This window comes from Bufo bufo, chromosome 6 (assembly GCF_905171765.1).
Source record: "Bufo bufo chromosome 6, aBufBuf1.1, whole genome shotgun sequence".
In the NCBI taxonomy this organism is placed as follows: Eukaryota; Metazoa; Chordata; class Amphibia; order Anura; family Bufonidae; genus Bufo; species Bufo bufo.
This window is the reverse complement of record NC_053394.1, coordinates 51167379-51289274: the sequence shown is the minus strand read 5'-3', so window position 1 is coordinate 51289274 and position 121896 is coordinate 51167379. Positions and strand designations below refer to the sequence as shown.

The 121896-nt window shown below is 45.2% G+C and overlaps 1 protein-coding gene and 1 long non-coding RNA gene across 5 annotated transcripts; both read right to left on the bottom strand.

Annotated features, from left to right (window-relative positions):
- Positions 1-19781: 19781 nt before the first annotated feature.
- CHST15 (carbohydrate sulfotransferase 15) lies at positions 19782-117097 on the bottom strand. 4 transcript variants are annotated; one of them, XM_040436128.1, is made up of 8 exons: positions 116955-117097; positions 49485-50008; positions 47477-47816; positions 32937-33083; positions 32708-32864; positions 29582-29738; positions 23457-23604; positions 19782-20401 (listed from the first exon to the last, which is right to left on the bottom strand). In XM_040436128.1, exons 2-8 carry the CDS (start codon positions 49842-49844, stop codon positions 20214-20216), a joined length of 1497 nt encoding a protein of 498 aa, XP_040292062.1. In that variant the 5' UTR covers positions 49845-50008; positions 116955-117097; the 3' UTR covers positions 19782-20213. The 4 variants fall into 4 exon arrangements, with proteins under 4 accessions (XP_040292062.1, XP_040292065.1, XP_040292066.1 ...); XM_040436131.1 differs by lacking the exon at positions 116955-117097 and adding an exon at positions 78704-78755; XM_040436132.1 differs by lacking the exon at positions 116955-117097 and adding an exon at positions 69037-69057.
- Positions 38182-46260, bottom strand: LOC121004061. Its single transcript, XR_005779652.1, has 3 exons — positions 45740-46260; positions 41078-41079; positions 38182-38280 (listed from the first exon to the last, which is right to left on the bottom strand). It is a non-coding gene; the product is annotated as an uncharacterized LOC121004061 (long non-coding RNA).
- Positions 117098-121896: the final 4799 nt, after the last annotated feature.

Genomic DNA, 121896 nt, shown 5'->3' with positions numbered 1-121896 from the left:
GTACCTGTAGTGAGTGCATTTCTAGAAAGAATCAACCTATAGGGTTGGCCTATAGGGGTCGCTCTGTCCTTAGTAGACTGGTATTACATAGAAGTTATGGCTATAGCTGTAACCCCATCCTGGAAATATAGGTGTTTTAGGCTGTTTTCGACAGTCAGTGTTTGGTCAGTGTTTGATCAGTGATTTCTATCAGTGATTGTGAGCCAAAACTAGGAATGGATCCTCCACAGAGATAAGGTATAATGGCAGTATTTGCACCTGTTGAGTGTTTTTGACCCACATCTGGTTTTGGCTCACAATCACTGATGGAAATCACTGATGAAACACTGACGTGTGAAAGTGGCTTTATGTCCTCTGAATCTCATGCTAAATACTTTACCCAAGTGAACTCCACAGTAAACACATACCCTGTATATCACATGAGGTATTCCTTCACATAAGGGTACTCTCACACTTGCGTTGTTGGATTCTGAGTTTCGTCACCGGAACTGCCTGCCCGGTCTGGCAATCCGGATCCATCTCGCAAATGCATTGCAATACCGGATCCGTCTCTCTGGTTGTCATCCGGAAAAACGGATCCGGTATTTATCTTTTTCACATTTTTAACCACCTCAAATCCGCCCATTAAATATAAATGTCCGGGAAGTGGTTCTCTGTCTCTGAATGGACGTTTTAAAACGTCCATTCAGAGATCGCAGCTGCACGCTGATCATGCAGCTGCTGATCGGGTTGCCCGCTGTCAGTGAGGCAGGGCAACCCTTAGAGAAGGCAGGGACAGTGCCCAGGTGTCCCTGCCTTCTAGATCGCTGTATACACAGCATTTACCGAGCGCTGTGTATACTGTGCAGAAAGCTATGCGCTGTATTGCGCTGTACAGCGTCTCTGGGGGCTGCATTTCTCCTGTAACTAGGGCTACTATGTCAGCCCCAGTTACAGGAGAAATCAACTGTGGGGAAAAAAAAAAAAAAAAGTGAAGTAAATTCCCTCAGAGGTCTTGTATGACCTTATGGGGGACGCAAAGTGTAAAATAAAAAAATAAAAAATAAAGTGTTTAAAAAATATATAAAAAAAGGGTTTCACTTGTAAAAAAAAAAATTCCCCATGTAAGGAATATTTTTTTTTTTTTAAAATAGAAAAAATTTAATAAAATAGACATATTTGGTATTGCCGCATCCGTGACGGTCGGCTCTATAAATATATCACATGATCGACCCAGTCCGATAAACACCATAATTTTTTTTTTTTAAAACTGTGTCAAAAAAAAGCAATTTTTGTCACCTTACATCACAAAAAGTGCAACACCAAGTGATCAAAAAGGCGTATGTCCCACAAAATGGTACCAATAAAACCGTCACCTCATCCCGCAAAAAATCAGCCCCTACATAAGAAAATCTCTCAAAAAAAAATTATATATAGCTCTTAGAACATAGAGACACTAAAAGATCTTTTTTTTTGGTTTCAAAAATGCTATTATTGTGTTAAAGTGAAATAAATCAATAAAAGTATATGTATTAGGTATCGCCGCGTCTGTAACAACCAGCTCTATAAAAATATGACATGGGATGAACACCGTAAAAAAAAAAACTGTGTAAAAAAAAAAGCCATTTTTGTCACCTTACATCACAAAAAGTGCAACACCAAGTGATTAAAAAGGCGTATGTCCCACAAAATATCACCAATAAAACAGTCACCTCATACCGGAAAAAATTAGCCCCTACATAAGAAAATCGCTAAAAAACTAAAAAAAACTATAGCTCTCAGAACATGGACACATTAAAACAAATTCTTTTTGTTTAAAAAATGCTATTATTGTGTAAAACTTAAATAAATAAGAAAAAGTATACATATTAGGTATCGCCACATCCGGAACAATCTGCTCTATAAAAAAAAGTCACTTGACTGAACCCCTCAGGTGAACGCTGTAAAAATAAATAAATAAAAACTGTGCTAAAACAACCAATTTTTTGGTCACCTTGGCCCATAAAGTGTTATAATGAATGATCAAAAAATCATATGTACCCAAAAATAGTACCAATAAAACTGGCACCTTATCCCCTAGTTTCCAAAATGGGGTCACTTCTTGGGAGTTTCTACTGTAAGGGTGCATTAGGGGGGCTTCAAATGGGACATGGCATCTAAAAACTATGTGGCGCTCCTTTTCTTCTGCGCCCTGCCGTGTGCCCATACAGCAGTTTATGACCACATGTGGGGTGTTTCTGTAAACCGCAGAATCTGGGTAATAAATATTGAGTTTTGTTTGGCTGTTAATCATCGATGTGTTAAATAAAAAATTGGATTAAAATGGAAAATCTGCCCAAAAAGTGAAATTTTTAAATTTGCTCTCCATTTTCCTTTAATTCTTGTGGAACACCTAAAGGGTTAACAAAGTTAGTAAAATCTGTTTTAAGTAACTTAAGGGGTGTAGTTTCTACAATGGGGTCATTTATGGGGGTATCCACTATGTAGGCCCCACAAAGTGACTTTGGACCTGAACTGGTCCTTAAAAAGTGGGTTTTGGAAATTTTCTTAAAAATTTTAAGAATTGCTTCTAAACTTCTAAGCCTTCTAACGTCCTAAAAAAATAAAATTACATTTCTAAAATGATGCCAACATAAAGTAGACATATGGGGAATGTTAAGTAATAAATATTTTATGAGGTATCACTTTCTGTTTTAAAAGCAGAGAAATTGAAATTTAGAAAATTGTGAATTTATCAAAATTTTGGGTAAATTTGGGATTTTTTCATAAATAAAGGTGAAATATATTGACTCAAATGTATGACTATCATGAAGTACAATGTGTTACGAGAAGACAATCTCTGAATGACTTGGATAAGTAAAAGCGTTCCAAAGTTATTACCATATAAAGTGAGATATGTCAGATTTGCTAAATTAGTCCTGGTCAGGAAGGGGGCAAATGGCCCAGATGTGAAGTGGTTAAAGGTCTGCGCATGCACAGACTGAAAAACCAGATCCGTTTTTCCGGAACCCTTGGGCCGGATCCGGCATTAATGTATTTCAATGGCAAGTGTTCCGGAATTTTGGACGGAGAAAATACCGCAGCATGCTGCGGCATTTTCTCTGTCCAAAACCGTACAGTGACTGAACTGAAAACATCCTGATGCATACTGAACGGATTTCTCTCCATTCAGAATGCATTAGGATAAAACTGATCAGTATTTTTCTGGTATTGAGCCCCTAGGACGGAACTCTATGCCGGAAAAGAAAAACGCTAGTGTGAAAGTAGCCTAAGCCCCCTGCAGAGGTTCACTTACAGTTAAACTAAGGAATAGCCTACACAAAAGTTATATATAACCTTAAAGAGGTCTGGATAGGTCATAAGTATCTGATCGCTCGAGGTCCAACACCCAGAAACCCCCCCAACCAGTTGTTTGAGAAGGCACTTCTCCCTGCATACCAAGCACAGAGCCATCCATTGTATAGTGGCTGTGATTGGTATTGCAGCTCAGTCCATTTCACTTCAAAGGGGCTGAGCTGCACCTAGGCCATTTGACCAATGAACGTGACGTTACGTGGCCTAGGCAAAGCTGTGAGCACCGCTGCCTTCTCAAACAGCTGATCGGTGAGGGTCCCGGGTGAGTTAAGGAATATTCTATTATTTCAAGCTCAATGGCTTGTCTGTATGGACGGATTTGCTTGGTACTGCATAGTCTCTATGGTCCTAATTAGGGATTAGCAAGTCGACTTTGGATGAAACATCTGAAGTCGATTTGCATAAAACTTGGTTAGAATACTGTACGGAGCGAGCGCTCTGTACAGTATTAGAATGTATTGGCTCCGAAGAGCCAAAGTTATTACTTTGCGAAGTCTCGCAAGACTTGGGGTAATAACTTCATAAGTTGATTTCTACTGTTAAAAACCTTTTAGATCCCTTTCAGACAAGAGAGTTCCACGCATCGGACTCGCAGAGTGAATATGCGGCAGCTCCCGTCCTGACCTCTCGGCACTGACGGGGTCACATAGCATTATATTGATTTATTATGCTATGTAAGCCTTAGAGGTGAGGAATGTATTGGATAATACTGACATAATGCTGCCAGTGCGACCCGGTCAGTGCTGAGAGGTCAGGACGGGAGCTGCAACATATTTATGCTGCGAGTCTGATGGTGGAACTCGTTCGTCTGAAAGGGGCCTTAAAGGGGTTTTCGGGGTATTTAATATTGATGAACTAGCATCAGGGTAGGTCATCAATACCTGATTGGCACACAGCATCCCTGCCCGGAACTCCTATAGAGATTTCTGGAACTCCCATAGAGATGAATGTAGAGGCAGTTTGCATGCCGAACCGCTCAATTCATTTCGGGGCTCCGAGAGGTACGGTGTCCCAGTTCTTGTAATTGGTGGGGGTCCCAGGGGTAGGTCCCTACTAATCTAATAGTTATCCCATATCCTGTAGATATGGGATAGGTTCTAAAAACCGAAATGCCCCTTTAGGGCTCATGTACATGAATGTATATTCCGTTCAGGTTTTTTTTTCGGACCGTATACGGAACCATTGATTTCAATGCGCCCACAAAAAAAAAGGAAGTTACTCCGTGTGCATTCCGTTTCCGTACTTCAGTTCCGCAAAAAAATAGAACATGTCCTATTATTGTCCGCATTACGGACAAGCATAGTACTGTTCTATCAGGGGCCAGCTGTTCCATTCCACAAAATACAGAATGCACATGGACGTCATCCGTATTTTTTGAGGATCCGTTTTTTGCGGACCGCAAAATACATATGTTTGTATGCATAAGGCCTAGTGATTTTTTTATTGACCCACGGTCATTAAAAAAATACTGAAATGTGAACAGACACATTTAAATTAATGGGTACGTGTGCGTGGAAAATGCGGACAGCACACCTCAGTGAAAAACGGAAATGTGGACGAGGCCTAATACAGTGCCAGCAAAGTGGATGATACAAATCCCACTTTGCTTTTTTATTTTGTGTGCAGAAATTGACCTGCTGTGTGGATTTTAAAATCTGCAGCATGCCAATTGTGCTTTTTTTTGCGCGGATTTCACCCTTTTCAATGCAAGAGTGAGATATGCTTCAAAACCACAAAAAAAACAAAAAAAAACTGCAAGTAACATAAGCATTTTTTGATGCAGAAAAGCACAGAAATCCACACGGAAATCTGTGCCGATTTTCTGTTTTTAGCTGTGACACAGTGAGAGGTTTGGTCTGGGAAAACAGGTATTTTCCTCCCAGCATGTGCTGCTGGGCTGATTTACAGCCAGGTGAGGTCAAATACCGGACCGGATTTTAAATGCCGGTCCGGGTTTTGGCAGCACCTGGCTGTCTTTAAATAGGCAGCTGGGCTCAGAAGCGAGGTCTCTGTGTTGGGATCTGGGAGCCTTGTGTCTGGATGAAGGCTTGCTACCTGTTTGGCGTGAAAACAGGTTGATGCTGCTATCAGCAATGACTCTTTGAGGCAGAATTACCGCATGGTGTAAATTACCACCAACACCACAAGGTGACTTTTTGTTTGAATATGACTGCTTGTTTTGTCACTTGCCTAAAGTGTGAATAAAACACTAAACTGTTTGATCCAAAGAACTTGTTGTTGCCTCTATACTGCGTCCGCTAATCCTGTCTACCAGAGCGAGTCCCCACAACTGGTGGAGGATGCGGGCAAAAGCAGTGAGGCTGGCATGAACGCCAATATTTTTGGTTTCTTAATTTTTCAGGCACGGTTGTATGTTGTACATTAGACCAGCTGTATTACAACCAGTTTCCCACGACAAAATAAAGGCTGTTGTGAAGGCCCTCATGGAGGCTAATTTGCAGCAGCGAGAGACAAACCTGCAGAAACGCGAGGCTAATAAGCAGCAGCAGGAGACTAACCAGTTGCTGCTACAACACGTGATGGCTTTGCAGACAGCAGGAGCAACCCCGAGCGTCCACGATGCCTGGAAAGCAGTCCGTGCCGCGATTCCTAAGATGACCTCCGCAGATGACATCGAAACCTACCTGGCAATGTACGAGAAAGTGGCCATCAGGGAAAAGCTACCTCGTGACCAGTGGGCTGAGGTTGTCGCTCCATTCCTGGCATCCGATTCCCAGAGGGTGTATTTCAACTTGCCGGACAATCAAGCGGCTGACTACTAAAAAGTATAGGTTGATATTTTGGCAAGACTGAGGGTGAATGTGTTGGTCCAGGCCCAGCGGGTGCATCAGTAGGGGTTTAAGCTGGCTGAGACTGCGAGGACCCAGTATTATGACTTACTCCAGCTCTTGCAAAAGTGGCTACAGCCTGATATGCTGAGTTCCCCGACTATGCTGGATAGAATATTAGCCGATATGTTCCGGAGGGCTTTGCCATACCCTCTCCAGAACTGGATCGGTCAGGTGTCTCCTGGCAATGCCCTTGAGATGGTGGACCTGGTGGAATGCTATGAAGCTACCAGGAATCTAAAGGAGGGTTCTGTCGGGAGGGGAGTCGGCAAATCCCGGAAATCTCCACCTCAGGCCCGGAGATGTACCCACGGCGGACCTGGCACCGATAGTCTGCTGGTGGTGTCAGGAGCCTTGCCATGTTAGGGCTGACTGTCCCCATCGGGTTGAGCCCATGGACACTAACTATGGCTACCGTCAGTTGCTATATGCCAGGAGGCTGTGTGCAACAGGTACCCCAGATTCTCTAGATCACTTGTGCCAGATGGAAGTGGGAGACACTCCAGCGGAGGCTCTGCTGGACTCAGGGAGTCTGGTGACCCTAGTAAGAGCTACCCTGGTGCGGTCCACTGAGTATACTGGCCGGAAAGTCGGGGTGATGTGCATCCACGGAGACTTAAAAGACTACCCCACCGCGCTGGTGTCTCTAACCACGGTGGCAAGTAGATGGACCCACTGTCGCCACAAATCTATATTATGAACTCATAATAGGGAGAGACTTCATGGGCTTCCCGGCACTGTGACCTGCTATGAGAGTGACTAATACCCATGAGACAGTGGTAACCCTAGCAGAGTGGCCCAGCTCAGGGGGGAGACCAGAACCCTGGGAACCTGAGACCGAAGGGCCAGCGGTAGGGGTGACCGCCACTTCAGTGGAATAGGGGGAGACAACCCCGCTAAGTGTGATGGTGGGAGACGTGGAGGACTTGCCGCCGGGTCCTGAATTGGCAGACCTCAATGTCTCCGGGGATAATTTTGGTACCGCCCAATGTCGGGACCCAACCCTATCCCGCGCCTGGGAAAATGTGTTAATAGTAGATGGTGAACCACAACCTGGGGCAGAGTCAGTGTTTCCCAGTTTTGAGGTTCATCAAGATATGTTGTATCGGGTAAACCAACTACGGGGTGAGCCTATTGGACAGTTGGTGGCCCCCAAGGCTTATCACAAGCTTGTGTTAGATCTAACCTACAAACAAGTTCTCGGGGGTCAGCTGGGGCTGCAGAAAACATAGGATCGTATTCTACAGAATTTTTACTGGCCCAGCATATTCAAAGAAGTGGAAGAGTTTTGTAAGTCTTGCCCGACCTGCCAGATAACTAGCCCCCAGCCACAGTTATCTACCCTACAAGGTACTCGAGAAAATTGGAGATGTAAACCACAAGGTACACCAGCCAGGGCGGCGAAAGCCGGAGCAGGTGTACCATGTGAATTTACTCAAACCGTGGAAAGATAGGAAAACCTGTACAGAAGACAGCCCGCAGCCGGCTTTTTTAGTAGAAGAGGTACCGGCCCCTCTGTCTGATGCAAGAGAGGCGGCTGCCACAGTACAAATTGCTGACAGCCTCTCCTCTTAAAGGGTTTCTATCACTTCGTATGCCATAATTAGCTCTCAGACACTAGCGATCCGCTAGTGTCTGCTCTGGCCAACCATCCTAATATAAGAGCTTTTTGGGCAGCCGTTTTGCTAAAAAAACAACTTTTATAAATATGCTAATGAGCCTCTAGGTGCTATGTGGGCGTCATTAGCACCTAGAGGCTCCGTCTACCTTCATACACAGCCACCGCCCAGCGCATCCCTCCAGCCCGCCCATCTCCTGATGAATGCGATCCTCCGTGTGATGCAACGGACGAATTCTCGCGCATGCGCCGTGCGCGGCTGTATTCGGCGCATGCGCAGAGAATGTCTGACCCTTCCCTGCTCAGACATCTCCACTGCGCCTGCGCCGATGATGTCATAGTGCTCCAAGGAACAGGCGCAGTGGAGATGTCTGAGCAGGGAAGCGGTCAGACATTCTCTGCGCATGCGCCGAATACAGCCGCGCACGGCGCATGCGCGAGAATTCGTCCGTTGCATCACACGGAGGATCGCATTCATCAGGAGATGGGCGGGCTGGAGGGATGCGCTGGGCGGTGGCTGTGTATGAAGGTAGACGGAGCCTCTAGGTGCTAATGACGCCCACATAGCACCTAGAGGCTCATTAGCATATTTATAAAAGTTATTTTTTTAGCAAAACGGCTGCCCAAAAAGCTCTTATATTAGGATGGTTGGCCAGAGCAGACACTAGCGGATCGCTAGTGTCTGAGAGCTAATTATGGCATACGAAGTGATAGAAACCCTTTAACAGACTCAGGAGGCCAGGGAGTTCGTTAGTTGGAACACGGATGTGTTCTCGGACCTCCCTGGATGCACTTCCATAATCCAGCATGACACTGTCACTGAGCCTCAGGCAAAAGTCTGATTAAAACCATACTGGGTACCCAAGGCTTGGCGACAAGCCATATCGGAAGAGGTGCAGCTAATGTTGCAGCTAGACATAAATGAGGAGTCAAAAAGTGAGTGGGCCAGTCCTATAGTATTGATACCCAAGCCGGACGGGAAGTAGCGGTTTTGTAACGACTTTCGAAAACTTAACGAGGTTTCCTAATTCGATGCGAATCCCATGCCCCGGTGGATGAGCTCATCGAGAGGTTAGGACAAGCCCGGTATTTTTCTGTTTTGGATCTCACGAAAGGGTACTGGCAGGTGCCCTTAACGGAGGCTGCCAAAGAGAAAACTGCCTTCATCATGCCTGAGGGGCTGTATCAATATGAGGTCTTACCCTTTGGTCTGCATGGTGCCCCCGCCACTTTTCAGCGACTAATGGACATTGTGCTTCATCCACATCATCGGTACGCTTCGGCTTGGATGATATGGTCATCCACAGTACCAACTGGGAAAGTCACCTACCCAAAGTGCAGTCTGTAGTGGACTCCTTTCGGAAAGTTGGCCTAACTGCTAACCCCAAAAAATGTGCGATAGGGTTAGAAGAGACTAAGTACCTGGGGTATGTCATTGGACGCTGAGTCATCAAACCCCAAGTGAACAAAATAGAGGTGATACTGAATTGGCCCCGACCTGTCACCACTAGGCAAATAAAGTAATTTCTGGGAATGGTGGGCTATTACATGAGGTTTGTCCCCCACTTTGCTACTCTAGCTGTGCCCTTGACAAAACTCTTAAAGGGACACAAGTCAATGATGATTCGCTGGGATGATCGGGTGGAAGAGGCTTTCTCCGCTTTGAAGTTGGCCCTGTGCGGGTCCCCGGTTTTGGTGACGCCCGACTTCAAAAGGGAGTTTATAGTACATACCGATGCCTCCGAAGTAGGCCTTGGTACTGTACTGTCTCAGGAAGTCAACAGGGAGGAGCATCCAGTTGTTTTCCTCAGCCATAAGCTCACTCGAGCCGAGACCCGGTATAGTATAGTGGAGAGAGAGTGCCTGGCTATCAAGTGGGCGCTAGAATCTCTCCGCCATTATTTATTGGGGAGAAAATTCTGCCTGGTGACTGACCACTCCCCTCTCAAGTGGATGAGCCAGGCCAAGGACAGAGATGCACGGTTTCTCTCCCTACAAAACCTTACGTTTTTGGTGGAACACAGGGCAGGCCGGTTACATGGAAACGCGGATGCCCTGTCCCTGGTACACTGTCTGGCGTGTGTTCACCTCCTCAGGGTTGAACAAAGGGGGAGGATGTGACACAGTGAGAGGTTTGTGCTGCTGGGCTGATTTACAGCCAGGTGAGGTCAAATACCGGACCAGATTTTAAATACCAGTCTGGGTTTTGGCAGCACCTGGATGTCCTTAAATAGGCAGCTGGGCTCAGAAGCAAGGTCTCTGTATGGGGATCTGGGAGCCTTGTGTCTGGATGAAGGCTTGCTACCTGTTTGACATGAAAACAGGTTGGTGCTGCTATCAGCAAGGACTCTGAGGCAGAATTGCCGCATGGTGTGAATTACCACCAACACCACAAGGTGACTTTTTGTTTGAATATGACCGCTTGTTTTGTCACTTGCCTAAAGTGTGAATAAAACACTGAACTGTTTGATCCAAAGAACTTGTTGTTGTTCTATACTGCGTCCGTTAATCCTATCTACCAGAGCGAGTCCCCACAGTAGCCTAAAGATTGGTTGAAGTGATGTTATTTAACCATAATTTCTGCATTTGAGACACTTCCCAAAACACAACTTAAATCCCTCATCTAAGACATATTGGATGCATAAACCTGAAACACTTTCAAAACACAAGGATCCTTGACCCCCCCCCCCCCCCTTCTTATTGACAAGCTTCCAGAAGACTTGGATGACTCTCTCGCACATTCTTAAAAGGAAGATGAAAGCACAGTTGAGAGCCAGGGGGGACATCCTTCTATGAGACACAGATTGGAGTTCGAAAAATCCCTTTAAACAGCTGCCAGATTATGATAATGAACAAACAGAGTGTGTATGAGCGGAGGGCGAAGAGTCGTGGCCTTGAACTGCTGATCTGCAGACAGTGACATAAGAGAAGCACATTCATGGGGAGAGAGATTCTTATCCTCCCGTGGCAGTCAGGTGTTTCACAGTGAGAAGAACAAGAGGACAACTGGTTTCTCATCCATCTTATAATAGAGATCGACATCATCATCCAATTTATCCTGAGGCTCTATATATTGCCTGATCTCACGTCACTCAAGCAATATATAGAGGATACAGTATGTCTCATTGTATTTAGTCAATCCGTTGCAATTCAACTGTTTCTGATATACAGGGGTTAAAAATCAGTCATATTTGCAAGCTCTTTGTTTTTCTTTGAATCCCATTATCTAACGGCTCATGTGTAGCTCTATTCTATGATCTGCTGACCTCATAAACACTTACTATAGCTCCATTCTTATTAAACAGATAAGAATAAAGCTTAAAGGCTATGTACACTTTTGGGGGCAATTTTTTATTATGGTCTTTATAAAAAAAATATGGAATCCTTTTGATCTGTACAGAGCTGACATGCTGTAGTAGCAGCTTGTGGATTTTCTGTCTTTTCCATCAGACCAGGAGCTGACAGACTCCTTATCTCTGACCTTATAAACACTCATTTTTGGCTAAAAATCATTTTTTCAATTGTCCTTTATTAAAAATATTGAGCTGTTGTCACAAAGGGTTAACAGTTTTTTTTTAGCTGCGAGACTGGTACTTTCACGTTGTGTCGGTCATCTAATAACCCTTATCTCTAAACTGAGAAACACTTATTTAAAGGGGTTGTCTCATCATGGACAATGGGGGCATATTGCCAGGATATGCCCCCATTGTCTTATAGGTGCGGGTCCCACCGCTGAGGCCCGCATCTATATCGAGAATAGAGCCCTGCAAGTGAAGGAGGGCAGCCGCCCTCCATTCATTTTCTATAGGGCCAGCGAAAATATATTTCCGTCGGCCCCATAGAAATTAATGGGTGCAGGGGCCCCGCATGCGCGGTACGCTCACATTAACTTCTATGGGGAGCCGGCTTGGTGGTGGCCGGACTGGAGTCCTTCAGCCACCACCTTACGGGGCCCCCGTTCTTGATATAGGTGCGGGGACCTGCACCTATAAGACAATGGGGGCATATCCTAGCGATATGCCCCCATTGTCCACAATTCATGATTAAATAAGTGTTTATGACCACTCAGTAGTTTAGAGATAAGGGTTATTAGATGACCGGCACAAAGTGAAAGTATCAGTCACGCAGCTAGAAAAACAGTTAAACCTTTGTGACAGAACAGCTCAATATTTTTAATAAAGACCAATTGAAAAAATGATTTTAGCCAAAACATTACTCCCTTTAATGCTATTTTAAAACAAAAATCAATACTGTGATGAAAAAAAAATACAGCAGCTTTTATATTTAGCCATGTAGGCTCGAACTAAACTAGGACATAAGAAGTACAGTCGTGGCCAAAAGTTTTGAGAATTACATAAATATTGGAAATTAGAAAAGTTGCTGCTTAAGTTTTTATAATAGCAATTTGCATATACTCCAGAATGTTATGAAGAGTGATCAGATGAATTGCATAGTCCTTCTTTGCCATGAAAATTAACTTAATCCCAAAAAAAACTTTCCACTGCATTTCATTGCTGTCATTAAAGGACCTGCTGAGATCATTTCAGTAATCGTCTTGTTAACTCAGGTGAGAATGTTGACGAGCACAAGGCTGGAGATCATTATGTCAGGCTGATTGGGTTAAAATGGCAGACTTGACATGTTAAAAGGAGGGCAAGTCTTGAAATCATTGTTCTTCCATTGTTAACCATAGTGACCTGCAAAGAAACGCGTGCAGCCATCATTGCGTTGCATAAAAATGGCTTCACAGGCAAGGATATTGTGGCTACTAAGATTGCACCTCAATCAACAATTTATAGGATCATCAAGAACTTCAAGGAAAGAGGTTCTTGTTAAGAAGGCTTCAGGGCGTCCAAGAAAGTCCAGCAAGCGCCAGGATCGTCTCCTAGAGAGGATTCTGCTGCGGGGTCGGAGTGCCACCAGTGCAGAGCTTGCTCAGGAATGGCAGCAGGCAGGTGTGAGCGCATCTGCACGCACAGTGAGGCGAAGACTTTTGGAAGATGGCCTGGTGTCAAGAAGGGCAGCAAAGAAGCCGCTTCTCTCCAAACAAAACATCAGGGACAGATTGATCTTCTGCAGAAAGTATGGTGAATGGACTGCTGAGGACTGGGGCAAAGTCATATTCTCCGATGAAGCCTCTTTCCGATTGTTTGGGGCATCTGGAAAAAGGCTTGTCCGGAGAAGAAAAGGTGAGTGCTACCATCAGTCCTGTGTCATGCCAACAGTAAAGCATCCTGAGACCATTCGTGTGTGGGGTTGCTTCTCATCCAAGGGAGTGGGCTCACTCACAATTTTGCCCCAAAACACAGCCATGAATAAAGAATGGTACCAAAACACCCTCCAACAGCAACTTCTTCCAACAATCCAACAACAGTTTGGTGAAGAACAATGCATTTTCCAGCACGATGGAGCACCGTGCCATAAGGCAAAAGTGATAACTAAGTGGCTCGGGGACCAAAACGTTGACATTTTGGGTCCATGGCCTGGAAACTCCCCAGATCTTAATCCCATTGAGAACTTGTGGTCAATCCTCAAGAGGCGGGTGGACAAACAAAAACCCACTAATTCTGACAAACTCCAAGAAGTGATTATGAAAGAATGGGTTGCTATCAGTCAGGAATTGGCCCAGAAGTTGATTGAGAGCATGCCCAGTCGAATTGCAAAGGTCCTGAAAAAGAAGGGCCAACACTGCAAATACTGACTCTTTGCATAAATGTCATGTAATTGTCGATAAAAGCCTTTGAAACGTATGAAGTGCGTGTAATTATATCTTACTACATCACAGAAACAACTGAAACAAAAGATCTAAAAGCAGTTTAGCAGCAAACTTTGTGAAAACTAATATTTGTGTCATTCTCAAAACTTTTGGCCACGACTGTAAGCCACAGTTGCAACACAACTCAAAAATTATTCAGTTGCAAAAATGCATGTTTTTCCATTGTAAATCTCAACAGCCATAGAAGAGAATGAGAAACAACTTTTTTGATTCCAAGGCTATTCAAGTATCCACCAAGGAGAGGGAAAAAAAACATGCGATTATTGTCTAGCCCAAGCAAAATAATGGGCATTTAATTATTTCCCATCATTGTTTATGATGTACCTATTACATTGTACAATAGAGGTTTCAGTGTCTGTGCAGCACCTAGTGGCCACTGGGGGTACTGCACATTTTTGTATGCAAAATTTATTTGCCACTGTTGGGTCTCACAGAATATTATTCTCCTATTTAAAAAATAAATAAATGAGCATAAATAATATAAAAAAAATGACTTGTTTTTATACATGGGTCCCATAGTATCATTGTGGCCCCAGCATCGAGTTACCGTTTATCTTTAATGGCTCAGAAATGAATCTTTGCATTCTGATATTTCTGCCCTGTCTTCTAGAGAATACACATTTCCAAACCTTTAAAATATTATAAATACTGTGTATCATGTAGTTCCCCTTCACTTGCTTCATTTTATACAGTTTTTACTATTTTTTTTTTTTTACTTTTATACATAACTGACGGAGTTTTAGATGGAAAACAAAAAATATGATTTAAGGTCCCTTCACACACATTTTGGAGAGTGGCCATGATTTATTTTATTTTTTTACACAGGCATTTTTGTCAGGTATGTCCCTTAATAAATGGAGTGCATCTTGGACAGTTCATGCACCAAAAAAAAGGAAAGAAATCTAAGCCTGCAATGTGCACTGATGTTTTTTTTTTTTGCAAAACGTAATAAATCCATTGGTCTGATGGTGGTTCTGCATCCAGGCGTTTAACCCAGCCAACATTTTAAATAAAAAAAAAGGCAATAGCACCATAAAATAAAAAAATATAAAAAATGCTGCGCAGTTGACACAGCTTAGAGGGTTCGCTTCCATAAATCCAGCATAACATTGGCCAAGGCCATCTTAGAATACTAAGGGCTCATGCAAACAAATGTATTTTTTTCCTTACAGTTTTTTTTGTGTCCTGTATGCAGATCCATTCACTTCAATGGGTTTGCATAAAAAAACCTGAATTTACTCCGTGTGCATTCCGTTTCCGCATTTCCTCATGGCCATGCCGCAAAAAAATAGAACATGTCCTATTATTTTCCGTATTACGGACAAGGATAGGATGGTCTATTGGGGATTGGACATTCTGTTCCACAAAATGCAGAATGCACACGGCCATTATCCGTGCTTTGCGGATCTGCAATTTGCAGACTACAAAACAGGCTACAGTTGTGTGCATGAGCCCTAAAGCAGACTTCAGAAAACGGTCATAAGCTGTGGCCACATGGCAATATTGGCAGAGAGCAACCAAGGGTCTCTGTGTAGCACTGCAGCCATCGAGCAGAATAGGGTCACAGCGAGTTGCAACAAATGTGAAATCTAAAAAAAACAAGAACAAAAACAAAACCCTGCTGGATTTTTGCAATTCTGCGGTCATGGTAACCTGTCATCCCATTAAGTTCAATAGCTGCAGTTCTACACAGCGACGCTTGGTTGCGTGCCTTGTGTCGCAGTCAAAATCTCCATATAGCCTAAAACAGTGATGGCGAACCTATAGCACGGGTGCCAGAGGCGGCACTCAGAGCCCTCTCTGTGGGCACCCACGCCCTGGAAAAAGTCTTTGGTGTACCGATACGCCTTAGACTTTTCCTGCCATTCACCAGAACAGGGCGCACAATAAACGGCACAGGCAGCGCACTGAATGTAGGCCGGCTATTATAGTTAAATGATAAAGTACATGGAGGATATACTATATTCGTATTCAGGTTAAATTGCCGTGTTGGCACTTTGCGATAACTAAGTGGGTTTTGGGTTGCAGTTTGGGCACTCGGTCTGTAAAAGGTTCGCCATCACTGTCCTAAAAGAAAAAAAACTGCCACTCATAGAAACCAATCACAGAGCGGCTTTCCTTTTTCAAGTGCGCTATGAGAAATGAAAAGTTTGCTATGATTGATTAGACAATTCATGATTCAAGTGAGAATTTTTGTGTTTTAGGCCTCTTGCACACGACCGTATGTCCTCCTAGATATACAGTCCGTGAGCGGGCCATATGTACCGGAGAGGCATTGATAACTCATAAGATCATATGAGTGCAGGACAATAGTCCCGCGGGCGGCCCAACGTCCACAGCATCATTGTAATCTGAGGGCATACGGTCGTGTGCAAGAGGGCTTACATGGAGAGGGAACACCTGGGCATGTGCCTTTGGTGCCAACAAGCCACTCTACAATGACCAAGATCTATAGCTACAGGACTATTGAAATAGCCAAAAAAAATAAAACGCATGGATCGCACATCCACATTCTTAGCACAATAAACAGCCCCCTGATATACATACTGCACACGAGGCACTGGTATACGTAGGCCCACTCACCACGCCAAGGTTGCCTCCTTGAGTGGATTTGGCGCTGCACTACGTACAGACTGCCAACGCTGTAGCACTGCACCAGTAGGCAGCGGGACCCAGCGGTTAAACAGCACCCCTGCTGCTAGACAAAGCCACCCTGGCACTGGGTCCCGCCAGCACAGCACCACCGCAACAATGGCACCATGTGAACAGATGTCAAAAGCTCACTTTTCTATGTGCTCTCAAGAACTCCAACAGAGAACTAGTAGGAATTCTTTAACCCTTATGCAGTCTCCTTCTAATGAAAACCACCTGGCCCGAATGGGAGGAGCACTGATACCAGCTACAGGACTATGACAGAAAACAGCATATTTCTGCTCAGTAAAGACTTTACTATTCCTAATACTTTGACAGTATAAATGTCCCAGATTTATCACAGTGGTTGATCCTGGATGATACATTTTGTGCACCTTCAGGCTGTCCAATACATACAGCCTATTATTTGACTTGCTGACCAGCTCGTCTGCCCCATAGGCTGATTTTAATTAGTGTGAGTATATAGCTTGGCCTGCTCCCCCTCACTCACTGGAAGCCATTTGGCGACAGGTATAGTGTGGACTCTTATTGCAGCCTTTGGTGGCCATTTGGCACCAAGAGAGGTGTGGAGTGGGCTCAGCATGCATGTTGGTACCTGCAATCCTTGGATATAATGGAGGCCATTTTGGCACCAAAAATGACAGAAATTAAAGCAGGCCCAGCATGCATGTGGGACCTACACTCCCTGAATTGTATGGTAGCCGTCATGGTACATAACGGGTAGAATTTAGTGTTAGGAACCCGTCTTACAGAGATCGCCTTGACATGTGGCAGACGGGCTCAAATAATTTTGTACAAAATGTATTTGCCAAGAATCTCTAATTTACAAGTATAGCACTAGCAACTATTAGGCATTTTTGTACTTTATTTGGTTTGCAGAGAGCTGTTGCATTGCAGGTTTTGTTTTACAGTGTTGTTTTCAGCCATAGCAACGTGCCCCTGCGCATTGGGATGTGCTGACTGACCCCCTTTTTCTTTGCAGTATTATTTGAGTTCCTTTGCACCAGATATTTGCACAAAAATCTGGGTGTAAGTTGTTGAATCTCACACCATATCCAATTTCCCATTAGGCAAAACCCCCCTTGGTGGAAACAAAAAATAAAAAATAAAATATATATTGTAAAAAAAGGCTCCAGATGGCATGTGTGCCAGAACTCTGGCAGATATTGATTAGCACATCTGCCTGTCACAAAGCTGCTGTTGATAGATCCGATATTGGTTCCACGGGGGAGAGTTATCAAAACTGGTGTAAAAGAAAACTGGCTTAATTGTCACTCCATAGCAACCAATCAGATGCCACTTTTCATTTTTCAGAGCTCCTTTGGAAAATGAAAGGTGGAATCTGATTGGATGGTATAGACAACTAAGCCAGTTTTTCTTGCCACCAGTTTTGATAAATATCCCATATAGGTCTATATTACTTTCATGGTCTGTTAAGGGGATAAAGAGAGATCAGTTGTCTAAAAGGGAAACAAGATGTCAGGAAGACGACAGCCAGACTGGTCCGGCATGATGGAGGCAAACAGCCCGAACTCCTGACTGAGCTGGAGGAGCACGTACATGAGCTCTATGAAAAACTGTAATACTATAGTATAGTACCCATTGTGAAAGACTCAAATGCACCTGAGCCACAATGAGAAAGTTTTTTTATAATTTTGTGATATTCCAGGGACTGGACTTTAATGAAATGAACCTCTCTGTGCCTTGTTGCAATGTGTATATAATGGACTTTAACGTAATTAAACCCCAGGATAGCCAGCGAGTTCACTTATGGACTGTTTAAGCAAAACTATCTTTGCTCACTTTCACCCGTTGTGTAGATGCATCTGATAATTTCATTGACAGCTTTCTGATGCTTAAATGGTCATTAACCTGTCAACTAACTGTGCATGAATGAACATTACAGGTGAACATGAGAAACTTTGTAATATAGCTTTTCAGAGAAAATGCCTCTTTCTACCTCTAGTAGCTCATTCCTCTTTCCCCAAGACATGTAATTTGATCCTTCAGTGAGCGGAAACCATTTGTCCTCAGTTAAATTGTTTACAAAGGGCAGTATACTGCCGACAAAGAAGCATTTGCTCATTTGTCAGGGGATCAGCAGCACATTTATAAGCGCCAATTACTGTGAATGAGACTTTGGTCAAACAAGTAATCCCCAGTAATGATGCTGATCCTTGACCCATGTAAAAGGGCCTTTAGCAGAGAATGTTAGTTTAGGATAGAGGAGAAAAAGGCATTTTCTCTGATATTATATATTTAAAAGTTTCTTATAATCACCTGTAGTATTGATTTAAGCAAAGTCTGCTGAAAGGTTAGTGGTCATTTTAACCCCTCCCAACATCCGCCATACATGTACAGAGGATGTCGGATCTCTAAAGATGGAGTCCACTCAAGAGCTCAGTGGGATCCATAGCAGCCATATGCCTGCTGTTTTACACAGCAGACACTCAGTGGCAGAGTCCGTGACCGGCAATGACTCTGATCACAGACTTTTGACCAATTGTGGCCACAGCATCTGAGTGATCATTTATGGGGAGCACTGAGTTCCCAGTGTCTGAACGGCTCTCCTGCGACAAGATCTTGGGAGATGGAATAGAAAGTGATCAAACACACCCTCATACAGCCATTTTGGAGGAGTGTGTGTGACTTTTTAATCACATTTTATTACCCTACTTTTTTGGGGTAAGAGAAGAGATGAAAAAAATGGCAAATTGGCCATTTTGACCTTTTTTCCATTACGCCATTAGCCGTACTGGAAAAATATTTTTATATTTTAATAGTACAGGCATTTTCGCACGTGGTGATGGCCATAATGTTTATATTTTTTTATTCTACGGAAAGGGGGGTGATTTAAACTTTAATATATATCAAAAAAAAAAAAAAAAAAAAAGTTTTATTTTTTTTAAACTTTTTTTTAAATGATTTTTAAGCTCGCATTTGAGCCTACAAAATATATTTTTTTAAAACTCTGAACAATCATGGGTCTTTTAGACCAATGATTTGTACAGAATTGCTCATTTCCTGCTGGCCAAAATAAGAATTGCAGCCTCAATTCCCCGGGTCTCTTCAGAGAGACCCAGCATATTGAATTCAATTACCGGCATCCTCATTGGCCACAGAGGATGCTGGTAAGAAGCCTGGAAACGCAAGCTTCTGGGTTTTTCACCCTTTAGATGCTGTGATCTCACAGGTTTTTCACCCTTTTAGATGATCATGGCATCTAAAAGGCTTTAATGACCGCGATCGACATTATTGCCAGTCGCAGTCATTAGCCGCGGGTCTCTGCTGTTTGAAACAGTGGAGACCCGCCGGCCATGCAGCCCGCTGCACGCGTGAGCGCCATGTTTGCCCATCGCTCTAGCAGTAGCGAACGGGTTAAGACTACATCAAATGCAGTTTTAAATGGTGCCATTAGAAAGTATATCTTGTCCCGCTAAATGTACCATATAAAAGATAGGCTCTCACAGATGCTGCCGGTCAGTACAGGAAATGCAGTATACACAATCCAGAGCTCGAAACAACCTGCAAACCGAAAACATCCACGACACTTGAATTAAATATTAATTTATTTGCATGTGAAGCATACCAAAAAATAGGTTTCTGTGCGTTAAGAACAGCTTTATCCGGTCATAAGACGAGCCCTTTCTGACATGTGCAGCTTTATTAGGTCCTTGTTGCATTCAGTGCACTTTATTTCATGGAAAACAGTCCATTTATGCTTAACATGAGTTCATAAAATACGTGGACTGATGCAGCACACGAGCCGTTACATCAGTGTTCGTCCGTATTGGCAATTTTTGGCACATTCCTTTGACTGCAATTCCAGCATGTTAACACTAGAGGGCCCTTGACCCTGGCTAATGTCTGATGCATGCAATGTCCACATCAGGCCACTAGATGTCAGAGCTTCCCTATACGTGCAGCCGGTCATGCAGCATAGAAAACAAAATTCAAGAGCGCAGTTTTTTACTCGATTTTCTTGCTACGTCTCCCACAAAAAAGCTCTGTCTGCAAGCATTTGCGCCAACTTCTGGTTGTAGGGCTGATAGAAATCAATCAGAATCTGTCTGGTGTGAGGAAGCATAGGACCCAGGCTGCAGTCTTCAGGGCGACGGCTGTTTGAGGCTTGCTTCTGGGTTACAGAGGCTTCCTGTTTTACACTCAAGGGCCCTGCAAGTATTAAAATATGATTTAATGCGATTCACAGATCTCCAGTTCCTGTCTCCAAGCAATCTCCTTCCTCTCGTTTTTTGGCGAGCAAATTACAGGCAGACTGAAATATAATTTTCCACATTGTTCTCTATGCCTGTGCCAGCCATAGGTGACTATAACGGGAATCAATGGCAACTGTACAAAAATGTCAGCTCTGCTCAAACACTTAGTTCATGCGTGGAGTAAAGGCGGCAGATTTTGAATGCACCAATTCTGTAAATTGACCTGCAGTGCAGATTCCAAAATCCACCATGGATGTCACTTTCATGCTTGAGCGAAAGTCACAGCAAAATCTGCAGCAGAAATTCCTTCCTGTGTGGCCGTATCCTTAGGGTACATGCACACGTTCAGGATTTATCTGCAGAAAATCTGCACTGAAATCCGCAGGTGTTCGCAGGGAAACCCATGCGGACAATCCGCATCAAGTGGTGAGGATTTGCCTGCAGATTTTACTGGATGTAAGTGGATGGAGAAAATCCGGTCAGGAACAATAAAATCAATTGACATGCTGCAGATTTTAAAATCTGCACCGTAGGTCAAAATCTGCACAAATAAATAATATCAGAATCATATACATGAGAAATTCTAATTCTCATATAATACAATGTGCATGACCTACAGTGTGCAAATCCACATGCAATCCTGATCGTGTGCATTTAGCCTTAGGGTGCATCTACATGTTCCGGAATTGCTGCACAAAATATCCGCAGCAATTCTGGAAGAATTCAGAGGCAAGTTTGTATCGGCAAATTCACAGCAAATTATGCAGATTTGTTTCTGGATTTCTGCTTCTGAAAGTCGTGGAAAAAAATAAAAATAAAAAGTTACTTGCCTTCCCTGGCTCCCCTGCCTGCTCTGATGCGGATCTTTATCAGTACATAAAGTCCTGTAATAACGGACTTCGCCATAAATATTCATCATCTCCAACCCAATATAAACAAAGAGCAACTGAGCCCAAACCATTATACCATAAAATTAATCTTTATTACGTCTGTAGAACTAAAACATATTAAAAAAAAGTGACCCCCAATTTATGTGGAGATAGGATACAAACATAGGGGATGGACCAGTAACGCCATACACTGAATGCAATTCTCTAGAATACTCGTAAGGGCTCATTCAGACGGCCGTATGCTATCCGCAAAAATGCGGATCCGTTTTTTTGCGGATTAGATACTGACCCATTCACTTCTATGGGGCCCTTTTCTATTCCACGGTTCCGCAAAACAAATGAAACATGTCCTATACTTGTCCGTAAAAATCAGGAGATGGCCCCATTGAAGTCTATGGGTCCGCAAAAATACTGAATGCTATCCGTTTTTTTGCGGATCCGCAAAAAACCGGATAGCATTCAGTATATTTGCGGACAGCATACGGCCGTCTGAATGAGCCCTTATACTAATGGCACTGTGATATGTAAACGTTATTCATTACACTAGCCCTGGCTCTAGCCTAAGTGACCATAGTTGGAGTAACTATCTATATATTACCGCAAGATCCCAAAGGTAAACAATGTAAATTAATGGCAGTAAGGTGAAAAAATGCCATACCCAGCTTACCCGGCATATAAGGTCCAGCCCCTCTGCCTCAACGCGCATTTTGCGTATTACCGCTTCGTCAGTAGGTAATACGCGGAGAGGTCCTGACGAAGCGGTAATATGCAAAACGTGCGTCGAGGTGAAAAGCAGTGGTGGCCGTGCTGAGGTAAGTAGGTAAGCACATTGTGTGTGAGGGGCCCGGGCATATGGGGGAGCATTGCAGGGGTTGGATAATCCCCTTAAAGGGGTTGTCAAGCCAGTAACAATTATTGTAAAAATTGTCAGAATGGCGCAATAAAAAAAAAAAAAAGAAACGATGATCACATCAGCGATCCCATTCCGACGATTCCTGGTCATCTGAAAGTCTCTAATTCCTTGTCCCTGTGAACACAAGAATAGTGGCCCCTCAAGCAATCAGTGGCCGCTGTGGATCGGTTAGCAGAGCATGACTTTTTTTTTTAAGCCATTATGACCCTCTAAAAAATAAATAAAATACCAGCCAGACACCTTTAATGGAGTTGTGTAACGTTAAGAAAAATAGGTCTGTTTCCCATAAACAGCGCCACCTGTGGCCACAGTTGCATTAGATCCAGGGAATGGAGCTGAACTGCAATACCACACAAAGCCCATGGACACAGGTGGCGCTGTTTCTGGAAGAATGTAGACAAGTTTTTCTACTGTCACACAACGCATTTAAGAAAACCTGATGCCATTCCATAGTATAAGGCTACTTTCACACTTGTGGCAGAGTGATCCGGCAAAATGTATGCCAACTGATGGCATTAGTAAGACTGATCAGGATCCTGATCAGTCAAAAAAAATGCATTGAAATGCCAGATCCGTCTTTCCGGTGTCATCCGGCAAAACGGATCCGGCATTTATTTTTTTCACCTTTTTTTCGGTCTGCGCAAGGACAGATCTGGCACTAATTCATTCCTATGGAAAAAAAATGCAGATCCGGCATTCAGGCAAGTCTTCAGTTTTTTTTTGCCGGAGATAAAACCGTAGCATGCTGCGGTTTTATCTTTTGCCTGATCAGTCAAAAAGACTGAACTGAAGACATCCTGAACGGATTACTCTCCATTCAGAATGCATGGGGAGATGCCTGATCAGTTATTTTCCGGCATTGAGCCCTTTTGACGGAACTCAGTGCCGGAAAAGTAAAACCCTAGTGTGAAAGTAGCCTTACAAGAATAGAGATAATTTTAAGCTAGGGTGGACACACACAGCAGAGGGCCCTGTGAAAGACGAGTACAAGGGCCCTATACCCTCTATATGGCTTTCTCAACTCACCAGTTAGATGCTATGAAATTCATTAGCTTAGTCTCTTACATGCAGTCTCATAGACAGCAGGAAACCCCTCTCTAGAATGGCACTGCCACCTTTTCCTATTACCCCTGTACAGCTGCGTGGGTAGCACATGGTATACCCGCCCTGACTGTGGCTACCACCCCTAGAGCAAACACGGACCTTACCTAGATTCAGGAATCCGTACACCAGCCTCATGCTCTGGGTGATATTCGCTGCGTGATCTTCCAGGCGGAGTATGAGAAACTGATCCAGATCAAACACAGACAACCAGTCCCATAAATATACCACATAGAGTCCGACCTGAAGACGAACCTGGGAAAACAAGACAATTTAATTAATCTCATTGGCGCCAAAGCTGAATCTCCACCTGTATATTACAGCACTGCTAAAACTTGTCTATTAGTGGGAAATGATTACTTTATGAGCAGAAGCAATGCAATGCTAGTATGCCGGCATATTATAGAATTCTGTATGCAAGTAGCTACCACTAAGGGGTATATTAAGCATATTACTTAATAATACTAGTGGAGAATTCTATAGAAGCGGTATTAATATGTATGCAGTGAGCTCCCCCTAGTGGCGCCTGCTGTACTCACTACGACCCTGCCATGGTAAGCAGTTTAGTGCCAGGTCTCCCCATTATGTGCCATGGATCTATGAATAAGGCGCCTCTCTGATAAGTATATTCCTGTCTATACAAGCGAACACATGCATGTTTTACATTTCTGAAAATGTCTTTTGTATAGGGGAAAGAGGGGTAATAGAAAATGCAGGACGGGATACAGGGAGATTCCTATAGAATGCATACAAAAGTGTAGATCCAAATACTGTACAATTATCTATAATAATAAAATCCCTGTGTGAGTGCACTGTGTCCGTGTGTGTGTGCCACCAGTTTTTCACTGGGCTTGCACGGTGTCCAATCAGGGCACAGCGCTCCACACGCGGCCGCACTGCCCACAGCATTGCGCCAACCAATCAGGTCACGGCGCTGACACTGCTTCAAATAACTGTTTAACCCCATCCATGCCGCGGTCCTTAGGGACCGCTGTCTGGAAGGGGCTAACCATTGGGCCGCTGCTCTGCCCTGGCAGCGGCCCGATGCTTTTAAGGGTTAATGCCCCGCCTTTCAAGATGCAGAGCGTGCAGAACCCCCCCACCTTTCAGGATGTACAGCTAACACTCTGCTTGAATCGTCCGACATCGGTGCTGGTGCCGTTTAACCCCTTCCATGCCGTGGTCCTTAGGGACCGCTGTATGAAGGGGCTAACCATCAGGCCAGTGCTCTGCTGTGGCAGCGGCCGATGCTTGAAGGGTAAACTCTGAGGGAGGGAGCTTCCTCCCCCATCGGGCCGCTGCGCTGTGGCAGCGTCCCGATGGTTACCATGGCAACCGGACGCCTTCACAGGCATCCGGCTTGTCGTGGTATATCTAAACCTGATCAGGCTCCTGCTAAAGGTAGGAGTCTGATCAGGCTTAGTGTGAGTTCAATACACTGTTATACACTATATAGTGTACTGCAGTGTATTGAAAGCCATCAGATCCACTGGATCTTCAAGAACCAAGTGGGTCTGGGTCCAAAAAAAGTAAAAAAAAAAAAGTGAAAAAGTTAAAAAAATAATAAAAAACAAAACAACTTCCTATACCCACACAATTGGTTAAAAAAATAAAAACACACTAAACATATTTGGTATCACCGCGTCTGTAAGGAACGGATATATAAAAGGATCATGTTACTTTTACCACATGGTGAACAAAAATAAAAAAAGCACGATAGGTATCGTCATGTCCGTAACGACCTGCTCTATAAAAATAGCATGTGATCCAATCCATCTGGTGAACACCATAAAGAAAACGTGGTACCAATCTAACCATCTCTTCCAGCAAAAAAATTAGACCCTACCTAAGACAATCGCCCAAAAAATAAAAAAAATCTGGCTTTTAGAAAATGGAAACACAAAAACATGATTATTTTTTTTTTAAAATGTTTATTGTGTAAATCCCAAATAAAATGTAAAAAAATAGACTTATTAGGCATCGCCGCGTCGTTACGACCTGCTCTATAAAAATATCACATTATCTATTCTGTCAGGTGAACATTGTAAAAAAACTAATAAAAACTGCCAGAACAGCCATTTTTTGTTACCTTGCCTTATTAAAAAAAGAGTAAATATACAGTACAGACCAAAAGTTTGGACACACCTTCTCATTCAAAGAGTTTTCTTTATTTTCATGACTATGAAAATTGTAGATTCACACTGAAGGCATCAAAACTATGAATTAACACATGTGGAATTCTATACATAACAAACAAGTGTGAAACAACTGAAAATATGTCATATTCTAGGTTCTTCAAAGTAGCCACCTTTTGCTTTGACTACTGCTTTGTACACTCTTGGCATTCTCTTGATGAGCTTCAAGAGGTAGTCCCCTGAAATGGTTTTCACTTCACAGGTGTGCCCTGTCAGGTTTAATAAGTGGGATTTCTTGCCTTATAAATGGGGTTGGGACCATCAGTGGCGTTGAGGAGAAGTCAGGTGGATACACAGCTGATAGTCCTACTGAATAGACTGTTAGAATTTGTATTATGGCAAGAAAAAAGCAGCTAAGTAAAGAAAAACGAGTGGCCATCATTACTTTAAGAAATGAAGGTCAGTCAGTCAGCCGAAAAATTGGGAAAACTTTGAAAGTAAGGGCTATTTGACCATGAAGGAGAGTGATGGGGTGCTGCGCCAGATGACCTGGCCTCCACAGTCACCGGACCTGAACCCAATCGAGATGGTTTGGGGTGAGCTGGACCGCAGAGTGAAGGCAAAAGGGCCAACAAGTGCTAAGCATCTCTGGGAACTCCTTCAAGACTGTTGGAAGACCATTTCAGGGGACTACCTCTTGAAGCTCATCAAGAGAATGCCAAGAGAGTGCAAAGCAGTAATCAAAGCAAAAGGTGGCTACTTTAAATAACCTAGAATATGACATATTTTCAGTTGTTTCACACTTGTTTGTTATGTATATAATTCCACATGTGTTAATTCATAGTTTTGATGCCTTAATAGTCATGAAAATAAAGAAAACTCTTTGAATGAGAAGGTGTGTCCAAACTTTTGGTCTGTACTGTGTATATATATATATATTTATATTTATATTACACACGCACAATGCACAACTACCTCTAGCAAAAGATTTCTATACTGCAGGAATAACCCTAATAATAACACACCCCCCGCACCGCTCACACCAGCGCGCCGACCAATCAGGACACGGCGCTCCACATACCGCCTGCACCGTCCACACCTGTGAGCCGGCAAGCAGATCGGAGCGCCACCATTTCTGTTGGTCAGTCACAGCACTATCAGGCATATAGAGAGGAGCCCCTGTCAGCAGTCTGACCTACCAGTCGCTACCAGCAGTCTGTGCCAGTTGTACAGCCACCAGTCACAGTGCCAGCCGCAGTCAGCAGTCTCAGCCACAGCCACCAAGCAGTGCCAGCAGTCTCCTTCACAAGCCACAGCCACCAGTCTCAGCCACAGCCGCCAGTCTCGACCACCAGTCAGTGTGGTCAAGTTCCCTTGTCATTTAATATAGTCTGTTCCTAGTAATGTTTATGCACTACTGTACTAGCGCCAGTTATTGTAACGGGCTTAATGTCTAGTACAATATAAAGGATCAATGATGAAGTGTCTGCTGGAGAGAACAGACGAGTCCATTGTCAGCGCTGCCTGTGCCCCCGAAGCTGGAATCCTTCACCAGCTTATCTGTATCTCTGGCCATGGGTTTTGTAGAGGAAGGGATTTACCAGGATCTCGACAAATTCCCTTCAGAGGAGAACTGAGAATTGCAAACACTGAGAGTGCTGGAGCACGGACATAGCCCCTCATATAACCCCTGGGGGAAAAAACCTCCATTTACACGTTCTACAGACCATAACTACAACCTATGGATATAGAACATACAGACGACGCTGGACAGGTTTCATTATTAGTATTTCCCCATAACGTCACAATTCTGCAGCAGCTTTTCTTAATAGTCTGCATTGTGCTGTTCCTCTGTCATTCTTCCTAGAAATGTATGAGTAAGGGCTCATGCACACGACCGTATGAATTTTGCAGAACTGAACATCTGGCCCCTAATAGAACAGTCCTATCCTTGTCCGTAAAGCAGACAATAATAGGACATATTTTATTTATTTGCGGAACGGACATACGGAAATGTTTTTGTTTTTTTTGCAGACGTCGAATCCGTCCTGTCTCTCCTTTATGATCCACTCCTCATTTTGGCTTCCAAAACTAAACCTGGAAACCTGACCGTGTGGTTGTACCCTAAGACTCTAATGGTGACACCCAATTGTCAATTTATTCATACATATCCAGGAGGAATAACAGAGGAATGGCACAACACACAGTTCTAAGAGAAGACGCTCCAGCACTCATCATGGGGAATGCAGGAAAGCCGACAGCTGTATCCAGGTTCAATCTTTCCAGTCCCAGGTGGCCGGTGGTGTACACAAGTCCTAAAGTGCATGCATAATACCCTCATCTCTACCCTTTAAGTACTTAAAGGGTTTGTGCAAACCTCCCTCCCCCTCCTAGGAAGACCTGTGTAGGGAAGCATCCTTAACTGCTTCCCGACGCTGGCTCTAGGCTCCTGCACTCTGCTGCTTCGCTAGGGTTCCTGGATGTAAACTTCCGGCTTGACACAGCTGCAGCCAATCGCAGGGGGACCTGCTCCCCTCATGTGACCAATTGTCAAGACGCAATGGTCACAGTCACAGCCAGCGATTGGCTGCAGCAGTGTCAAACTGGATGCGTACAGCGAGAGAATGCAGCGGAGCAGCCCAGGCCTGGAAGACCAGGAACGGAGAGCCAGCACTGGCAAGGAGGTACGTAAGCTTCCCTTCAAGGTCTGGCCAAGAGGGGGAGTTTACCAAAACCCCCCTTAAACTTGCATAACTCCTTTAAATGGACATTAGATAAACGTCAGCTGGACCCGCTGATTTCGGTAGGACTGGCCAACCATCTAACGTATATGGGGGTCTCCCAACTCTCCCCCCAGCGGCAGAGGAGGAGATAAGGATCAAGTGCAATATGCCCGATCCTTTTGTCCTCGGGGAGATAAGCTGCTGCTTGAGGTATCTGGCATTGGCTTTCTGGCCAAGCTGAGCATGCGTGTGTACGAAGGAACCGAGAGAGAATGCCTGTTTGGCCAATAGATATCTTGTGTACGTCCGACCCCACAGACCTCCACGATTGTGAAGCTCTGTAGACAGAACAGCAGCCGTCAAGGTAATGAGAATCGGCACCGTCAGTTCTGTATGGTACATATGCATTCTAGAGAGGGTGTCGCCCCCTATAGATTTAGATTTGCAGATTTTAGTCCATACTGCAAAAAACATTATTAGGAAATTGCATTATCAGCAATTTCTCAATAGGACAATGTAAGAAATCATGATTGTGCAGGGCGTACGGAGGTTCAGCTTCTTGCCACAACCATGCAAGTTCTGTGCTGGCGTTGTTAAAGATCACGAACAGCCTGCATCACGACTCCTGGGACCCCCACTCATCACTGGGATGAAGGTCCCAAAGCCAGAAACTCGATGGGTCCGTGTCCCTTTGTCCGTACTGCAAATTATAGAACATGTCCTATTCTGGTCCGTATTGCAGACAAAAATGGCCATTTCTAGTGATGGGAGTGAGAAATTGCGGATTGCACACGGACGTTATCCGTATTTTGCAGATTGCTCTTTTGTGGACCACAATACGGACATGAAGCCTTATGTAGTGAGATGGAGCAGCGGTCAAGCCCACCCTGCTGATTGCCTCTGCCCCATAGACAGTCGGGGGAGCAGAGTGCATGCCCATCCGCCACTCTATTAAAACTTCTTCTCACAGGGGGCTGGGACCCTTGTTCTAGCGATCAGTGGGGATCTGAGCACTGGGGCCCCCGGTGGACAGGGGAGGAAGTGCTTGGCTTTCACTTCTGAAACTAGCATTAATGGAGTCCATCTGGCTCTCCCCTGCAGCGGTATTACAGATGATGTCACGGATCTCCATTAAAGCCAGTGGAGTCGGGGTCACGAGGATGCCAGTGTGAACAGAGCTTAGACTTGTGCTCCATGCTCATTCTAATAGAATATTCTAATTAATCGTTCTCTGCACAATCGAGGGAATAGAACCGCTCTGCTGCCGGGCTGGAAGCAGTAGCAGATGCGCCGTATTCCCCGGGCACCGATTAGAACAGATGTCGGTGGCCTTGGATGTGTACACACAGAGGGTCCCCGGGGGGCGTCACATACCGGCAGCGTGTTGCTGAAGGTGGTATTGTAAGCGCAGGAGCGCAGGGAGGAAGCTTGAAGGCAGCTCTCAAACATCTGCAGAGACTCGTTCACTTTGTCGTTAAAATCCTCCGCTGACTTGTTCGAAATAGCAAAGTACAAATAATCAGAGTAGAGCCTGCGAAGAGAGAGAAGAGCGTCATCAGGATCAGCGGCGACCAGAATAGAAGGAAGCTTTACAGCTCGGCAGAAATAGATCCTCTCCCAGGTTCAGGTTCACAGTCATATGTCCTATGGGCAGATGTAGCAGAGCTGAAGGTGTCAACCAGAATTCTCACTTTACGTTGAAGGCGACAACAAAGTGCAAAAATGCATTAAAGGGATTCTGTCACCAGATTTAACCCTATTAAGCTAGCTGACATTAGCGATGTGCTTATGTCAGCTAAACCTAACTAGCCTATTCCTACTTTTATCTATGCCCCCGTTACGCCAGAAATCTAACTTTTATAATATGCTAATTAGCCTCTAGGAGGGGGGGGGGCGTTGTTCCTGCTCCTGGAGGCTCCGTTCTCCCAAATTTGTCACCTCCCTCCAAGTCCTGATTGACAGGGCCAGGCAGCGCTCGCCTCAGTCTGCCAGCCCTGTGCTCTGGTGAAATCTCGCGCCGTTCAGAATTCGGCGCAGGCACGGTGAGGAAGCTGTCTTTTTCTCACGGCGCCTGCGCGAATGTTAAACGGCACGAGATTTCACCAGAGCACAGGGCTGGCAGACGGAGGCGAGCGCTGCCTGGCCCTGTCAATCAGGACTTGGAGGGAGGCGACAAAGGTGGGAGAACGGAGCCTCTAGGAGCAGGAACAACGCCCCCCCCCCCCCCCCCCCCCCGCTCCTAGAGGCTAATTAGCATATTATAAAAGTTCGATTTCTGGCGTAACGGGGGCATAGATAAAAGTAGGAATAGGCTAGTTAGGTTTAGCTGACATAAGCACATGGCTAATGTCAGCTAGCTTAATAGGGTTAAATCTGGTGACAGAAACCCTTTAATGCTTTACTGCTGATTTAGGCGTCCTTTACATACAATTTATCTGTGTTTTTACTGGGGGGTTTTATTGCATTTTGCGACACTTTCAAGATTTACTGAGCTTTCACAAAACTTTTGATATGTCATAGGGACATATCGGTAAATGTCTACGTGCTGAGACCCCCAATGACCTCTAGAACGAGGAGAGAGAAGCGCTCACACATCGCGCTCTCTCTTATCGCTGCAGAAAGTCTATTGGCCCATCTCAATTCCGTCGCGATATGCAAGCGCTTCTCTCTCCTCGTTGTAGCGATTGGTGGAGGTCTCAGCACTCAGACTCCTGCAGATCAAAACCTTTTATATGTCGCTATGACATATAAAAAGTTTTGCGAAAGCCCAGTGACCCTTTAAGGGTAAGTGCACACAGCAGTGTAGTGTATGCGTATTTTCCGCGTGGATTTTTGTGCTGCGTTTCTGCACCAAATTCTGTATGTGTTACTTGTGGATCTTGCCACAGATTTACCGCAGATCTCACCTCCTGCATTACAATAGGTGAAATCTGCACATAAACAACTGACATGCTGTGGATTTCCAAATCTGCACAGCAGGTCAATTTCCACACCATGTACACAAGATTTATCATGTAGAGGGAATTAATACAAGGCACTTACTAATGTATTGTGATTGTACATTTTGCCGCCTTTGCTGGCTGGATTCATTTTTTCCATCACATTATACACAGCTCGTTTCCATGGTTACAGACCACCCTGTAATCCATCAGTGGTGGCCGTACTTGCAGACTATGAGTGGGACTGAGCTGCGCTTAGGCAACGTGACCGATATACGGTGACATTCCTGGCCTAGGAAGAGGTCTAAGCACTCATGGAACTCTGCGGCCTCTTCGTGTTGGTCCAGGGAGTCGGACCCCCACCGATCTGATATTGATGACCTATCCTTAGCAGTGTTTCTACCACCAAAAACAATTATCCCACCCAAGGGCTGGAATTAGAAAAACAGTGGCAAAAATGCTTCTAAAACCTGTTCCAAAATCCTCAACCAAAACGCTTGTAAAAACTCATCCAAAAACCGCCAAATTAGAAAATCGGAAACCCATTTTATGCTACTATAGCTGCTACAGATTTTTCCGCCGCGGATTTTGAACCTAGCCTTAAAAGGGTTTTCCAAGATTTTTTTTTACTGATGATCTATCTTTTGGATAGGTCATTAGTATCTGATCGGTGGGGGTCCAACACCCGGGACCCCCGCTGATCAGCTGTTTAGAGAAGGCTGTGTGTGCGGGCTTCTCTCAGCTCACCAAACACAGCGCCGCACACTGTATAGTGACTGCGCTTGGTATTGCAGCCCCATTCACTTCTATGGGACTGAGCTGGGCCTAGGCCATGTGATTGATGAACGTGCAGTCACTGGCCTAGGGAAAGCAGAGAGAAGGCCGCGGCGCTCCTTCTCAAAGAGCTGATCTGGGGGATAGGTCATGAGTAAGAAAGTCTTGGAAAACACCTTTAAAGGGGTTGTCTCATCTCAGACAATGGGGGCATATAGCTAGGATATTCCCCCATTGTCTGATAGGTGTGGGTCCCAGTGGACCTATCAGAGCCCCGCCAAGTGGTGGCTGGAGGACTCCGGTCCGGCCACCACCAAGCGCTCTCCCCATAGAAGTAAATGGGAGCGCACCGCGCATGCCCAGCCACTGCTCCACTTCACTTCTATGGGCACGACGGAAATAGCAAAGCCAGCGCTCGGCTATTGGCTACTTTTGGCAGCCCGATAGAAACGAATGGAGGGTGGTTGTGCCCTCCACCACTTTCGGGGATCCGTTCTGAGTGTAGCGTGTGCAGCCGCCCCTCCATTCAGTCTATGGGACAGCCGAAAATAGCACAGCGCTGGTTTGACTATTTCCGTCGGCTCATTGATTTCTGCAAGCCCCATTCAGGTGAATGCGAGTCATTTTCAGTTCTGCAACAAAACCTGCCCCATGTGAAGGCATCCTAGCGGTTCCTACACATTGAGCGGTTGGTACCGTGTGGTTGAAAGCCCCACAGTAAATATAACCCCTGTGAGTTACCACAAGTTGATGTAGTTCAGATGCATAATAAACATTTTTTTTTAACCTTTCCACAGGGTTCCGCAGCATGACAATGAACTTGGCCCTTGGCTGGAAAGCATGGATGAAGTCCTGGATCAGCACTGGGGGCTCCGTGTTGGTGACGTTGTCATAGAAGTAAGACCAAGGACTGTTGTCCCACATGGTAGACGCACTGGCTTCTCCTGCATGAAAAAAAAAAATGATATGTAAATACATGCGTTTATAATTGTGCCGCCTCCTCCATTGCCTCCTACCTGTGAGGATCTGATTCATCCGCCCAGAATCTAAAAGGGCGTCTTCATGGTGAAAATCTTGGATTTTTTGGCCTGCCACATCAAAAAGGTCCAGATAATCTTCCAATGGGAATGGCTTAAGGAAAGGTTCCTTTAATCTCACAATCCCTAAAATAGAAGATATAAAAGGGTCGTTTACATCGGGTGTGATCGGCTGAACAATCGTACAAACGTTTCCAATCAGTGGAGCAGGCACACCCAACCTTTTCTTCTCTGGAGTGCCCACCATGGGGTCAGGAAATCTCATTCTTCAAATATATAAGGATCTCAGATGTGTAACCACCAGGAATCAGTCATTTATGGCTATTACTGTAGATAGGACATACAGTATTGTGCAAGTTTTAGGCAGGTGTGGAAAAAAGTGTTGTAGGTAATGTACTGCATCTTCTGAAAGAGACCGGCCCTGTAAGGGGATCTACTGGAAGTACTCCATGGTATGGAGACTTCTTGGCAATGCTCCATGGGATAATAATAGGCAATGTGGTATCTCCTATTTAAAAGAGAACTAACTCAATAGCGCCACCGTGTGGAAGTAACTCTGGGACATGGCAAGAGAGAATAGCCAAGCCAGATATCCATCTGCAGACAGCGGTTTCGGGGTGCTCGCCCCTCATCAGTACGGATTAGGATTATGGCGGTCTGAGTACGATGCTTTGGATACAGCTTAGGCAGGGTGCTGGCTCTCCTTAAAGAAACCAGAAGTGTTAATATTCACATTTAAACGTAAACGTATTATGCAGCAGGACAAAGACCCCAAACCTATAGCCACTATCATTAAGAACTTCAGAGTAAAGAAGAACAAGGAGTCCTGGAAGTGATGATAGGGTCCTGATCTCATCCACATCCAGTCTGTCTGGGATTACATGAAGAGACAGAAGGATTTGAGCAAGCCTACATCAACAGAAGGTCTGCGGTTAGTTCTCCAAGATGTCTGGAACAACCTCCTTGCTGAGATCTCTCAAAAACTGTGTGCAAGTGTAGCGGTCACACCTAATATGTATGGGATTTGGTTTTCTCTTTTGTTCATTCACTTTACATTTTAATAATTGATAAAAAAAATTAACTATTTGAGAGCATACTTACTGCGCAGCATTTTCTCACACCTGCCTCAAACTTTTGCACAGTACTGTGCAGGTTTAAGATGAGAATGCTCCATGGAGCTCAGTGTTATGACTAGTGCAGGGCAAAGGGGGTGGAGCACGAAGCCAGCCACACAATGCCCACCACAACAGTGCCAACCACATAATGGTCACAACAGTGCCAGCCACATAATGCCCACCAAGACAGTGCAAGCCACAAACTGTCCCCCCACACAGTACCGCCCCATTACAGTGCCAGCTGCAAAGTACAGACTCCTAACAGTACCAGCCACAAAGCTCACCATCCCAGTAGCAGCAACACATGTTGCCTTGCAGCCCCGGGGTCCTAGGTTCAAATCCAGCCAAGGACAACATCTACATGGAGTCTGTATGTCCTTCCGTGTTTGCCTGGGTTTCCTCTGGGTTCTCCGGTTTTCTCCCACACTCCAAAGACATACTGATAGGGAACTTGTGAGGATTGTGAGCCCCATCGGGGACTGCTTGATGCTAATGTTTGGAATATGTCAGCGCTATAGAAGTGCATAAAAAACAATACCAGTGCCAGCCACATTGTACAACCCTATAACAGTACAAGAAAAGTGTGAAGAAGAAGTCGTTTCTGATCATTTGAATTTCCTTTTGTATCTGTTCATTTCAATTTGATTTTATGACCCGTGAATGCAGGGATAAGGGTGCAAGGCTTTGTCTACATATTTTCTCAAGGTTGTTTTGGGATTCTGACTCGCTGCGGACCTGGGAACTGGCCGCTCCAAGGTCTGGGGTGAGAGCAGATGAACAACACGTACACAGACAATTATGGAGCGCATGCGCTGGTTGCATTTCACTAGGGAATGGAGCTTTTTGTATAATCTGTATAAGGGCTCATGCACATTCTTTCCGTGTCCGTTCCTTCTTTTTTTTTGTGGAACGGACACACGGAAATACTGAAACGGAATGCACATGGAGTAAAAGGAAAAGAAAAAAACTCCATGTGCATTCCGTTTCAGTATTTCCGTGTGTCCGTTCCACAAAAAATAAAAATATTGTACTTGACCTACTATTGTCCGCATTACAGACAAGGATAGGAGCGTTCTATTAGGGGCCAGCTATTCCATTCAGCAAAATCCAGAATGCACACAGACGTCATCCGTATTTTTTGCGGATCTGTTTTTGCGGACGTGTGCATGAGGCCTAAAGCTGTAATCCTTCAGGAAAGAAGTCAGAAGCTCATCCTACGGGGGGACGCCTCGTGTAGGGACCTAATCAGTGTTTTCCCGATCGAGACTCTGACTGCTTTCGCTGAATGGGCTTCCCAGCTTATGTGACTGTCGGATGAAGCTTACTCAATCTGTGATTTACCTTCACCCTGGATGTAGTCAGGACTCCAGCTAAAGTGTTGATGTAATTGTGTATTATGTTCTTTATCCTTTGTATATAGATAAGTGCAAAAGAAGGACATTATATCGCTATATGTATATACTACTAATCAGTGGCATGCTAAGGATGGGGGTCAGCCCGGATGCCTGCTCTCAGAGGGGTGCCAGAGCCCAGAAGCAATGAGCGCTTCCATCAATACAGCTCATTGCTGGAGCACCGGTAGCTGCGGTCCTGTCACTCAGCTGCCTGCGCCCCGTCTCTCCCGCACCGAATGGTGAAGCAGGAAGACTTCTCCCTGCTCCACCGTTCAGCACGGATCGCGCTGCTGGACTGAAATCTGCATAAGCTCCGCCCACACCGTGCTGCAGAGCGATCTGTGTCTGCAGGGGAGAGCGGTCTGTGAGCTTCAGGAACGGGACAAGGTGAGTAGTTACTGTGTTTTTTTTTTTTTTTTTTTTTTTTTTTTTAACACAGAGGAGGCACAGAGAGCATTATCACTGTGAAGGAGACACAAAGGGCTTTACTGCTATGAAGGGGACACAATAGGCATTACTACTACGAAGGTGGCGCAATGGGCAGTACTACTGTGAAGGGGCACAGAGGGCATAACTACTCGGAAAGGGCACAGAGGGCATACCTACTGGGAAGCAGACACAAAGAGGGCATTACAACTGTGAAGGGGGCACAGAAACTGCATTACTACTGTGAAAGGGGCACAGAGAGGGCATAACTACTGTGAAGGGGGCACAATGAAGGGATAAGTACTTTAAGGGGGCACAATATAGGCATAACTACTGTGAAAGTTGTACAGTGAGGACATAAATAGTGTGAGGGGGCACAATGTGGATATTATTAGGGGGAACAAATCTGGACAAAACTACTGTGAAGGTTATACAATGAGGGCAATACTACTGTGAGGGGGTACATTTTTTTAAAGTATTTGGAGGGAAGGGGTGCCCATGAAAGGACCTGCACCGGGTGGCAAACTTCTTAGGCACGCCACTGCTACTAATTATATTTAATAAAATCATATGATAAACCTTCCTTTGTAGTGTCTCTGTAGTCCAGTTTCTCTTTAAAGAGTATCTGATCCTGAAGTAATGCTCTTAGCAAAACAACCAGCCACACAGTACAACCCTATGACAGTACGTGCCACACAGTACAACCCTATGACAGTACGTGCCATACCATACAACCCTATGACAGTACGTGCCATACCGTACAACCCCATGACAGTACGTGCCACACCGTACAACCCCATGACAGTACGTGCCACACCGTACAACCCTATGACAGTACGTGCCATACCGTACAACCCCATGACAGTACGTGCCACACCGTACAACCCCATGACAGTACGTGCCACACAGTACAACCCTATGACAGTACGTGCCACACCGTACAACCCTATGACAGTACGTGCCATACCGTACAACCCTATGACAGTACGTGCCACACCGTACAACCCCATGACAGTACGTGCCATACCGTACAACCCTATGACAGTACGTGCCACACAGTACAACCCTATGACAGTACGTGCCACACAGTACAACCCTATGACAGTACGTGCCACACAGTACAACCCTATGACAGTACGTGCCACACAGTACAACCCTATGACAGTACGTGCCACACAGTACAACCCTATGACAGTACGTGCCACACAGTACAACCCTATGACAGTACGTGCCACACAGTACAACCCTATGACAGTACGTGCCACAGTACAACCCTATGACAGTACGTGCCACACAGTACAACCCTATGACAGTACGTGCCACACAGTACAACCCTGACAGTACGTGCCACACAGTACAACCCTATGACTGTACGTGCCACACAGTACAACCCTATGACAGTACGTGCCACACAGTACAACCCTATGACAGTACGTGTCACACAGTACAACCCTATGACAGTACGTGCCACACAGTACAACCCTATGACAGTACGTGCCACACAGTACAACCCTATGACAGTACGTGCCACACCGTACAACCCTATGACAGTACGTGCCACACCGTACAACCCTATGACAGTACGTGCCACACCGTACAACCCTATGACAGTACGTGCCACACAGTACAACCCAATGACAGTACGCGCCACACCGTACAACCCAATGACAGTACGCGCCAGACAGTACAACCCTATGACAGTACGTGGCACACAGTACAACCCTATGACAGTATGTGGCACACAGTACAACCCTATGACAGTACGTGCCACACCGTACAACCCTATGACAGTACGTGCCACACCGTACAACCCTATGACAGTACGTGGCACACCGTACAACCCTATGACAGTATGTGAGCGATGAGAATCCATTTTGCATGAATATGTTCTCCATCTTTTACATATGTGGAAAAATGAATGAACCAGCTGGCAGGATGTAGGGAGTCTGTGTGTATATAAATCAAATGCTCCTAGCTGCAAGGCCAAGGTAGTAGCCCCCTCTCTTCCTTATCAGAGTCTGACATACAAGAGAGAGTTATGCTCCTTGTTAGTTTGGATGCGCTGCTAACGAATACTAACTTTGAGATAAGATGCTGCAGAGTCTTTTTAATTATTAGAAGTTTTTAACCATTAAAGACTAATTCTGTTAGTATGGTACAGAAGTATTTCCTTTTATGAGTAACCAATCAAATCATTAGTTTCGCTTTCCACCCCCTTGGTGGTGTGCCAGATTTGTCGCTTATCTATACTGTTATAAAATGTATACATTTATGGAATAAAAGTAGAGCAGTTGATTCAGCAAGTGTGTCTGTGTCAGCTCTCTCTGAGCGCTCATAAAACTTCAATTTGGAATCCTGACAATCATAGAGGTGGGGGTTTTGCCCTAACTAAATTGGCGCCTCAACGAGGGGCTCGACTAAAGGACACTTCATTGATCTCCTGACAACTTGGATAATCGGAACTGGGACGGACAGATATAACAGACAGCGCTGCAAGGTAAGAGAGACTTTATCTTACATTATATCTGTGCCTCCCTGACCGGTTGTCTGGCTCAAGGGATTGTTTAAGGAACGTATGTATAAAAGTCCTTTTACAGTCGAGTTCATATTGATAACGAACCTTGAAAGTTGAAAATACTTATGATTGTTGGGTTTAGTTTCTGATCATGAGTAACTTTGATTGGGATGTTTTTGGTCTGGCTTTAGGAGTCACGGTATACGTTTTGTTTGTTCTTTACTGTGTTTGGAAAATTGCAGAACATTATAGAAAGGGAAATCAAAGTCCTTGGACTCCGATGTCCGGTTTGTAGACTTGATTTGTATAATAAAGCTCAGTACAGAGTACACTAGGTGAATATAGTGAGGAAGCTCTGGGGAAACTGAGGGAAAACAGACGTTTCAGAATTTTTTTTACTTTCTATAGTTGTTCTGGTACAGTTGAAGAGCAATGGAGAATAATTTCAGTACACCCGAAAGTTATAAGACAGCCAAAATATTGGTGAAGGTCTGAAGAATGTGGACAGAGTGTTTGAGAAGGCAGGGATGAAGTATGGGAATCTTAACCTCGATGTCTGGAAAAAATTCAGTAGGACACATTGTGGTTTGATAAAGGATCATGGATGTGAAGAAGTGGTTGATATATGGATAAAAGTACATAGCTTGTGAGGTTGAAACTGAAGGATGGAGAGGAGAGGTAGTCACTATAGTATTGTATGTACTGATAAAGAAAGGAGGAAATTATTATTATTTTTTTTTTTTTAAAAGGACACCTCGTGTTGAGGTTATTATAGACCTGGTGGGTCCCCAAAGTGGTCTGTTCGTAAGTCCTGACTAGGTGAACCAGAAGGACTATCCGAGGGAGGAGGACCTCCGGGGAAGCCCAGCCGGCAAATTATGTAATTTAAGATTTGGGGTGTTAAACTGCCTTGTGATCCAGACCCAAATCCAGGGATTGGACCGAGACAGACCATGGGGACCATACCTCTGCGTCGGCAACGGGAAGCGCCCAAGGATACTGACAGTGGAGATCAACAGACCTCCACTGCCATTTTTACTCTCTGCTAGGAAATAGGCAACCCCGTAATGCTCGCAAAAAGTGAAGAAAAGGGCCCTCAACTTCATGTACCCGTATCCATAGGCAACAAAAAGGCAGTACCATTCCTGGTTGACACGGGGGCAGCCAAAACAGCAGTAGACCAGAGTTTCTTGCAGCCTCATCAGTTAACCCCTTGTTATGTACAGGCTGTGGGATTTACAGGAGAAACAGTTTTTGTCTGTGAATCTGAGCCAGTTAAACTAAAGATAAAAGACGGTACAGTTGTTACCTAATTGTTAGTTAAAGAAAACCTGCCAGAACCTCTTTTAGGGACTGATGTTTTGCAAGCACTGGGAGCCCACATACACTTTTACCCCGATGGCACTACCCGTGTAGATTTTGGGGCCCCAGAGGAAGTATTATGTCCCTTAATAGCGCCATTAGCCTTGCCTGAGATTGAACCATCAGTTAACCCTTGTAGACCAGGCCGTTCTTGAGGTGGTACCGAAGGATTTATGGGCAACATCAAAAACAGACATAGGAAACTCCCCGTGTCTCCAGTCACTGCAACTCAAGCCAGGATGTCAGCCCCCTCAAGTGAAGCAGTACCCCCTCAGCCATGCCCAGGAGATAGCAGTGGCCAGTCAAATTGATGCTTTTCGTGTGCTGAAGACAGTGAGACTTGCTGTGATGCAACTATATCTCTTAATTTTCCTACATCAGAACGGGTGTAAAGCCTCAAAGCAGAAGCTGCAGTTTTGTAAAAACAAGGTTGTATTTCTAGGACACTGTCTCTCCCATGGAGCTCGCCACCTAACCCCAGAAAGAAAGGAGGCTGTTGAAAGGATACAAGTGCCCAAAGGAGCACAAAGCCTACAGGTGTTTTTGGGGCTGGTGTCGCCCCTGGATTAGACATGCCTCCATGTTAATGCAGCCTCTGTATGATTGTCTGTCATCTGATCCATTTCACCTTACAGAAGAGGCAGTACAAATTTCCATACATTGAAGCTGTGCATAACCTCGGCCCCAGCCCTGGGTATTCCAAAATATGATGAGGAATTTAACCTGTTCTGTTCAGAAATGCAGGGTCACAGCACGGCTGTACTGACGCCAGCGGCGTACTTTTCAGCCAGATTAGATCCTGTCGCCAGAGGTGCCCCTTTTTGTGTCAGGGTGGTAGCGCCAGTGCAGGCAATGATAGAAAAAGCCTCTGAAATTGTGTTGGACTACCCAGTGATTGTACAAACACCTCATGACATACAGGGCAAAGTAAACACAGGATCAACCTAAGCATATTTCTATGGCCAAGCAACTCAGACTCCAATGTGCACTCCTCATGCAGCTAACATTTCTTTCAAAAGATGTACTACTCTGAATCCTGCTACTTTGTTACCAATCACAGATTCAGAAATGGGGGAAGGGGGCATAGACTGTACAAGCAGCCTCCTAAATAACATGATGGAATATGAACCCAATGACTGTGTACAATTAATGCAACAAGAAACGTCAGGATTTAATCATGTATATGAAAACCCCTTGATAACCCTGATTTTGAGTATTTTGTAGATGAAAGCAGGTTGATGGGAGAGGACGGCCGGTTCCACACTGGATATGCAGTGGTCACACAATATGAGGTAGGGATAGCTGAACCACTGCCACCTCACATGTCAGCGCAAGAGGCGGAGCTGAAGGCAATCACTGAGGCGTGTAAATCGGCCAAGGGGAAGAAGGTGAACATCTACAGGACTCAAGGTATGCTTTTGGTATTGCACATGACTATGGACCTATATGGCAGGCTAGAGACTTTCTAACATCAGCAGGCCAGCCAATTAAAGATAAAGACTCTGTACTTGAGCTTATGAACTCTCTGTTATTACCAGAGGAGGTCGCTATTATTAAGGTAAAGGCTCATACAAGATGTACCACGGTGGCAATGAACGAGCAGACAAGGCAGCCAAACAAGCTGCACTCCAGCCACTAAATGCTGACGCCACCCCGGTGAGAGCCTTGAGACCTGAGGACATTTCTGTAAGTACATTTCAAAGAATGCTCGAAAAAGACCCTCCTGAGGAAAAAGAACTTTGGGCAAAACAAGGGGCCAAATCTGATGAACATGGAATTTAGAGAAACGGGGACAAAATTTGTCTACCGCGCCCTCTATACCCAGCTATGGCTCAGGGGGCCCACTCGCTTAAAAAAAGGTGCCATGGTAAGTGTGGTTAATGCAGGGTGGATTGCTCTAGGTTTTCTACAGTAGCCTCTTGGTTTGGAGTCTTCACCGGTCAAGTGGTGAAGACTCCAAGCAAGCACACCCCCAGGCCACATTACCCATTCCAGAGACTGCAGATAGACTATATACAACTGCATAAGGTAGGAGTATAGGAATTTGTCCTTGTGTGTTGATCTCTTTTCAGGGTGGCCGGAAGCCTTCCCAGTAGCAAAGGCAAATGCAAAGAAGCTAGTCAGTGAACTGGTGTGCAGGTATGGTGTCCCTGAAGTTATTGAATCAGACAGGGGTTTCCACTTCACAGGAGAAGTAATGAGGGAAGTGATGCAGGCCATCCCCATTTGAGATTTTGTTTGGAAGTGCCCCCAGGATAGGATTGTATTTTCCATAACAATTGCAAATGAACTATGATAGCCTAACAAGCTACCCGTACATGCGGGCCCTCACAAAGAGGCTTGAGTACACCCATAAACAAGTGTTTGCTTCCCTTCCAGATCCAGATTTAGTAGAAGGAACACACCGTCTGCAACCAGGAGACTGGGTGGTGATAAAAAGACATGTGAGAAAAGGCCTGGATCCCAGATTTGATGGTCCTTTCCAAGTCCTGTTGACTACTCATACAGCAATAAAGGTTGAAGGAAAGCCTATCTGGATACACACTTCTCACTGCAAGAAAGTTCCGACGCCCAAGGATGAGGATCTGTCACGGATGTTCCCGGCAGGTACCAGGAGATCAGAGAGACTGGCAACTCGTGGGTTAAATTGACAAGTTCACTGTGGATCTTATTGTGTCTGTGTTTTGGTGAATGCCACACCCCTTGCTTCAGTTGTTGCTTGATGGTGATTTGCCTTTCCCATAAGTAGCCGCTTCTCACTCTTGGAGGTGCGGTTTATAGATTTTCTTCCTGCCTTCTAACTAGCTGGTCGGTTGTACTCTGTGGTGCTTCTGGAGTTACCAGTTTTCTACTTTCAGATAAGTCTTGTCTTTTCTTTGTTATATTCCCTGTTGTTTGTATCTGGGCCTGAGACAGATACTTCCATTCGTCCATCTGGGGAGGAATGGGTTGTCTCTGGTCCTAACCTCATTCCAGGGCTTTATAGGGATATAAGGGCCTAGGTATACGGCATATGAATATTCCTAACTTCAAGGTCCATTCATATTGATAGGTAGTTAGGGGCCGGATTAGGGTTGTTTAGGAGGTGACCTGTTCCTTCCCTAGTTTCCAGGCCCAATTACTTCCGTTACCCATTCTGTCCAGACCATGGACTTATGTATCCATGGACTTTATCACTGATCTACCTAATTTTTCAGGAAAGACAGTTATTCTGATGGTAGTTGATCGCTTTAGTAAAATGGTACATTTTATTGCATTACCAGGCCTACCTAATGCTAAAACCCTTGCACAGGTATTTGTTGACAACATTGTGAAACTCCATGGCATTCCCTCTGACGTGGTCTCAGATCGTGGGACTCAGTTTGTTTCCAGATTCTGGAAGGTGTTCTGTTCTCGTCTGGGAATTCAACTGTCCTTTTCTTCGGCTTTTCATCATCAGTCGAACGGACACACTGAGTGCACTAATCAGAGTCTGGAGACTTACTTGAGATGTTTTGTATCTGAGAACCAGGAGGAGTGGTCTTCCGTTTTGTCTTTGGCAGAGTTTGCCATAAACAATCGTAGTCAGGAGTCCACTTGTGAGTCTACGTTTTTGGGGGCCTATGGAATTCACCTGCAGTTTGGCACATTTTCTGGTTCTAATACTTCTGGTATCCCTGAGGAAGAACGTTTTTCATCATCATTGTCATCAATATGGCGAAAAATTCTAAATAACTTGAAAAATATAGGCAACAAATATAAACGTGTGGCTGACAGGAAACATATGAATGGTCCGGACCTAAGTGTGGATGATTTTGTGTGGCTGTCCACAAGAAACATTAAGTTGAAGGTAACTTCCTGGAAGTTGGGTCCAAGGTTTAATCGGCCGATATAAGATCACAGCCATTATTAATCCTGTAGATTTTCGTCTTGAGCTCCCTCAGGCCCTGAAAATTCATGTGTTCCATAGGTCTTTGTCGAAAAAATATGTGGAACCTTTACAGCCATCTTCCTTGCCACCTGCTCCGGTCATGGTGGACAGTAATTTGGAATTAGAGATTGCAAAAATAGTTGACTCTCGAGTTCTCCGTGGATCCCTTCAATATCTTGTCCACTGGAGAAGTTATGGACCGGAGGAGAGGATGTGGGTGCCGGCATCCGACATTAATGCCAATTTAGTGAATGCCTTTCATAGATCTCACCCGGATAAGGTCGGTCCTGGGTGCCCGGATGTCACCCATAGAAGGGGGGGGGGGGAATTACTGTCACGGACGTTCCCATGGCAGTTACCAGGAGATCAGAGAGACTGGCAACTCGTGGGTTAAATTGACAAGTTTACTGTGGATCTTATGGTGTCTGTGTTTTGGTGAATGCCACACCCCTTGCTTCAAGTGTTGCTTGTTGGTGATTTGCCTTTCCCATAAGTAGCCGCGGTTTATAGATTTTCTTCTTGCCTTCTAACTAGCTCGTCAGTTGTACTCTGTGGTGCTTCTGGAGTTGCCAGTTTTCTACTTTCAGATAAGTCTTGTCTTTTCTTATTGTTTTGTCTTTGTTATATTCCCTGTTGTTTGTATCTGGGCCTGAGACAGATACTTCCATTCGTCCATCTGGGGAGGAATGGGTTGTCTCTGGTCCTAACCTCATTCCAAGGCCTTATAGGGATATAAGGGCCTAGGTATACAGCATATGAATATTCCTACTTTCAAGGTCTATTCATATTGATAGGTAGTTAGGGCCCAGATTAGGGTTGTTTAGGAGGTGACCTGTTCCTTCCGTAGTTTCCAGGCCCAGTTACTGTTCCCCTTCCCTCCTGTGTTTAGTGTGGAGTTTTTCCCCCACACTAATTGTGACAGGATTGTCCTGCTGATGGCCGCCCTAATCCTGGGAACAACGGCCCTGTACCAACAACTGAAGGATAACTGGGACAATGCACTTATCCGACACCACCAGGTGCTGTTTAGAGGACTCAATGACACGGACAGTAAAATTAAAGACTGTTGGATCTGTATTTACAGTCCTGTTGCCTTTTAAATAACTTATTCATATGTCTTGTTGGCAGTTTGTCTCACAAAGAAGACCAGGGCCTGATGATCAAAAGTATAACTCCACTGCAGTCCCTCTCCCATAGCAGGGTGGTGGAGGCTCCCTGGTGGCAAGACAAACAATAACGCAAGTAGTGTTGATTGTAATAGTAGTATATGCGGGTATTAAGCTTATGTTTATGTGCACCAACAGGTTCTGTACCAAAAGGAGAAACTACCAGGATTATTGAGAGGTCTCGGGAACTGCATCAATACCTGGGAGGGAATCTGGCCTCCGGCTGGCAGTTGGACTTATCCCACCTGAAGTACCTCTGGGTTAAGATTTCAGTTCCAAGATATCTCAAAAAAGGGGAATTGTTAGGGATGAGAATCCATTTTGCATAAACATGTTCTCCATCTTGTACATATGTGGAAAAATTAATGAACCAACTGGCAGGATGTAGGGAGTCTGTGTATATAAATCAAATGCTCCTAGCTGCAAGGCCAAGGTAGTAGCCCCCTCGCTTCCTTATCAGAGTCTGACATACAAGAGAGAGTTATGCTCCTTGTTAGTTTGGATGCGCTGCTAACGAATACTAACTTTGAGATAAGATGCTGCAGAGTCTTTTTAATTATTAGAAATTTTTAACCATTAAAGACTAATTCTGTTAGTATGGTACAGAAGTATTGCCTTTTATGAGTAACCAATCAAATCATTAGTTTCGCTTTCCACCCCCTTGGTGGTGTGCCAGATTTGTCTGTTATCTATGCTGTTATAAAATGTATACATTTATGGAATAAAGTAGAGCAGTTGATTCAGCAAGTGTGTCTGTGTCAGCTCTCTCTGAGCGCTCATAAAACTTCAATTTGGAATCCTGACAATCACAGAGGTGGGGGTTTTGTCCTAACAAGTACGTGCCACACAGTACAACCCTATGACAGTACGTGCCATACCGTACAACCCTATGACAGTACGTGCCACACAGTACAACCCTATGACAGTACGTGCCACACAGTACAACCCTATGACAGTACGTGCCACACAGTACAACCCTATGACAGTACGTGCCACACAGTACAACCCTATGACAGTACGTGCCACACAGTACAACCCTATGACAGTACGTGCCACACAGTACAACCCTATGACAGTACGTGCCACACAGTACAACCCTATGACATTACGTGCCACACAGTACAACCCTATGACATTACGTGCCACACAGTACAACCCTATGACAGTACGTGCCACACAGTACAACCCTATGACAGTACGTGCCACACAGTACAACCCTATGACAGTACGTGCCACACAGTACAACCCTATGACATTACGTGCCACACAGTACAACCCTATGACATTACGTGCCACACAGTACAACCCTATGACAGTACGTGCCACACAGTACAACCCTATGACAGTACGTGCCACACAGTACAACCCTATGACAGTACGTGCCACACAGTACAACCCTATGACAGTACGTGCCACACAGTACCTTCTGTGCCAACTACAACACAACGCAGAACATACTGATGGGTCAATTTCATAGGAAGTTAATTAACCTTAGTGTATGGATCTGAGATCAGAAAATGAGGAAATCTAATGACTACACTCTGTATTCTTCTTTCTATCTTTTTGAACTGCCAGACTACAGAAGAGCATGTCTGCGTTCTGATGGGTGGGGGAGCCACACAGAACGACTCTGCAGGACGCATATGGCCCCCAGTTGTGCACCTCTAAACTAGATGAACTTACAAACACCCAAAATCATCAATGTGGGGGATGCTGAAAATACTTTAGGCAAGGATATATCAATAAGAAATTCGGGAGGTTGTAGCCACAGCCTTATGCCGGGGGCGCCCACAGGGTTTGATGCTGCAAGGAGACTTCAGTAAATAGTACCGTGATGTAATGACAGTACAGAACAGATTGCTCTAATTTGTGCAGCTGCTGAGCACCAAGACATGCTGGGAGATTTCAGCTCTGAAAACCGCATATTTGTGAATGCAGCTGTGTTCTAAGATAGAAGTTGTAATTCACGATCAGTACAAGGCCTCGTTCACATCGGGCTGCCTAATCCGGCACAAATGCTGGAAGAAACCTGGCATTTATGTCGGAACGAAGCCAAATCACGACCGAACCCAATTACAGTCAATGGGGATCCAGGGGTGAAGCAACAGGATCTCCTTAACGGAGATGTGAACGGGTCCTAAGTAATCCAATATATTTACAAACTTCAGCCTCAGGCACAAGACCGTATTTTCCATCTGTGTCCGATTTTTTGGTAAATTGCACATGGACGGACCCATTCATTTCTGTGAATTTGCCAAAAAAAAAACGGATCGCACACGGATGTCATTCCTTATAGAACATGTCCTGTTCTTGCCCGTACTAGGGACATTTTTAGTGATGAAAGTGAGAAAAATGCAGATTGCACACGCAAGGTGTCCACAATTTGCAGATCCGTGGTTTGCGGACCACAATACAGACACGGTTGTGCGCATGAGGCCTTACTCAACACCTTATGTAGATTAATTCTGTAAACTGAAGCTGGCAGTGGGTCCATCCTTAGACACCCCTACCTGCCAGCTGCGTAAAATAGGGCTGGTGCACCAGAACAAGAGGCACCCTCCTCAGCATCTCTTGGATCTGGTCACTAAGGGGGGGGGGGGTGTCTCGCATCCATATGGGTCGCCATCTTACCAAAACGCTTCCGTGTCCACCAGTGCGGCTCCTTGATGACAGAGAATTGGACGTTGGGGTGGAGGCGTAAGCGGTCGTAGACGTCAGTAGTGCCGCACTTGGGCTGCCCAATAATGTAAAAGTGAGGCAAACACCGCAACCTGTAGTAACGACCTTCTCTTAATGCAAGCCGCGACCAGAACCCTTGTCTCATCTTCTCAAATATGTTGTGCAATCGCTTGGCGTACAAGGAGTAGGCGTTGGTCCCATAGGGATCGCTGTTATTATTTCCATCGTACTTCTGGTACCAGCACGGGCTGCGGCACAAGTGGAGGAACTGATGCGGTATTACAGAGAATAGCTAGGGGTAGAGAACAAGAAATATGATGACAAAATATCCAAAGTTTACACCCTGCGGACAGACGAGACGGTCTGGCATAAATCATCCGCTCGTCTGGCAAGGCATTGACAATTCTATTCCTTTCTTAGCTATTCTAGGTACTGAGAAAGCTTAAAGGGGTTGTGCAGTTTTAGGAAAACATGGCTGCTTTCTTCCAAAAACAGTGCCACTCCTGTCCACAGGTTGTGTGTGGTTCTGCACTTCAATCCCATTCCCTTCAATGGAGATGTGGACACCCATAAATTGACCAGTTTGGGGGCGTCCCTAGGGGCAGGATGTATTTCTCCTTAATTTACCCCAACTACAATGTTGGCAAAGTATGTAGGTGGTAAATTCAGGGCATGTAAGTCCTGCCACAGGAATGCCCAAACTGCTGGAACAAGCCACTTCTAGATAGAGGAGTTAAAGGGGTCATTTCCATCTTGAACATTGGGGTCATATCACTAGGATATGCCCCCAATGTCTGATAGGTCGGATCCCACCTCTGGGACCCACACCTATACTTACAACTGAGCCCGCATAGTGCCGACAGGCTCACCAGCATGCACGGCAACCCTCCAATCATTTTAATGGGAGTGCCGAAAATAGCCAAGCGCTGGCTCGGCCATTTCCGTAAGCCCCATAACAGTGAATGGAGCGGTGGCGGGCTTGCATGGTGTAGTTCCTATTCATTTAAAAGGGACCTCCCAAAATAACAGAGCGTGCCGAATGCTATTCTTAGCACCTCCATAGAAATGGAGGGTGGCTTCGCGTACGCTGTGTGCCCTCCGACAATTTGCAGGCTCCGTTCTAAGGATAGGTGCAGGTCCCAGAGGTGGGTGCCTGCATCTATCAGACATTGGGGACATATCCTAGCGATTTTAGCAGCCCCTTTAACACAAGACCCACCCATTTTCTGCCCGAGGCAGCCTGAATTTTCCAGGACTGTCTCTGAAAATTGGCGGGACTGTTGTCACCTATGCGTGTGCAACCCCTTTTTATGACAACTATAATGTTGCCGACTGTCCCGAATTTGACGAGACTGTCTCTGGCAAATTCTCACTATCCCGTATCCCCAAGTATCTGTTAAGTGCTGTTCCTTTGTTATTCCTCCTGAATAATTGTTATTATTATAAGGAATGCCAGTATTAAGTCAGAAAAGCCGACAGGTCCTCTGTACCTCAACTCTGACGTAGCTACTCTTGCCTAGAGGACTATAGAGCCCCAAAATATGGGACTGTACTCCACACATTGCTCATTACCACAATTTAGAAACTCTCCTACCGTTAGGGACAGCTTCTGCACAGAGTTTGTAGATCTCGGGTGGACATATTTTGTGTTACATTATTCACAGCTCCCCTCCCCAAGGTCATGAAACATACAGGACCATAGGAGGTCCCATCATGGTTTTTAATCTCATGCACAAATATGATAATCACAATCTGACGAGCCATTCAACGGCTACAAAATGCTCAGCACTTCATCGGATTCATTATTCACGAGCACCGCGCTCGGTAATTGAACTGATGTTCGCAGCGCTCCCCTGATGGAGTTAATGAACACATCGCGGCGAGCGCTCCGCTGGCTTACGTGGGATGTCTGGCAGTGGAGCATTTTGTAGCAACTCAGGCCGGAGGACTCCCCACTTACATGAGGCTCATACTGCTCCAGTTCCGCTATAGTGGGAATCCGCCGTGATGTTAGATGAATCTCTCCTTTATCCAGATAGGAAGTCTCCAGGTTTGAGGTGGTGTAGGTGATGTTTATGGCACACCCCTTGATGGCTTGGGAAGCCTCCTTTGGTCTTTCTGTACCAGACTGGTTGGAGGCGAGAGTGAAGTCTCTTGAGAAGGATGCGGAAAGCACCTGGATCAGATCTGATCTCCCTCCAGAAAGTGCATACGATGCAACCACCAATCCAGTTATCATCAAGGCCACAAGCAAGCTGCACAAGGTCCTCCTGCCAGCGTTCTTCCCGAAGCTCCATGCGCTGCTCCTGGGCGGTGGCATTCCTATGGCTGGAGAGTCAGGACTTGGCACAACAGCTACGTCACTGCCTGGAGGTCACGTGGCATAGCGGTGGACACGGCAGGCGGTGGGTCTCTTCAAGCGTATGGACAGAGGACTATAAGCGTTACCAGATGTACGACAGATCCTCATTCTTCTCAAACGCCCTACAAGTAGAAACGAAAAAGCAGTGGTCAGGCATGTGGAAACACTTGGACATGGACCAACCCAGCACCACTTCCTCAATTCCAAGAAGGATGTTATTGTTATGTAGTAATAAATGACCAGGATTACAAATACCCTATAATGTGACTAATGTGCTTCAAAAGTTAAGGACAAATGGAAAATTTTTGTTTATCTTGCATTTAGGGTAATTAGTCTTAATCAACATTTTTCAATGTTTTTTATTCTAGAGCCTCATCCTCCAGTGTATCTGCAGACTATTGCTTTCTGCTTTACAGCGAATCCTTCAGGGAGCTGCTCTGACGGCTTAATATGTGGACTTTATCGTCAAACTCCCGACAGCTCATAAACAGCCATTTATAATGGTTTTCCAGGATTATCTAACTGTCCGTGGGGGCCCCTACACTCGGGACTCCCACCAATCAGCTGCTGGAGAAGGCACTGGAGCTCGCAGTACTGCCGCGGCCTTCTCGCAGCTATGTCTAGTCAAGTGACGTCACGTTCATTGGTCACATGGCCTAGGACTGTGATGGCCAACCTCTGGCACTCCAGCAGTGGTAAAACTACAACTCCCAAGATGCACACTTGCTTGGCTGTTCTCAGAACTCCACAGAAATGAATGGAGCATGCTGGGAGTTGTAATTTCACCACAGCTGGATTGCCGGAGGTTAGCCATCACTGGCCTAGGTGCAGCCCAGCCTCATTGAAGTGAATAGGGCTGAGCTGTGATACCAAGCACAGCCGCTGTACAATGTACGGCACTGTGCTTAGTGAGCTGAGAGAAGGCTGCGGCGCGAATACGAGGACCGGTGCCTTCTAAAAAAGCTGATCGGCGGGGATCCTGGGTGTCAGACCCTCACAGATCAGATACTGATAACCTATCCAGAGGAAAGTTCATCAGTTAAAAAAATCCCGGAAAACCCCTTTAAGGCTACTTTCACATTAGCGTTTTTCTTTTCCGGCATAGAGTTCCGTCACAGGGGCTCTATACCGGAAAAGAACTGATCAGGCATATCCCCATGCATTCTGAATGGAGAGTTAGGGCTCTTTCACACTTGCGTTGTCCGGATCCAGCGTGCACTCCATTTGCCGGAATTACACGCCGGATCCGGAAAAACGCAAGTGAACTGAAAGCATTTGAAGACGGATCAGTCTTCAAAATGCGTTCAGTGTTACTATGGCAGCCAGGACGCTATTAAAGTCCTGGTTGCCATAGTAGTAGTGGGGAGTGGGGGAGCAGTATACTTACCGTCTGTGCGGCTCCCGGGGCGCTCCAGAATGACGTCAGGGTGCCCCATGCGCATGGATGACGTGTCCATGCGATCACGTCATCCATGCGCGTGGGGCGCCCTGACGTCACTCTGAAGCGCCCGGGGAGCCGCACGGACGGTAAGTATACTGCTCCCCCGCTCCCCGCTACACTTTACCATGGCTGCCAGGACTTTAGCGTCTTGGCAGCCATGGTAACCATTCAGAAAAAGCTAAACGTCGGATCCGGCAATGCGCCGAAACGACGTTTAGCTTAAGGCCGGATCCGGATTAATGCCTTTCAATGGGCATTAATTTCAGATCCGGCCTTGCGGCAAGTGTTCAGGATTTTTGGCCGGAGCAAAAAGCGCAGCATGCTGCGGTATTTTCTCCGGCCAAAAAACGTTCCGGTCTGGAACTGAAGACATCCTGATGCATCCTGAACGGATTTCTCTCCATTCAGAATGCATTAGGATAAAACTGATCAGGATTCTTCCGGCATAGAGCCCCGACGACGGAACTCTATGCCGGAACACAACAACGCAAGTGTGAAAGAGCCCTAATCCGTTCAGGATCCATCAGGATGTCTTCAGTTCAGTCATTTTGACTGATCAGGCAAAAGAGAAAACCGTAGCATGCCTGAATGCCGGATCCAGCATTTTTTTCCATAGGAATGTATTAGTGCCGGAAAAATACCGGAATGCCAGATCAGTCCTTCCGGCCTGCGCATACCTTTAAAAATGAGAAAAAAAATAAATACCGGATCAGTTTTGCCTGATGACACCGGAAAAAACTGATCCGGTATTGCAATGCATTTTTCTGTCTGATCAGGCATTTTTCAGACTGATCAGGCAGGCAGTTCAGGCAACGGAACTGCCTGCCGGAATCAAACAACGCAAGTTTGAAAGTACCCTAAAAAGTCATATTCTTATCAGTTTGATAAGAATTTAGCCTGTATCGAGTCTTTATGAGCTGCCAGAAGTTCAGAGATAAGGTCCACACATCGAGCCCTCAGAGTAGCTCCCTGACGGATTTGGTATGCAGCTACACTGAAATTGAAAAAAAGATTTTTATCCCAAAATGAATAAAATGCAGTAACATTTTTTTTAAGGTGTCCATAGTATGTAAGGGTACTTTCACACTTGCGTTGTGAAGATCCGGCAGACAGTTCCATTGCCGGAACTGCCTGCCGGATCCGGAAATCTGTGTGCAAACGGATAGCATTTGTAGACAGATCAGGATGCGGAACTATCTAACAAATGCATTGAAACACTAGATCCATCTCTCCGGTGTAATTTTTTTGCATTTTTAAAGGTCTGCACATGAGCAGACCGGAAAACCGGATCCGTTTTGCCGGAACACTTGGTGCCGGATCCGGCATTAATGCATTTCAATGGAAAATAATGCCAGATCCGGCATTCCGGCAAGTGTTCCGGAATTTTGGACGGAGAAAATACTGCAGCATGCTGCAGTATTTTCTCTGGCCAAATACCGAAAGAGTGACTGAACTGAAGACATCCTGATGCATACTGAACGGATTTCTCTCTATTCAGAATGCATTAGGATAAAATGATCAGTTTTTTTCCGGTATTGAGCGCCTGTGACGGAACTCAATACCGGAAAACTTTAACACTAGTGTGAAAGTACCCTTAAGTCCAGTAGGATACAATCTATCATCTGCCCCACAAAGCCTCACCTGTAGATTGGTGCACAGGGAATAAAACGCCCCAGGAAACAGCGCCATCCATTGGATAGTGGCTTTGCCTGGTATTGCAGTTTAGCCCCATTCACTTGAATAGGACGGAGCTGCAGACCATGTGACCGGTGAATGTGATGTCACAGGCAGGGAGTCAGACCCCCACTGACCACATACTAATTGAAATTCTCTAAAGAATTTCTTTAAAAGGGCTTCTGGTTTTACGTAACTAATTAACTAGTATCTAAATAAATAAAAAAAGTTCAACTTTTAAAATATAATTTGCACGCCAATTCCTCATAAATTTCAAGATATTCACTTGCTGTCAGTTGTTTTCATTACCTTATGCAGTCCTGCTCTCAGAGGTGTCTACCACTGGTCTGTGAGCTAAACAGGCTGGACTCCGGACTGATACACTGTAGCAGACTACCAGCGGTTGGTGAAGTTCATGTATTTAGTTCAGAATGTTCTCATTCACTGACGGCAAACAAATATCTTGACAATGGTGAGGAACTGAAACATTTAGGCCTCTTTCACACTACAGTTTGTTTTTGTTTTTTCGTTTTGCGGGCCGTTTTTTGCGTTCCGTATACTCCGTATGCATTCAGGTGTTCCGTATCTCCGTTCCGTGCAAAGATAGAACATGTCATATATTTGGCCGCAAATCACGTTCCGTGGCTCCATTAATGTCAATGGGTCCGCAAAAGTAGAAATTACTTAGGCTACTTTCACACCTGCGTTAGGTGCGGATCCGTCTGGTATCTGCACAGACGGATCCGCACCTATAATGCAAACGCTTAGATCCGTTCAGAACGGATCCGTTTGCATTACCATGAACAAAAAAAATAATAATTTTTTTTTTTTTGTTCATGATAATGCAAACGGATCCGTTTTGACTTTACATTGAAAGTCAATGGGGGACGGATCCGTTTGAAAATTGAGCCATATTGTGTCAACTTCAAACGGATCCGTCCCCATTGACTTACATTGTAAGTCTGGACGGATCCGTTTGCCTCACCACGGCCAGGCGGACACCCGAACGCTGCAAGCTGCGTTCAGGGGTCCGCCTGCTGAGCGGAGCGGAGGACAAACGGTGCCAGACTGATGCATTCTGAGCGGATCCGCATCCACTCAGAATGCATTAGGGCTGGACGGATCAGTTCGGAGCCGCTTGTGAGAGCCTTCAAACGGAGCTCATAAGCGGAGCCCCGAACGCAAGTGTGAAAGTAGCCTTACCGGTAATTGGTTTTTCCAATAACCTCCACAACGGCACTGACAGGAGGGTGTCCCCGCCCCCAGGTCAGGAAAGAACGCAGGAGCACATGATTTAAGAGGCCTCCTCCCCCTTACCTATCCAGTCAGTAAGAGAGTACTCGGAATTGATGCAAAAAGGAAAAATTGTATTAAATATCAAATTACATAATTTCACAAAGAAAACATGATATAAGTAATATCATATAATATGAATCCACAAGGGAGGGAAAAAACTCTTGTGGAGGTTATTGGAAAAACCAATTACCGATAAGTAATTTCTACTTTTCCCCGGCACCTCCACAACGGCACTGACAGGAGGATTAACAGAGTAATCTTTTAGGGAGGGACAACAGCAGCAAGAATTCTGCGACCAAAGGATAAGTCTTGATTTTTTTGAATATCAAGTCTATAATGGTTGTAGAAGGTCATAGGGCTTGCCCATGTGGCCGCTTTGCAGATCTGGTCTAAGGAGACCAAGGCCGCCTCTGCCCAAGAGGATGACACGGCTCTTGTAAAAAGTGAGCCCTTATTCCTGTAGGCGGAAGGAGATCCTTCTTAATGTAAAGTTGTTGCAATGACCTCTCTAATCCATCTTGATATAGATGACTTGCTGGCCCAGTTTCCCTTGTTGGCCCCTTGATACTGAGGAAATAATTGGTCTGAAGGACTCTGGCTTTTAGATAAGCCAACACAGTCCTCCTAACATCCAGGTTGTGGAAGTTCTTCTCCTTTTCGGTAGTCGGTTGTGGACAAAATGAAGGCAAAGAGATTTCCTGGTCACAGTGAAATCTGGGAAGGAACGAAGGGCAATGCCTTAGGATTATACGGTCGGTTAGGTAAGGAGGTCTACAGGAAAAAGCTTGTATTTCTCCGATCCTTCTTGCAGTGGTTATTGCTACTAAGAAAACAGCTTTGTAGGTTAGTAGCTTTAAGGAAATATTGTCCACTGGTTCAAACGGATGTTCCATCAATACTGAGAGGACCAAGTTTAGATCCCATGGTGGGATTATGGAACGGACAGTAGGTAACTTTCTTGTGGCCCCTTTAATGAAGCGCTTAATAAGGGGTCAGTCAGCGAATTTTTTATCTAAGAAGGCGCTGAGGGCAGATATTTGCACCTTTAGAGTGGCGGGCAGCATAAGAGTTGAAATGACTTCATCTGACAATCCTTTCTTTTTTTAAATTGACCGTTCAACTTCCAGGCCGTCAGGTTTAGCTGTTTTAGTCCTGGATGATAAATCGGACCCTGATGGAGAAGGTCCGGGATCTGTGGCAAGGTCCAGAACAGTCCTGCAGATAGTTTGAGGAGCAGGGGAAACCAGGCCCTCCTTGGCCAAAATGGTGTAATGAAGATCACTTGACACCGTTCCTCCTGTATTTTCATAAGCGTCCTCGCTATCAGACTGAAAGGAGGAAACGCATAAAGAAGGGTGTTTGGCCAAGGTTGGGATAGGGCATCTATCCTAAGAGGCTGATCTTGCCAGGAGAGGGAGCAAAATTTTTCGGTCTGTCTGTTGTCCCTTGTGGGGAAAACCGGACTTAGATCTGTTCGCCACTTTTCGCAAATATTGTGGAAGATCTGGGGTTTTAGAGACCATTCCCCTTCCCTCAAGGTTGTTCGACTGAGGAAATCAGCTACCAAATTTTGTTCTCCTTTGACATTGCGGATAAGGACAGAAGTTTTCTCTTGGCCCAGAAAAATATATCGCGAGCTACGGCTGCTAAGGAGCAGCTTCTGGTTCCGCCCTGCTTGTTGAGGTGGGCAACAGGTGCATCTATTTTAGGTGTTTTGCCCCATAAATACGTCTCGGACTCTTCAAAAGGGGTATTTCCTTTTAAAAGAGTTGGTGCTGTCGTTCTTTTTTCCGGGTCTTTCCACTCTTTTGATATTAGAGACTTTATATTATTGTGGATTGGAAATACTCTTCTACGTCTTTCTCCCAGACCCTGAAACATATGGTCTTGTACTGAATGAGACTCTTTAACATCCTCAATGTGCATAGTTGCACGGATGGTTTTTAGGAGACCGTCAGCTTCTTCTGGGAGAAATAAGGGCCTGCCTGAGCCCTCATCAGACGAGGCTGAGTCGGATTCCGAAATCAACTCTCCCTCGTCAAGATCAAAAGGTAAGTCAGAGGTATGCGATCTTTGGGATGTGGATGGTCGTGGAGATTGGGAAGCAATTTTTAAGTCCACAGCCGTATTCACCTCCTCCTTAATAATCGTTCTTAGGGACTCAAGGAAGGAGGGCGACTCCTCAGAAACTACCTTTTCTGTGCATTTCTGGCACAAGGATTTTCTGCAAATGGCGCATTTTCTGCGTCTTGCTTCCCCACTGGCTGGCTTTGAAGTCATGGTCTCAGTGCTCTAAAAGAAAAAATAGAGGGCAATAGGACCATGAAGCCAACACTTGGTTTAGCCACCACCTCACCAGAGTGAAAAATTTCCCATAATCATGCCCAGACAGTGCTAATTAACAACAGGCAGTAATAGGAGGTTAGAAAAATCATCAAGGCTTACCGGGCTGGGGGCAGAGGCAGCGGGATCACCAGATCTCCTAGAAGGGTCATCCACTGGAGCGAGCATGGCCCTTGTGAGCGGTGAGCGTGGGCTGGATGTCCGGCTTCACTTCACAAATGCCGGCATTACAGCCCTGCTTTTACAGCACGCTCACCCCGGAAGTACCGAAGTTATCGCGAGATTCTCTTGTCCAAGGAGAATCTCGCCTGGTGACGTCACGAAATCCCACGCAATTTCCCCTTCTCAGGGTAAATCGCAAGCCTGGTGATGCCTGCACGCAGGTCTTACTCCGAGGGACGGTAAAGGGAGGCACACGTGTCCCCGGGAAACCAGTCCCCTGCACCAGCCCTCCCACCGCGTGGGGCACAAAGAGCGAGGCTGGCCGAGATTGAAAATTTCCCTGACACGGCAGGAGCGGCTCCTGTGTATCCCGAGGACAGGAAACAACGACTGGATAGGTAAGGGAGAGGAGGCCTTTTAAATCATGTCCTCCTGCGTTGTTTCCTGTCCTGGGGGCGGGGACACCCTCCTGTCAGTGCCGTTGTGGAGGTGCCGGGGGAAAAAAACGGAATGCATACGGAAATTGAAAATGTTATGCCCAGCCCAATTTGTTCTATGTAAATACTGTATATGCCATGCGGAAAAACTGAACCGAAACAAAAAACAGAACGGATCCGTGAAAAACGGACCGCAAAACACTGAAATAGCCATACGGTAGTGTAAAAGAAGCCTTAGGAAAGTTGACCTTTCATTTATTTATACGACGTGGTCACCAAATCAGAGTGGTGAGGGTCAAACTCTCGACCCCCCCGAGGTGGTGGCAATCGAGGATCGCTGCGGCCTCTTTATTCTTTACGGGCGCTCAGTGCTCAGAACACTCTACTTCTGAATTCATACAGTGCCAGCCACGTTGTGCCCCTCCATACAGTGCCAACGACAATGTGCCCCTCCATACAGTGCCAACGACAATGTGCCCCTCCATACAGTGCCAGGGACAGTATCGTACATGCACAGCCACGGCTCAGCTGGAAATGGGAACCAGGCATCCCATTCTTGGTATCTATATAGGCAAAACTTCGTGGCACTCTGCCGTCTGTTTGCCGCTGGAAGTCGGGTTCCCACCCCGTATAAACAATAATATAAGAACTCCAGCAATAGCGTTGCAAAAAAGGAATCTTTTAATAGACACGTGCGGCTGTTTACAATTCATGACGTTTCGGCCCTATATTGGCCTTCATCAGACTACAGCAAAAAAGGAAAGAAAGAAAAATGAAATAAATAATGCGATCACATCTTGTATGTACATATTTATAAAGTGTGCCAAGGCAAGTGACATGGAGTAGGACACACAGGTATTGGGCAATAATCAAGGTCCAGAGGGTTCTGTGGTCATGTCCTCCTGTCAGTCCGTGGACGGACATATCATCGGTGCAGGTATTGTAATTCAAATCCATCATCATTGGGAGCATGTTAAGGTATATAATGTTCAACTAAACAGAAGTCCATAAAGTGCTGAAAAGTCCATGGGTATCAGCAACGCAACAGGAGTGGAAAAAATGGTCTAGGTGGAGCTTAAATCAAAGTAAAATGTCCCTATATTGAGGATAGAACGCTGGTGTATAAAACCACTGGGGGTGAGAACAGTTGGCCGCAAATCCATGGATAGATAAAAGGGATTTGGGAGGGGGAAGGGGGGGAAAGAGAGAGAGAGCGTGCAGGGCAGGAAAAGAGATAATGAAAATGCATAGATATGTGGCTGGGTATCCAGGAAGGATTACATTGTCATTAGATACTAAACTAATATACACTGTTGGCATTATGCAATTGAATGATGTCCTACCTTCTGCCGCTTTGGGGTAGATATCCAGGATACAGGCGTCTGTGTGGATGTGCAATTGCACTGTCTGGGATGCGCCTCTGGTGTAGTCGGACGCGCGCCCTTATTTAAGAGAGCGCGTCCGGTGGTAAAGGGGATGGCGCATGCGCACTCAATTCCAGTGCGTGTCGCGCCTCGTTCCTGTTTCTGGATGAGATCCGGTGTGTCTGTGCCGATGCATCTCAAGCCTCGCTTGTGATGTTAGTGTTGCGCATGCGCAGATGATGTTAATGCGTACCAAGCCTCGCTCTGAACCCCGGCAGGAATATAGGGGATAGTTGGAACGTGTGGAATATTAATAGCTGGTACAGAGGGAAAGTACAAATAGGGAGATATAATGGAAAGACGACATGCTTACATAGGGGAAGGGTAAAGTGGGGAGATGAAATAAAAAGATATAGGAAACATGAGTACAGATAGATGATAATGTTATTAGAAATATGGACATACAGACATAAACCATATATAGGTAACATACCAAAAAGGATACTATACCATAACGTGAAAAGGATACTATGGATGACCCAATAATGTGAAGGGTGGTGTGACTAATGCATCTAAAGAGGAACAACAGAGAGCATGAGATTGTGGTGGAAAAAATATATCCACATACTATCACTTATATAGATATACAGATACACAAATGTAGACTATACGATATATAGTATATATGATATATATGATATAATGACCTAGGTGGACTGATCGTGGGAGGGTCTTTGGGTATGGTAAGAGCCGGAGTAAAATGTGTAGGGTGAGGGGAGGACGTCATGGATGCTGGCCGTTAGGTATCGTAATGTACTATCAAATAAGGCTGTGAATTTCATAGTCCCTATTTAACCCCTTGGGTTCCAAGCTGTCAAGTGTGTGAATCCAGTATGCTTCCCTCTTTTTTAACAGTTTAATTCTGTCGCCTCCCCTCCTACTAGGTGTGATCTGTTCAATTACTTGGTATTTGAGTTGCGAAAGATTGTGGCCTGCTGATTCAAAGTGTGCTGGTACCGGGAGTAGTAAATTTTTGCGTCTAATATTGGATTTGTGCTGGCAAACCCGATCGCGTATTTTCTGGGTTGTTTCCCCCACGTATATCTTCCCACAGGGACATTTTAATAAGTAGACGACAAAATTAGTTTCACATGTAAAGAAACCGCGGATCGGGAAGCTTTTGCCTGACTGTGGGTGATGAAATTGAGGTCCTTTTAGTACATTCGAGCACTGGGTGCAATGTATGCAGGGGAAGGTTCCTATCTTTTGTTTTTGCATGAATGTTTGTCTCAGGGTAGTCTTGGCCGGGCCAATGTCAGCCTTCACAATTAGGTCCCGTAGATTCTTGGGACGGCGTGTACAAGGTAATATTGGATTTTTAAATTCGTTGATATCTGGATAGGCTTTTTGTAAAAGGGGCCAGTGGTTCCTAATGCTGTTGATTATTTTGTTAACACTCGGGTGAAAAGTGTGAACGAACGGTATCCTATTGGCTATTCCTGTCTGTTTTTTTGATTTGGGTTTGGATGTTTCATGGAGAAGATGTTGTGGATAACCGCGTGCTAGGAATCGTTGTTTCATTTCGGTGATTCTGGTTTCTTGAAGTGGGGCTGTTTTAACTATACGGCGTATCCGTTCGAATTGAGAATGTGGGAGTGACTTTTTGGTGTTTAAGGAGTGAAAACTGGAGAAGTGTAATAGGCTATTGCGATCTGTTGATTTTCTGTATAGATCTGTGGTAAGGGAACCGGTAGGAAGTTTGGTGACCATGGTATCAAGAAAGTTAATGGAATCAGAGTGGTAGTGTATAGTGAATTGTAATTCTGGGTATATAGAATTAAGGAATGTGTGGAATTCCAGTAAGGAGTCCAATGGGCCATCCCATATGCAAAAAATATCGTCAATGTAACGTTTCCATATTTGTACTTGTGTGAAAAGTGGATGTGGGTAAACGTGGGTTTCTTCAAAATCTGCCATGTACGAATTTGCATAGGGGGGCGCCACATTGGACCCCATAGCGGTACCCTGTTGTTGTAAATAGTAAGTATCTTGGAACAGGAAAAAATTATTCAATAGGACGAGCTCAAGTAGGTCCATGTAGAAGTCAGTTAAACTAGGTTGTATGTCCTGTGAAGAGAGTAGTCTACGAGCTGCTTGTAGGCCTTTTGAGTGTTGGATGGATGTATATAGGCTTACTACGTCCCATGTGACTAAAAGGGTGTTTGTGGATACTGGGGGTAGGTTGTGAAGTAAAGTTAAGAAGGAGGATGTGTCAAGCAGGAATGATTTAGTGCTTCTAATGATGGGGGTGAGGACTTTTTCCAGTAGAATGGACAGGGGTGAGAGAACCGAGTCAGTAGAGGCCACTATTGGTCGGCCTGGAGGATTCAAGAGATCCTTGTGTACCTTCGGTAGTATATAAATGACTGGCATAGTTGGATTAGATTTGGATAGAAAGGTCACTATCGACTCGTCAATAACTCCTTGTCCAAGGTAGTGTTGTAGGACTGTTTGTATTTTTTCTGACACTGATTTAGTGGGATCTTTTGTTAATTTGATGTATACGGATTGATCACTTAGTTGGCGATTGATTTCATCTATATATTTATGTTTGTCCATGACGACCAAGGCCCCTCCCTTGTCAGCTGGTTTGAGGACAAGGTCTTTCTTCTGTATGAGAGTTGAAAGAGCTTGTCTCTCTGTGTTATCTAGGTTGTGCATAAATTTATATTTGCCCATGGTTAAGTTTTTCCTGAATAGGGACATGTCACGTTGGATAAGGGTGATGAAGGTCTCAATGGCAGGTTGAGTTTTGGGGGGTGTGAAATGACTTTTGTTGCGTAGACCAAGGTCACGGATGGATATCCCTGATTTAGGCAAGGGGTCTCCTCTGTTGGTATCAATAGGATTACCGGAGAAATGGACCTTAAGTCTAATGTTCCTAAATAGTCTCTGTAGATCTATATCAAGTTGGAAGGTATCCAATTGATTAGATGGACAGTAAGAGAGCCCCTTTTCCAATAGGGACAACTCTGCCGGCCCAAGTGTGTGTGAGGATATGTTAATCACTAATGATTGTACCTGTGATCTTGTGGTGATGCCGGAATTTCCTCGTGTTGTGGTATTGGTTCCTCCTCTTTGGCCTCTTCTGCCCTGGGATCGCTGTTGTCGGTTGTCCGATCTGTATTGGAAATTAGTGTCGCCACTTGAACCTGACTGTGCTGAGTCCCTGGATGATGATCGTCGGTTGGCATAGTTGGGTCGGTTGTTGGTGACATCTGACCATCTGTAGACTCGGTTGTGTCTGTAGTCTTCAGTATCCCTGAAGAATTTGTTCCTCTTTGTTGTCTCCACTTCTTTGCGTTGCTGTGCCAGGGATGTCGTTAATTTCTCCTTGAGTTGATTGTAGTCTTCTGGTGTTATGATATCTTGTAGTTGTTCTTCAATTGCATGAATTTCTGTTTTGGTTGTGCTGATAGCGTTATGTAGATATGCGCAACACTAACATCACAAGCGAGGCTTGAGATGCATCGGCACAGACACACCGGATCTCATCCAGAAACAGGAACGAGGCGCGACACGCACTGGAATTGAGTGCGCATGCGCCATCCCCTTTACCACCGGACGCGCTCTCTTAAATAAGGGCGCGCGTCCGACTACACCAGAGGCGCATCCCAGACAGTGCAATTGCACATCCACACAGACGCCTGTATCCTGGATATCTACCCCAAAGCGGCAGAAGGTAGGACATCATTCAATTGCATAATGCCAACAGTGTATATTAGTTTAGTATCTAATGACAATGTAATCCTTCCTGGATACCCAGCCACATATCTATGCATTTTCATTATCTCTTTTCCTGCCCTGCACGCTCTCTCTCTCTTTCCCCCCCTTCCCCCTCCCAAATCCCTTTTATCTATCCATGGATTTGCGGCCAACTGTTCTCACCCCCAGTGGTTTTATACACCAGCGTTCTATCCTCAATATAGGGACATTTTACTTTGATTTAAGCTCCACCTAGACCATTTTTTCCACTCCTGTTGCGTTGCTGATACCCATGGACTTTTCAGCACTTTATGGACTTCTGTTTAGTTGAACATTATATACCTTAACATGCTCCCAATGATGATGGATTTGAATTACAATACCTGCACCGATGATATGTCCGTCCACGGACTGACAGGAGGACATGACCACAGAACCCTCTGGACCTTGATTATTGCCCAATACCTGTGTGTCCTACTCCATGTCACTTGCCTTGGCACACTTTATAAATATGTACATACAAGATGTGATCGCATTATTTATTTCATTTTTCTTTCTTTCCTTTTTTGCTGTAGTCTGATGAAGGCCAATATAGGGCCGAAACGTCATGAATTGTAAACAGCCGCACGTGTCTATTAAAAGATTCCTTTTTTGCAACGCTATTGCTGGAGTTCTTATATTATTATTCTTGGTATCTAGGGATGAACTTCGTTTGAATACTGTATTAGAATGTATTGGCTCCAATGAGCCGAAGTTATTACTTCGCGAAGTCTCAAGAGACTTTGCATAATAACTTCATAAATTAATTTCTACTGTAAAAAACAAAAACAAAAAAAACAAAACATTTTCCGAACTCGGGTTTGGTTCCAAGGTACCGAGTTCGGGAAATGGTAATAACTTTGGCTCACAGGAGCCAATACATTCTAATACTGTAGGGAGCGCTCACTCCGTACAGTATTCAAAGTATTATGTGAATCGACTTCGGATGTTTCATCCGAAGTCGATTCGCTCATCCCTATTAGTATCCCAGTGATCAGGGGCTGTCACCTCTCCCGACATGTCTTTTAGGCACTACTTGCATTCCCAGTGTAATAACAATTCTGGAGCGTCTGTTCTTATGACTATTTGATGTGCCATTCTTTGATTATTCCTCCTAGAATTTCTAAACAAAGGTTCCAGATGGGTGTTACCCCATCTGTCCAATCAGTCTTGCCATGGCCACATTGTGTAGGGACACATTCCCAGCTGGTAACACCCATCTGGACCATCACTGCAAACTGGTAGCAATTCATTAATAACTTCTAGCAGGAATAATAAAGGAATGGCACAACATAGAGTCATAAGAATAGATGCTCCAAATTTGTTACGACACGGGGAATGCAAGCAGTTACTAAAACAGATAGGTCAGGAGAGGAGACAGCTCCTCTTTAACTTCCCAAGGGGGAAAATCCTTTCACACGCGAAAAAATGTAAATGTTGCCGTTGGCCATATTTTTTTTTTTTCAAATTATTTTCTCGCCCAACCCATCAGGTTTTGCCTCGCAGAGAAAGGATGGAGCTCCTCCTAGAAGTTGTTGGGAGTCACATTCCTGCAGCGCGGATCCTATGAATATTTCAGATTCCTGGCAACAAGCATGAAATCCCAGTGAAAAGCGTTTTCCAAGCGATCTACTCACAGACGGTTCGTCAACCAGAAGGAATCTAAGCTGACAGCCCCTGACCTCACCTCGCAGCTCACAACACCAAAGGACACGCTCCCCGCGCTCCATCAGTCCCTCCAAGGACTTCAGTCCTCCTCGGCTGGCAAGAAAACAGGACATGTTTTGGAGCAATGTCATTTACAGAAAGCCATTACCTGTGGGATATGGGAATAATACTATAATCCGATTTAATTTGCCTCCTTTCATCAGTTAACTAGCCCTGCTGCTACTTAATAGGCACCGTTCGACTTAATTAAATGTCTCCCAGCAAGGACTGAACAGCGGAGCGACGGAGACATTGTAAAACTGGGTAAACCGACGCCAATTACCCTGATGTGAAGGAAAATAGGAATGCAGAGAGACGTACGCACCAGCAGCTAAACAGGACAAGGTAGCAGTTTCTGTGCAGATGTAGCAGAGCCCAATGTGATATTTATCATTATCCACAAATCAACAGGATTAGGCCTCACGCACATGACCGTATCCGTTTTGCCCGCGAAACATGGATGAGTGACGTCTGTTTTGTGTTGTTTTTTTTTGTTTTTGTTTTTTGCTGACTAATTGACTTCAATGGGTCCGTATTTTGTGGCCAAGAATAGGATATGTTCTATCCTTTTGTGGAATGGACATACGGCTGACATCGGTCGTGTTGGCGGTTTTTTTGTTTTTGTTTTTTGCTTACTCGGAAATAAAATGGGTTTGAGTGCAATGCGCAAAAAGAAAAAAAAAAGAAAAGGATCGGATACAAAATGCGGTAGTGTACATGAGCTCTTTTTTGTGGTTTAAAAGTTACGCTCACTTCTGCAGTCTGTTTTCTTGCTGTAATGAACAAGCCCTGTGTAGTCCGATCCTGCAGTCGTACTCCCTCAGGCTGCAGCTCCACATATGCACGTGGTACGTAGAAAGCACAGAAAATCCACAGCGTAAGGGCTCCTGAACATGTGCCTGTATTGCAGCCCATAAACAGCAGGTCCGCAATATACGGGCACTGGCCGTGTGCACACCGTATCACGGATGCAGACCTATTCACTTCAATGGACCCGTAATCCGGATGATACAGTGCGGTGCGGAACAGAGGCACGGATTGAAAGCTCTATGGATTGGTTCAGTGGGTTTTCTGTCTGTTTCTCCGCACTGTAAAAAAGTAGCGCGTGCGCTACTTTTTTGCGGTGCGGACCATTGTCTGCGGATCACGGACCCCATTCAAGTGAACAGAGCTTAGCCCCGCCCAGGCCATTGATACTAGTCGTGACGTCACTGGGCCTGCGGTAAACAGCAAGAAGGCCGCGGCACTACTGCCAGCGCCGCTGCCTTCTCAAACAGCTGATCAGCGGGGGTCCCGGGCGTCGGACCCCCGCCGATCAGATGCTGTATGATCTATCCAGAGGATCATCAGTTTAAAAAAACTGCAGAACTCCTTTAATCATTTTCAGCTTTACCTGCTAATAACTCCCACAAATGTGTGCTACTTTTCTATTCTGCAGCCTCTCCTCACAGGGTTGTCACGCGCAGCCGTCTCCTCTGTATTATAAGCAAGAGATCGGAGAGCACAGCCCCGAGTGCCGGGGAGAGCACTGGGAGGAGGAGCACAGCCCCGAGTGCCGGGGAGAGCACTGGGAGGAGGAGCACAGCCCCGAGTGCCGGGGAGAGCACTGGGAGGAGGAGCACAGCCCCGAGTGCCGGGGAGAGCACTGGGAGGAGGAGCACAGCCCCGAGTGCCGGGGAGAGCACTGGGAGGAGGAGCACAGCCCCGAGTGCCGGGGAGAGCACTGGGAGGAGGAGCACAGCCCCGAGTGCCGGGGAGAGCACTGGGAGGAGGAGCACAGCCCCGAGTGCCGGGGAGAGCACTGGGAGGAGGAGCACAGCCCCGAGTGCCGGGGAGAGCACTGGGAGGAGGAGCACAGCCCCGAGTGCCGGGGAGAGCACTGGGAGGAGGAGCACAGCCCCGAGTGCCGGGGAGAGCACTGGGAGGAGGAGCACAGCCCCGAGTGCCGGGGAGAGCACTGGGAGGAGGAGCACAGCCCCGAGTGCCGGGGAGAGCACTGGGAGGAGGAGCACAGCCCCGAGTGCCTGGGCTCAGGCACAAACTGGAGGGGGAAGGGCTGCTGTAGATGCTGCTTTCTCCTGAATGACAGCATTAGCCCAAGCAACAAAGGAGAAATAGAGTCAGGAATAATCTTTTTTTTACTGAACATATTGCTGTCGTTCTGGTATTGTCTGAAAGCTTGGAATGTACCAAACCAGATATGAGCAGCTAAAGCAACCCCCCCCCCGTCAGTGTGGAGGAGAATGAGGGAGCAGCTGCAGAGCTGACAGGTGACTATTAAGAAGCTAAAACAAATGCTTACTGATTTCATGTAATGCAGGGCTTGTCTGTGGTTACCTGTATGTGAGAGGATACACGCTGCTCTGGGGTGGTGGGGGAGGTTATCTGCATTCTGATTGGCCCTGCTAGTTCATGTGAGGAGAGCAAGGGCTTATGGGAAGTGAGGGAAATACAGGATGGCCTCAAGGACAGGGCAAACATCACCACAGGAAATGCAGCAGAGGCCATCTTAGGAAGATGCTGAAATAGAGGCACTGAGAAATAGGGTTGCAAAGGGCTGAATACAGACATCAGAAAAGTAAAATGAACTGAAAAATAAAGCTTCATAATTATCTTCCCTTCAGCATCACACGTTAGGAATTTAATTTATGGTAGTGAAATGGCAGTTACCTTTAAGTAACACATGCAGAGTTTGGTGAGAGCACTGGGAGGAGGAGCACAGCCCCGAACTGAGCGAAAATCACATGTCCCCTAAGGCTGCCTGCACACAATGAAGATTACCTGCAGTTTTTTTGGCGGACAAACCGCAGCATAAGCAAATTGTGTTCCTCAGTGCACATGCACAGTCTGTGTGGCTGGCGCTGACGGATGCAGCCCTTTTTAACTTGAATGGGTCCACGATCCCTTCACACCGCAAAAAAAATGTTCCATTTTATATTTTTTTGCTTTGCAGAGGCATTTACCGAAATCCCACGGAAGCGCTCCATAGTGTTTCCGTGGCCTTCCACTCCATGCCTCTGCATCGTATCTTCTGGATTGCGCACCCATTCAAGTGAATGGGTTCACAGAAGGTGTGCACACGGCTGGTGCCTGTATATTGCAGACCCGCTGTTTGAGGGCCACAACATGGGCGTGAGCAGCACACGTTCATGTGCATGAGCCCTAATAATTAGATTCTTTTTAAAGGGTACTTGTCATCATGAAAATGCAGTGTCTTCTGCAGGCAGCATGTTATAGAGCAGGAGGAGCTGAGCAGACTGATGTATCCTTTTGTTAGAATAGATTCAGTATAACTTGTGTTTTATTCACTTAAAGGGGACGGGGGCCCTGTACCCCCTGAAATGAAGGGAACAGCTGGTTGGACATGTGTCCTGCAGCTCCATTAATTTCTATGGGAATTCCAAAGATAGCCGAGTACTGTACTCAGAGCTGCTAATCATAAAGAGACAGCATATCCTAGTATCCTAGAAATAGATGATCCTTTAGGCAGAGTTCAAACGTGACTGAAAATCCTGAGCAAAAAACCGCTGCGGTTTTTGGTGCTGTTCCGCAGCAAAAAAAAGCACCAAATCCCATTTACTACAGGTATAGAAAAGCCAGCAGATTTCACACTCTGCATTGCAAAGAGGGAAAGCCACTGTATAAATTGACATGCTGTGGATTTCTTTTTCCGCTGCGTTTTTTTTTTTGAATTCTCATCCACTTTGCTGGTACTGAACAACGCTGCAAATTTGCCTTGCGCAAATACCCAGCTAATCATTCACGTGTGACCCCGGCCTAAATGGAAATAAATGGGAAAGATGCCTACCAACAATACAACTAGCGCCTCCTATCCAAACGATGAACGGAACGTGTATGCAACGTGGAGATGGAGAGCACATGCCTCTGGGGCCCAGCATCCAGTGCAGCCTGCGACTCTCCAGCTATTGTAAAACTACAATTCCACCATGCCCTGCTGTAGGCAGTCTTTGCATGCTGGGAGTTGTAGTTTTGCAACAGCTGGAGAGCGGCAGGTTGGCCATCCCTGCACTATGCGGTCAGTGACTAAACTGACACCGTCTCTCCACGTCCGGCAGGTCTCCCCCTGTCTCAAGAAACCTCCGGATCCTGGGAACTTGGAGAGTAGGAGTTATGCCCATGAGCATCACCTTGAAAGGGTCAATGTACCTAGGAGCGTCTGACCCAATACTCAGAATAAAAGAAGGCATTAAGTCAATGTCAGCGGATACTGAAGTCCGGGATAGGGACACACTCCCTGGTGCACATTCACTTCATATAGGAAAGTGGACGTCAGTTGCGTCTCCAGCCGCAGAGAGCAAAACAAACCCACCCTGTGGGGAAGCCAAGGAGCGGCCGCTACGTGTAATTACTCCAACAGCGCAGCTCTTGTGCTCCCGCAGGGCTCTGCGAGGGGGAGGAGGGCAAAACTTTCCAGCAATGACCTAAAGAGGAGCATTTCATTCCAGTGCTGGGGGGTGGGCTCCTTCTCCGAGAGCAATTCTACGAACAGACAGCGCTGGTTAATTATGGATATTCTCCTTGAAAAGTCACTTTTCTGTCATCATCAATTAACACAAACAGATTTAATCATGAATAATTTGAATTATTTTGCTATTTTCTTTGAAAACTCTTTTCTATCCCACTTTATATAAGAAGCGGGCGCTGATGTCACTCTCTCTCAGTCAGGCTTCATTTACACCAGCACATTTTGGTCCGCTCTGCTTTTTTTGAGGATCGCACATGGACCCATTCTGTGAGATAGAAGTAAATTTTCCTCATTTTAGGGGGGAAAAATTCCTTCCCGACTCCAATCAGACAGTCAGAATAATTCCCTGGATCAACGATCCCTCTCTATAGCCTGTAATATTATTACACTCCAGAAATACATCCAGGCCCCTCTTGAATTCCTTTATTGTACTCACCATCACCACCTCCTCAGGCAGAGAGTTCCATAGTCTCACTGCTCTTACCGTAAAGAATCCTCTTCTATGTTTGTGTACAAACCTTCTTTCCTCCAGACGCAGAGGATGTCCCCTCGTCACAGTCACAGTCCTGGGGATAAATAGATGATGGGAGAGATCTCTGTACTGACCCCTGATATATTTATACATAGTAATTAGATCTCCCCTCAGTCGTCTTTTTTCTAAAGTGAATAACCCTAATGTTGATAATCTTTCAGGGTACTGTAGCTGCCCCATTCCACTTATTACTTTAGTTGCCCTCCTCTGAACCCTCTCCAGCTCTGCTATGTCTGCCTTGTTCACAGGAGCCCAGAACTGTACACAGTACTCCATGTGTGGTCTGACTAATGATTTGGAAAGTGGCAGGACTATGTTCTTATCACGGGCATCTATGCCCCTTTTGATGCAACCCATTATCTTATTGGCCTTTGCAGCAGCTGCCTGACACTGGTTTTTACTGCTTAGTTTTCTGTTCACTAAAATTCCTAGGTCCTTTTCCATGTCAGTGTTACCCAGTGTTTTACCATTTAGTATGTAAGGGTGACTTGCATTATTCCTTCCCCTGTGCATAACATTACAGTTATCAGTGTTAAATCAGTTTTTTTCTGCTATTGCATTCAGCGTTTGCTTTTTTCCCCATCTGGATTGTATCCAAGTTTCAACCATTCTTAACGTTTTTGGGAAGTAAAACTGAAGAATAACAATCTATATCTCCCATCAAACATCAGTAAAAAATAAATTTTATCCGGATGCCTTCCGTTTTTCACGCAAGTCCAATTCACTTGAAAAAATGCATAATATAGAGCATGCTGAGATTTTCCCTTAAGGCCTCATGCACACGACCGTTGTGTGCATCCGTGGCCGTTGTACCGTTTTCCGTTTTTTTTCGCGGACCCATTAACTTTCAATGGGTCCGTGGAAAAATCGGAAAATGCACCGTTTTGCAGCCGAGACCGTGATCCGTGTATCCTGTCCGTCAAAAAAATATGACCTGTCCTATTTTTTTGACGGACAACGGTTCACGGACCCATTCAAGTCAATGGGTCCGTGAAAGAACACGGATGCACACAAGATTGGCATCCGTGTCCGTGATCCTTGGCCGTAGGTTACTTTCATGCAGACGGATCCGTCTGCATAAAAGCTTTTTCAGAGCTGAGTTTTCACTTCGTGAAAACTCAGATCCGACAGTATATTCTAACACAGAGGCGTTCCCATGGTGATGGGGACGCTTCAGGTTAGAATATACTAAAAGAACTGTGTACATGACTGCCCCCTGCTGCCTGGCAGGTGCTGCCAGGCAGCAGGGGGCAGGCCCCCCCCCTCCCTCCCCTGTAGTTAACTCGTTGGTGGCCAGTGGGCCCCCCCTCCCTCCCCTGTAGTTAACTCGTTGGTGGCCAGTGGGCCCCCCCTCCCTCCCCTGTAGTTAACTCGTTGGTGGCCAGTGGGCCCTCCCCCCTCCTCCTAATTAAAATCTCCCCCCCTATCGTTGGTGTCAGCGGAGAGTACCGATCGGAGTCCCAGTTTAATAGCTGGGGCTCCGATCGGTAACTATGGCAACCAGGACGCTACTGCAGTCCCGGTTTCCATGGTTACTTAGCAATTTGTAGAAGCATTATACTTACCTGCGAGGCTGCGATGTCTGTGTCCGGCCAGGAGCTCCTCCTACTGGTAAGTGACAGATCATTAAGCAATGCGCCGCACAGACCTGTCAGTCACTTACCAGTAGGAGGAGCTCCCGGCCGGAAGCAGACATCGCAGCTCGTAGGTAAGTATGATGCTTCTACAAATTGCTAAGTAACCATGGCAACCGGGACTGCAGTAGCGTCCTGGTTGCCATGGTTACCGATCGGAGCCCCAGCAATTAAACTGGGACTCCGATCGGTACTCTCTGCTGCCACCAATGATAGGGGGGGGGGGGGAGATTTTAATTAGGAGGGGGAGGGAGGGCCCACTGGCCACCAACGAGTTAACTACAGGGGAGGGAGGGGGGGCCGGCCGCACTGGACAACAAAGAGTTAACTACAGGGGAGGGAGGGGGGGCCCACTGGCCACCAACGAGTTAACTACAGGGGAGGGGGGGGGCGGCAGGACTGGACAACAAAGAGTTAACTACAGGGGAGGGGGGGGGGCAACTGGCCACCAATGAGTTAACTATAGGGGAGGGAGGAGGGCCGGCCGCACTGGACAACAAAGAGTTAACTACAGGGGGGGGCAGTCATGTACACAGTTCTTTTAGTATATTCTAACCTGAAGCGTCCCCATCACCATGGGAACGCCTCTGTGTTAGAATATACTGTCGGATTTGAGTTTCACGATCTAACTCATATCCGACAGTATATTCTAACATAGAGGCGTTCCCATGGTGATGTGGACGCTTCAAGTTAAAATATACCATCGGATTGGAGAAAACTCCGATCTGATGGTATAAAAGGGACTCCTGACTTTACATTGAAAGTCAATGGGGGACGGATCCGTTTGCAATTGCACCATATTGTGTCAACGTCAAACGGATCCGTCCCCATTGACTTGCATTGTAAGTCAGGACGGACCCGTTTGGCTCCGCACGGCCAGGCGGACACCAAAACGACTTTTTTTTCCATGTCCGTGGATCCTCCAAAAATCAAGGAAGACCCACGGACGAAAAAACGGTCACGGATCACGGACCCCGTTTTTGCGGACCGTAAAAAAAAACGGTCGTGTGCATGAGGCCTAACACTGAGATGATCAGTGCAATAAACGGGTCGGGAATCAGTCCGGATGCTCTCCATTCACAACATGCATCGCATCTGGACTGAAAACCCACTCATGTGAAAGAGGCCTTAGGCTGCGTTCACACGGGCGAGATTTCCGCGCGGGTGCAATGCGGTAGGTGAACGCATTGCACCCGCACTGAATCTGGACCCATTCATTTCAATGGGGCTGTTCAGATGAGCGATGATTTTCACGCATCACTTATGCGTTGCGTGAAAATCGCAGCATGCTCTATATTCTGCGTTTTTCACGCAACGCAGGCCCCATAGAAGTGAATGGGGTTGCGTGAAAATCGCATGCATCCGCAAGCAAGTGCGGATGCGGTGCGATTTTCACGCACGGTTGCTAGGTGACTGTCTATACACTATTATTTTCCCTTATAACATGGTTATAAGGGAAAATAATAGCATTCTGAATACAGAATGCATAGTAGGTGATCAGTTGAGGGTTAAAAAAAATAAAAAAATTAACTCACCTTCTCCGTTTGTTCGCGTAGTTCTCCCGGTCTTCAGTTCTTTAAAAAGATGAACTATGGGCTAAAGGACCTTTGATGACGTCAGATCACATGCTCCATCACCGTGGTGATGGACCCTGTGATTGGAGCATGTGATCTGACGTCACCAAAGGTCCTTTAGCCCATAGTTCATCTTTTTAAAGAACTGAAGACCGGGAGAACTACGCGAACAAACGGAGAAGGTGAGTTAATTTTTTTATTTTTTTTAACCCTCAACTGATCACCTACTATGCATTCTGTCATCAGAATGCTATTATTTTCCCTTATAACCATGTTATAAGGGAAAATAATTACATCTACACAACACCGAACCCAAACCTGAACTTCTGTGAAGAAGTTCGGGTCTGGGTACCACAGTCTGTTTTTTATCACGCGCGTGCAAAACACATTGCACCCGCGCGATAAAAACTGAACATCGGAACGCAATCGCAGTCAAAACTGACTGCAATTGCATTCCTACTCGCGCGGGTTTGCCGCAACACACCGGGACGCATCCGGAACTAATCCGGACACGCTCGTGTGAACCCAGCCTTATTCTGCATTTTCATTCTACTTTTGGAATATTTTTCTTCTCTTCCTAAAAGGACAAACTAATTTTAGCACAAAAAAATGCAAACAAGACAAATAGAATAGGCTGAAGATCCTGTCACTGGCACTAATTCAAGGGCATGGGCCTCCAGCAATTTTCTGAGCCAAATTCCATAAATAATAAGACTCAAGGTGTTTTTTAGGTTTATGGAAATACAGTTTTACCTTTTTATGACTGGAGGAATTTTGGGCCTTTTATTTCCCAACTGCTTTTTTTCTCTATTTTTGTGGGACAAAAAAAAAAGAACAGTCTTATAAGAGGTCATAGTTTCACTGCAAAGCAATAGGGTGAAATCCACTGCAAATCATGTGATCGCCAGGGGCCGGGTAACTGCAGGAGCTACTGGATCTCAGCAGACCCCTATCAGCTCTGCAGTCAGGTTATGGGAGGGAGACTGTATTATAACTGTGCCCCAATTCCCGCCAGAAGATCTTGTATGACATTATGGGGATAACAAAGTGTAAAATACAAATAAAATATTATAATAATAATAATAATAATAATAATAATAATAATAATAATAATAATAATAATAAAAATAATAGAATAAAATAAAAAACACCACCACAAGCCCACACTGTATCTTCTATCCCCGCCCCAGCATCTGTAAACTATACATCTCCTATATGAACCAGAAAGCAGACACAATTTTAAAAAGTATTTTAGTTGCGTTTTCTGCTACTTCAAGAACAAAAAATAAAGAGAAAATTTTTTTGGAAAACAGACTCGTTTTTTAGTATCCTGGGTATAAAAAAAAAATTAAAACTGAAAATATTGAAATAAAAAGTGACATAAATATAAAGTCCCATTAATTAGTGGGGGGGGGGAAATGAAACATTATTTAAATTACTTTCTGAAAAAAATGGTTTATGGCTTAAGCAAGTCTGCCTGGGCCCTCGTATACATTATACTTACTTGCTTCCCTGCACCCACGTTGCTCCGGATACCTGCACAGCCGCCGCTGCATCGCACGGGTAACGCTAGGGAGGCTTGTCCCCGTCGCGGACTGCGATTGGCTGCGCATGCACCAATTCCCAAAGGGAAGGCACACGTACGAGAACACATGGCCAGACGAGATTACATCACAAGCCTGGCCTTGTCACTCACAGCTGGGGAGCGGTGCTATAAATGATACAGGGCAGAGCTTTTGGATGTGACGAGGTGCAAGTGCGTTGCCCTCGTTGCACCAAAGAGCTCATTTGCATATCAGAATAGACATGATTTCTTTGCAATGGACACACAGATCTGAATGGGGGCAGAAACATTTGAATCGGCAGAACAGAAGGAACCAGACAGTGCTCTTCGTTTAATACTGGGGTATGTGCCTGGTCCCCAATGATCACGCGACCGGGGGTCCAGTGTTGCCCCATTTGGAGTCACATATTTACGCTGTCACTCTATTCTTCTCTATGTTGCAGCTCAGCTCTCTCAGATAGTCCCACGTGGAGGGAATGAGCAGCAGCATAAAAATGCACAACTGGGACTCCATCCAAACTGGGGAACACAGGACCCCCCCGTTCTCATGATGGAGGTGGTGGTCCCAGCGCTCAGTCCCCCGAAGATCGGATACATATCCTCTATCCTGTGGATAGGGGATACGTTTTGCTCGTGGGAAAAGCCCTCTATATCTGAGATTAGAACATGGCTCCTCCACAGATACTGATGGTGACAGCTGTTATTAGAACCCCTCCGCTCTCATGTGTCAGAGATGTGGGAAAAGTTAGAAATGTTGCAGACATCTCCAGACACTGCTGGGTGAGAGCAAAAATTATCTGCGGAGGGGGAGCTGGGTTGGAACAAAGAACTACTCCACCCATCAGTGCAGCACAGTAGTTTTGTTGTACAAAGTGTTTAAAAGATAAATGTAGCACCTCGGTGTGAAAGAGGAGGAGGGGGATACAGCTCGGCTGGTTCTTATCCCCCTTCCCAGTGATCGATGATATGAACTTTCCAGGCAGGAGGGAACCTGTCCAAATGAGCTAAGGGTCGACGAGTCCGGACGGTTTCATGCGGCTGTAATACTGGGGAATTTTACCATTTGTACTAGACCTGGACCCCCAACCCAGTGTGTGATCACTATTGCAATGCAGTGACCATTCAGCAGAGGCAACTATAAAACATGAAAACCACAAAAATAAAGAGACTTTACACGTCCCAATGTACGGGTATCGTCTGCCAACCACATGGGCAGTCAAGAACTGCTCAACACGCCATCTGTCAGCCATCGTCGGGTCGGAGGTTTCACTAAAGATCACATACCAGGATTGAAACTGCAGCCAAGAGCAGACTCACCATTAACTTTTGAGGAACTCTATATACATAGACAGACTGGGAATTGAATTTAGCCATGGGAAAAAAAAAAATATACACATATATATATGTGGCCCCATGTTCTAGGTGGGTCCAAATTGACAGAAGACAGGGCAACACAAGTAGAAGGGATAACAAAAGAAAGGCAGGGCCAGCAAAACTGTAGTGCAACACAAAATACTGCCCCAGCAGGACCAAACAGCACAGCACAAAGTACCGCCCCAGCAGGACCAAACAGCACAGCGCAGCACAAAGTACCGCCCCCACAGGACCAAACAGCACAAAGTACCGCCCCAGCAGGACCAAACAGCACAGTGCAGCACAACGTACCGCCCCAGCAGGACCAAACAGCACAGTGCAGCACAAAGTACCGCCCCAGCAGGACCAAACAGCACAAAGTACCGCCCCAGCAGGACCAAACAGCACAGCGCAGCACAAAGTACCGCCCCAGCAGGACCAAACAGCACAAAGTACCGCCCCAGCAGGACCAAACAGCACAGCGCAGCACAAAGTACCGCCCCAGCAGGACCAAACAGCACAGTGCAGCACAAAGTACCGCCCCAGCAGGACCAAACAGCACAAAGTACCGCCCCAGCAGGACCAAACAGCACAGTGCAGCACAAAGTACCGCCCCAGCAGGACCAAACAGCACAGCGCAGCACAAAGTACCGCCCCAGCAGGACCAAACAGCACAGCGCAGCACAAAGTACCGCCCCAGCAGGACCAAACAGCACAGCGCAGCACAAAGTACTGCCGCCTCCACTACAGTCCTAAGAACGGTGATACAGTTGAGTTCAGGGGGTCTATGGCCAGTCCGCCCATCTGTATAACCAATTAAATTTCAGACCGGAACGAGCACTGATTTACAGGACCTTTAACACAGGCTGATGCTAACTTTATGGGGCATGAACAATAGTTAGTATAATCATTCCCTTTTTACATAGGGGGAAGGGGATGTGCTGCCGGCAAACAATTTCTATGTTAAAGGGCTTTTCAGGGACACCAAAAAATCTTGATGAAGGCTGGGAATGATCTTGGATATAAAAAATAAGGCTTGGTGAGTAAGCCTTATTCCCTGCCGTTTGTTTCTGGCACTGAAGTGATGACATCATCCATAGCTCCATGTGCATGATGTAACCAATTATCAGGTACATCACTTTAGCAAGACCGATACTGCAAAGCTGACTTACAAGATTATCCCAGGTGACCACTAAGACTAGTGATTAGCAGCAGCAATAACATAAAGTAGTCAGTGACATCATAACTGCAGAGCCAGGAAAAAACAAAAAAAAGGCCATGTACAGTGGTACTTGAAAGTTTGTGAACCCTTCAGAATTTCTTATATTTCTGCATACATTTGACCCAAAAGTACATCACTGCAAAAACAAAGAACATTTCTGAGAACCTCAGAAGAAGAGTTGTTGATGCTCATCAGTTGTGTACAAATGGAGGAAATTCAAGACCATTATTACCCACCCCAGGAGTGGTCAACCAACAAAGATCACACCAAGAACAAGGCATCTAATAGTTCATGAGATTACAAAGGAACCCAAGATAACCTCTAAGCAACTAAAAGCCTTTCTCACATTAACTTGTTAATGTTCACGACTCCACCATCGGGGGGATGCTGAACAATTAGGCCTCTTTCACACGAGCGAGTTTTCCACGCGGGCGCAATGCGTAATGCAAACACATTGCACCCGCACTGAATCCGGACCCATTATTTCAATGGCTCTGTGTACATGCGCGTTGTTTTTCACGCATCACTTGTGCGTTGCATGAAAATTGCAGCATGCTCTATATTCTGCATTTTTCATGCAGCCCTGGCCCCATAGAAGTGAATGTGGTTGCGTGAGAAACGCATCGTATCCGCAAGCAAGTGCGGATGCGATGCGTTTTTCACTGGTGGTTGCTAAGAGATGTTGTTTGTAAACAGTCAGTTTTTTTATCACGTGAGTGAAAAACGCATCAATGCGCATTTCACCCGCGCAAAAATAACTGAACCACTGAACGCAAATGCAGACAAAACTGACTGAATTTGCTTGAAAAATGGTGTGAGTTTTCCTGAACGCACCCTGAAAGCATCCGGACCTAATCTGTATCGTTCGTGTGAAAGAGGCCTAATGGTGTGCATGGCAGGATTGCAAAAAGAAAGCTGCTGATCTCCAAAAAAAACATTGCTGCCCATCTGCAGTTTGCTAAAGATCACCTAGACAAGCCAGAAGGCTACTGGAAAAATATTTTGTGGACAGATAAGACAAAAATAGAACATTTTGGTTTAAATGAGAAGCATTATTTTTGGAGAAAGGAAAACACTGCATTCCAGCATAAAAACCTCATCCTATCTGTGACACACAGTGGTGGTAGTATCATAGCTTGGGGCTGTTTTGCTGCATCTGGGCCATCATTGATGAAACAATTATTTCTGAATTATATCAGCAAATTCTAAAAAAGGTAAAAAAAAAAAATCATGCTTCGATGCGCTCCTATACAGCGCAGGTCTAGGGCTTTTTGTTTCCAAACTAAGGCTACTTTTAAACTTGCGTTCGGGGTTCCGCTTGTGAGTTTAGTTTGAAGGGTCTCACAAGCGGCCCCGAACGCATCCGTCCAGCCCCAATGCATTCTGAGTGGATGCGGATCCGCTCAGAATGCATCAGTCTGGCTCCGCTTGGCCTCCGTTCCGCTCAGCAGGTGGACACCCGAACGCAGCTTGCAGCGTTCGGGTGTCCGCCTGGCCGTGCAGAGCCAAACGTATCCGTCCAGACTTACAATGTAAGTCAATGGGGACGGATCCGTTTGAAGTTGACACAATATGGTGCAATTTCAAACAGATCCGTCCCCCATTGACTTTCAATGCAAAGTCTGGACGGATCCGTCTGACTAACTTTCACACTTAGATTTTTTTCTGAAATATAATGCAGATGGATCAGTTCTGAACGGATACCATTGTTTGCATTATAGGAGCGGATCCGTCTGTGCAGACACCAGACGGATCCGCTCCGAACGCAAGTGTGAAAGTAGCCTTAGACTGCTAGGCAGAGGCTTCCGCCTAGCAGTGTTTCCATTTATGTCACAGGCACTAATGGGCGGCCTTAGCGCTGCCCAAGCCTGTTTTACCCAAGCCGGTGATGTCACCGGGAACACCGCCAGGCAGAAGCCTCTGCCTAGCAGAGACCCGGTACGTCATCGGATCTGCTGAAAAACCCTTGCCGTGCGCGATTTAGCACAAGGCAACGGTGAGCATCGGAGCACGAAATACTTCGATGCTCATCTCAGAGGGGCTGCCTGGGAGAAGTAGGGGATTCAGACCAATAGAAATGTTGTGGAAGGACCTGAAGCGAGTAGTTCATGGGAGGAAACTCAACAACATAGTAGAGCTGAAGCCGTTTTATATGGAGGAATGAGCTAAAGTTCTTTTAATAAATTTGGAGCATCTTACCAGAATAAGGGTTAATTACTCTTACCGGTAATTGGATTTTCCAATAGCCTCCCCAACGGCACTGACAGGAGGGTGCTCCCTGCCCCCAGGACAGGAAACACGGAAGCTCAAACTTTAAAAGGGCCTCCTCCCCTTACCTAATCAGTAAATAACAAAGTGCACGGTAGTGATGCAAGGACAAAATATTATTCCAACTGTGAATAAATCAAACAAACAATGAACATGAAATTAGAAATTGAAGAAAAAAAAAACATAAGGGGGGGGGGGGGGAACCCCCAGTGCCATTGGGGAGGCTATTGGAAAATCCAATTACCGGTAAGAGTAATTAACCCTTTTTCCCGGTGCCTACCCCAAAGGCACTGACAGGAGGAACAACAAAGGAGTTTAACTAGGTGGGATCACGGCAGAAAGAATTCTGCGGCCAAAAGATATAATTATGCATGACATTTAATTTATAATGGTTGAAAAAAAAAGTCATTGGATTTGCCCACACCGCTGCTTTACAGATTTGTTCAACCGAAATGGCCGCATTCTCTACCCAAGAGGTCGACACAGCCCACGTTGAATGGGCCTTGAGTTCCTTCGGAGGATCTAGGTCAGTGGTGGCGAACCTATGGCACGGGTGCCAGAGGGGGCACCAACGCCCTGGAAAAAGTCTAAGGTTAACCAAATATGCCGTACTAGTCTTTTCCTGCTATTCATCAGCTCAGGGCGCACTATGAACAGCACAGGCAGAGCACTGAATGCAGGCAGGCTAGTATAGCTAAATTATTAAATATATGGAAGATATACTATTGGATTGTAGTATTCAGGTATAGCACTAATGTGCATATGGGCCAGATAAGATATCAGAAATACATTTACTCAGCCTCTACAGTTGTGCCTGATTACAGGTATCACATATAGTAACCAACATATACATATAAAGTGCAAATATATCAAAGTGCATGGATAGCAAAAGCTAAGTAGTTAGTAAAGCCATAGACAAAGTACCTGTATAGTGCTCCAACAACCAACAAGGGTTGTTGGAGCACTATACAGGTACTTTGTCTATGGCTTTGCTAACTACTTAGCTTTTGCTATCCATGCACTTTGATATATTTGCACTTTGCACTTTATATGTATATGTTGGTTACTATATATGATACCTTTACTCAGCCTCTACAGTTGTGCCTGATTACATGTATTTCTGATATCTTATCTGGCCCATATGCACATTAGTGCTATATTTATATACCCATTGTCTGTATCCATTTGCCATCTAAGGTATTAGTTGTGCTCCGTGTCATTTTGTGTGCTCATTTTTCACCATCTACTGTTTGTTATTGTGATTTGTCTCATATGGAGACACTAATAAAATTTATATATTCATAATATTATTGAGTGCGAGCCCTATTTCTCTCTTTGGCGTACTACCATACGTGCTGGCTCTGCACGGGTACTCACTTTTGTGAGTCATTCATTATTGGTGCCTATTGTAGTATTCAGGTTAAATTGCCGTGTTGGCACTTTGCGATAAATAAGTGGGGTTTGGGTTGCAGTTTGGGCACTCTGTCTCTAAAAATGTTTGCCACCACTGATCTAGGTCCTTCTGAGCATAACAAAGATAAATTGTCTGTTTTATCCATCTCGCAATGGTGGCTTTAGGGCTCTTTTAAACGAGTGGATCCCATGCATGGAATCCGCTGCGTGAAAGAGAGCCAAGCCCCATTCCGGACAGCAGAGACACGGAGCATTAACATGATTGATAATGATCTTTGCCTCTCTGATTTTTTTTACTACAAAATTACAGTGCGATAAAACTGTCACTGTGATTTTGTAGTAAAAAGATCATAGAGGCACATAGCATTATCAATCATGTTAATGCTCCGTGCCTCTGCTGTCCGGAATGGGGCTTGGCTCTCCTTCACGCAGCGGATTCCACGCACGGGATCCGCTCGTGTGAAAGAGCTCTTACTGGCTGCCCGACCTTTGTTAGGCCGCTGAAACTGAAGGAGGAGGTGGTCCGATTTTCTATCCTCTCCTCAGATATTTAAGTAGGCAAGCACACATCTCACATCCAGGTTGTAAAGGGCCTTTCTAGATCTGTAAATGGTGACGGGCAGAATGATGGTAAAATGATCTCTTGAATACAGTGAAATCTGGATACTACCTTCGGGAGAAAGGATGGACAATGTCTTAAGATTATCCTGTCCTCCAGGATCCTAAGATAAGGAGGACAGCAAGAGAAGGCCTGTATTTCCCCCATCCTTCTTGCCGTTGTTATGGCCAGAAGGAAGGTGGTCTTTAAGGTCAGGAGTTTGAGAGAAAGGTCTTCAATCGGCTCAAACGGGGATTCCATCAGTACAGTAAGGACTAAATTCAAGTCCCAAGGTGGGATGGTAGAGTATAATCTGGGGAAATCCATGATTGCTCATTTGATGAATCGCCAGATTAGAGGATGATCTGATAAATTTGTGTCTAGAAAAACTGCTAAGGCGGAGATCTGAACTTTAAGAGTGGACGGCTTAAGCCCCTTGTTTAAACCTGCCTGCAGGAAGTCCAAAATGACAGGTATGTTGAGTAAGAGACTTTGCTGGGTCCCGTTACTAGAAAACAAAAGGAAAGCTTTCAACGTTCTGATGAGGTGATCTTCCTACTCTTTATAAAAGGTGGAGATTACAGGGTCAGAGAGACCTTTCTTCTTCAGATTTTGGCGTTCGATCTCCATGCTGTCAACTTTAGTTGAAAGACCCCGGATGGTGTACTGGCCCCTGTTGAAGAAGGCCTGGAAACACTGGAAGAGTCGAGGATATTCCTTGCGATAGTCTGAGTAAGAGGGGAATCCAGACCCTTTTGGGCCAACAGGGAGCAATCATGATGACCTGAGCGCCCTCTTCATCAGGGTTCTCGAAATCGGGCTGAATAGGGGGAACGCATATAACAGACCCTTTGGCCAAGGGCGAGATAGGACGTCCACTATCTCTGGACCGTTTAGGAGGGGGGGGGGGGGGGGGGGGGGGGGGGGACAGGGAACAAAATCTTTCTACTCTCCTGTTCACCCAACCTGCAAATAAATCCAGAACCGGAACACCCCACTTCTTGGTAATCTGAAGAAAATCATTGGCATGTAGAGTTAGAGTTTGACGGCTGAAAAAGTTGGCCACCATATTGCTGCTTCCTTTTAGATGTACAGCAGTTAGGGAGGATACTTGTTTCTCTACAAAAAGAAAGATATCCCTTGATGTTGCTGCCAGAGATCTGCTTCGGGTACCTCCTTGCCTGTTTAAATAAGAGACTGTCGTCGTATTGTCTGACAGGATTTTGATATGATAGAGAGAGGTTGAGTGTAGGGATAGAAGAACTTCGTAAACTGCTCTGAGCTCTCTTAGGTTTGAGGAGGCATTTAACATGGAATCGTCCCAGACTCCCTAAACCAGAGAGTATCTGTTGCCATCCCAAGACGCCAGAAGAAAGGCCTGCAGAATTCTGGTGTGGCTTTGTGCTCATCTGACAGCAGGGATTGAGGATCTCAGAATTCCCAGGAATTGTCATGACGTTTCTGATAGTAGCGGATCTTAGACTGCAAAACTGATTTATCTTCAGTTGAAGGGACAACTGCTTCTCTTCTGGGAGGAAGGACATTAGTAAACAAGAATCGAGAAGAACACCTAAAAAGATTCTTTGCTGAGCCAGAACGTTGGATTTTTTGATATTTATGATCCATCCCAGGTCTGTGAAGGTCTTTTGAACAAAGTCTAGATGTACTAGAAGCTGACTTTCTGATTCTGCTGCTATCAGGAAGTCGTCTAAGTACGAGTGTCACGGCCTTTGGTGTGCGCTGTGACACTTATGCCACGATTGCTGTTGCCTGTGGCAACGTGTTGCTGTTTCAGCATGCGGGGGCAGTATCACGGCCTTTGTGGTGTGTGCAGTGACATGGTTGCCTTGCATGTTGTTGCCTGCGGCAACGTGTAGCTTTTTATGCTGGTGTGTGCACTTCCCCTTTCAGTTGTTTCCTCCTCTGTCCGGTGCTAGAGGGGTTAACCACCTTGTTGGGCATGGTCACTAGGGGCTTCATCTTACCTGTGGCTAGAGGCCAGAGGCCAGGAGTCAGTGGTACTCCAGCCATGGTGTGTGTTGGAGTTATGCTCCTGGTCTTCATGTTTCATCTCCCAGAGTGAGGGCCTTCTAGTGTGACATTGAGTTCCCCAGCGATGTCTTCCCTCCCTTACATGTGTTGTATGTTTGGTGTGGGGTTATGATTTGGTGTGTTGTAATGTCTAGCTTGGTGTTCCATGTCTGGTATGTTTGGTGATATCTTCCAGCATGGTTGCTTGACTTCCCCTGTGTGTTGTGTCCTCCGAAAGGGGGTCCCATTGGTTTCCCGGAGGGGTGAACCACTAGCCTGTATGCAGTGCCGCCTGGGGCTGCCATGCACCTTGCAGCATGGGGGTCCTGGCGGAGTCTGGTGTGCTGGATACCTGTGCGAGTTGCTGGTATGGTGTCCTGTTTGGTGTTAGGGCTCCGGTACATATTCACGGGGTTCCAGTCGTGGTGGAAGCGGCAGGTAAGTGTGTTGTCTTGTTTTCTTACCTGCCGATTCTCTTGCTGCATATGGTCTCTTCCTTTCCCTGCTTCTAGGCCTTTGGAGACTCCTGTTCTTCCGTGTCCTGGAAGAACAGGGCGCCCCTCAGCTCCTTTGGGCCTCTGGTATCCAGGGTATGAGCCGTCCTACCATCCAGGTCTGCTCATACGGTGAGGAGTTAGGGCTAGGCATAAGGATGCATTAGGAGGTGACCTGCTCCTTTATCCTTGTGTACAGGCCTAGTTGCTTTCCTTATTCCCCAGTCATCGTACGGTGGGGGTTTTTCCCCACTCCCCACAGTGACAACGAGACAATAAGAACGCCCCGCAGATGAAGATTACTGGTTATCTCTGCAACTACATGAAAATTCTGAGAGCTGATGACAGGCCAAAGGGAAGCACTTGAAACTGAAAGTGACCTCTCAAATACTGCTATCCTTGAGACATTTTTGATAGTTTCTGAAAATAGGTACATGGTGGTATGCGTCCTGCAGATCTATTGTTGCAATGTAACAATGTTGAGGAAGCAGATTTATCGTTAATTTGATGGTCTCAATCTTGAATTTTTTATATTTGTAAGATGGGCCCTTGTTCAAACTCCTCCGGTTTATAATAAGCCTGAAAGATCCCCCTGGCTTTTTTTATTAGAAAGACTGGAGAGTAAAATCCTCGCTGTTGCTGGTTTTCCAGAACTGGTAGCAGGACCTCTTTTTGAATCAAGCTGTTTATTTCTGTCTCTAGGGATAACGGTTCCTTTTTCTTTGCCAAAGGTTTGTTGACGATAAAGTGGTCTGGTGGGTGTGTACTGAACTCTAGCATGAAACCCTTTTGAATGGCAGCTAGTATCCAAGGGGAGGCTCCTATATCTCTCCATTGTGGAACAAAATTTCTTAAAGGGATTCTGTCACCTACTTTTAGCATTTTAAGCTGTCACCATCGCTATGTTCACTAAAGTACCTTAATTCCAGCAGTCTTTTTACTTGATTTCGTTTTGTCCTTTTGATAAAAAAAGCGCTTTTTATGATATGCTAATGAGGGTCCAAGGTGCCCAGAGGGGCGTTTTTTCCCCCCTCTCCGGTGCCCAGTGATGCCCCCCTCCAGTGCCCAAGAACGCGTCCTGATCCTGAAATAACCTCCCACAGCCGGCAAACGGTTCCGCCCCCTCCCCACGTCATAGACTACCTTCTAGAAATGCTCCGTCCTTCTTCCTGTTGGCGGCCAGAAAACTTGCGCAGGCGCAGTACCGCCTGCGCGATCATCAACCTCCTCAGGGCAACAGCCTCAAAAGTCTCACTGGGCATGCGCCAAGCCCAGTGATGTAACCTGAGCGTTGTTGCCCTCAGGAGGTTGATTATTGCACAGGCGCAGGCCGCAGGCGGTACTGCGCCTGCGAGAGTTTTCTGGCCTCCGACAGGAAGAAGGACGGGGCATTTCTAGAAGGTAGACTATGACGTGGGGAGGGGGTGGAACCGTTTGCCGGGCTGTGGGAGGTTATTTCAGGATCAGGAGGCGTTCTTGGGCACTGCAGGAGGGCGTCACTGGGCACCGGAGAGGGAAAAAAAACGCCCCTCTGGGCACCTTGGACCCTCATTAGCATATCATAAAAAGCGCTTTTATATCAAAAGGACAAAACAAAATCAAGTAAAAAGAAGACTGCTGGAAATCAGGTACTTTAGTGAACATAGCGATGGTGCCAGCTTAAAATGCTAAAATCTTGCTCCCACCTGACCTCTGGCTTCATCGAGTGGTTTTTGGCGAGCTATCAGGATTGAAGAGGAATCCCCTTTTTCTCCCTCTTGAAGATTGCCATCTTTCTGAGTATTCTGACATCTTTCTGAGTATTCTCTCTTCTTTTGTTCTGGCTTATGCTTTCTTTGACTACGAAAGGAGCGTCTCTGATGGAAATGTCTTTAGTCAGTGGGAAAACCTCTCTTCTTATCGGAAGCTTGCTCCAAAACGTCATACAACAATGACCCAAAAAGCCTATCGCCCTCACATGGGATGGAACACAGCAGATTCTTAGAACCAGCATTTCCAGACCGAGAAAGAAGCTATACGGCCCTGCGGGTGGCATTAGAAATAGCAGCTGATCTTGCGGACAACCTGACAAAATCTGCCGAGGCGCCCGCTAGAAAATTTGAGGCCTGTTTAAGCATCGGCAATGAGGCCAGAATCTCTACTCTTGGGGTTCCTGCTGCAAGATGATCCTCTAGATGATTGAGCCATACTGATAGGGATCTGGCGGTACAGGTGGATTCAATGCTTGGTCTGAACATAGCCGTATTTACTTCCCAAGCCTTTTTTGAGTAAATGCTCACACTTCTTATCCATTGGATCACAAAGTAACCCCATGTCCTCAAACGGGAGGGAGGATTTTTTGGATATCCATGCCACTGGAGCATCAATCTTTGGAGTTTTATCCCAAAGATTTGAGTCAGAGTCCGAAAACTGATACTTTGTTTGGAAAGTATTTGTAATCGGGGTTCTCCTTTTGGGATCCTTCCACTCCCTAGAGATTAGTGCCTTAACATTATAATGGATCGGAAAGACACGTCTTTTTCTTTCTCTTGGACCCAGAAACATCTGATCCTGAATGGAGACCTTCTTTAGGCTCCTCCAGGTGCATAGTAGCTTTTATTTTTAAGAGACGATCTATCTTCTGGTAGAAACAATGGTCTCCCTTGCCCGTCGTCAGATGAATCAGAGTCCATGTTCGAAGCAATCTCCCCCTCATCCAAATCCAACCCGAATAACTGGGAACTATGAGATTTGTGAGACGTAGAGGCTTGCTGTGAAGGGGGAGGTAACCTAGACTCCACTGCAGCATTAACCTCTTCACGTATCATACTCCGCATGGAGTCTAAGAAAGAATGAGATTCTCCAGCCACCACTTTTTCAGCACATTTGGGGCAAAGTGATTACTTGGCTTTAGATATAAATGACTTCCTGTAGATGGCGCATTTTTTGCGACTAGAATCAGACCCAGGTTCCGTGGAGATGTCTCTACCCTACAAAATTAAATTGAAAAAAAAAATAATAATTTAAAAACTTCCTAAGGAATAGACACCAGCACCAGGCACCCAAGGTGGATATTAGGCAAAACATCACCATTACACCCATATCTGCACAAGTCAGGAGAGGAGGCTTACCGGGCTGATTGTGCTTACGGTCAAATCCAGAGGCTCGTGGGCGGTATCCGGGTCAGTAGGCGCCAACATTGCAGGGAAGGGAGCAGCACGTGTCACTGCTTCCTGAATTCGGCTGCCATTTAAAGCTCCCGGCCTCCTGAGAGACGTTCGTGTGACATCATGATGTCCCTATGTGCGTGACGCCGCAGCACGATGACGTCACGACGCACGCTACCAGAACGAGACTCCCCAAACCTGCAGGGAGTCTCCGCCAACAGGAATGCCGCAAGGATACTGCTGCGCTCCCCAAACGGAACAAGTAGGATAGAGCCCGGGGCTGCCTTCCAACAGGACTTATGCCGAAGGTACAGGGAAGGGAGGCCACGCGTCCCCGGAGCCCCTGTCCACTGCAACGGCCCTCCCAACTAGTGGGGGAAGAGAACAGGCCGTGCATTTGTTTTCACTGCGAACCTGCTTAGAAACACAGGAGAAGCTTCCACGCTATCCGGGACAAGAAACACTGATTAGGTAAGGGGAGGAGGCCATTTTAAAGTTTGAGCTTCTGTGTCGTTTCCTGTCCTGGGGGCAGGGAGCACCCTCCTGTCATTGGGGAAGGCTCCGGGGAAAATTTTCATTATGACTGGCACATGCAGGGATCTCAAGTCTCCCGGAGGTTCAGGGAGTCTCCTGCTATTAGATAGCGGCTCCCTGACACCTGCATGTGAGACAATATATCCTGGAAAGGTTCACTGATAGCAGAGCAGAGAGATAAGAGAAGTGACAGGACACAGAGTTTAGATTACAGGTTGAATTAACCATTTAGGGTCAAATTGGCTTCTCAAGGAGATATATATGTTAAAAGGCATCCCTTCTTCTGTCTCATTCAGTAGCTATAGAACTATTGAGAGAGATGTATTTTTTTTTAAAAAAACATTTACACATTTAACCCTCCATTTTAATTATATTATTTACCCCAGTGTTAAATCCCCCCCCCCCCCCCCCCCCCCCCCCCCCCCCCCCCCCCCCCCCCCCCCCCCCCCCCCCGGATGCTTGATTTTTTTCCTACAGTGGGGTAGATAATTACACACAGGGTTTTAAAGAATAAACTTCTTGACTCAGACCAAGAGCCGACTCAGCGAGTCAGCAAGTGAATCGAAGCATCCGCGCATGCGCATTGCGCAACCTAAGTTTCGGTTCACTTGCTTCTTGTCAGCTCAGCGAATGAACCGAAGATTCGATTCATGAATCGGTTCATTTGAAAGATCCGAACTTCCCATCTCTAGTTTACTCGCAGTAAACCTTTCTGGCAACCTGTAGCAGTGTCCGCTTCTCGGCGCGTGCGCACAGTGCAAGAAGAAGCCGATGCCAGCAGTCCGCAACGGCGCATCAGGCTGAGCCTGTGTGCATGCGCGGGATCTCAAAGCGGGAGGAGGGGGAGGGAGGGAGAGGCGGCACTGAGGAGTAGAAGGCGGCGCTGGGCACGAACGGCGATGCGTGCGGCCGGGCACCATGCATCCACAGACCTCCCCTGCTTGGGCACCTTAATTCAGTGATTGACAGGTTAGTAAAACCTGTTTTTCCGCAGAATAAAGCCACAAATAGCTTTTATAAGGCCACCTTAGAAATCAGAATGCTACCCTGGACATGAGCAGATGTTTAGCTCACAGGGCTTATAGGTGATGACAGAATCCCTTTAATCATATACATAAATATGATAATTTGGGGCAGGGTGATGAGCCCCGTCCTCCACACCATAGAGCAAAGTGTGCAGATACTGCATATGTCTGGAAAATGTAGTAAAAAGTTTGTGAAAGAAAAAAAATGAAAACCTCCCTGAAATGAGAAGTGCACCTCCCTGAAATGAGTTTTTGCAGGTTGGGATGTCTGCACATGTAACGCCAGCCTTACAAAAATCTTCCCCCCCATATAACTATGAAGCGGCTGAATATAATATACTAGGGATTTCCGGATGATATGTAATAATATATAGAGGCATGGTGCCTAGAATTATGTTCTCATCTCACGACACGTGCTGCTCTGTAGATGTCAGGATGTGATCAGGATACTGGATTTATACCTTTTTAAGCGGCGGCTCAACCAGACAAGAAGGACTTGTGATCCGCAAGATAAACAGCAAATGCAGTGAACCTACTGAAAGCACAAAGCTGTGAAGCTGAAATAAATTAACATCGATGTAAACGTCAGTAGGAAAAACACGCAGAACGGTAAGAATGGTGCCTTTTAAAGCTGCTGGTAATCGCTTTACGGAATTTCTCCGTATAGGAAACAGTTATGAAGGAGCCACACCTTGGAAGCAGGGAGCAGCCGAGGAGAATGTGGCTCACAAGTCTGCGACCAAGCGCCTATAATTACCACCAAAAACATACATAATTTATAGGAGTCATCAAAAAGTCTCTAGCTGCATTTTGGGGGTGTACCTGGGGGTTTCTTGAGGACATTGTGCTCCTTTGTGTTACATGTTCAGACACAGACTTCAAGAGGCACCATGTTAGACCTCAAGCACAAGGCCAAATTACAGCTTCATTTTGTATCGATTCCATTCTAATTCATGGGCTTTTATTAAAGGGCATCTGTCAGGAAAATCAAAATCGATCACATCAGGTATATTGCCTAGTGTGGTTGATCCTGCTGATTAAAATGATACTTGTCTTGTGAAAATCGGTTGCAGCATTCCTGAAGAAACAAGACTTTTATCCTTTTTGCAAAAAAGGTCCTCAGTGCCCTGAGGGGCAGGGCAAGCACTAGAAAGCTGAGGTGCACTGACGGTCTAGGCCCCGCCCCTCAGTGCACTGACGATCTAGGCCCCACCCCTCAGTGCACTGAAGCCTTTAGTTGCAAAAAGAATAAAAGTCTTGTTTCTCAGGAACACCACAATCGATTTTCACAAGACAGGTATCATTATAATCAGCAGTATCTACCCTATCAGACACTATGTATGGATTAATAGGGTTGATCCTGCTGATATGGGTCCTTCAATATTCCCACTTAACCTAACGGCCCTAGAAAAGGCATCCATATGGCTTCCAGGTATGTAAAAACTCAGTGCATGTGAACTAACACTATACATGGCAAACAAAAAATGTGGTCCGGATGGACCCTATAATCTGAACAGGGGTTCTGTTTCGGGAAAGGGCTTTATCCAAGTAACGTTTCTGGCATCGCATGCAACAAAAAGATTTTCATGTGTCTCCATATGAAACCAGTAGCACATGGATGTATAGCATTGGCCCACAGATTTCTATAGGTCTTGTACTTTGACCCTGATCTGAAATGCCATGTGTGCTAGAGGCCAACTTTATATGGATAAAAAGGGACTGTGAGGGGGACAACCCCATCTCCATTTCGGGGTAGAAAATGTAATTAATGAGGACCCCACTCGTCAGATCCCTATCCATCACACCGTTATGACACCCCCACGTGAGCTTTAAGGCAACCCGTGACACTGAAAATACAGTCTAATCTGCCGGCAGCATGTTATAGAGCAGAAGGAGCTGAGCAGACTGATGTACAGGGGGTCATTTATTATCCAGAATATTTCTGGCACAGTATCAACTTACCACAATAGTTTTTGGAGGACATTATGGTTACACTATTCGTGTCAGGGACACCATTTCCTGGGCACAGTTATTTTTTAGGACACTGTGTGCCAATGATTATTGAAGGGCACTAGCTCCGTGGTAATAGTATGTTCAGGAGGATTATCTGTTTCTGTAGTATAATATTGGGCACAATATTAGAGGTGGCAGGATGGGATGTACAGAAGGTGAGGAGGATGATGGAAAAGTAGGAAACAAAGATGTCTTATTCTCATACTTTGCAGAGAGAAGAGATGGCTGAAAATAATCATCATGGTGGTCTGGTTTGAATGGAGAAGATGAGGAAAGAGAACATCTACATCAGAGGAGACATCACTACAGAACATACAGGATAATACAGTGCCCTGTACCTCTTACATTCAGTGATCTATGTAATGTTAGCGGGGAGGGAAGGGGTTAGGTTGAGAATTTGGTATTGGAAGGGGGGGGCTGTTTCAATTTTTGACTCGGGCAGCAGAAAGACTAGGTGCACCCCTGCAATGATCGTAACGATGGAAATGTCAGATTCTCTCCAATAAGCGTCATGTAAATACAAAGAACATTTTCACTACCCAACATAAACCCTTCTCCTGATCATCACTACAAACTCACATATAATACCTGAGAAACGACGCGCTATTAAACTGCGGCATCTTGTAGCGAACGGGAGGCTCAGACGCTGACAAGCGGTTAACATGAGCAAATGTCGGAGATGAAGAACTATATTACATTGGCGCTTTTATCCTCTCTTACCTATCAGACGCTGCGGTATCGCAGCAGTACCGCTACTGCTGCAAAATGCAGGGAAACTAATATCAATAATATGGTTCCGTGTGACAAGACCCCACACTTCCTACAATACCATAGGCAGAGGTAAACGTGCATTCACAGCATCAATCCAAATATGTATATATGTACCTGTTTGAACTTTGCTGTCACTTTTCTGCGCGTACCGATCCTCTTTTCTATGCTGGTACTTGTATATTAGAGTGGGATAGGGAGCCCTATGTAATTTGTTAAAAATGAGCTTGCCCCGACCGGTGGCACCGCTCGATGTTAGACTCGCTAGATCGAGCTCAAATCCGAGCGCTATGTGACGTCACTGAACTAGGTTACGGGTATCTAGGAGTGTCAAAAAATCTACAACGCGTTTCGGATAATCGTTATCCTTCGTCAGGGATGTAGACCGTTTCTCCTAGTATTCCTTATATAGGGTTCTCCTTTCCTCCCATTTTAACCCTTGGTTCTCCCTCGTACTTTTCTCCTTCATTCAAATATTTCAATCTCTGAGTTTAACCCTATTCTACAAAGTGGGAATAATGATATGGAAGAATCATCCTATTATCGAAGAAGATAACTACCTAAACTATAGAACCCCACTAACCCCAAAAATAATAAAAAGAAAAGATGTATTTAATGTACAAAAAAGTAATCGATTTGATGTGTTAACAGATTGTAGTGAGGAGAGCATTGAGAATGTAGTCCAGCAACAACATCAAAGCTTACAAAATGATACACCAAAAAATGGTAACGATAAGGAAAAATAGACAAATGTACAAAAAAGAGCTTCCAATATAATGATGAAAGGAGAAAGGAATAATAGAAATATGGGGATAGATAAAAAGAAAGAGAAAGATGGAGGGTGAAGAGGGTAATGAACAAAGAGACAAGGAGAATAAGAAGAAGGTAGTGGTAAAAAAAATAACAGTAAAACGGGATTTTTTTTCAGGCCACAAGGAAAGGAAATACAAAGGGGGAAGTAGGGGAAAGAAAATCATCAAATCAAAAAGAAGTCATCATCAAATGAACCAATAAAACAATCGGGACACTCAAGGAAGGAGATCTAAAAATATTAGAGAAAGGTTTGAAGTTTTCTCAGACAACATTTTTTTTAATAAATTTAGGGGAGGTTCATAGGGATACAAAAATTCATGAGGAGATTAGCATTAAAGAAATATTTCATGAAGAAAAAAAAATGAGATTACACTTACCGGTAATTGGTTTTCTTTGAGCCTATGACAGCACCCATGGAGAGATGGCTTCCTCCTCAGGACAGGAAACAGAAATCACTAATCACTTTAAAATAGGGAGCGCCTCTACCTCCAGTTCTTTTCCAAGAACTAAGACACATCCTAATAAAAAAAAAAAAATTTTTTTTATTATTCTATATAATATTATTATTTTTTTCTTTACGGGAAGGAAATTAGCCGGGTGCTGTCATAGGCTCAAAGAAAACCGATTACTGGTAAGTGTAATCTCATTTTTCCCCTTCGCCTATGACAGCACCCATGGAGATTTAAGAGATTAATCTAGGGTGGGACAAGTACCTTACGGCCAAAACCCAGGCCTTCACTAGAAGGCAGCTAAAGCCTATAGTGCTTGAAAAAGTATGCGGGGAACTCCAGGTGGCAGCCCTACTCTATAGAAGCGGAGGCCCTCTCTACCCAAGAAGTAGAGACTGATCTAGTAGAGTGAGCCCCGAACCCTGATGGCGGAACAGCTCCTTGGATGAGTATGCTAAGTAAATAGCTTGTTTGATCCATCTAGCAATAGTCTGGGAAGATAGAAACATAGAATGTGTCGGCAGATAAGAACCATTTGGCCCATCTAGTCTGCCCAATATACTGAATACTATGAATAGCCCCCGGCCCTATCTTATATGAAGGATGGCCTTATGCCTATCCCATGCATGCTTAAACTCCTTCACTGTATTTGCAGCTACCACTTCTGCAGGAAGGCTATTCCATGCATCCACTACTCTCTCAGTAAAGTAATACTTCCTGATATTACAAATATTCCTTTGCCCCTCTAATTTAAAACTATGTCCTCTTGTAGCCGTTTTTCTTCTTTTAAATATTCTCTCCTCTTTTACCTCGTTGATTTCCGTTTATGTATTTAAAAGTTTCTATCATATCCCCTCTGTCTCGTCTTTCTTCCAAGCTATACATGTTAAGGTCCTTTAACCACCTCAGCCCCCAGTGCTTAAACACCCTGAAAGACCAGGCCACTTTTTACACTTCTGACCTACACTACTTTCACCGTTTATTGCTCGGTCATGCAACTTACCACCCAAATGAATTTTACCTCCTTTTCTTCTCACTAATAGAGCTTTCATTTGGTGGTATTTCATTGCTGCTGACATTTTTACTTTTTTTGTTATTAATCGAAATTTAACGATTTTTTTGCAAAAAAAATGACATTTTTCACTTTCAGTTGTAAAATTTTGCAAAAAAAACAAGATCCATATAGAAATTTTGCTCTAAATTTATAGTTCTACATGTCTTTGATAAAAAAAAAATGTTTGGGTAAAAAAAAAAAATGGTTTGGGTAAAAGTTATAGCGTTTACAAACTATGGTACAAAAATGTGAATTTCCGCTTTTTGAAGCAGCTCTGACTTTCTGAGCACCTGTCATGTTTCCTGAGGTTCTACAATGGCCAGACAGTACAAACACCCCACAAATGACCCCATTTCGGAAAGTACACACCCTAAGGTATTCGCTGATGGGCATAGTGAGTTCATAGAACTTTTTATTTTTTGTCACAAGTTAGCGGAAAATGATGATTTTTTATTTTTTTTTCTTACAAAGTCTCATATTCCACTAACTTGTGACAAAAAATAAAAACTTCTATGAACTCACTATGCCCATCAGCGAATACCTTGGGGTCTCTTCTTTCCAAAATGGGGTCACTTGTGGGGTAGTTATACTGCCCTGGCATTCTAGGGGCCCAAATGTGTGGTAAGTAGTTTGAAATCAAATTCTGTAAAAAATGACGAGTGAAATCCGAAAGGTGCTCTTTGGAATATGGGCCCCTTTGCCCACCTAGGCTGCAAAAAAGTGTCACATCTGGTATCTCTGTATTCAGGAGAAGTTGAGGAATGTGTTTTGGGGTGTCTTTTTACATATACCCATGCTGGGTGAGATAAATATCTTGGTCAAATGCCAACTTTGTATAAAAAAATGGGAAAAGTTGTCTTTTGCCAAGATATTTCTCTCACCCAGCATGGGTATATGTAAAAAGACACCCCAAAACACATTCCCCACCTTCTCCTGAGTACGGCAATACCAGATGTGTGACACTTTTTTGCAGCCTAGGTGGGCAAAGGGGCCCATATTCCAAAGAGCACCTTTCGGATTTCACAGGTCATTTTTTACAGAATTTGATTTCAAACTCCTTACCACACATTTGGGCCCCTAGAATGCCAGGGCAGTATAACTACCCCACAAGTGACCCCATTTTGGAAAGAAGACACCCCAAGGTATTCGCTGATGGGCATAGTGAGTTCATGGAAGTTTTTATTTTTTGTCACAAGTTAGTGGAATATGAGACTTTGTATGAAAAAAAAAAAAAAAAAAATCAGCATTTTCCACTAACTTGTGACAAAAAATAAAAAATTCTAGGAACTCACCATGCCCCTCACGGAATACCTTGGGGTGTCTTCTTTCCAAAATGGGGTCACTTGTGGGGTAGTTATACTGCCCTGGCATTTTCCAGGGGCCCTAATGTGTGGTAAGTAGGTAAATGACCTGTGAAATCCGAAAGGTGCTCTTTGGAATGTGGGCCCCTTTGCCCACCTAGGCTGCAAAAAAGTGCCACACATGTGGTATCTCCGTACTCGGGAGAAGTTGGGGAATGTGTTTTGGGGTGTCATTTTACATATACCCATGCTGGGTGAGAGAAATATCTTGGTCAAATGCCAACTTTGTATAAAAAAAATGGGAAAAGTTGTCTTTTGCCAAGATATTTCTCTCACCCAGCATGGGTATATGTAAAATGACACCCCAAAACACATTCCCCAACTTCTCCTGAGTACGGAGATACCAGATGTGTGACACTTTTTTGCAGCCTAGATGCGCAAATTCCTTTTAGGAGGGCATTTTTAGACATTTGGATACCAGACTTCTTCTCACGCTTTGGGGCCCCTAGAATGCCAGGGCAGTATAAATACCCCACATATGACCCCATTTTGGAAAGAAGACACCCCAAGGTATTCAATGAGGGGCATGGCGAGTTCATAGAAATTTTTTTTTTTGGCACAAGTTAGCGGAAATTGATATTTTTAATTTTTTTCTCACAAAGTCTCCCGTTCCGCTAACTTGGGACAAAAATTTCAATCTTTCATGGACTCAATATGCCCCTCACGGAATACCTGGGGGTGTCTTCTTTCCGAAATGGGGTCACATGTGGGGTATTTATACTGCCCTGGCATTCTAGGGGCCCTAAAGCGTGAGAAGAAGTCTGGAATATAAATGTCTAAAAAATTTTACGCATTTGGATTCCGTGAGGGGTATGGTGAGTTCATGTGAGATTTTATTTTTTGACACAAGTTAGTGGAATATGAGACTTTGTAAGAAAAAAAAAAAAAAATTCCGCTAACTTGGGCCAAAAAAATGTCTGAATGGAGCCTTACAGGGGGGTGATCAATGACAGGGGGTTGATCAATGACAGGGGGGGTGATCAATGACAGGGGGGGTGATCAGGGAGTCTATATGGGGTGATCACCACAGTCATTGATCACGCCCCTGTAAGGCTTCATTCAGACGTCCGTATGCGTTTTGCGGATCCGATCCATCTATCAGTGCATCCGTAAAAATCATGCGGACATCTGAATGGAGCTTTACAGGGGGTTGATCAATGACAGGGGGGTGATCAGGGAGTCTATATGGGGTGATCACCACAGTCATTGATCATGCCCCTGTAAGGCTTCATTCAGACGTCCGGATGCGTTTTGCGGATCCGATCCATCTATCAGTGCATCCGTAAAAATCATGCGGACATCTGAATGGAGCTTTACCCCCCTGTCATTGATTACCCCCCTGTAAAGCTCCATTCAGACGTCCGCATGATTTTTACGGATCCACTGATAGATGGATCGGATCCGCAAAACGCATCCGGACGTCTGAATGAAGCCTTACAGGGGCGTGATCAATGACTGTGGTGATCACCCCATATAGACTCCCTGATCACCCCCCTGTAATCAATGACAGGGGGGTGATCAGGGAGTCTATATGGGGTGATCACCACAGTCATTGATCATGCCCCTGTAAGGCTTCATTCAGACGTCCGGATGCGTTTTGCGGATCCGATCCATCTATCAGTGGATCCGTAAAAATCATGCGGACGTCTGAATGGAGCTTTACAGGGGGGTAATCAATGACAGGGGGGTAATCAATGACAGGGGGGTGATCAGGGAGTCTATATGGGGTGATCACCACAGTCATTGATCACGCCCCTGTAAGGCTTCATTCAGACGTCCGGATGCGTTTTGCGGATCCGATCCATCTATCAGTGCATCCGTAAAAGTCATGCGGACATCTGAATGGAGCTTTACAGGGGGGTAATCAATGACAGGGGGGTAATCAATGACAGGGGGGTGATCAGGGAGTCTATATGGGGTGATCACCACAGTCATTGATCATGCCCCTGTAAGGCTTCATTCAGACGTCCGGATGCGTTTTGCGGATCCGATCCATCTATCAGTGGATCCGTAAAAATCATGCGGACGTCTGAATGGAGCTTTACAGGGGGTTGATCAATGACAGGGGGGTAATCAATGACAGGGGGGTGATCAGGGAGTCTATATGGGGTGATCAGGGGCTAATAAGGGGTTAATAAGTGACGGGGGGGGGGGGTGTAGTGTAGTGTAGTGGTGCTTGGTGGGACTTTACTGAGCTACCTGTGTCCTCTGGTGGTCGATCCAAACAAAGGGGACCACCAGAGGACCAGGTAACAGGTATATTAGACGCTGTTATCAAAACAGCGTCTAATATACCTGTTAGGGGTTAAAAAAAAACACACATCTCCAGCCTGCCAGCGAACGATCGCCGCTGGCAGGCTGGAGATCAACTCTCTTACCTTCCGTTCCTGTGAGCGTGCGCGCGTTCACAGGAAGTCTCGGCTCGCGCGAGATGACGCATATATGCGTGACTCTGCGCAGGGCTGCCACCTCCGGAACGCGATCCTGCGTTAGGCGGTCCGGAGGTGGTTAATCTTTCCTGGTACGTTTTATCCTGCAATCCAGGTACTAGTTTAGTAGCTCTTCTCTGAACTCTCTCCAAAGTATCAATATACTTCTGTAGATCTGGTCTCCAGTACTGAGCACAATACTCCAAATGAGGTCTCACTAGTGCTCTGTAGAGCGGCATGAGGACCTCCCTCTTTCTACTGGTAATGCCTCTCCCTATACATCCAAGCATTCTGCTAGCATTTCCTGCTGCTCTATGACATTGTCTGCCTACCTTTAAGTCTTCTGAAATAACGACCCCTAAATCCCTTTCCTCAGATACTGAGGTTAGGACTGTATCACTGATTTTATATTCTGCTCTTGGGTTTTTACGCCCCAGGTGCATTATCTTGCACTTATCAACATTACATTTTAGTTGCCAGACTTTTGACCATTCCTCTAGTTCCTAAATCCTTTTCCATTTGGTGTATCCCTCCAGAAACATCAACCGTATTACAAATCTTTGTGTCATCAGCAAAAAGACACACCTTACCATCGAGGCCTTCTGCAATTTCGCTGATAAAGATATTAAACAATATGGGTCCCAGAACAGATCCCTGAGGTACCCCACTGGTAACAAGACATTGGTCTGAATATACTCCATTGACTACAACCCTCTGTTGTCTGTCCCTCAGCCACTGCCTAATCCATTCAACAATATGGGAGTCCAAGCACAAAGACTGCAATTTATTGATAAGCCTTCTATGTGGGACAATATCAAAAGCCTTACTAAAGTTTAGATAAGAGATGTCTACTGCATCTCCGCCATCTATTATTTTAGTCACCCAATCAAAAAAAAAAAAAAAAAAAAATCAATAAGATTAGTTTGACATGATCTCCCTAAAGTAAACCCATGCTGTTTTTCATCTTTCAATCCATGGAATTTTAGATGTTCCACAATCCTCTCCTTAAGTATTGTTTCCATAAATTTCCCCACTATTGATGTCAGGCTTATTGGTCTATAGTTGCCCGATTCCTCCCTACTACCTTTCTTGTGAATGGGCACAACATTTGCTACTTTCCAATCTTCTGTGACTACTCCTGTTACCAGTGATTGGTTAAATAAATCTGTTAATGGTTTTGCTAGTTCACCGCTAAGCTCTTTTAATAGCTTTGGGTGTATCCAATCAGGCCCCTGTGACTTATTTGTATTAATTTTAGACAGCTGACTTAGAACCTCTTCCTCTGTAAAGACACATGCATCAAAAGATTAATTAGTCTTCCTTCCTAACTGAGGTCCTTTTCCTTCATTTTCCTTTGTAAAAAATGAACAGAAGTATTCATTGAGGCAGTCAGCTAGTTCTTTATCTTCTTCCATATACCTTCCTTTTGTTTTTAATTTGGTAATTGTTTTAGTTTCCTTTTTTCATTTATGTATCTGAAGAATGTCTTATTGCCTTTTTTCACTGACTGAGCTAATTTCTCTTCTACCTGTGCTTTAGAAGCTCTTATAACTTGCTTGGCCTCTCTCTGCCTAATCTTATAAATTTGCCTGTCATCCTGTTTTTTTTTTTTTGTTTTTTTTATAATTACTAAATGCTATCTTTTTGTTTTTAATGATTTTGGCCACTTCTGCTGAGTACCAAAGTGGTCTCTTCCTTTTTTTTGCTTTTACTGACAAGCCTAATGCAATTATCTGTTGCCTTCAATAGTGCCACTTTTAAGTAGTCCCATTTCTCCTGGACTCCATTGAAACTGTTCCAATCTGATAGGGACTCGTATACCACTAATCTAATTTTTAGAAAAGTCAGTTTTTCTAAAATCTAAAACTTTTGTTTTTGTGTGGTGTGACTCAGTCACTGTACTTATAGTAAACCACACTGACTGGGGATCACTAGATCCCAAGCTTTCCCCTACAGTAATATCAGATACAAAATTCCCATTTGTGAATACTAAATCTAAAATGGCCTCCTTTCGTTGGCTCCTCCACTACTTGCTGTAGAGATAATCCCAGTAGGGAATTTAGAATATCTGTACTCCTGGCAGAACTAGCTATTTTGGTTTTCTAGTTTACATCAGGAAGATTAAAGTCTCCCATAATCATAACTTCCCCTTTCAATGTCATTTTAGCCATTTCCTCAACTAGTAGATCTAATTCTTTGACTTGGCTGGGTGGTCTATATATCACACCTACACGAGTTACCTTATGATTATCAAGCAGCAGCGTAACCCAAACTGACTCTAAATTGGTCTCGCTAACTTGTATTAAAATTAGATTTTATGCTATCTTTCACATACAGGGCCACCCCTCCCCCTTTCTTGCCTTCTCTGTCTTTCCTATATAGAGAGAACCCTGGTATTGTTATATCCCAGTCATTACTCTCATTGAACCATGTCTCAGTAACAGCCACTAAATCTATATTCTCAGCTGCCATTATAGACTCAAGTTCATTGATCTTATTCCCTAAACTGCGAGCATTTGTAGACAAGACTCTGAGCTTGTCATTTCTTAACCTATGTGCTACTGGCATTGTTCCGGGGGGCAATCGGACTGCTGGATTATCACTCTTTTGCCCCCCTTTCCGAGTTTAAATGCTCCTTAGCAAATACTTTGAACTGTTCACTGAGGACATTCGTTCCCTTGAGAGAAAGATGCAAACCACCAAAGATTTTTAAGTAAGGCTGGTCAAGGGAAAGAGCAGCAATCTCACTAACTCTCTCCTAGAAGAGATAATAGCTAGGAGAAAGGCCTGCTTTAGGGAGAGCATCTTATGGGAAATGCTAGCTATCAGCTAAAAAGGATCTCAAGTCAATGCTGAAAGAACTAAGTTTAAATCCCAGGGAGGGATCCTATCCTTACAAACGGGGGATAACTTAGAAACTGCAGTAATGAACCTCTTAACCCAGGGATGACCTGCTAATTTAAATTCAAATAAGGCACTTAAGGCTGAAATTTGCACTTTTAAAGTGCTAGGCCTAAGTTTTTTCCTCCTAGGCCTAAGTTTTTTCCTCCAACCTTCCTGTAAGAATTCTAACACAAGTGGAATATCTAGGGCCTCTAGAACAGGGATGACCAACCTGAGGCCCTCCAGCTGTTGCAAAACTACAACTCCCAGCATGCCCGGAAAGCCTACAGCTAGCAGCCGAGCATGATGGGAGTTGTAGTTTTACAACAGCTAGAGGGCCGTAGGTTGAGCTACCCTGCTCTAGAACATCCACTGGTCTATTGGCAAATTTGCAGAAAGCCCTCCAAACTCTCAAATAAATCTCAGAAGTGACCTTCTTACTCTGCCAACAGAGTAGTGATAACCTCATCAGAGAGACCCCTTCTCTTTAAAAGTTTCCTCTCAATAGCCAGGCAGTCAGGTGAAGACTCTCCACTTCTGGGTGAAGGATTGGACCCTGAGCTAGAAGTCCCAGAAATACTGGAAGAACCCAGGGGGAGGCAGTTGACATTTTGCGGAGCTCTGAAAACCAAACCCTCCTTGGCCAAAAGGGGGGCTATCACCATGACCGTGGCACAATCTTTCTTGATCTTTTTGAGGACTCTTGGCAACAGCTTCAGGGGGAGGCATAAAGAAGACCCCTTCTCCAGGACTGAGCTAACGCATCCACAGCCTTGGCTGTTCCTTCGGTGACAGAAAAAAGAACCCCCCCACCCACCTTTCTGTTTGACCTGGTGGCAAAGAGGTCCATCTCTGGGGAACCCCAAATCTTGTTGAAAACCCCCTGATCTAGGGACCATTCGCCTTGGCATAGATGATGACGGCTGAGGAAATCTACTTTCACGTGGTCTACCCCTTTTAGATGTACAGCAGAAAGAGAAGAGAATCCTCCGCTAGATTGAAAATATGGTGGCTTAGGGCCATCATAAATCGGAGCTCTGGTACCATCCTGCTTGTTGATATGGGGTACTGCTGTCATATTATCTTAATAGATCCTGACATTTCTGCCCCTGATGATTGGAAGACTGAGTCAACGCTAATCTGATAGCATTCAGTTATCTGAAATTTTGAGACTGGGTTCGTGAACCGAAGTCCCAGGTCCCCTGCAGCAGAAGAGACTCTACATGGGCTCCGCAACCAAAAGGACTGGCGTCCATGGTCAAAGAGGACTGCATCGCTGTGCCAAGGAACACCCCTCTGTAAATTTTGTAGATTCATCTACCACTCCAGAGAAACCAACGTCTGGGTTGATAGATGAAACCTCACATCCAGAGAATGTTCCAAACCTCCAGAATCTGAAAGCTGTAGGGGCCTTGAGTGGTACTGGGCCCATTCTACCCCGGAATGGCTGCAGTCATGAGCCCCAGGACCGACATGGCCTCCCTCAGGGAAACTACCTGCCGAGAAAGAAGTCTCAGAATTTTTGATGTAATTAAAGCGAACCTTTCACCTGTATTTCACTTAATAAACTATCAAAAGTACCTTATAGATCATCCTCATTGTGTTAGCACACGGTCTTGTCCCGCTTTTCTGGCATGTACAGTACAGACCAAAAGTTTGGACACACCTTCTCATTCAAAGAGTTTTCTTTATTTTCATGACTATGAAGGCATCAAAACTATGAATTAACACATGTGGAATTATATACATAACAAACAAGTGTGAAACAACTGAAAATATGTCATATTCTAGGTTCTTCAAAGTAGCCACCTTTTGCTTTGATTACTGCTTTGCATACTCTTGGCATTCTCTTGATGAGCTTCAAGAGGTAGTCCCCTGAAATGGTCTTCCAACAGTCTTGAAGGAGTTCCCAGATATGCTTAGCACTTGTTGGCCCTTTTGCCTTCACTCTGCGGTCCAGCTCACCCCAAACCATCTCGATTGGGTTCAGGTCCGGTGACTGTGGAGGCCAGGTCATCTGGCGCAGCACCCCATCACTCTCCTTCATGGTCAAATAGCCCTTACTTTCAAAGTTTTCCCAATTTTTCGGCTGACTGACTGACCTTCATTTCTTAAAGTAATGATGGCCACTCATTTTTCTTTACTTAGCTGCGTTTTTCTTGCCATAATCCAAATTCTAACAGTCTATTCAGTAGGACTATCAGCTGTGTATCCACCTGACTTCTCCTCAACGCAACTGATGGTCCCAACCCCATTTATAAGGCAATAAATCCCACTTATTAAACCTGACAGGGCACACCTGTGAAGTGAAAACCATTTCAGGGGACTACCTCTTGAAGCTCATCAAGAGAATGCCAAGAGTGTGCAAAGCAGTAATCAAAGCAAAAGGTGGCTACTTTGAAGAACCTAGAATATGACATATTTTCAGTTGTTTCACACTTGTTTGTTATGTATATAATTCCACGTGTTAATTCATAGTTTTGATGCCTTCAGTGTGAATCTACAATTTTCATAGTCATGAAAATAAAGAAAACTCTTTGAATGAGAAGGTGTGTCCAAACTTTTGGTCTGTACTGTATATGCATGGAAAAATCGCTTTATAAAGTACTCTTCTCCAGCTCCACAAGTCATGTTAGAAGTCAAGGGGGTAGCCCTTCCCTCACTCCAGGCTGTAACTCCCCTGCCCTAACCCCGCCTCTATGCAGTCTAATTGACACCCGGCTCAGTCGCCAGGACCGCACTTGTACAGGCGGCGCATGCGCCGTCGGACTCAAGCGTGATCCTGTAACTGAATCGCGCATGCGCCCTCCCCGATGCCTGCCTGTCTTCTCTTCCTCACGCGCGATTCAGTTACAGGATCGCGCTAGAGTCCGACGGCGCATGCGCCGCCTGTACAAGCGCGGTCCCGGTGACTGAGCCAGGTGTCAATTAGACTGCATAGAGGCGGGGTTAGGGCAGGGGAGTTACAGCCTGGAGTGAGGGAAGGGCTACCCCCTTGACTTCTAATGTGACTTGTGGAGCTGGAGAAGAGTACTTTATAAAGCGATTTTTCCATGCATATACATGCCAGAAAAGCGGGACAAGACCGTGTGCTAACACAATGAGGATGATCTATAAGGTACTTTTGATAGTTTAAGTGAAATCCAGGTGAAAGGTTCGCTTTAACATAGCTTTGTGTAAGGACAACAGACACCTTTGATTTTGAATCTAGGATCATCCCCAAAAAACTGCACTTTTGACTTTTCTATGTTTATATCCCATCCTAGCTTGTCCAGAACCTCCCTCAACCAGGTAATCAGTTTTTCCAAGATGTGACCTGACTGGGCGAGGAGAAGAAAATCGTGTAGATAGATAGTGATCATTGCAGAGATGATGGCTCATGTGAGAGAAAGGGACTTAGGGAATGATCTTTGTGAAAACCCTTGGGGCCTGAGACAGTCCAAAGAGAAGGGCCTGAAATTGAGCATGCAGGATCCTGTTCTCTAGGTGAACTGCTACTCTCAAAAACTTTTGGTGGTGGGGATGGATCAAAACATGATAATATGCATCCCTAAGATCCACTGAGGCCATGTAACAGCCTGGGAAGAGATAGTTCACTGCTGACCTGATGGATTCCATCCGAAATTTTTCGTACACCAGAAAACGGTTCAGACACTAAGTTTATTATTGTACGAAAAGAACCATTCGGCTTTTTTACAAGAAAAAAAAGGAGTAGAGTAAATTCCTCTTGTCTCCTCCTGCTTTGGAACCTCCACCTCTTTTTGCTAACAGGGAAAAGAATCTCTGAAATGATGGCTGCCTGTTTTGGGGGTTCTGAACGATAATCTGTCATCACAAATCTTTCTGCCGGCACCTTCTGAAACTTTAATTTTAAGCCTTCCCTTATAACCGAATTTATCCATGGGTTGTTTGAGATTTTTTGCCACCGATTTGAAAAGTGAGACAGACGACCATTTCAAGGAGATCGTCGAGGCCTGAGCCAAATAAGAATTCCCCCTGACACGCAATGGCACAAAGCTTAGCATCCCCGTTCCAGCCTTTTAACCAGATAGCTCTACGGGCAGATTCGGTTAAAGCGGAAGCTCTGGCCGATAATCCTAAGAGAGCCCGCCGAAGCATCCGCCATAAAATCTAGGGCATTATAAAAAGTAGGAAACGAGGATAACAACTGCTCCCTAGGGGTACCCCCTTTAATGTGATCCTCCAACTTCTTCATCCATGCTTTAAGGGATCTAGCTATCGAAGTAGCGGCGATAGCCGGTTTAAAGGCCCCCTCCGAGGCTTCCCAATTTTTCTTTAAATAAATCTCAGCTCTTCTATTCATTGGGTCTTTTAGAGAACCCATATCCTCAGAAGGAAGTGCAGCTTTTTTAGCTATTTTGGCAACCGGGGCAACTAGCTTTGGGGCTCTATGCCAAGAGGCAGTCATCTACTCCTCAAAAGGGTATTTACGTTTCACAGAGGAGGGAATAAAAAAAACTTCCTATCAGGCTTTTTCCATTCTTTAGCAATAACAGCCTGAATGTTCTTATGCACATCAAAGACCTTTCTTTTAGGGCCCAGACCTTCAAAAAGAGTCCTGAACAGACTGTGGTGGCTTTTGGTCATCTAAACCCACAGTAGCTCTTACTACTTTTACTAGGGAATTAATGTTCTCTGCATGAAAAAGCGGCTTTGTCATCAGAGGAGTCATTCGATGAAAGCCATTCTCCCTCTTCCTCCAATCCAGAAAGCACATGACTTTCGCTAGAGGGGGGATTAGATGCAGCTGCAGAGGTACTAGGGCGGCTCTTTAGTAGACCGCTAACCGACTCCTTAACCTCCTCCCGGATCATCTGCTTGATGCTGACCATCAGAGACGCAGCTTCCTCCTCCATTAACTTGCTCACACATGCTTGGCAAAGGGGCTTTGCCCAAGCAGAGGGTAGCTTCTTTTTACATACAGTACCGGCGTATCATTGGTCGTTTCAGTGGCTTCTGCATGCTGAGACTGCTCCATGTTCAGACACTGAATCTTGCCAATGGAGGAACTGCCCACTTCTTCACCCAGCAAGGCAGTGAGCTGATTGGACTTCTCTATTGGGCGCACAAACCGGCTCCCCCCACTTTCGGCCTACAGTGCCTGCTTCCCTCTATGTTACTACTCAGGCCCCGGCACATGCTGGAAAGAAGGAAAGAAAGAAGCCCTCCATAATACTCTTTAACACAGACAGGGCGCCCGCAGCTCTATGCAATCCTTGTCAGTTTCCAAATTCCCTCCTGTCCCCTTAAGACAGGAAACAGTACTGGAGGTAGAGGGGGTGGTCCCTCTTTTAAAGCGGTTTCTGGTTCCTGTCCCCTGTCCTGAGGAAAAGGAGGCAGTGTCTCCATGGGCGCTTTCATAGGCGAAGGGGAAATATGAAAGAGGTGATAATGATATTAAGAAGGAGAAGATTAATAATGACTACAAACATACTGACTTGAAAGTTAAGTCTAGATATCACCCAATACAGGAGTACTCTGTCTTTTTAATACATTTATGAACCTAGTAGTAAAAGATATACGGAAGGTAAAAGGTCCCAAAAAATCCCCAAAAAACTACAATATGAGTAATACCGCACTTTTCGCCCCATAAGACGCACTTTTTTTACCCCCCAAACTGGGGGGGGGGGGGGAAATGCCCCTGCGTCTTATGGGACGAATACTAATGTACGCCAGTTCACAGCACCACCGACAGCAAGAGGATGAGGATCGCGCTGAAGGAGAGGCGGCGTCCAGGAGCAGGAGAGGCAAGTGGTTTATTTTGAAAACATATAGAATATTAAAGAAAGATCCAACGGAAACATAAAAAAAAAAAAAAAAAAGAAATTGATTAAAACAAAGGGGCAAAAAGCAAGGTATATTAAATAAAAAGGAGGCGGAATTTGTAGAAATCAGAAACACGAGGATTGCGGCCTTCTACCATAATCCCAAAATCCATAAAAGTACAATGGAACCACCCGGTAGACAGATTGCATCAGGCATTGAATGTCTAACCAGCAATTTATCAATATATGTGGATTTCCACTTACAGCTTTGTGCCCAGATGTTACCGACCTATTTGAAAGACACTAAGCACATTTTACAGATATTAAATCAAATAGAATGGAGATCGCATTATATTATTGGTACATTTGATGTAAAATCACTATCCTATAATAGAAAATGAGAAAGGATGTGAAGCTGCAAAATGTTTTTTTTTTTTTTTTTTTTTTTTAAAAACAGGGGGAACTACCTAGAGATCAAATCGATTTCATAGGGGAGTGTATATTGTTTATTTTAAAGAATTTTTTTTTTATTTTTGAGGATACTTTTTACCTTCAGCAGTGGGGTACTGCGATGGGGATGAGATGCACAAATTTATATGTGGGGAGGTGGGAACATGAATGGTGAGCTCCGGACGAATCTCGTTCTCTGGAAACATTTTATAGACGATGTGGTTTTTATTTGGGGGGGGGGGGGGGGGGGGGGGGAGTAGAATTGTTGCAATTTTTTAAAGAATTAAATAAAAATGAATTTTATTTTGAATTTACACAGAAGTTTAGTACAAGGGAGATACATTTTTTAAGACTTTATATTGAGAAGGATAAAATATGTACAAGGACATATAAAAACCCCACAGATGTGAATAGTTTTATTACACAAGATAGTTGTCATCTCCCCCAGTGGCTGGAAAATATCTAAGAGCCAATTCATGCGAATAAAGAGAAACTGTACAAAATTGGAGGATTATGAAAAAGAAGCAGAGGAACTACAACATAAATTTGAATCAAAAGCTTACAGTAGAGATAGGTTAATAGAACAAAAAACAATAGCTGAATTAGAAAGACAGGAATGAATTAAGAACAAAAGATGTGAGGATGAAAATGGAGAGAAGAATGATAGGGAACTATTTGATATACTGCCTATTATTACACAATATAACTGTCAGACTAAGATGTCTAAAAACCATCATTAAAAAACATTGGGGCATTTTGAAAGAGGATAAAATAGTAGGTGATTATATCCCCAAGTTCCTCAAATTTATACATAGGAAGGCTAGAAATGTGGGGAATATGGTGGCACCAACAAAAATGCATTAATATACAGGTGAATAATTAAAAAATAAAGCAACCATTAAAAGTTTTTTCCCCCCATATGGAACATGTGGGGTATGCAAAAGGTTAAAAATTACAAAAAAAATCTGGAAGAAATACACAAGTAAAAAACACAGATGGCTCATTTGTGCATGATATAAGAGACTATATCACATGTAATAGTCGAGGGGTTATTTGCTCATCAACTTGTCCATGTGATAAGGTATATATTCATACATTTTTCACTCCCCGCCTTCCCATAGTCCTAACTTTTTTATTTTTCCATTCACATAGCCTTATTAGGGCTTATTTTTTGCGGGACAAGTTGTATTTTCTAATGGCACCATTTACGGTTGCATACCATGTAGTAGGGAATGGGAAAAAAATTCCAAATGGGGTACAATTGAGAAAAAAACGCAATTCTGATAAAGGTTTTATTTGTTTTTGTTTTTTACACTATGCGGTAAAATTTACCTGTTATCTTCATTCTCCAGGTCAGTACGGTTCCAACGATACCACACTTGTATAATATTTCTTGTGTTTTAATACTGAAAAAAAATGTAAAGCTTTGAGGAAATATTTTTTTTTCCATAACCATATTCTGACCCCTAGAACTTTTTTGTAGCTATGTGTATGGGGCTGGGTGAGGGCTCATTTTTGAAGGGACGATCTTTTCTTTTCAATGATACCAATTTTAAGTGTGTGCGACTTTTTGATCACTTTTTATTAAAAAATTATTGGGTAGTTGACAAAAAATGGCAAATTGGCTGTTTTTATTTTTTTCCCCACCACGCCATTTGCCGTATGCCATTAATTATTATATTTTAGTAGTATGGGCATTTTTGCACGTGGCAATGCCCATGAGGTTTATTTTTTTTATTGGTTAAGTATTTTTATTTTAAGGAAAGGAGGGGTGATTTGAACTTTTATTTTTTATATTTGTAAAAACTTTTTTTTACTTTAAGTCACCTTGGGTGACAATAACTGGCAATCATTCGATTGCCCATAGTATTCAGTGATGGCTAAATAGCCATCATTGAAGACTTCATTTGCACAAATACCAATACAAGGCTGCCACCTAGTGGCCTGTATTGATATATACATCTAATTGACTCTGAAGCCTGCTTGAGGCTTTGGTCAATTAGCGCAAGGTAACAGATTTCCCGATCTCAGCGGGGAAAGCTGTTACCGGACCGGAAGCGCGCGACTTGGCCACCCCTTATCCCGACATTATAAGGAGAAACATGGGGGTTTAAGGGTACTTTTACACTTGCGGCAGAGGATCCGGACACAAATGCATTGAAATCTGAAAAACGGATCCGGTATTTATTTATTTTTGCATTTTTAAAAGGTCTGCGCATGTGTATTTTTGGCTGGAGAGAAAACTGCAGCATGCTGCGGTATTTTCTCCGTCCAAAAAACGTAAGAGGGACTGAACTGATGCCTCCTGAACGGATTGCTCTCCATTCAGTATGCATTAGGATAAAACTGATCAGTTTTTTTTTCCCGGTATTGAGCCCGTGACGGAACTCAATACCGGAAAACAAAAACGCTAGTGTGAAAGTACCCTAAGTGAGGGAACTCAATTTAGTGGAATACAGAACAAGAGAAAAAAGGAAGAGAAAAAAGGGGGGGAGAGGGAGGGCGAGAGGGAGGGCGAGAGGGAGCGCCTCATGTGTGGTATTGCTAACAAAATTATCATATATGCTTAAAAGATTCGCTTACCAGACGCTGTTGTGAGGTAGTCACAACAGCTGTATAGGCTCCTGCTGGTGTATATCCCGACCAGCAAACGGGGTCTTGGCTGCAGCCTGGGTTCTTGCCTGCGCCCAAAAAACGTACGTGTGCCGGAGTAGAAGTCGGACGTGGATAAGACAAAAACAGATGAACCTCTTCTGCGGGCGCTGCCAAGGATACCATTCAAATGAAGCGGATAGTTTAAATGGCTTTTATTTGTCTATGCGTTTCAGGGGTGAATAACGCCCTTCATCAGGACATTAAAACAAACTTTTTAATGTCCTGATGAAGGGGGTTATTCCCCCATGAAACACGTAGACAAAAAAAAGCCATTTAAACTATCCGCTTCATTTGAATGGTATCCTTGGCAGCGCCCGCAGAAGAGGTTCATCTGTTTTTATCTTATCCACGTCCGAATTTAGTGGAATAGAAATAGTTAAGGGATATAAAAGGAGATTTAAAAAAAATAAAATGTCTAAAGTGGAGACACGTTAGATTTTTAATATGAATACATTAGCACCAATAGGGTTAAACTCAGATTAAATTATTTGCATTTGAATGAAGGAGAAAAGTATGAGAGAGAACCAAGGGTTAAAAAAAAAAAAATGGGAGGGGAGGAGAACCCTATATAAGGAATACTAGGAGAAACAGTCTACATCCCTGACGAAGGATAACGATTAGCCAAAACGCGTTGGACCTTTTTTGGACACTCCTAGATACCCGTGACGTCACATAGCGCTCGGATTTGAGCTCGAGCTAGCGAGTCTAACATCGAGCGGTGCCACCGGCCGGGGCAAGCTCATTTTTAACAAATTACATAGGGCTCCCTATCCTACTCTAATAGAAAAGAGGATCGGTACGCGCAGAAAAGTGACAGCAAAGTTCAAACAGGTACATACAGTCCTGATCAAAAGTTTAAGACCACTTAAAAAAAAAAAAATGGCAAAAAAAAATCATATTTAGCATGGCTGGATCTTAAGGTTCCAAGTAGAGCTTCAACATGCAAGAAGAAGAAATGGGAGAGAGACAAAACATTTTTTGAGCATTCAATTTAATGAAAACAACGAATAAGCTGAAACAGGCTGTTTTTCAGCTGATCAAAAGTTTAGGACCACACCTCCAAAAAAAAAAAAAAAAAAAAAAAAAACTCCCCCAAAAACAGAAATCCAACTTCCAAACATGAACTCAGTAATGAGTAGCTCCACCGTTATCGTTTCGGCATGCTTGATGCAAGCGTCTCCATGAGGTGAGTGGGAACATTTCTCCAAGTGGTGAAGACGGCCGCACGAAGGCCATCTACTGTCTGGAACTGTTGTCCATTTTTGTAAACTTCCCTTGCCATCCATCCCCAAAGGTTCTCAATTGGATTTAGATCAGGGGAACACGCAGGATGGGCCAAAAGAGTGATGTTATTCTCCTGGAAGAAGTCCCTTGTCCTGCGGGCATTGTGTACTGTAGCGTTGTCCTGTTGAAAAACCCAGTCGTTACCACACAGACGATGGCCCTCAGTCATGAGGAATGCTCTCTGCAACATCTGGACATATCCAGCGGCCGTTTGACGCCCCTGCACTTCCTGAAGCTCCATTGTTCCACTGAAGGAAAAAGCACCCAGACCATTATGGCGCCCCCTCCACTGTGGCGCGTAGAAAACATCTCAGGTGGGATCTGCTTGTCATGCCAGTAACGTTGGAAACCATCAAGATAACATTTTTTCTCAGAGAATAAAACTTTCTTCCACCTTTGAATGTCCCATGTTTGGTGCTCTCTTGCAAAGTCCAAACGAGCAGTTCTGTGGCGTTCAAGGAGACAAGGTCTTTGAAGATGTTTTTTGTTTTTGAAGCCCTTCAGTCTCAGATGCCATCTGATGGTTATGGGGCTGCAGTCAGCACCAGTAAGGGCCTTAATTTGGGTCGAGGATCGGCCAGTGTCTTGACGGACAGCCAATTGGATCCTCCGGCTCAGTGCTGATGACATTTTTTTGGGTCTTCCACTTGACTTTTTTGTTCCATAACCCTCAGGATCATTTAAGGAATTCCAAATGACTGTCTTCCTGCATCCCACCTCAGCAGCGATGGCGCGTTGTGAGAGACCCTGCCTATGCAGTTCAACAACCCGACCACGTTCAAAAAGGGAGAGTTTTTTTTCCTTTGCCATCACAACGTGTGACTACCTGACAGAATACGGCAATGAATCCACATCTTTGCACAGATTTGGCCTTTTAAAAGGCATGTCGTCCTAAAACTTGGATCAGCTGAAAAACAGCCTGTCTCAGTTTATTCGTTGTTTTCAATAAATTGAATGCTCAAAAAATGTTTTGTCTCTCTCCCATTTCTTCTTGTTGCATGTTGAAGCTCTACTTGGAACCTTGCTAAGATCCAACAATGTAAAATATGATTTTTTGCCATTTTTCAAGTTTTGATCAGGACTGTATTAACTGTCAGAATATTATACATACGGTGGTAAGAGTTTCCTTACGTATGTGACATATTTAGGGCACGGCGGTGGAGGGAAATGTTGTGACACAGTTTGTAAAAACGGCGATAAGTAAAACAGAAGGGGTGCCATTTCCAGTTTAAAAAAAAAATAAAAATCCCGATTTATGGCACCTGCAGTAATCAATCCTCCACTCTATACAGATATGTGTGCAAGCGCTGCTGACATATTAATATACTACTGTTTGTTACCAGATCCTCTGCTCTGGTACTGCATGGGTTAATTCTCACCATAATATCAGAGCATTTTTTCCATTTCTGTCACAGCCGGAGAAAACCCATTATTACATTCCATATTACTGATGCGTTGTATCAGAGCAGATTGAAACACATGAGCGGCTCATGTGAGACTGCTCACACGGTCTCTCTGCCGACAGGCGGTAGAATCGATGATATGTAAGGCTGGGTTCACATGGACTATTTGAATGCGGATTTTGGAGCGGAGACCGTGCTCCAAACCTCCCTGGCTGTGACGCCCTGCGCTGCGATTGGACAGCGCTACAGCCCGGGAGAAGGAGACGCCCACTGAGAAACCCTGGCGTCTCCTCCTTATTGTTCCGATGCTCAGCATTATCATACTGAGCGGAAGAAATCCGGCGGGGCACAGCGGGCATAGGAGGCATCAAGCAGGGTGGCAACATCAGCGGGGTACAGGTATATATCTCCCTTAAAAGGGGTCGTCCAAGTTATATTTATTGATGACCTATCCTCAGGATAGGTCATCAATATCAGATCGGCTGGGGTCGGACACCCGGCACCCCCGCCGATCAGCTGTTTGAAGAGAAGGCGCGCGCCGTGCCAGCGCTGCCTCTCCTTCATTGTTTACCTGCTCGCCGTTGCATCTGCAATCACACCCAAGCCGTCCCATTCATTTTAATGGTACGGCTTGGGTGTAATCGGGTGTTGGACCCCAGCTGATTTGATATTGATGACCTATCCTGAGGATAGGTCATCAATAAATATAACTTGGACAACCCCTTTAATAAAATTGCATGAAAGGTCCTCTTTAAAATCAATACACCGATTAATTAAGGGCTCAAAGAAAACCCCACAGCGCCCCTCTCGCAAGCAGGCTCACAGTAGCACAGGCCACACTTATAGCAAATGCACTTAAAAAAATGGAGGTTACTGGGCTCTTTCAGAGCACAAGGCAAAACCATTAAAGATGTGCTTTAAATGTACTAAAAAGGTATAGTACTTAGTTACAAAAAAGTTACAAGAAATAAGACATGCATAAATGTGCACAAAACAGTATAAAAATAAAAGGATAAAAAGCAGAATGGTTCTGTCACGCTTCGGTGTGGGAGGGAAACACCACACCGAGCATAAGAGGGAAGGGGGGGGGGGGGGGGGGAGAACAGGGAATCAGGCCTGAGAACTAGGGAAGGAAGATGGACACCTCTAGTGAAAACCCTAACCAAAATCCTGACTGACTACAAGTATGAACAGACCCCAAAAGGTAGGTCAGTTCATACACATGAATACCTAGAGTCCTATCTAGCCCTATAGGACCCTGGTACTAATGGCAGGGACGAGACTAGCTGTTCCTCCAAAAAGGAAGGACGAACAGAAGTCTTCTACAGGCCTAATACAGACAATAGGGAAATGAAACACACAGAACCCAAACAAAATACAAAAAGGGAAAGAAAAGACTTAACTTCAAAGGGGCTATGGAAGCACCAGGAACTCCGCCGAGATCCACACACCAGCAATCCACAACTGAAACTGAAGCTATAAACCGCACAGCATAGTGGGAGAATAAGGAAGGTTAAATGACCACATTAGCAACACCTGGAGGTTAGAGGTGTGGACATTACCAGACACAACACAGACGCCTATTGATCCACAAGGAAAACCCGTCAGATCAAACCATGTGTTGCCAGTCTCACCGATCTCCTGTTACCTGTTGCTGGAACGTCCATGACAGGTTCTTACTCAACAATTTGTGTGGTCACATCACAGTCCATTTTGGTTTTTCCGGGGACAGTAGGAAAGTGGAGCACAACCCAATGTTGATCGGATCCCCAAAATGTTCCCAATAGTTCATTTTTAGCCCCATTCGGCAAAGGGTGGAGCTGAGGAGTCTCCCTCCTATTCTGTCCCAGCCTTCTGGGATGGCCCTCATGACCTGTGCATGCTCCACCTCTCTGACTCCGCTGGCAGACATGAAATATTAATAAAACATGGCTTCCCGTCCATACTAATGGATATTCGGGTCCCGACATGTTTTAATAATGTACATTATATCCGGCTGATCCTTTTGATACCACACAGGTTGTCCCAGAAGGTGAGATACTGGTTATGTAGGCATGCTGGCTGTCAGGGATGGGATGTTTAGACCCCCTACGATGCCCACAATGATCACAATTATTAATACGCGAGTTGTATCAGAGGAGTTATTGCTTATGAGATATTTTCTTTATCCCCTGGCGTTGTATTAGAAAAGCTTCCGGACCCCTGCGGGGGCGAGGTCCCAGGCTGTCTGAGGGTCTGCATTTCCAGGAACCACCTAGGGCTCATGCACACGACTGTTTTGAGGTCCGTTTTTCACGGATTAGTTTGTTCCATATCAGAGTTTTTTATATATATTTTTCTTTGATTTAAGTCCTCTTCCGTTCCGTTATTCCACAAAACATATCCGTATGGTTTCTGTATGCGATCTGTTTTTTGCGGATCGGAAACGTAAACAGTAACCTATTAATAACCAAACACATGAGCAATATGGGCTGGGCATAGCATTTCTACAGTATGGATCCGCAAAATACAGATGTGTTCCGCGTGCGTTCCGTATTTTTTGCGGACCCATTGACTTGAAAGGATTTGCAGACAATAATAGGACATGCACTACTTTTTTGCAGAACGTAAATACGGAAACGGAATGCACATGGAGTACCTTCCGTTGTTTTTGCGGACCCGTTGAAGTGAATGGTTCCGCATACGGTCCGCAAATAAAAAACGTTTGCGTGCATGAGCCCTTAAAAAGGCCCAGTTTTTTAACATTCAGGTGATAAACTGATTTCCTCCAAGGGCAGTGCGTATTCCACCTGCAGGCCCAGACGGAACGGCGCGTACACTCACAGAATGGCATGAGCATATATGGGATCACACGACAGGTATACACAGGTAATAAAAGTCAGTTTCTCACAGTGACGGATCAGATTTATTAGGCTCCTAAAAAAAAAAAAAAAACTGATCCGTCACCATTGACTTACATTGTTTTCAGTGATCCGTTTTTTTCCGTTTTTTTGAACGGATACAAAACAGCAGCTTGCAGCGGTTTTGTATCCGGTCAGAAAACGGAATGCTGCCGGAATGTCGGACGTCCTGATGCATCCCGGACGGGTCTCTTTCCAGTCAGAATGCATGAGGAGTAAACGGACACGTATTTTTCTGGCACTGAGATCCTCTGCTGGATCTCAATACCGGAAAACAACGCAAGTGTGAACGAGCCCTTATTCTGTACATTTTGTGACCCATTTCCTGATTTGCTTCAATGGCGAGCAACAGAAGCAGTGAAGAGAGCTGGGAAATATCCTCATTTTGGTTTTCGATCCAGTCTTTTCTCAGAAGTTAGAGGTGAACAGATCAGAAGCGGGCAGACCTCCGCCACCCTGGACTGGCTGCCCCTCCAACCTCGTGGCTGGGGGGAGTGGTAAATAAGTGGTAACCTGCATCCAACTAAGGATACGTGGGCAAAATATACAAAATTATGTAAAATTTAGGCTATAAGAGCTAATTTGGCAATTAAAACTAAGACCAGTTGGCCGGACAGTCATTTTGCTGACGTCTGTCCCTCCCGGCCCCTCCGGCAGCGGCTTGCCTTTCTGACAAGAAAAGGAATAGGCATGTTGAAATCCAACTGCCCGATCCTAATCTCCTTGGAGTTGGGAGGACTCACACATATTAGGTCGGTCGCCAGTCCCTCCAGAAATCATTGAGTTTGCGGGTATTTCCAACAATTAATGACCACAGCACACTGGCTTGTTCCATGAAACATATTCTACATTTTTCAAACCAGCACCTGCATCTGAATATTTTTGAAATTGCATGTAATTACTAATTTTGTATAGTCAGTGAGTTTGTATCTGTATAGCGCCACCTGCTGTTTGTTCTTTTCCTTATTTCTTGTCCATCTCACTGAGCTGGTCGCACGTGCTCAGTTTAAATCGTTAACGGTCATCAGACGTATGTTCTGTTAGAAGCTGTGGCAGTTACAGGGAAAGCGCTATAGTAGAAATTGCAAGCCCTCTTAGAAAGGACACGCCTACTGAGCTGTGATAGGGAGAGAGCAGCAGCAGAAAGGACACGCCTACGGAGCTGTGATAGTGAGAGAGCATCAGCAGAAAGGACACGCCTACGGAGCTGTGATAGTGAGAGCATCAGCAGAAAGGACACGCCTACTGAGCTGTGATAGGGAGAGAGCAGCAGCAGAAAGGACACGCCTACGGAGCTGTGATAGGGAGAGAGCATCAGCAGAAAGGACACCCCTACTGAGCTGTGATAAGGAGATAGCAGCAGCAGAAAGGACACCCCTACTGAGCTGTGATAAGGAGATAGCAGCAGCAGAAAGGACACGCCTACGGAGCTGTGATAGGGAGATGGCAGCAGCAGAAAGGACACTCCTCTGAGAGCCAATCTGAAATCTAGCAGAACAGTTGGAGCAATGAATGAGGAGATCTCTGGACCCATGTGAGGTACACGGCTGGTTGTAGGTTTATTAGAAAGAGGTTGTCATGTACTATGTGATGTCCCAGTGGCCCCTGGGACTTGTCCAGTGCTGTATGTGGATAGCAGCTTACATGAATACGGCCATGACAACCTCAGGGTTCCCTTTTGCTGTAACGTATGGACGTCATGATGAGGCATTCCAGTCAGAACCAGGCGTGCATCTAGCATTTGTGCTGCCTGAGGCAAAAACTAAAACTGCCCCCCCCCCGCGCCCCCCAATGCCAATTTCTTAACCTAACCCCTTTCCAACAATGGAAGCGCTCATTGCCCACGGCCCTTCCGCTGCCCCCCTCTTGCCCCTACCTGGTGCTGCCTGAGGCAATCGCCTCAGAGGGCCTCATTGGTGGTGCACCCCTGGTCAGAACCTAGCCATCTAGCTCAGTGTCGCCTGCTACACCGGACTGGATGCCTTACACGGCCACCAATTCATTTTCAATGGGCACCCCTAGTTTAAGGGCATATTCACACAGGGCAGACTTGTTGCAGAAATGTCTGGCCCATTCATGTGAAAGACACTTGCAGAAACCCAGGCAACATTCTGCAGGAACAACCCTATTCAGATGGATGGACCCTGTCGCCTGTGAATATACCCTGCAAGTAAGGGTCGGATGAATGCCATCCAATGCACCGACAACTAGAATAAATGCAGCTGACAACTTGTCTGGGGTCTGACACATCAGGAGACTCGGTGCACAGTCCGCCATGGCCTCACGGCGACCCCAGGTGAAGCTGATCCAAACTGCATATAGCTTGTAATATGCAGCGGCACAACCCGCACTGTGTGAATACAACCTATGTCATCAATAGACTTTTAACCCCTAGATTAACCCCCATCAGGCTGTTGTAACTTGACACTAAGCACTCAGACCACATCTGTGTCGGGGGCGTCCTGAGGACCCCCCATCAAGTCTTCAGCTGAACTATGGAGATTTCTGGACTGCTGGATGCCGGATTGTGGGACTGTAGCTGGCAGTGGGCACACTGACTCCAGGGCATGCTACAGTCTACCTAGCTGAGCTCAGTCTGTGCAGTGCATGGTGTAGTGGAGCTCTCCAGTGACCACACAGCACTGTCACTATGCTCTGGGAAGTTGTGACTGGGTAAAATGCAGCAGACGACCCCCTCACCCCCCAGACACAAGTTACCTGTGAGAGCATCTTCCCCCTCCTCCATGCAGATTATGGATCCTTCCACAGCCTACAGCCCGGCACCCGGGGCGGCCGCCAGCAGCAGCAGCATCCCTGGCATCTGCCCCGCCAGAGATGCCCTGCCGCCTGGAATAAAGCAGCAGGCCACGCCCACCGCACGTCAATCAGGACCTGCCCTCCCAGCTACAACCGCTACCGTAATACACGCAGCCCCTACCGTAATGTGCGCAGTAGCCGCGCACCGGCCCCAAGAGGAAGGAAGCCGCTTATCTAAACAGCAGGAAGCCGCTTATCGGCCAGACGTGTTTCTGGTAAAAGCAACAGCTGCTTTAAAACGAATGCAAAACTGCGGTAAGAAAGAAACTGAAGCCTGACAAGGAGAACACGTGCAGAGTGCTGTGGTCGGATAGATGTGACCCAGGCTCCTGACGGCACATTGCAAGACTGGAGTAAGGTCATTCATTATGCACAGTAGTCAGGGTTGTTTAAGGCTTCATGAGAGCAATTCTCGGGGTCTGGAGCTTTGCCGATCATTTAAAATATATATATTTATCAAGTTATTAAAGGGCATCTGTCAGCAGTTTTGCACCTATGAAACCGACCTGTTACATGTGCAGCTGAAAGCATCTGTGTTGGTCCCATGTTCATATCTGCCCGCATTACTGAGAAACATGATGTTTTAATATATGCAAATAAGACTGTAGGAGCAACAGGGGCGTTACCATTACACCTAGAGGCTCTGCTCTCTCTGCAACTGCTGTGCCCTCTGCACTTTGACAGGACATGGCAGTGAAAACCTGATCACTACAGGTCCTGTCAATCAAAGCACAGAGGACGCAGCAGTTGCAGAGAGAGCAGAGCCTCTAGGTGTAATGGTAACGCCCCCGTTGCTCCTAGAGGCTCATTTGCATATATTAAAACATCAGTTTTCTCAGCACTGCGGACACATATGAACATGGGACCAGCACAGACGCCTTCAGCTGCCAAGTGCACATGTAACAGGTCAGCCAGTGTCATAGGTACAAAACTGCTGACAGATGCCCTTTAAATCTTTAGGGTATGTTCACACTGAGTTTTTTCTGTGCTGAGAGATATGTGCTCCTTGCCTGACCCCGACCTCAGTAAACGGTGGCTTCTGACCCTACTGTTCTACTTCAGTGTAACAAACAGATGAACACTCTGTACTTGTGAGGCTGCCGGACGCTACAGTAGATATAAAAAGTCTACACACCCCTGTTAAAATGTCAGGTTTCTGTGATGTCAATAAAAAAGAGACAAAGATAAATCATTTCAGAACTTTTTCCACCTTTAATGTGACCTATAAACTGTACAACTCAGTTAAAAAACAAACTGAAATCTTTTAGGTGGAGGGAAGAAAAAATAAAATAATATGGTTGCATAAGTGTGCACACCCTTAAACTAATACTTTGCTGAAGCACCTTTTGATTTTATTACAGCACTCAGCCTTTTTGGGTAGGAGTCTATCAGCATGGCACATTTTGACTTGGCAAGATTTGCCCACTCTTCTTTGCAAAAACACTCCAAATCTGTCAGATTGCGAGGGCATCTCCTGGGCACAGCCCTCTTCAGATCACCCCACAGATTTTCAATCGGATTCAGGTCTGGGCTCTGGCTGGGCCATTCCAAAACTTTAATCTTCTTCTGGTGAAGCCATTCCTTTGTTGATTTGGATGTATGCTTTGGGTCGTTGTCATGCTGAAAGATGAAGTTCCTCTTCATGTTCGGCTTTCTAGCAGAAGCCTGAAGGTTTTGTGCCAATATTGACTGGTATCTGGAACTGTTCATAATTCCCTCTAGCTTAAAGGGCTTCTGTCAGCCCACTAAACCGTTTTTTTTTGTTTGTTTACTAATAATCCCTACACTGCGAGCTCTGCATACATAAGTCAAATAATAATTTTCGTTCAGTAGAATTTGATAAAACGCTATTTTTATAATATGTAAATTACCTGTCTACCAGCAAGTAGGGCGGCTACTTGCTGGTAGCAGCCGCATCCTCCGATGGTAATGACGCCCCCTCCGCTTGTTGATTGACAGGGCCAGGGAACGGAATCGTTCTCTGCTGGCCCTGCCTGTTTTGATTCAATATCTGGCGCCTGCGCCGCGGCCGTACCTCTCTTCAATCTGCGCAGGCGCACTGAGAGGCGGCCACTCACTCGGCCGCTCCATCCTCAATGCGCCTGCGCCGATGACGTCACATCTACACCCGGCGCAGGCGCATTGAGGAGCGAGCGGCCGAGTGAGTGGCCGTCTCTCAGTGCGCCTGCGCCGATTGAAGATAGGTACGGCCGCGGCGCAGGCGCCAGATATTGAATGCTAACTGGCAGGGCCAACAGAGAACGATTCCGTTCCCTGGCCCTGTCAATCACAATGCGGAGGGGGCGTCATTAGGATCGGAGGATGCGGCTGCTACCAGCAAGTAACCGCCCTACTTGCTGGTAGCAAGGTAATTTACATATTATAAAAATAGCGTTTTATCAAATTCTACTGAACGAAAATTATTATTTTACTTATGTATGCAGAGATCGCAGTGTAGGGATTATTAGTAAACAAACAAAAAAAAACGGTTTAGTGGGCTGACAGAAGCCCTTTAACTAAGGCCCCAGTTCCAGCTGAAGAAGAACAGCCCCTTGGCACAATGCTGCCACCACCATGCTTCACTGTGGGGATGGGGTTCTTTTGGTGATGTGCAGTGTTGTTTTTGCGCCAAACATATCTTTCGGAATTATGGCCAAAAAGTTCCCCCTTGGTTTCATCCGACCATAACACCTTTTCCCACATGCTTTTGGGAGACTTCAGATGTAGTTTTGCAAAATGTAGCCTGGCTTGCATGTTTTTCTTGGTAAGAAAAGGCTTTCGTCTTACCCCTCTACCCCATAGCCCAGACATATGAAGAATACGGGAGATTGTTGTCACATGTACCACACAGCCAGTACTTGCCAGATATTCCTGCAGCTCCTTTAATGTTGCTGTAGGCCTCTTGGTCGCCTCCCAGACCAGTTTTCTTCTCATCTTTTCATCAATGTTGGAGGGACGTCCAGTTCTTGGTAATGTCACTGTTGTGCCATATTTTTCTTCACTGTGTTCCATGGTATATCTAATGCCTTGGAAATTCTTTTGTACCCTTCTCCTGACTGATACCTTCTAACGATGAGATCCCTCTGATGCTTTGGAAGCTCTCTGTGGACCATGGCTTTTGCTGTGGGATGCGACTAAGAAAACTTCAGGGAAGACCAACTAGAGCAGCTGAACTTTATCTTTGTCTCATTTTTTAACATCACAGAAACCTGACATTTTAACAGGGGTGTGTAGACTTTTTATATCCACTGTATACGTCCTTCACCTGTATACAAAGGTGCCTGAAAGCCTAGGAAAATGGCTAATGGCCTCCTTTGTGATTTTGCATCCAAAATATTAATATTCTTTCACTGGTCACCCCGGAAGGATGTACTGTAGAAGTAGGTCTCACCTCTGCTTATTCTTGGCTTGATAACTGAGATAGGTCTTGGCTCCTCTGGAGAGGAGAGGGAACCCTCTCTCCCCCTGCTCCTCACTCCACTACTCCCCCAACTTTCTCCTTCTAACTAGGCCTGACCTGAATTATATATACTATGGTGCTATCCCCATCTAGTGGTGGAATGTGTGAATTACACCTATCAGCCTGTTAACAGGGATTTTACATAAGGTTGCAATACAGCATGATATAACATATGATATAACTTTGCAGTACCCACGTACACGAGTGCAACACTGCACATGCCTTGCTTAAACCAGAAGACTTTGCGTCTTTGTGGTTACCCCCTGATTCTGCCACTCCAGTCATGCTCGCTCCTACGTTCCTTTATTAGCGCCCATCATCTGGCTACAAAACGTAACTTGTTTTAGGACTCCTTGTCCCTTCTGACGCCGGCCAGCTTGGTTACTGATATCGTTGTTCCCCGATTCATGGATGCCACTGGTCACAACTTTACAACATAGATGTCGGAGATTTGTTACGTAATGACACCCCTGTCCAGGTACTACAGTCAGAATTTGGTGGATGGTCAGACACCCATTAAGCCTACTTCACAAAGATATGTCTCCCTTTCCTGGTCGCCTACCATGCCCGAGATATCTTCTGGTATGAGCGCATCATAGCCTTCTCTAACCCCCGGATACACCTTTTCTCAGTCCTTTACAGTAAATTACTACTTGCCATGTCTCCCTCTACTGCGAGCGCTGCTGCCTTCTCAAACAGCTGATCGGCGGGGGTCCCGGGTGTCGGATCTCCACCGATCAGATACTGACCTATCCAGAGGATAGGTCATCCGTATAAGGGTTCATGCACACGAACATATTTTCTTTCTGTGTCCGTTCCGCTTTTTTTTGCAGACCGTATGCGTAACCATTCATTTCAATGGGTCCGCAAAATAAACGGAAGTTACTTTGTGTGCATTCCGTTTCCGTATGTCCGTTCCGCAAAATAATAGAACATGTCCTATAATTTTCCGCATTAGGGACAAGGATTGGACTGTTCTATTAGGGGCCGGCTGTTCCTTTCTGAAAAATACAGAATGCACATGGACGCCATCCATATTTTTTGCAGATCCGTGTTTTGCGCACCGCAAAATCCATACAGTCGTGTGCATGAGCCCTAAAAGTCTCGTAAAACTCCTTTAATACAGTATATGTGCAACCTCTATTTTCTCAATCTTCCATCCGCTGCTTGTCCGCCCGCTAAGCGTTCATTGCCTATGCATTTGATTACGGCGCCAAAACGACTGATTTGGTTGCTCTGGCTGAACCCTGCCCCCCCTACTAAGCAGATGCTTAGACATATCGCTTAGAAGAATTATCAAGTGGGAACTGCGGTCACACCACCAATTTCTGACCCTGTGTGCTCCTTGGAACTCTTGGTCTTCGGCTAATCCTCCATAATCCT

Coding starts and splice junctions, on each gene's coding strand:
- CHST15 (XM_040436128.1), bottom strand. CDS start 49,844: ATGCCACCGCCCAGGAGCAGCGCATGGAGCTTCGGGAAGAACGCTGGC. Junction 32,865..32,936: donor GATGAATCAGATCCTCACAG/GTAGGAGGCAAT, acceptor TTTTTCATGCAG/GAGAAGCCAGTGCGTCTACC. Junction 23,605..29,581: donor CCTTCAGCAACACGCTGCCG/GTATGTGACGCC, acceptor TTGTTTTCCCAG/GTTCGTCTTCAGGTCGGACT.